We start from the raw sequence: 144,179 nt of genomic DNA, 5'->3' as shown, positions 1-144,179 counted from the left end.
AATGTTTGAAAGGCATTAATGGAAAAGCAGTTTGCTATTGGAAACAGAAGGAAGTCCACCAAAGTCCCCCACATGCTCTAAAACTGCAAGGCTGCAGCTGTTGTGGATCCATTCAGCAGTGCTCTTGTCATCAGTGACTACAACTTGTTTTATACTCACCTTTGAGTCCAACCTATAGAGAATTCCACTGTACTCAATGTTTACTGCACTGAGCGTAAACCTAAAAGCTTGCTACATGTGGAGTTAATAGTAAATACCTCAGCTACGTAAAGGTATATCTCAACTGCTAACGGTGTGAAAACTGTTTTGGAACTTTTTCTTTTAACTTTAAGAAACTTTACTGGGGCCGGCGAGGTGGCGCTAGAGGTAAGGTATCTGCCTTGCAAGCGCTAGCCAAGGAAGGACCGAGCTTTGATACCAGGCGTCCCATAGGGTCCCCCCAAGCCAAGGGTGATTTCTGAGTGCTTAGCCAGGATTAACCCCTGAGCATCAAACGGGTGTGGCCCGAAAAAAAAAAAAAGAAAAAGAAAAAGAAACTTTACTGAGACTGATTCGATGATTCGAAAGATTCGATGATCTGAAGTACCTGCTTTGTAAGTAGGAACGATTGATCCCAAGGTTTGATCCCAGCACTGGTCCCTTAAACACCAAGCTACTAGTAACCCCTGAGTACTTCTGCGTGAAGTCTAAACACCCTTCTGTGTGAGGTCTAGACACCAAAAAGAAAGAAAGCCCATGTCAAAAAAAAAAAAAAAAATCACTGTGGTTCAACTTCCCATAAATGTACTTTCAGCTGTTCCCTATTCTAATTTAACTTAAGAAAGTTCATATTAAAAGTCCAGTGTCCAGGGGCTTTCTGTTGAAGGTGACTTAACTAAGCATGTAGACTAGTATTTTATTGGTTCCTAAATCTTGGGAGTGGCACAAGAAAGAGAACAGTCATCAAACCTATTAGTCTTGGGATATCACCAAGAGACCAAAACAGTGAGGAAGGATTCAATCTTATTGGATCCCAAAAAAAAGTATCTCCCTGAAGACAAAAATCCCCTCAAGAGTCATAAGAAAACCCCAAGGAAAGAGGCAGCAAGAGTTTGTAAAAGGTGTGAGCTGCTGTCACAGATTCAGTCCAGCTCTCAGACCTTCCCTCCGGGCAATCCCATTTTCCTCCCCACAAACCCAGGTTGGAGAGTTGAAGGCAGAACTCATCTTGGCCCTCAGAGGCTTCAGCCTGCCAGTGGCTCAGCAAACTGGAAGTGAGGGCTTTCCCTGCATGTAGCCTGGATTGCATCTCACACACCCCTTCGAGGCTTGACTGGAATGTGCCCCTTCAGAAAATCTGAGACCTTGGTTAGAGCAAGGAAGATTCTTTTCAAGAAACTCCTGGAGTGGGGTTTGCTGCTTCTGCTTGCTGTCTTTTTCTCCTTCCTCCTAACTCCACAACAGGCTCCCCCTGGCTCATCCTCAAATGGAGCCCTGGTTTGATCCTCACCACCACCCAAATCCCCCTGGCAGAGTTAGATCACATGCTTGGCATGTACAAGACTCTGGATGTCATAAATAACTAAATAGATAAATAAATAGGGGTCTTTAAAAATGGCAAATATATTGGGGCCAAAGTACATAGCCAGGAGTAACCCCTGAGCATCATCGGGCAAGGCCCCAAAAAACAAACAAACAAAATTTGGTAAATATAAGAGTTGGACAGATAGTACAGCCTTGCAAGCAGTTTATCCAGGAAAGATGTGGTTAGCATCCCTGCATTCCATATGGTCCCCTGAGCCTACCAGGAGTGATTTCTGAGTGCAGAGCCAGGAGTAACCTGGCTGAGTGGGAGCACTGCAGAGTGGGACCCAAAAACCAAAAACCAAAAAAAAAAAATTGGTAAATATAAAAGATGAATAAATACAATGTTGATAAAATATAAGTAGAAATTTTCCCATGTCTTGGTGGATTTTTTTTTCAGAAAGCAACTTTACAGTGCCCAGCAAAAGTATAAAGGCTCATAGCTTCTGAACAAAGTATTTTACTTCAAGTCATCTAATCTATAGAAAATCTGCATATTTGCACAAAGCTCAGTGGAGATGGAAATTTATCACAGCGGTCTTTTTAATAATAAAAATTGGAAGATGAGTGCCCAGAGAGGTAGTACAGCAAGTAGAGCACTTGACTTGCACACAGTTGATCTGAGTCAAATCCCTAGCACCTGCTATGGTATCCCAAGCCTGCCAGGAATAAATCTTGAGCACTACTGGATGTGGCCCAAACTAACAAAAACGTAGGGTGGAAATAACCCAATTGTCTATAGTTTGAGAATGATTAAGTACATAAAATACATACATGTGCACTATGCATATACAGCGCAGTCATATTATTTACTGAAGTTTGGGGAGCAGGCCAAACTGTGCTGGCAGCTCCACCCAGGTTCTGATAGGGTTGCTCCCAGTAGTGCTTGGAATATCAGGCTATACCAGGAATCAAACCCAGACTTCCCTTATGCAAAGTATGAGCATTCATGATTTGCACTGTCTCCCTGGCCCTGTGGTTGGGTTTTAAACTGTCTAGCCTAAGTGCTCTGACTTGAAAATATTTCTTAATTTGGGGGTGGAGTTTGGGCCACACCTGGTGACACTCAGGGATTACTCCTGGCTATTTGCTCAGAAATCGCTCCTGGCTCAGGGGATAATATGGGACGCCCGGGGTTGAATCCAGGTCTGTCCTGGGTCAGCCTGATAGGCAAACGCCCTACTATTGTGCTATCGCTCTGGCCCCTCTAAATTATTTTTAATGGAAAAATTAAAAGACAGGCCAGAGAGACAGCAGTGGATAAGTCACTTGCTTTACATTCACTGACCCAGGTTCCATTCTCAGAACCACCCAAGTATTGAGCCAGGAGTAAACCCTGGGCACAGTTGGATGTGGCCCAAAACTCAAAAACAGGGCCGGGCGGTGGCGCTAAAGGTAAGGTGCCTGCCTTGCCTGCGCTAGCCTTGGACGGACCGCGGTTCGATCCCCCGGTGCCCCATATGGTCCCCCAAGCCAGGAGCAACTTCTGAGCACATAGCCAGGAGTAACCCCTGAGCGTTACCGGGTGTGGCCCAAAAACAAAAAAAAAAAAAACAAAACAAAACAAAAAAAAACTCAAAAACAAACAATAAAAGACAAAACCAACCTAGTGTGATCCCACTTTTTTCAGACATTCCACAAATATCTTGAGCAATGCTATAGCATGCAACCTGGAGAGAGGCTGTGGTTGCAGAGTGAAGGTTACGTTCTCTCGTGGGAGTGCTGGGAAAGAAACCCAGAAATGAAAGCCCAACAGGACAGTTAGAGATTATGATAAGAATAGAGTGGGTGGTGAAAGAGGATCAAGGAAAGGAAAGCTATTCTGAAGAGCTGGTATCTTTAAGACACATTGAAAGGTGAGAATAGTTCTACAAAGTGGGCTACTATAGGAAGCACCTCTTGGGCAGAGAGGAAGTCAATGCAAAGACCTAAAAGAAGGAATGACTCAGATTGTTAAAATCTGACAAAAGCACTGAGAAGGACTAGAGAGATAATACAGAAGTTAAGGCACTTACCTTGCATGCAGCTGACCCCTGCCAGCATTGCATACACTCCCCTGAGCACTGCCAGAAGGGATCCTTGAAAACAGAGTCTGAGGGCCCGGAGAGATAGCACAGGCGTTTGCCTTGCAAGCAGCTGATCCAGGACCAAAGGTGATTGGTTCGAATTCTGGTGTCCCATATGGTCCCCCGTGCCTGCCAGGAGCTATTTCTGAGCAGACAGCCAGGAGTAACCCCTGAGCACCGCCGGGTGTGACCCAAAAACAAAAAAAAAAAACAAAAAGAAAACAGAGTCTGAGTAAGCCCTGTGTGTTACTGGGTATGGAAAAAGGGAGGGAGGGAAGGAAGGAAGGAAGGAAGGAAGGAAGGAAGGAAGGAAGGAAGGAAGGAAGGAAGGAAGGAAGGAAGGGAGGAGGAGGGAGGGAGGGAGGGAGGGAGGGAGGGGGAGGGAGGGAGGAGGGAGGGGGGAGGGAGGGAGGGAGGGAGAGGAGGGAGGGAGGGAGGGAGGGAGGGAGGGAGGGAGAGGAGGGAGGGAGGGAGGGAGGGAGGGAGGAGGACAACAAAGGGGAAGTAAAAGGAATTCTGGAGAGGACAAGAGATGTTGGTCTGAGAATTAAATGTTCAAAATGGGCATCCAGTGCAATGACAGACTGCCAAATCAAAGCAGGCAAATCAAAGCAGGGTGACAAGTCATTGACCAGTGAGGGGACTGAAAACCCCCTGATGTGGTGCTTAGATTACTGAGACTGCAGACAGAAGTGAATGGCAAGGAGACAGTAAGCAGAAACAAAGAACGAAGAACAAATGATAAAGTACTGCTGGAAGGTTGATGACTGCATGGAATGATGCCCAGAGGAGAAGGAACTGTCAAGACTTTCCAGAGTCATTTAGGCCTTGGAGAAGAAAGAAGGTGGGATGGTTGGCATAGCTCTGGGGAGAAAATTGGACATATATTTTCTTTTATGGCTCGGCGAGACCTTTTTTATTTTTGTTTTTGTTTTCAGTAAAAAGACTTTATTTAGGGAAAGGCAAAGGAGAGGAAAGTAAGGCAAGCTCCCAGATTACGGAAGGGGGTCTCCTGAAACTGAATTTCAAAGAAAAGCTAAAACTGGTCCCTCTTTTTAAAAGATTTGTTTGTTTTTAATCTAGTCACTGTGAAATTACATAGTTATTCAGAATTGGGTTTTAGGCATAGAATGTCCCAACATCAATTTCTTCACCATTGTCCCTATCTCTCCACTACCCCAACCCCATCCCTATTTGCCTCCAATTTACCAGTCTGCTTCTATTAGGGTTGCCTTTTTATTTTTAAGGTCTATATATACTTTTTGCACTGTGGTTTACAGTAATGTTGCTAATAGGGTTTCATGCATAACACTTTATCACCTTTCAGCCCCATCTCCCTCTCTGGGCTGAATGTTTTCCTTCCATTCTGTTCTGTCTCCCAGACCCTAAAAGTGACATGTTTCCTTCTGAATACCAGTCCTCATGTTCTTTATTTCCATTGTCTTCAGGTATTTTACCATCACATTTCTTTACTTTTTAAAGACAGAGAAACTGGTCTGGAATGTGAGACCCTAAACAACGAATCTGGCTGCTTTGTGAAAGTAGAATTGTAAGAAAACTGAAGGGATTTTCTCAAGTTAGCTGGTTTTATTTTGTTTGGTTTGTTTGTTCACTTGTTTCTGGGTGCCAACCACTGACAAGACAAATGCTCTAACACTGAGCTCATCCCTGACTTCTTTGGTTTGCTTTAATGAATATATATGCATGATTGGTAAGTTAAAAAAAAAGTTTGACTTAGTTTTTTTTAGGGGGCAGTGCTCGGGGGTTACTCCTGGCTCTGCACTAAGAAATCACATTTGAGGGCCCTATAGAGTGCCGGGGACCGAACGTAGGTCCATCCCAAGTCGGCAGTGTGGAAGGCAGATGCCCTGCCCACTGTGCTGTCACTCCAGCCCAATATAGAGAAGGTCTCAACTTCTAAAATGTGGTGTCATCCTAAAATTTATCTTGACAAGATTAGAAATAACTATCTTTTAAGCTGGTAATTAAAAGATCTTGTAAACACAGAATACTTCTAAATCTCTATCAACATTCATTATCTTTGGGTGCCTGCTTCTTCTCGCTCTCTTATCCACCCTCCTTTCTGTGCAGTTTTCTTTGTTGAATCCCAGAAAGTAACATAAGAACTAGCTCCAAGCTTCAATCTTTGAGATGCCATCTCTCTACACAGAACCACTTCCCCGGTGATGTTTTGAAAAATTTAGAATAAATTTGATTTTTTTTTCAGGTTTTTGAACCACACCCAGTGGCACTCAGGGTTTACTCCTGACTGCACTCAGGGTCATTCCTGGAGGTGTGAGAGAACCATATAGGATGCTGGGGATAAACCCGGTTCGGCCACCATATGCAAGGCAAATGCCCTACCTGCTATTCTATAACTCTGGGCTCCCGGATGTGACTCTTGTCTGCACATGGTTTACAATATTTTCCTTGGAGACTATTTATATCCAAGGCACAAGTTTTCCAAGGCATCTCTCAGTCCCTCTCCAAAGCAATGAATCAAGATCTTGTGGGTGGGGTACAGGGATCAACACCTTCAACCAGATTACCCAAGTGATTTTTCTGTACTGTAAAGTCTGAAAGCTGAGGATATGATTCAAAGAGCTGAGTGTATGCTTTGCATGTGGGAGTTTGATCCCTGACATCACGTGGTTTCCTGAGACCTGCTGGGAGTGGCCCCCAAACACCAGTCCAGGAATGACCAGGGCACTGCTGGGTTGTGATTCGCAGTCTAAGAAATACTGATTTAGTGCTTTGGCTGGGGCTGAGAAGAGCCATTTCAGAGGCCTAATCATCAGCATGTGTGCAGCTCATGAATTACCTTTCCCTTCCTGGGACTTGTAGTTCAACAGATGCCATTCATTAAGTAAAATTATATGCTTAATAAATACATAAAGATGTAAAGGAAATGGTCAGGCTCAAGTTGTTGCTCTGTCATTGAAGTTGGACAATGTTTCTTTGGTAAGCTAAACTGAAACACAGCTCATCTGTTATATTGAGTTTTGCATGAAATGATAGATTTTCAAAATTTTTTTAAAAGTCAAATTACAGGAAATCGTCTCATATCTCTGAATGTTCTGAACCTTGTCACTTACCTTTAGATCCCTATAACCTGTTCTCAAATCCAGGGGCTAAACTTGAGAAAAACAAGGCCAGATGTTTTCCCCTGTATATACTTAGGATACTCAGCCCTTCTTACAATAAACCAGGAAACTGATCTCAGCTACAACATGGCTTTGTTTGTGGAGCAAATGAAAATATCATTACATGTTTTATTACACTTCAGCATCTATTTACAACTCTTTAGTCATCCTGAGTTTGAATTTTCCTTAGAAATGAAAAGTCCTATAATAAAAATTAATAAAAGGGTTATTGTTAGAAGATAGTAATGGAACTATAAAATATTACAATAAATTATAGCTTTGCTGTTCTTTAAGATTTATTCAATATGCACCCTTTCAAAAAAAGTCAGGATTCAGATAATGTTCTAGGCATTCAACAACAGCAGTAAATGTCACAAAGCAATCATCCTGATTCTTATGGATCGTTTTTTGTTTTGGGAACCATATATTATAGTATTCAGGGGCCTGTTCTGGGGGGTACTTCGGGGACTATATGGTGCTGGGGATCAAAATTGGACCTCTGGTGCAAAGCATGTACCCCAGCCTATTGAGTTATTGCTTCAGCCCTCTCCTGCAGTGTTTAATCTAGATAGAAAGGAGGAGGGGTTTTTTAATTAATTTTTTATTGAGACATCATAGTTTACAATACTACTGAAGTCATTTTATAGTTACTGAGTTAATATGCCAAGCAACCCCTCCATTAGTGTTTTAAGATCCCTCCACCATTATCTCAAGGTCAGATAGGAAGCAGATGAAAAAGACAATCTCAAGCCTCAACAGCAAAAGCACCTTCCTTACAAACTTGAAGCTGTCAGTTCCTTGCCAGTGCCAGCAGCTCTGCTGTCTGCAACCCTTATGAGCCACAAGTGAGTGTGAAATCTCCAGCACACAGCCCATGATTTTCAGCTCCAGAGCTAGAAGGTGCACTCCCCAGAAAGATGGCTGAGCACCCTGGGAAGAAGCACAAACATTACTGAGTGAGTGTACCCTCCAGTGAGCATTGTCCCTGTCTAAGCACCATAACCAAATGTGCACAGCACAACCAAATTTGTGTCACTCATAGCAACAAAAGCAACAAAGAAAAGGGACTTGGAAAAACGCTGATCTTTAGACTATCATCACACCATGAGAAAGGAAACAAAGGAAGGGTGGAGAGTAGGTTTTTTTTTTTTTTCATTGCAGGGGGAGGGTGTTGGCTATTTTGATTTAGGGGAGTCGGGAGGGGTTGAGAAGACATTTCAGCTGAGACTTGCAGGAAGTGAAAGAATGAAGGCAACAGTTAGAAGACAGGGGATAAGGGAGGGGATGTTAGTGGGGGGGGGTACCGTTCAGTTAGAGGAAATCAGCCCTGAGTCAGAAGTAGACCCGTGAATATCAGGACCAGCCAGTCAACCAACTGTGAGTCAAATGTACAAGGGGAAGGCAACCATATATGAAATCAGAAAAGTATCAGGGAGTGCCTGTTTTCCTGGGTCTAGGACCTAGTAGAGCTGAGATTTCGCTCTACACTGCAGGGAAGTGAGTTGCTAGAAACCGACCTAAGCAGAGAGGCTGCTTAGGAATGCAGGTGAGAAATGGGGACAGTGCGCTGGGAGAGTGGCTTGGAAGGAGACGACATCTTTTTGCTTCCTCTTCGATGTCAAGGCACTGCGTGGGAAGAGATTTCTCAATGAAGCAATGGTCTGGTGCAAGGCCAAGTTGCTGAGCCTTCTCTGCTCAGGTGCGCCCTCTGCCCTGCCCTGTCATGCTCTTGGCTAGCCCTGCCAAGAGAAAAGTCCCCAAGCTGGGGTTATAGTCTTTCCCAGCACGGGGGATTCTATCCTTACCAGGGGAAATGACATCATTCCCAAGACCTTTCACTGGGAAGATTCCACCTCTCCACTCTGTTCCTTGAGATTTTAAAGGCAGAGTCTCCTTGCTTTGTGTGGAGAACATTCATGAGCACGCTGGTATTCAAAAGGATAGAGAACTCCTAAATCTGGGTTAGCTGGAATATTAGTGATGGTGGTAAACTGTAGGAAAAGCCTCTCTTAAAATCCTAGCATCAATCGTTTTGCAAAGGCTATGACGTGAGATAGGCAGGCCTTGCAGGGATCCTTAGTTTTGAAAAGTGGCTGAAATCTGGAGACTGTTGTAGAGAACAGAGTTCATGGTAGAACTTATATAGAGGAGAACTGTTTGGGAACATTAGACAATTAGACATTTCATTCATTCATTTACTTGCTAACTCATTGATCTATTCATTCATCCAGCAGATTTATTGGATACCTGCAATGTGCCAGGCATAGTTCTAAAAATTGAGGTGCAGAGACTTAAAAGCAAAAGCAAAGAGCTAGAGAGATAAGATAGGGCTTCAGGGGCTTGCCTAGCATGTAACCAACTCCAGTTCCCTCCCTAGCGCCCTTAGGGTTCTTGCACTCATCCAGGAATGATCCCTGGATACAGAATCAGGGGTAAGCCCTAAGAACCTGTGGGTGTGTTTCCCCAACAAAGCAAAACAAGCCCAATAAAGCAAAACAACACACAAAAAATATGAAAACCAGATAATTTCAATATTTAAAGAGCTTTAAGTGACAGAACATTTTCTGTGGAAAGCTTTCAGTCATCATTCCCAGGAAAATGGCTGAGTTGATCATAATAAATGAGAAGTCTGGGCTCCTGCATCTTTCTTAGGTCCACAATGAAGCTGCAAACACATGAACTGACCACTTGCAACCATCATGCATAGAACATTTCCAATCCTAGTCTTCTTATGGTGGTAGAGATGGGGCTAGGCAGGTAGGCCGCGGGTGCTAGAGATCAAAACCGGGTCATATGTACCACAGCTAAGTCCTATCTCTTGTTCCTCCATTCTCAAAGGGAAGCAGAAGAAATGGAAACAAAATAGAAAGAATGTGCAATACCCAGAAAGCAGCTTGTGTGTTTGCTGGTTCAAATTATTTTTAAAACACTTGCTGTGAAAATGTGAAAAGAAAAAATTCAGGATGTAAATGTATATGTACAGAATAGTCCCTATTTGGTTAAAAAAAAAAGATGTATTTATATACATTCACATTATGTATGAAGAAAATACTGGTACGATGTGTAATTAAATCTCAGGAGAGTGGGTTTATGGGAGAATTTTTTTTATGTTTTCATTATTATTTTTCACACTAAATCTTCCATACTCTATGTGCCTTAGTTCTAACTATCATTCAGAAGTAAGTTTTCACAACCAATATTGTTTTTTTTTTTTTTTTTTTTTTTTTTTGGTTTTTGGGCCACACCCAGTAACGCTCAGGGGTTACTCCTGGCTATGCGCTCAGAAGTCGCTCCTGGCTTGGGGGACCATATGGGACGCCGGGGGATCGAACCGCGGTCCGTCTCCTAGGCTAGCGCAGGTAAGGCAGGCACCTTACCTCCAGCGCCACCGCCCGGCCCCCCAATATTGTTGTTATCAATGCTGTAGGGCCATTTACTTAAACTTTCAAAAAGCCTCATAAATATCTGTTCCTAGCTTCTCCTCCCCTTCATCTCCTCTTCTCTCCCTTCCCCTCCCTTTACCTCGTCTCCCCTCCCCTTTCTTTCTCTCCTCTCCTCAAAAAATAAAATAAATAATAAAATTAAATTAAAAAATAATAAATATTAGAAATCTGCTATTAAATCCCATTAAATTCTCAGCAACAATCTCAGATCTATCTTTATTCTATAAATGAGTTTCAGAAAGATTAAAAAGAATCCCAGGAGAGTTAAAATAAGAATGTAATCAGAGCAAAACAGTTGTAGACTACATGTCCTGGTGGCTTAGGGTTGGGGCAAGGGTTTTAGAAAGTCAGACTAGGAAGCCTGAGTGATAGCACAGTGGTAGAGCGGATGCCTTGCACTTGGCTGATCTGGGACAGATTCGATCCTAGGCATCCCATGTGGTCCTTGAGACTGTCAGGAGCGATTTCTGAGTGCAGAGCAAGGAGTAACCCTGGGAGTAGCTCAAAAACAAAAAGAAACAAAAAAAAGAAAGAAAGAAAAGAAAAAAGAAAGTCCTCAAAACCTCTGAAGATAGCAGATGATTACGTCTGGGGCTTGATTCAGGCTTGATTCAGGCTCTCTGGCATTGATTAGCTAGGAGACTTTCTTTTACGAGAGTTGTGGGGCTGCTTGGGAACCACCTAGAAATTCTGGGAGAGAATATGGGCATGTAGTGCCAGTGATCACACCAGCATTGTCCACCACTTTAACCACATCCCTGATCCCTTACAATTGGAGATGTTAGATCCCTTCCTTAGATCTAAAGAAATCTATCCCAAAAACTCTCTCGGTTTCTCCACCTGTAAATCCAAGATAGTGGCTCTTTATTTTATTGTTTTGTATAGAAGCCACACCCAGCAGGGCCAAGGATCACCAGAGCCTTGCCTGGCTATACTTGGGGTGGGGTCCTGTGGAACTAGAGATAGATTTTAGAGCTTCACATAGGTTTGGTATGTGTTCTACCACTTGAGTTATCTCCCCAAACCAGAAATGTGGTTTCTACTTTGTCAGGTGATTATGAAGATAAAACTTCTTAATGATGAGTATTCTGCACAGGGCCTATTCTATAAAAGTGTCCACAAATGGGAGGCTGAAGAGATAGCACAGCAGTAGAGTGTTTGCCTTGCTTGCAGCCAATCCAGGATGGAAGGTGGTTTGAATCCCGGCATTCCATATGCTTCCCTGTGCCTGCCAGGAGCGATTTCTGAGTGCAGAGCCAGGAGTAACTCCTGAGTGCTGCCGGGTGTGACCCAAAATCTTAAAAAAAAAAAAAAAAAAAAAAAAGTGTCCACAAATGTTAGCCGGTCTCCACAACCCTGGCTTCCTCTTGGCTTCTCCTCACTCCCCACCAGCTTTACAGGAATCTGTCAATGCCTCTCTTATTCCAACTGCCCCAAGCACAGTCTCAGTTCACCCACATGTAGATGTAAATATTGTCTAAGGGGCCTCTGTTTGCAAGAAGGCCCAGGAAAATACTAGTTCTTTCTTTGCTAGAGAAATTTACTTTGCTTTCTTTCTTTCTTTTTTTTTTTTTTTTAAGGTAAGAAATCATTGGTTGAAATGTTTGCTTGGGGGCTCAGATTAAAATTTATGTTCCTGAACCCACTAAACAATTTTCCCTCTAATTTTTTTTTTGTTTAAAAAATTAGTGTACAGCACCTTAGAGGAAGAAACAAAAGCACTTCTTGTTTGTTCTACAGATACTGCAAAAGTTTCCTCTGATGAGTGTTAGAAGGAGTAAGAAGCGACAAGGATCAAAGCCTTAAGATGTAAAGGATGCAGTCTTGGGCTGGGAAGCAATAAAGACCCTGAAAGGGGCATCATTTATTTACAAATTTTTGCAGTTCACTTAAGATCTGACTGCTGGGAGAAAAGATCCTAAGTAAATGTTAATTGTCTCACTTAAATCCAGTAAATTCCCAAGAAAGAAGCATATTAAAATGGCTAAAAGACATTTCACCTAAGTTACGATTTTTCCCTTTTTGCCTTTACACATCCTTTTTGGAGGAGGTGTGGGGAGGGAATACAGGCAGGAACTTCCTTCTGGTGAGAAGCCAGTGCAGGTGCTTGGACTCCAGACAGGGGGTTTCCCCTGCAATGCTTCCCTAGAGTGGCCTTCCTCAGTTACACAATCTGACTATTGACTGATGGTCAGGCTAGACAGAATCCTGGCTGAGGAGTGGATATGACTGGAGTTGAAACTAGGAACTGCAAGATTTCAGAGTTCCCTGAGCTTTCAGAGACTCTTTTCTTGGTGTTCTCAAGGTGTGGCTTAGCTGCTGACTATTCTTGCTCTTTGGGTCTACCCACCCACAGCTGTCTGGCTTCATGAAAGACCTTCCTTGGCTGTCATTTGTGTCATTCCAGTAAGGGAAATAGGGGAGAATCATGAATTCTCTCCAAAGATCATCCTCCTATATAACCCTACTATTCATGCACAAATGCTATAAAGAGTCACTACAAGACTCTGATGACAGCCTCAGAGGGTCTGTAGTTGACAGAGTGCCACATTATGTGACCTGGATCAATTCTTAGGATAAACTGTGAGGTGTGATTTTCCCAGCATCATTTTTATAATACTAAAAAAAAAAAAAAGTGGGAGAGGGAGGGAGACTGAACCCAATCACCCAGAAAGTAGAGTGTTGAATAAATGCAGAAGCAACCAAGTATGAAATGTGAAGTCAATGATATGAAATATAATAAGAATAGATCAATGTTCCCCAATTTACTATAAAATTTGGTGACATTTCTACTGTGGGCAAGCCGAGGGTATTTGAGGCAAACAGCATATTATACACACTGCTCTGCTTTTTCTTCTGTGACTGGTAGGATGGCTGTTTGTCACTCACTTGTCCATTCATTTATTCCTTGGTCTCTGGAACAGCCTGAGTGGATGGGGGAAAAGCTAGCCCACCAGAGGTTGAAGAGGGAAGTGATAAGATAAAGGATTCCAAGGTAGCTCCAGATACCAGGGTGCCTCCTGAGTCCTCTTCTAATGCTACATTTTGCAATTCAAGGCTGTTGGGTTGGAGTTGTTGAACAATAGTCCAATTTTTCTGAATAAGGCATGATACTAAGATATTCTGAGGATTTGAAATTCATTGGATTAAAATTGGTCCTTATTTCTTGTCATCTCTGGGAAGCTGGGGAAGTAGAACCCTAGCTTAGTATTGAGTTTGAATTCCTGACAGCTGGTTGACTCTGAGTGACGTTAACTTTCTAAGCCTTCATGTTCTCCTTTGTCAATTGGGGATAATAAATATGCCTATCTTTTTTTTTTTTTTTTTTTTTTTTTTGGTTTTTTGGGCCACACCCTGTGACGCTCAGGGGTTACTCCTGGCTATGCACTCAGAAGTTGCTCCTGGCTTCTTGGGGGACCATATGGGACGCCGGGGGATCGAACCGCGGTCCATCCTAGGCTAGCGCAGGCAAGGCAGGCACCTTACCTCCAGCGCCACCGCCCGGCCCCCAAATATGCCTATCTTAAAGATTATGTGTAATAATGCTGGATAGTGTTTAGGACATGTTAAGCAATCTAACGTAAAAGATGGCATTAATAAAACACAACATCAAAAACCATCCCCAAAGATCATTTCAAGGAACTTGAGAATAGAAATAGACCAGGTGAAATTTTCCAGAAATCATTTCTGTCCATCTTATAATTATCCGGACAGGATAAAAGATCACTCTTATTCATCAGTTTTGCAATATATTTACCTTCCATAGCTTGCTGAGATTTAGGTCTCTTTCTTCCTCTTTAGATTGATGGATTCATTTTAAAACATATTTGAAAGAACTTACTAGCTTTTTATATAATTCATAATAAATAGTTCCAGGCTTGTATTATTACAGTTGCCAAATTAAACATTTGGCATTTCTGAGTTTTTGAAGCAGAAGGGAAAGACAAAGAAAATTCTCTTAGTGACAACAGTGGCCCAGGTCTCTGGAGCAGTCCATATAGTTTCACTGGCCTCTAGTCATGTCCTGTGATGCCCAAAAACGTGATGGCTGTGGCTGTGGACCAAGTATGATTTCACACCTTGGAGTGGACAGAAGCTCATCTGAGAGGTTTAACCCAAAGAACATAGTAAAGTACATGCCTTTTCAGATCACCTAACCACAGTCCTTGAAGAAGAAACCCACAGGGATGATGTTTAGATATAAATGATCAAAAAACCTGCCAGATTCCAAAACCAAAGCAAACCACTGTTTTTTTGTTTAAAACAAAAGTTTTAAAAACAGAAATGGCAGAACAGATTCTTCTAGAAACTCCATGGTCTGTTGCTGTTGTTTTAGGACCAAGTGAAGCTATTTGAGAATCAATATTTAAACGTTTTTATGAAGAGAGCCATATGTCAAGTACAATAGGACAAAAGAAGGATCATTATAAAGAAGAAAAGTGAAAAATGTTTATGGTTGTCACTTCACAAGGCTGCTCCCCTCCAGGCAACCTTTTTTCTCTTCCTGTTGATGTGATTCCTTCTATTCTGTTGTCAGTTGCAGGGAAAAATGATCAGTGATTCCAGTTGATATTTCATATTTATACTGCATATCTTTTCTTGTAAATACCTATTGATTTTGTGGTTATTAAAGTAAGAGAATCTAGGCTAGAGAGATAGTACAGGGGTTAAAGTGCTTTCCTTGCACACAGCCAATCCTGGCTCCATTCCTAACATTGCATATAGACTCCTGAGCATCGTCAAAGGTGAGTCTTGAACACAGAACCAGGAATAGCTCCTGAGTATCACCCAGTGTATACCCAAAATGCATATAAATAAGGCAGCACAAATACACTCAGAGGCCAGAGAGATAGTACAGTGAATAAGGTGCTTGCTTTACATAGGATCGAGCCATAAATCCCCAGCATCCCATATTAGTTCCCTAAGCATCACCAGAAAAGATCTCTAAGCTCTAAGCCAGGAGTAAACCCTAAGCATTGCCAGATGGGGCCCAAAACACTCCCCCCTCAAAAAAAAAACAAAAAAAAAAACAAAAAAAAAAACATCCTATATGCCTAAGAAAAGCATCTATAACATTGACTTCAATAGCTATTCTAATACAGAACCAAAACCAAATTATCTACTTTGGGTTGGTATAATATTTAGATATGCAATAAATAATAAATAGTAATAGCTAATAACAAGATGGTATCAATAATAATGTGTCTAAAATGTAAATACATCGAAGCACTGAGCAAAAAAAATATTTGAGCCATGCCTAATAGTGCTCTGGATGATGGAACCAGAACGCCTGCATGCAAAGTACGTATTCCAGCCCTTTGAGCTAGCTCCTGCCCTGTAACTTTTTTTTAAGAGGATGGTTGGGGTTAGAGAAAGAACTTAAAGTGATGAAGGACTTGTCTGCAAAGCACAGGGCCCCAGGATTAAACCCTGGCACATGCTGAGTATTACGAAGTACAGCCAAGGTGGCTTTCATGTATTTCTGGGGGAGGGGACCCATTCCCCACCCAACATCCTTTCCAAAAAAGAAAAGAATGGTTGGTGATTTGATCCAGAGCAGATACAGAGCTGAGAAAAATCTAGTTTTACTTCCATGTTCTAGACTTTGCCCTGGAGCCACTCATTTACAAGTAACAAAATTTGAGAGCAAACACACTCACCTCCAAGATCATAAAATCTTTATTTTACTTTTAGCCCAAGTTCAAAGAAAATCACAAGTTTTCATTTGACTTTTTAACACAGTTTCCAAAACTAACATATTAAATAAATATCTCTTAGATCAACCCACCACCCCAAGGTTTTCTTTTTAAGCTAAAACACAACAGGAACTAAATAAATTCTAATGATTGGAATGTGGAGTTTGTCTTTAGAAAGAAACATTCTAAGGTCCCAGACTTTATCACTCAAGGACACAGCAGTACCAAGGAGTGACCAACATTTGTGGTAATTGGTTTTTATACTATTTGAGGGGGGTTCTAATTTAGATTTTTTTCACATAATTATACCAAATAATTTTCTTTTCCAAAGAGTTATGGCTCTCAATCCTGCAATAAGAATAAAATCTAGAATTCTCAGGATGAATGTTTCACCAAATTATCCGGTTCTAAATATTGGTCCTAGAAAAGAACTTAAGCAGTTCAGTGATGGTACAGAAAATGACTTTTGAAATGTAAAGAACTGGTTGTGATAGTTTTTATGCTTCTGGAGCTCTAATGTACAAATCTTATAAATCTGAAAATCCATCCATATTAAAGAATCCAGACATTTCTGCCAACATTCCCACACTTATCCATACTGAGAAATTTCCCAAAGATGTCCCTTGCCTTTGTTCTTTTTAAAAACATGAGATATAAAGTTAAAAAGTTGGTGATAGGAGTTTCAGTCTCACAATGTTTCAACCCATCCCTTTACCAGTGCTCTCTCTCCCTTCCTCCCTTCCCTCTTCCTTCCCTCTCTCCCCATCTCCCTCTTGCTCCCTTCTCACTTTCCTCCCCTCTCCTTTTTCTCCCCCTCTCTTTTCCTCCCCTTCTCCCCTTCCTTCCCCTCTCCCTCTCATCCCCCTCTCCTCCTCCTGTCTCTCTCTCCTTCTCTCTCTGTCTCTCCCTCTCTTTCCCCTCCACCCCGTTTCTTTTTCTATTTTTCCTTGTAAGCATTGTTCTTTGAAATACCTTGCATTTTAAATGTCCTTAGGATCCCAACCTAGGGGCCCCGGAGCAATATAGCACAAAGGGAAAGACAGGCGTTTGCCTCGAGTGCTGCCCTGTCTACTGCTTTCTATCCCCAGCATCCTATAAGGTCCCCCAAGCCTTCCAGGACTAATTTCTGAGCACAGGGCCAGGAGTAATCCCTGAGCGCCATTCGGTGTGGCCAAAAACAAATAAACAAACAAAATGCCCAAGAGCAACTTACCTTTTAGATCTCTTGATTTAATAAATCGGAGTGGGGGGGGGATAGGTAGGAAATACTTGGAAGGCATGGGCCCTCCCCTGAGCCACATCTTCAGTCTAATTAAAACTTTAAGAGGTCGTATTAATTTTCCATCGAAAAAGAAAGACAATTCCATCATAGACACAGATATATCTTCTGAAATGGTCCTTCCTAGAACAGTTTTTCAAACCATTTCAGAAGTTTGAGCAGGCCATTCTGATTCATTCATTTATAAAGAAACATTTATGGGCAAAACCCAGATGTTTTCAAAACTTACCTGTTTGTTCATGCTCAGTTCAAAGGCTCCAGACACCCTACCAATCAATCAGCAGGTGGTTACTCAGCACCTACCATGAACTTGGCATTGAGCTACACAATAGGGCCCTCTTCTCTTCTTGCTTAAATTTCTCAAAGCACAGGAAACAACACAAAAGGATATAGCAGTGATTTTTTTTTTTTTTGGTTTCAAATGCTCTTCTAATTTATCAACTCTGAAATATCAAAGAAAGTCAGAGGTCAGGGGCAGAGGGATAGTACGATGAGTAGGGCACTTGCCTTGCACATAGCTGACCTTGGTTAGATGCCTGCAACCCCGTATGATTCCCAGGTACCTCATATGGTGTCCTTATGCACAGAGACAGGAGTAAGCCCTCAGCACAGTCAGGTGTGTCTGAAAGCAACAACAAAAGGTCAGAGGTCTCTCAATTAAGACTTTAAAATTCATTAGGCCAGAATAATTAATTAAACTCAAATAATGGTATCTATATGGGTACACATGTCATGGCAGGTTCTGACTAAACATTTTACAGATGTTTCTCATCTACTTAAAAAAAACTTAGAAAGTAAATCTTTTTATTACCCCAATTTTACTTACACAGCAGTGAAGGTTCAGCAGATTTAAGAACTTTCCCAAGGTCACAAATAAGAAGCAGGGTGGTATGGAAATAAGTGTGCTCCCTTTTATTCCCTGTCCAAAATGATTTTCTCTTCGAAGTGTAGGAGTGGAGAAGAATGGAGCAGTAGGAATGGGGACAAGGATACTCCCCACTTTTAGCCCTCATAATCTGTATGACATTTGTGATCTCAGTTACAAAGCCAGAGTAGTCGTGCACTACCATTCTCCTGTTTTTCTACTTTACCAGGATCTGACTGACATTAGGAATGAAGAAGACAATATAGGAATCTGCTTCTTCATAGTCACAGAAACCAAAAATCTGTCCCTACCTAATTGTGAGATTTAGGGGGGTGTTTTATTTGGGGGCCACACTTGGCAGTGCTCAGGGGTTACTCCTGGCTCTGCACTCAGAAATTACTCCTGGCAGGTTTGGGGGCCATATGGGATGCCATGAAACTAACCAGGGTCGGCCAAGTGTAAAGGCCTATCAGCTGTGTATTGATTGTGTATTGATCTAATCACACATTAAGGTGTTTAACAAAGAGGAGTTTTGTGTGTGTGTGTGTGTGTATGTGTGTGTGTGTGTGTGTGTGTGTGTGTGATTAGTACCCTGACTAGTGCCCATTGCTGAGGAGATACAAAAGACTTGTTAGCCTAGTAGCATAAAAAGCATTGCTGAGTAGAAAGAGCAGTCTGCTTGCTTGCTTTCCCTTGAAGCTTAGCTCTGATTTCTGTAGTCCCTAGAGTTACCCCAGGTTTGAGGTTAAAAGATGTGATCACAGGATAGGGAGATAGATCAAAAGGCTGGAGAGATTGCTCAAAGCATGGGGAACACTGCTAGGAAGATTCCTTCCCCCACTGAAATAAATAATGAAAATGTGAATCCCACAATTCACCCTAGCCCATTTTTATTTCTCCAAAGGGGAAAAGGTCTTGCTGCCATTTGTCTGACCTCAGGAAACTGATCTTTATATCTGTAGACCCTGAGCTCCTCCTCTATGACTGAGACATTTGATATCTCTAGAGCTCTTCCAATTTGGAATTCTCTACCTTGATGGCTGTCAAGGCCAGGATTCTTTTTTATAAAGCAAGGCAGAGGAAGCACTGTAGGTCTCAACCTGAGGTCACTTATAACCCCTCTGGAAAAATAAAAATAACATAGACCTCACACACTCCCTGTTAATCACTGGATGGCTCCATATGTATGTGAGTGAGTGGAAGCCAATGCAGATAGGAAAAGGGAACAGAGGATGACAAAGGACAAGGAGAGTTTTCATTTCCCACCTTTCTTTAATAAAAATTTTTATTGTGTTCCTACTAAGTGCCAAGTACTGTTCAAAGCAGATCCATTTTCTGCTATCAAGGGTTGTAAAATTCCCAGAGCTTCAACATTAAACAGCAATTAATGAAAAAAAAAAAAAAAAAGCACAAAAAATTAGGAATTCGGCTTCTCTAAGCCTAGACGCCTCACTGGCTTCCTTCTGATTTTCGACTCCTTTCTCTCTTTCTGGGGTTCCTATCAAGCTAATCTTCTTAAAACACCCTTTAGGCTTAAGTGCCCCTAATGTCATTCCCTGCTATCTTTTATCCTGTAAGAAAACCCAAGCTTCTGAGTTCACTTTGAGCCCATCTGCAATGTGGAGGTACCTAGATTTTGTCTTCCTACCCACCTCTCGCTTCTCCTCCTCTTCCAGCAAATTTAATCCCTTTACAGTCTCCTCAGTCATTTCTGCTTTCGCCTTTTTTCCTCCTTAAAGACTAGTGGGAGGGAAGAGGGCATCAGAAAGGGTGAGAGGGGAACCTGGGGCATTGGTGTCAGAGAAATACACAACTGGTGAAGGTTGTTGTACACTGTATGATTGTAATTCAATTATGAAAAATTTTATCTAAAAGGACTGTATTTTGAACAACCTTGTAACCTCGGTGTTTAAATAAAAACAAACAAAAAGACTAGTTGTTAGATTTCTTAAATGTACTACAGTAATGTACACTTATCTTAAGAAGTAAGACTCAAAGATAAATCATGGATTAGCAATCTCTCTCCTTTCCCTGTCATTTTATTTTCTCTGAAATAAGGGCATTCTCCCTCCCCCACATTTACAAGAAGGTCATTAAAAAAATACAGAAAACGGGAGCTGGAGAGAGAGCACAGTAGTAAGGTGTTTGCCTTTCATGTGGACAACCCAGGATGCATGGTGTTTCAATCCAGGCATCCCATATGGTTCCCCTGAGCCTGCCAGGGGCGATTTCTGAGCACAGAACCAGGAGTAATTCCTGAACATCACCGGCGTGACCAAAAAATAAAACACACACACACACACACACACACACACACACACACACACACACACACACACACACACACACACACACAAAACATCTATGCAGAATAACCAGGCAGAAACATTTGGCATGTGTTTTTTTACTCTTTATCTACACACAGACATTGTTATTCACTTTTTCTAAGCTCTTATATAATATTTTATTTGGAGTGTTGGGGCTCACCCCCAGAGCCATGTCTCCAGGACTCTGAGTTATTTAAGTCATTTCAGTTTTCATATTTCTTTGCTTCTTGATGTTTCAATGTATATTTTCTAAACTCAAGAATATCCTCAGTATAATTGTAGTCTTTAGGAAAGTTAACATTAACACAATACTTTTATCTAATCTAACTTCCTTACTAGATTATTTTAAATTAACCCAGTTATATCCTTTATTTTTTTTTCTATCCACTACAGAATCTAGTTCAGGATCATATGGTACATTAAATTTCATAGTTTTTTGGTCTCCTTTAATTGGATATCTCTATTTTTCTTTGTCATGCCAGACTTTTTCTTTTTATATTGGGGCCAGTCCCAGAAGTGTTCAGGGGTTTTCCCAAGTGGTGCTGAGAGACTGGTAGTGCTAGGGATTGAACCCCAGGCTTCCTCATGCAGAGCATGTCCTCAATCATTTTGAGCCATCTGCCTGACCTCTTGCTAGATTTTTTTAAAAGTATAAATGCTGGTTTCTTTCTTTTCATTTTTAACAGCAAACTATTTTATCATGTAATGTATATACCTAACTAATTTAATAGTAAAATATTTTTTGAGTCTGCTGTTTTTCCAAATTTTTTAAAATATCATTTCAATTCCTGGGGCTCCCTGTCCATCTTCCAAGACCTATTTTTTCTCCTAAACTTAGTTATTAATTTCTTATCTCCTGACCCGTGATAGAGGCTGAAAAGTAACCTCTTAGATTTTATATTTGCCACCATACCCAGTGCTACACTTAGCACTCACTGAACAATTAATAGAATTTTTTGATTATTGGATTGCAAGTGACAATTGAGTACTATCAGCTACAAAGAGCTTGTCCCAGAGGCTTAGCAAGTCCAGGTTGGTATCTTTGTGCCAAGAGCTTCTGGGATTTGCAACAATTGAGATCAATTTTGAATTCAAAACTGAATTCTTCATTTGCTTTGGGGGGTAGGGAGGAACACCAGGTACTCTGGACTTACTCCTGGTTCTATGCTTAGAATGTAAAAGGTTTTTATAAAGTCTTTCTGAAAATAAATCTTTTTTTTTTTTTTTGTGGTGCCCAGAAAACTTATCTGGTGTCAGGATTGAACCTGTCCTTACCACCTATACTATCCTTCTGGTATCACAAAATGGAACTATTGATTACAGATTTATTATACCAGGGAATTTTGAGAGAAGCTGATGTTTATGTATATATAGATAGGCAGCTTTTTTTTTTTAAAGAGTTTTTTTATACAGAGCTAGGGATTGAACCCAGGGTCTCACATATGCAAGGAAAGTGATGTACCACTGTGTACCACTGTGTACCATTCCCAGTCTATTATTTAAAGTTTCATAACAGATAATTAAGAGTTTGAAATTCACCTGATATATCTCTATTTTATTTCTCCAAATTTCAATAAACTGAAATAAGTCCAATTTCAGAAACTAAGGAATCAAGCTGCTCAAACCTTAAGTACACTCTAACTATAGTTTGTTGTTGTTATGTATAGGAGATTTAAAAAAGATAGTTTAATTTAGAAAATAAGCAGAAGAAAAGGGAAGTTAACTTATATGTTGTGGAAAAGACTTTGTATTAAGCACTATTTATTTGTCTATATCAAACCTTTCTGCCATTGCCTGAAAAAGCATCTGATGGTTATCGTCTCTGTAAATTTTGAAAATCACACATGGTTGTTCAATGCCTCCATGTGGCAGAAAAAAATAATTTAGCTCTGTCCTAGCTTTCTGTGATAGAAACACTCCTGACCAATAAAGACTGACAATGTATAGGGTACTTAAAAGGGACCCCTATTTTTTAAATAAAGGTCTATGAAAAAATGTCCTAAATTAAAGATAAAAGCTTCAGATCTTATTAAGTTTCATAGAATTGGTCTTTCTTTTTAAATTTTCCATATCTTTCTAAGTTATGGATCTTTCAGGCAATGGAAGATCATAAAATGAAATAAGTGGACTGAACTCAGCAGTGGGTCCATATTTTCAGAAAGACTTTCTAAAAGCCCTTTTTAACATTTCAAATATAGTTGTGTATGTATGTGTTTCTAGAGAAAACGAAAATACTTTCTATTCAATCGTAAGGTAAATTGGAAAGGAAAACCATACAAGCAAAAGTTAATGTGCTGGATAATTTTTTGGATGTGTTCAAAGAAGAGAATCACTGTTATGAAATAATTGAAGTTTAGAATAAGCAGAAGGTCCAACAGTTAAACTGGGTCTCTTCCTTTTGAATCCACAGTATCACTGCACCTCCCAGGGATCAGTCAGCACCTTCATCTTCAAGTACTGCTACTTAAAAGTACTTGATACTCTAAAGATGGTTTGAAGAAGAGAATGGGATAAATCTGAGAATCAGGAATAGGTATTTGTAAAAATTAGAGACACTTTCGTAAAGCCCAGGGATAGCAGAGTGTTCCTGACTTGGGTTTAAGTGACAGGCTGTCTCTTTTAAATGTAAATGGAGATTTCCTTATCAAAGCCCTCACTGTGTGTACGCTTCCGCATGCATAGACCACCACTGGTTAGGGGGGAAGGGGCAGAGGGATATTGCTATAGTACACTTTTTGGTTTCTTGAGGGTTAGAATAACATAGCATGAGACAGGCCTGAAGCTATAGCATAGTAAATAGAGCATTTGCCTTGCATGTAGCCAACTCCAAGCATCCCTTTTGGTCCCTTGAGCCTGCCAGGATCGATTTCTGAACACAGAGCCAGGAATAACCCGAGTGCCACCAGGGTGTGGCCCCAAAACAAAATGAACGAACAAACAAGAAAAAAAATTAAAAAATAGCATGAGAACATGTCATCTATTTAAAACATATTTGTAAATATGTATTAAGTAATACAAAGTATTCCCAGTATGGAACTTCAATAGTAATCATCAATTGGTTCTCAAGGTAATGTTACAGGAAGCAGGGGTTTTCTTCTTGCTTCCATTTTCTACTTTCTCAACTCTTAATGGTGAATGTGATCTTGAAACTATTGCCAATGTGGAGCCAGAGTGATAGTCCAGCAGATAAGGTGTATGCTTTCATGCAGCTGACCAGGGTTCAATCCCTGGTACACCATATGGTCCCCTGAGCCTGCTAGGAGTAATTCCTGAGTGCAGAGCCAGTCCCTTGGTTCTTGGTGTGGCCCAAAAACCAAAAAGAAAAAAAAAGTATATATATCCAGCAATTTTTATAGTATTTTCCAAGATAATTGAGGCCTTCCATGCCCCACAATCTCCAATATTGCCAGAAAGGTCAAAAATCAAGGGTAGCAGGGGCCAGAACTGTAAGTTTGCCAAAAATTAACTGCATAATCTTGGACAAAACAAATATTTGGTTTCTTTGCCTTAATATTTTCATCTATAACATGAGGAAATTGAATTCTAATATCTTTTTAGGCCCATTCTAGTAAATAGAATTCTGTGATTCCTAACTCTTTTTATAGAGTTTTCTTATATACTTGTCATTCATTTTAAGTCATCACAAAACCATGTCCTGGCAAAATGAGGATCAGGGAAGAATTACTAATTATTTACTTGCATAGAAGTTGATAAACCATCTTTATTACAGATATGCATTTGGTCCTCTTAATAGTTCAGCCAACCAGTCAGTATAACACAGGTATTCTTGTCCTTTGTAGATGAGAAAATTGAAACTCCAAGCAGTCAATGTAGCTCATCAGGCGACATTAGAGTTAGTTACAAGTGAAAAAAAATTTTTTTGATTGAGACAACTATATTTAATATAACCTGACATAAAGATTAGTCTTTAGAGAACAGCAGAATCTTTTCTAACATTTCTTTGTAGGTCATTCTCAAACCAGAAACATTATTTTCTATGATTAGAGACCCTGCCTAAACCAATACAAGAAAAAGGGAGCCCTGGGGCTGGAGAGATAGCATGGAGGTGGGGCGTTTGCCTTTCGTGCAGAAAGTCTTTGGTTCGAATCCCGACATCCCATATGGTCCCCCACCCCCACCCCACCCCCGTGCCTGCCAGGAGCGATTTCTGAGCATGGAGCCAGGAGTAAAGCCTGACTGCTGCCGGGTGTGACCCAAAAACCAAAAAAAGAAAAAAAAAGAAAAAAAGAAAAGAAAAAGGGAGCCCTTTTCTATAGAGGAAGAGTCCCCTTCAATTACACAATTTATTACCCCAGAGAGCAGTCCACAATTCAACCCATACTTCAGAAATAAGATACAAAATACAACACTCATATTTTAAAAACCATATATATCATTATAGTTAATATGCAAAGGTACAATTTATTTCAAGCCAAAATTGAAGAGAAAATGCATCATCAGCAAATCCAACTTTTTATTTTCCTCTGATCTCTGTCAGCTCATCTTCATACATACATGTTTATATGATAGTTCTCATTGTTTAGACGTGTATTTTTAATGTGTTAGAAACCAACACTTTCACAAGAGGAAGTTCTAATTTTAACAACTGTGTTTTCTTCATCCCAACCAAGTTACTTTCATGGTTGCTTATAGCTTTCTCTTGAAGTTATCTTTTTCATGGCAAGAATTAAAAAGTCTACAATCTGGTTTTGAGTTTTTATTTTTTTTTCGAACACCATACACCAAGCATGTCATTATATTTAGAGGTTATTTCAGGACTCCTGAAAACAGCCAGGTCTAGGATCTTTTTAAAATCTCCAAGCATTTGAGTGGCTGGGGGACAGCTATGTCTGGATGAAATGATGGCCTTATACTTCTTGTTTTCCTCCCAGCTCTTGGACTCTGATTCTCTCACTATTCCTGTAGAAACAAGCTTCCTGGTAAGGATTGTGCAAGAAGTATGCTCAGTAACTCTGAGGATAGATAAAGTTGCAGTTTCAAGTTGATGGCTGGACAGGGTTGGGGTGGTAAGAGGGCTAGCTTTCCTGGCTATTGGCTATGCACCGGGCTTTTTATCTTAGGTTGTCCTACTGTAGCTGAAGCTGCTGTTGCCATGGGAAAAGATTGCACTTTGAATAAGACAATTTAGAGTGGCCCGTGCAAATGTGACAGGGAGGTCTCCTAATGGTACCAGACTGTATGTGTGGCATTGTTGTACTTGGATAGCATTTCTCTTCAGTTTCCTCTAACTGAAATGACAAGCTAAATCCTACTTGTATGTCTTCATTTTACAAATAATCTGGGGGAAATGCTAAATATGGAACAATTTGGAAGAATTATTGGGTGATTTTCTAACAACAACAACAACAAGAACGATCATTTGACTAGCATTTATATTGTACTTAAAGAATTTAACTGAAGCCTGCTACATTTTTAGTTCCCTTTCTAAAAATCTAACTTTCTGTCTAAATTTTCTGTCTAGAGTGACACTCAAGGACTCTAAATCTATTTTGATGCAGAAATACAAGGGTTTATTCCTAGGGATTTCTCACCTTTGTAAGTCTGCTTACACGGTGGTTTTGTCATGAAATTCTTTGTACTACCTTTATGAAAACCACACCACTTTCTATAAAAAAAAAAAGTGTCTGGGAGACGCAGCTATGGTAAAAATTGCGTACGTCAGAGTATAAAAAAAGAAAAAAGAAAACTCCAAGTGGGGAATATTCTCACCTGTGTGTGTGTGTCCGACCTCTGCAGCTCACAGGTAAACTGCCTAAGGGGGTGAAGGCAGTGTTACCCGAATTAAATAAAACCCAAATGAAATAAAACGTAAACTGGAGAGTTCTGCAGCCCTTTCAAAAGCCGGTCACCTTTTTAGGAAGAATTCAGGCTTGCATTCTCCAGTCCAAAGTCCTGACTTCGACACCGACTCCTCACTTCTCCCACCTCTTCTTCTCCAGCACCCCAAGAGGCCCAGACAGCTTGGAGCGTAACTTCTTTCGAAGGGTGACCTCCTTTAGTTCACCATCCCTTGGCCCTGCTCCCAGTGCTCAACTCGGACCTACCGTCGCCCCAAATCACCCACTCACGTAACCACCCACTTCAGGTCCCCCCAAAACACCAGGGAGAAAACATATCCCACCTTCTCACCCCCCTTTCCCGAGCGTCCACGAGTTGGGGGCGTAGGGAGGAGGAGACAGAGAGGGTTTGCACGGGCAGGGGTGTCCCTGGCGTGCATGCAAGTGGCGCGCGGGGAGTGCGGTAGGGTGGGAGGGTGGGTGGGACTGGGCAGTGGGGGAAGGGAAGGGGGAGGAGGAAAGGGAGGAGGAGGAGGAGGAGAAGAAGGAGGAGGAGGAGGAGTGTGAGAGCGTGTGTGCGGCTGGGGGAAGCCATTGCCTGTTTAATAGTTGCTGTTGCTGCACTTCCGCTTCTCTCCCAGAGAGAGAGAGAGAGAGGAGAGAGGAGAGAGAGGAGAGGGAGGAGAGATAGAGCTAGAGAGAGAGAGGAGAGAGAAAGGAAAGAGAGATAGAGAAAGAAAGGAAAGAGAGATAGAGAGAGAGGAGAGAGAAAAAGAGGAGAGAGAGAGAGAAAGAGAGGAGAGAGAGAGAGAGAAGAGAGAGAGGGAGAGACGAGTGGCCAGGCCCAGCCGCAGTCGCAGCAGCAGCAGCAGCAGACACAAAGAAGAGGTACGGGGATCCCCCCAACACCGCCGGGCCCCGGGGTTCGGACCCACGCGCGCGCGCGGGGGGATCCCCGCAAGGCCTCGGGTGGGTCCCCGGGCAGGCGGCGAGGGGCTGGGCCTGGACCCCGGGGGCCGCGTGGGGCGGTGGGGTCGGTTTTGGGGCCCCCGCGGCTCAAACTGTCAGAGCCGGGCCGGGAGCACCCTCAGGGCCCCGGGCTGGGGAAAGGGGACCCCCTGCTCCTCTTCGGCGTGGGGGGCCGCTGTTCCAGCCCCTCCCGGGCCGAAGGGCTCATTGTTAACTTCCGATTCTGTCGCGGCCCCCCCACGCCCCAAACACAAAACCCTGGGCCCGGGCCCTTCCTTCTCCCCACCCCAGGGGCGCCCCCTCCCAAGGCGGCACCCGAGTCCGGCTCCGGGAAGTCCGCCCCCCGAGGGGCGTCGAGCCGAGTGGGGGGCCCCTTGGGCCTGGCACCCACCCCTGGGCCCCGAGGCGGCCGCTCCCTCCCCCACCCGCTCCCCGACTCCCCTTCGACCCTGGTCTGGATCTGCCTTGGCCCGACCCCAAGAAACTCCGCTCTGTTCGGCTCGCTCCCGCTGCGCCCCAGAGTCTGGTCCCGGCCCCCGCAGGCCCCTAAAGCCGACCCCAACAGCCACCCCAGGCTCGAGGGCGTCCCGAACCCCCGCCTGCCCTCCTCCTCCTCCTCCTCTTCTTCCTCCCCCTCCTAGGCCTCTCCCCTGCCAGCCCAGAGTGAGCCCCCCAAGGGGCTGAGGAGGGGACCCCCAAAGTGCTCCTGATTGTTTTCCACCGTGCCCCACACCAGGACCCCCAAATCTACACCACGGTCCTCTTTGCAAACGCATTTTAGGGTCCCCAGGACTTGGGGTGCAAGGCTGGGGGTTGGCCGGTCCAGGTCCAGTCCCCCCTGACTGTTGAAGACCCCCTGTCCTGCCCTGCCCTGCCCTGACAGAACCCCAAGTTCCTTCTTGACACATGCTGCTGCTGCTGCAAGGGTTGTGTTTGTCTCTCTCTCTCTCTCTCTCTCCTCTTTCTCTCTCCTCTCCCTTTTTCTCTCCCCTTGTAGGGACTGTTGGCCGGGGTGGGGTGGGGGGTTCCGCTATGTCGGATGACGATTCGAGGGCCAGCACCAGCTCCTCATCTTCATCGTCCTCCAACCAGCAGCCCGAGAAGGACACGAGCACCCCCAAGAAGAAGGAGAGTAAAGTCAGCATGAGCAAGAACTCCAAACTCCTCTCCACCAGTGCCAAGAGGTACCGCACTGCACTGTCCCCCAAAACCTCTTCCCCCACCCCACCAAGGCTTCCTATTTTCTGAGCTCCTCATGAAGATAATTTAAATGCTTTTCCGAGGTCTAAAGTTCTCCAAAAGGAAAAAAAGGGGGGTGGGTGGGGAGAAAACAGGATAATTATGATGCCTCTTGTTGTGGCTGTTCGTGTTTTCCTCTTTTTAACAACGTCCACAGGCCACTGTTGTAGCTTGCCTTTCCAGTTTCTTGCCAAAGTTTTTAAGAATCCTCATTATCTTTATTAGTGACCCCAAATCTGATTTAAAACGACTTGTCCTATTAATCGCTAATCTGGAACTACCATCCCCAGAACTGTCATTTATGCCTCTTAATTACTAATCCCTGGCCAGACCAAGCTATCAAAATGGATTTTGTTTTCTTTCTACTTTCTCCTCCTCACCTGTTGCATGTGATTTTTTTTTTTTTTTTGAAATAGAGGTTTCTCTGCAAATTGCACTAGAGGAAAATAAGTCTGCTATTAGTGGATTTTGTAAGTGAACACAGGACTTTTCTGATAAGTTTAAAGAGGGCTCTTAAAAAATAATTGAGGTAAATGAATGAATATCTAATGTGAATTGGTTATTCTAGGTTATTTGGAGGATTATTTTTCATTTTCCATAAGAACATCAGTTTACCACATTTCAGGGGGAATCCTTTTTTTCTGTTATCACTCATCCTGTAAAAATGTTGTTCTGTGGATTCAAGTTAAATTTAAGCAAAGCAGCTTTTTTTCCTCTCATCTCTGGCAGAAGCTACTTTCTTGTTTTCTTTCTTTCTTTCTTTCTTTCTTTCTTTCTTTCTTTCTTTCTTTCTTTCTTTCTTTCTTTCTTTCTTTCTCTCTCTCTTTCTTTCTTTCCTTCTTTCTTTCTTTCTTTCTTTTTTGGAGGGAGGCACACCCTGCCATGCTCAGGGTTTATTCCTGGCTTTGCCCTCTGGGATCACTCACTCCTGGTTGTGCTGGGATATCATATCTGATGCCTAGAATCGAGGCATGGTGGGCTGCGTGCAGTGTAAGGCGAGAGTTTTATCCACTGTACTATTTCTCTGGCCCCAGAAGCTTTTTAAAACTCCATTCATCTTCAATGAAGCCTCTGAGTTCTATGACCCTTTAGAACAGATTCTGGGAACCCACCCTCCATCCATCATTTTTTTTAAATGAGAGTTTTGTGCTCTCAAAACTTTAAGGTGGCCAACCAGACAGTAAGGAATCCAAAGGGATGGGTAGGATGTCTTTCTTTAAAGGATGGCAACTAGGCCGGGGATGTGACAGAGGACTCAAGTGGTAGAGGACTTGAGGCCCAAGCTTTTATCCACTTTCCTTTTCCCCTGAGCACTATATGCTGGTGTGTATGTAGCCCTGGGGCTGATGATGGGACATTCCCAGAAATGGAGGCAGGGGAACCTTCCCATGTAAAAATGGAATATGATGTTTTATCTCTCCTTTGAATATAGTTAGTGGAAACTCCAGAGTTAGAGTTTGTTTTGTCGTTCTCCCTGACTTGAACGTTGAAAAGCTGCTAAAGTGCTTTGGTAACCTAACCATTAGCTGATGGAGTGACTTTTAGCTTATTTTAAACAGCGAGGAGGTCTCAACTTAAGTGACAAGATGCCTTGACAAGCTTGGTCTCATTTTCAGAGGGTTGGTTTGACTGCATCTTAGCTTCCCAGGAGTGCTGACCGGCTGTCATTGATTAGTCCTTGTGCTGGGTTTTGAAGACCTGGCATCTACCTTGCCCTTCCTTGTCTGGGAACTTCCTTCACCTTCTCTGACCCAAGAATGAGATCTTTAGTATTTCCAATTTTTTCTGGAAGTCCTTGGTGTGCATTCATATATTGGAGGGTAAAAGGTACAGATATCAGATATGAAAAGTGTCAGCAAATTATGGGGAGTGGTGGAGGATTTTTTTCACTAGATGAGAAATTTGGCCAACATCTATGCTATTGCAGCTTAACTGCTAAAGCAGTTAACATATTTCGAAGAGCCTTGGAAATAGTAGGTGTTTCGAAGTGCTTTGGAAAAAATTGTAGGAAACTCTAAATAATAATTTTGCTTACAAAGTTAATCATCAGTTTTAGCTCCCTGAATACGTTGCTTAAAAAGTGGTTTTTAGCGCTATTGCAGACCTACAGTTTATGATAGTAAAGGTAAAAATGGGAGAGGAACAAGTGTGTCTAGGAAAGGATTCGAAGGTGGGGTGGGGGAAATGATGTTAAAGGAACCCATAAAAGCCGCTCTGAATTGTATTGATTTGGAAGGTAGGTGCTGGTCATACCATTCAGAGGAAGACACCCACACAGGGTAGATTGCAAAAGAAATTTAGTTGGCAGACATTGGGCTATTTAGCTACTTTTGTTTATTATTTGGTTTTTTTGTCTACACCCGGTGTGATGCCCACGGGTTACTCCTGGCTATGTGCTCAGAAATCGCTCCTGGCTTGGGGGACCATATAGACGCTGGGGGGATCAAACTGTGGACAAGGCAGATACCTTACCACTTGCGCCACTGCTCTGCTCCCATTTTCTAGACCTTGAGTAAAGTGAAGCCCCCAATAAGAATGTTCTGGACAGAATTCCTCTAGAATGTTGTATGAGTTACTCTTGCAAATCTTCGACTGGTATTCTAGAAATGGTGTAAGTGTTGTAGAGATGAATTGGCTAAAGCTGTCTCTTATTACTCTTTCTAGGTATTAAATTTTTTTTCAGTGGATATAATAGAATTGAATCAGTCTGTCTTTTTTATACGTGCAGTACTCAGTGAAGGAATATTTTTGCCTGTATTCAATCATTCTAATAGATGCAAGTAAAGAATTAGGAAATCGGGGCTCCAGTGAGTCAAACGTGAGGGACAATGTCTCAGAACTGGAATGCTTGCCGGTGACCATAGAACTTACAAGAGGACACAGTAGAGATCCAGAGCAAACCCTTTATAAAAGTTGACCAGGTTTGGAGGGGAGGAGTAGGAGCCCTGCAATTAGGTTTAAAACCAATCACGGCTCTTCCTTTTCCACTTAAGACCAGGAAAAGCAGCAGCACTTTCTAAAAAACCTATTCCCATCTGACTTGCCTCTCTTCCTATCCTCAGAAAACCTTCTGAGAGGGAGGGAGGGAGGGAGGGAGAGAGAGAGGGAGAGTGAGAGAGAGGGGGGGGGAAGAGAGAGAGGGGGGGGGAAGAGAGAGAGAGAGAGAGAGAGAGAGAGAGAGAGAGAGAGAGAGAGAGAGAGAGAGAGAGAGAGAGAGAAGCCTTCATTGTGATTCAGATTACCTTTAGTCTGTGCCTGTGTTTTTTACTATGGTGCTGCCTGGGAGATTTTTAAATTGTAACCGAGAGCCCTGTAGGGCTTCAGAAGACGGGGAGCAGCGGGGAAAGCTTATAAAAATAGAATGAAAATAATGAAAATGCCTCGGTGCGTTTCGGGGGTGGCAGAAGCACGAGATCCTCAAACTTTGTGGCACTAATTGAGGCTGTGCTCCTAGGTAGGCTGGAGACAAAGGCCAGGGCTTGGTGTGAACTGCCAAGCCTGGTGGCTTAGGCCTAGGCTCGGGGATGGGGGCCTTTGTGAAGTAGAAGATTGATGTGGGAGTGAGAACTGGGGATGTTGGAGATCTAGGGGAGCCCCCCCCCCCCCGCAGCTTGTGTGGTGTCCAGAGTAGGAGAAGAAGGACATTGGAGGAAAAAAAGGGGAGCCCTTGCAGAGAGAAGAAAAGGCCTGCTGGAGTGCACCTGTGCACCCCTCAGGAGTTGGCTCCCCTGAGGCCATGCCTGCTGGGGAGTCTGAAAGTCCCCCCAAACCCCCAGCCCACAAGTTCACCCCCAGGGCCCTCAGGCCCTCTGGCAGGGCAAGGGCACTGGGCTCCCATGAGGTCGCTGCTGGGGGAACCCCCGTGAGCTCCCTTCTCCCCCACTTCTGATCCAAGTCTGGGCTGAGGGGCCTCTCAAGGAGCGGCCATGTTGGCTGCCTTGCCCCAGTAGGCCTGAAGTAGCAAGGGGGTCTCGTGTGACTTTGCGCCCTGGAGAGTTGGTGCAGGCAGAAGTGGAAGAAGGTGTCCCACCAGCTCTGGTACCACAGTGCAATGTGGGGAGAGATTCAGACCCACGCCTGAGGGGTGGGGAAAGGCAAAGTGGCTCCCCACAAGTGTGCAAACTGCTCCCACAACTGCCCTGGCCTAACCTAACCCTGCCCTGTTTGTCTCTCTCCCACCCCAGGATTCAGAAAGAGCTGGCCGACATCACTCTCGACCCACCGCCCAACTGCAGGTGAGTGAGCCTCTGAGCTGCTCTTCTTCCTCTTCTCCTTCTTCAGAGCTTGTTTGTTGACTGACTGGTTGACACCCTGAGACAGATGGCTGGCTGTTGGGGGCAGGTGGCCATGCGCCTGACACTCCTGGTAGCTGGTCCAAGGGGAGGCCTGACTGGCTGGCTAGCTGGCTTTCTTGCAAGTGGGATGCCAACTTCTGAAGGACGCCCAGTGCAGATCTCGCTTGTGTTGCTGAGGATTTGGGGTTCAGGGATATTTGAGGTTGGAAAGATGCTGTGCCCCATTGTTGCCTTGAGATCTATAGAGAGCTCAGCTCAACTTTAGGTTAAGACTCTGCCTCCTCTTGCTATATGAAAATTTTGCCTTGGACTTTTGGCAGGCCAGTTCGGGAAATGATCTTGACTTTACTAAAAAAAAAAAGTTTTGTCTATTTCAACTTTTCTGAACAGTGCTTTTCTTTCATCTCATAATTGCTTTACTCTGGTATTAATGTGTTTTTCAGTGTTAAGGCAGTTTTTTGGTTGGTTGGTTAGTTGGTTGGTTGGTTGGTTTGGGGGCCACACTTATTGTGCTCAGGACTTATTTCTGGTTTTGTCCTCTGGGATCAGTCCTGAAGGGGCTCTGGGGACCACATGGGGTGCCTGGGACTAAACATAGGTTGGCTGTGCGCAAGGTGCAAGGCAAAAGCATCTTACCTGTTGTACTGTATCATTGGGGCCTCGGGATTTAAACAGTTTGAATCAGGTTGTGGAGGATTTGTTAGCTGTCTGTTTATTTTTAAATTTTACTTATTTATTTATTGATTAATTGATTGGTTTTGGGGGTACACTTGGCAGGGCTCAAGGGTTACTCTTGGCTCTGCACGCAGAAATCGCCTCTAGCAGACTTGGGGACCATATGGGATGTGAGAAATCCAACCGGGTCCTTGGGGGGGGTGGGGGTGTTGGCCGAATGCAAGGCAAAAGCCCTACCTCTGTGCTATCTCTCCAGCTTCTGTTTGTTTGTTTTTAATAGTCATTTTGCTGCTACTTATAGAAGGGAAGAAGGTTATTATTGAGCTGTGTTTATTTAGGGGGGCGTTAATTGTTTGGTTCTATTACTCCATAGTTTAAAAATGAAGCACTGCAGTGTAGTTTTCAGGACTGGAATTTGAATGGGATGTGCAATTGCAGAAGTGTTTTTCTGACAACAGAGAGACACTATAGCAGGCAGGGCACTTGTCTTGGACTTGGTCAAATCCTACTTTTGTACTCCTATAGGACCCACTGAGCCCTGTCAGGAGTGATCCCTGAGCAGAGCCAGGAGTAAGTCTTGAGCACCTCCAGGTGTGGCAAAAATAAACCACCCCAAAACAAACCAAAACAAACCAGCAAAAATCTATGTGTTATGCTATAAAGAAATAGTTCAGTGGCCCTGTGGCCATATACAGACACTTAAAGTGAGCATGGGGAAGTATTCAGGTTGAAAACCTAAACAAAATAAAATAAAGAGAGACTTTGTAAAACTACAAGGACTGCATAGAATGTAAACTTTAACAGAGCCTTTGGGTTCTATATGTTCTTGCCATTGATCAGGTGTCAGATCAGCTGTTCGGATAAATTGTCCTGCCTTGTAAAGAAAATGATTTTGAATTTGAAATGCTCTGAAACTGGTCTGACTGAATTTTGAGGATTTCTTTCATGGCTATGTAGAGTTCTTTTCAGACTTTTGAAAATGTGAAGAAATGGGTTTGAGAGTTCCTTTCTGTAGTGGAATCCTAAAGATCCAAGCTTGTAGCTCTACTCATTTCGCTATTTTTCCTGGTTACTCCTGATAGCAGAGCTACACTTTGTAGTTACTGCTTTGTTCTTTCTTCATTTTTGTTATTTTCCAGTGCCTCTGGGAATGCAGGCAGCTTTAATTGATCAAATTATAAAGTTTTTATTTTTAAGTATGGCTTGAAGACTTCTCTAACGTTTATCAAAACATAGAATAGCTTTCTTGTGAATAAGTGCAATCAAATTTGAAACTTTTAAACAATTTGAAAGTTTTGTGGCATTACCTTATATTTGTTTTTTTTTGGACTATACCTGGCAGTGCTCAGGGACTGGTGTGCTTAGAGGTACCTATGGCAATTGAACCCAGGTCTCCTTGTGTGAGACAAGCATCTTACCTATTCTATTATCTCTCTGACTGTGGAATAAATCACTTTTTAAAAAAATAGATTAGGTACACTTCAGTTGCATACCATTTAATTTATTTACTCTTTTATTTATTTGGGGTTTGGGCCACACCTGGTGATGCTCAGGCCTCTGCATGCTGCAATCACTCCTGGCGATGCTCAGAGAACCATGTGGGATGCTGCGGATTGAGCCTGGGTCAGTTGTTAAATGTCAGCGCCCTATTGGCAGTACTATCTCTCCAGTTTCAGTTTCACACTGTTTTCTCTGACTTAATATGTGAGAGACTTATGTTGGGCAACATACAGTATTCGGTTCTTGCAAACCTTCTTTATATACCCCATAAAGATGGGGGGCCAGTGTGGGGGTTGCTATGGGTCCATCAGATTCCACCTAGAACTGATTCTAGGGTCAAGTCAGCCACATGCTAGGTCAGCACTTTCACCCCTGTATTATTTCCAGTTCAAGCTGAAACATTTACACTTTGCCTAATGGTCAGGTAAAGCACCAAATTGAATGGTTGTTTGGATGGCTGAAATGGAGAGACACTTTGGCATACTTTAACTTGTTGTTGGTTTTTTTGAAAGTCTTTGGTTTCAGAGAAAACACCAGACATCTTTATTTTGTAAGAGAATGAATTTTGTGTTGGGTTTTAAAAAGAAAGACTACTTTATTTTCTGGAGTCATGTTCCAGTACTTCTGGTTAAGTAATATGAGTTTTAGCTTCTACTTTTGGTTGCTTTCTAGTGTTACTGACTTAATATTATTCAGCAGTCCCAGGATTCTGCTGAAGTGATTTTGGTTTTCTGTTTTGGTATTGGGTGGCATTGAATCATTTAGTATTTTAATGTAATACAGTATTATTGGAAATGTTCTTTTTGAACATTTTTTCTTAAAGTTAGCACTTAGTTAAAATGTCAGAGAAAGCACGCATGTATATTCTTTTTTTTTTGTGGTGTGTGTGTGTGTGTGTGTGTGTGTGTGTGTGTGTGTGTGTTTGTGTTTGGTTTGGGGACCACACCTGACAGCTCTCAAGGGTTACTCCTGGCTCTCTGCTCAGAAATCTTTGCTCCTGCCAAGCATGCGGGACCGTGTGGGATGTTGGGATTCGAGCCACCGTCTGTCCTGGGTCGGCCTCTTGCAAGGCAAATGCCCTACCTCTGTGCTATCTGTCCTGCCCCTATTCATTGTAATTTTTGTTACTTTTAGCATGAGAAAGTGATAAGATCTTACGAAGTTATCATTTGATCAACTACAAATTACATTTTGAATGAATTAAATAATTGACTTACTTAATATTAAATTTTGTGGGACTGCCTTCAATATATTTTTGTTTGGTTTTAAATTTAAATATATTACTTTATTAAAATACAGCAGTTGGCAAACAGTTGATTGCTGCAGATTAGTGGGAGAATTGCTCCTTGTGAAGGTATGCAGTTTGTGTTCAATATTTTTAGCACATGTCAAAAATTTGGATTTGAAGTTATTTGAACTTCTAACTTATTTGAAATGCATTTCCTAGATGTGTTATAAGTATATCAAGATAAATTCTTAAGTGTTAAGTATATATTCTAATTTTGCTGATTATATTCAATGTCCAGACCAAAGTACTTTTAAAAAATGGCTTTATATTGCTATATAAATAAAATTATTGGTATTGTTGAACTACTTAGTTATATGTGTTTATTTTGTATAGGCTCCCAATTTATTGTTACATTTGGCTAGGCAGTTTTTTGCTTTGTTTTGTTTTTGATTTTTGAGACACTCATTGGCACTCGGGTTACTCCTGGCTCTGCCCTCAGAAGTTACATCTGGCAGGCTCAAGGGACCATATGGGATTCCAGGATCGAATCCAGGTCAATTGTGTGCAAGGCAAACACCCTACCCACTGTGTTATCGCTCAGGCCTCTGGTTAAGCGTTTTAGCTTGAATTTTGACTCTTATTTGTTTAGGAGAAAGATACTGTCTTAACTACTGTAATGATTTCCTAAAGTGTGCCCTATCTTGAATTGTAAGATTATGACTTTTAGATAACTGTTGAACTCTGGGCTACTAGAATCAGTACTGCAACTATTATTTATAGCCTAGGGCCCAAGTTTTGCTAAATTGACTAGTTATGGATGTATAATCTGTAGCATAAGTAAGTGCCTTTAGTGTGTCTAAGCATAGTAAATGACACATTTATCCCAGTCTTTCAACTTAAAGCTTTTTTTTTTTTTTTTTGGTTTTTGGTTTTTGGGTCACACCCGGCAGTGCTCAGGGGTTACTCCTGGCTGTCTGCTCAGAAATAGCTCCTGGCAGGCACGGGGGATCATATGGGACACCAGGATTCAAACCAACCACCTTTGGTCCTGGATCGGCTGCTTGCAAGGCAAACGCCGCTGTGCTATCTCTCCGGGCCCAACTTAAAGCTTTCTTAATGAATATATTTGTATTATAAGTAAACCTACTCATATAGTGACTTGAAACCTAAGATTTCATATTCTTTGAAGGCTACTATTTTAGGATAAAATAGTAGAATAGAGATATTCTATTTTAGGCTACTATTTTAGAATAAAATAGTATTTTAGGATAAAATAGTAGAATAGAGAATGGGGCTGGAGTGATAGTACAGTGGCAAAGTCGTTTGCCTTGCATGCACTGACCCAAGTTCTATTTCTTAACCTGCCAGAATTCCTGAATACAGAGCCAAGAGTAACCTAAAATCTTTTCTATATGATTTTATTAAATTTTAAGCATTATTCTTGTTTCCTAAATAAGTTACATTTTAATTTTTCTTGGAAACTATTGTATAAAGTATATCTTTACAGATCAAACTTTTTTTTCGACATTGATTTAAATACTAAAAGAAAGAGGGTTTTTTTATTGTAAAGGATGATGTGTTTCCAGCTATTTGGAAAAATGAAGTTATGAAATATGCTTATGTATGAATGAATATGGGGTGTAATATGCTGAATGAAATGAGTCAGAGGGATAAGGTTAGACATAGAATGATCATACTTATTTTTGGCTATTAAACAAAATATATGGTAATACCCAAAGAGATGAGAACCATGGTAGGAAGTTTGCCACAAAGTGCAGGGGGGTGAGTTAGGGCAGAGAAGGGACCATCATAATAATGGTAATTGGGATTGACCACTTTAGACAAGAAGTGGGTGTTGAAAGGAGGTAAAGTGATACCCCTTCAGTAACGATGTTGCAAAACAATGTTTGAAAGCAAAAAAAGGGAAGAGAAAGAAGAAAAAGGTCTGCCATAGAGGTGGCCAAATGGGAGAGTGGATAGCAAACCGAGGAGCATTGCTGGTGGGAAATGAGCACTGGTGAAGGGATAGGTGTTGGACATTGTATAAATGAAACTCAGTTATGAACAATTTTGTAATTGTATATCACATGAGTCAAATAATTTTTAAGTATAATGCTTTATAATACTTAAAAAAATAATACCTGAGAAGTTAAGTTTTTTTCAGCTTTCTCCTTAACTAAAAGGGACTAATGCATGGGTTGTCTACCTGATAGTTTTACAATTCAAATGCGATTATGGTTTTCTATATGTACTAGATAGTGTTAGTACTAGAATTGCCCATTTAGCTCCTTTGATATCTAATAGTTAAAAATCATCTTTTAAAAAACTAATTTTATATTTATTTGCCTTTTATTTTAAATCATTTGGGGGAAAGCTTGGGCCACACACAGTTTGCTCAGGGCTTGCTTTTGGCAGTGCTCAGAGCACTGTATGTGGTGACCGGAACTGAAGCCTTTTCACAATAACATGAGAATATTACTCTCGTTGTTGGAAGTTGAAATCTGAAGGCTGCAAAGCATCACCTTATGATCTCTTTTGATTCTACCACCCCTTGTACAGAGATGTTTCATGTTGACACTTTTGTGTATTAATCCAGGTAGTTTCTGTGAACTTACAGTGTTGTCGGTTTCTGGCTTTACAAATCGTTTGGAATGGGTAATAGCAATATTTCCTCCCTGTTCATTATTGTTCTGTTGTAATGTCCAGAGTCACATAGTTGGCTGTGATGCTGGTAGTGGTAATAGTGTTGAGATACCAGTTTACAAGTTATAGTGTCTAACAGTCTTGAAAAGAAATGCTTGCTACAGTAAAGACTTACATAGCTTTAACATGTTTTACTATGCTTTAAGTATATTTGGTTGTACATAAGAAATGGGTTCTACAGAACTCATTCTTCACAGAATCGTTTGCTATCTCACAGTTGTCTTTCATCTGATGCTACTAACTGCATTGAGGATATAACTATGACTTCACCATGTAAACGAGGTTTTGTTTCATTACAGCTTTCACTTGAGAAGTTACCAGTATTTAAGCTGGCCTTTATGTACAAGGCATTGTTGAAAATAGAAATCAAAATACTAATAGTTAAGCCAGAGTTGAGTTCCTAGAAAGTACAGATGTGGAGCAGACCACCTGCCACCTGCCTTTAGGGATTCTGGCCTGCAGGTTGAAGGAGATGGGGGAAGACTTAGTGGGTCTCTTTTGTCACCTAGACCTGACAAACCTAGACTTGGAGACACTTCTGCTTCATTCTCCACTTTCAGGTGATATTTACTAGTATTTTTGTCTGTTTGTTTTGGGGTCATGCCCAGTGACACTCAGGGGTTACTCCTGGCTCTGTGCTCAGCAATTGCTCCTGGCAGACTGGGAGACCATATAGGCTGCTGGGAATCAAACCGGGTCTCTCCTGTGATAGCCCTACCACTGTGCTATTGCTCTGGCCCCATTAGTAGTGTGTTTTATTTTCTGTTTGTAGAACACTACTTCCAGTACTGGTGAAGTCATGGAACTCTCTCTGTACTGCTTAGGACATGCATGTATAATATATATAAACATGTATTCCAACCAAAATAATCAAGGTAATGTGGAAGGGAAAGAACATATGTAAACACATCGCTAGCTGCAGGGTATTTTACACTAGTGAGTAATGGCAAGAGGACAGTCTAAAAGTAAAGTTTCCTTTTGATCATTAAAAAAATATTTCTACAAATTAGATTAGCATTTAGGGTGCCGGTTGATAGGAATTGATGAAATCTATCCAGAATGAATTGTCTCCCCCAACAAGTAGACTCTCAGTTCTGGTTTGTTTTCTAAAAGACATGTGTTGAATTGTAAAGCTATTCTGTTGTCTCTCACAAAGCTAAACAGAAAATAAATTTTAAAAACATTTTAAAAAGAGCTAAACAGAGTTGCCTAATGACTCAGCAGTTCATTCTTCACCCAGGTAGATGCCAAGTAGATTGAAACAGGGACTCAGAAAGGTATTGTTACTATTATATTCTTCATAATAGCCAAAAATGTTGGAAACAACCCTTGGATTTATCAGAGTGGATAAACCAAATGTACTATAAACCAAAATGTACTATATATAAACCAAATGTACTGTGAAGCAAATGTACATTAAAATGTAATATCCATCCATAAAAAGAATTAAATTCTGTAGCATGCTACACATGACCGACTGGGTTTTTTGTTTGTTGGTTTGGTTTTGGTCACTCCCAGTGGTGCTTACTCTCGGCTCTATGCTCAGGTATCACATAGATACAAAAGAAAAGGAAACATTTCCTCTTTGTCATATAGTAGACTTAAATATAGCCATGTGTAGTATATTGCCGTCCTAGTATTTGACTTGTAATTGGAGGTCTGTTATCTTCTGACCTTCCCCTGATACAAACACAAGTCTGATTTCTTTTTCTGGGAGTTTTTTTTATATTCCACATCGAAGTGAGAATGTTTCTTTCTTCATCTTGCATGCCTTAAAGGTTATCACAAAGAGTAGGATTTCCTACCACCACCACCACCCATTTCTGAGAAATGTACCATTATATTTCAAAAGTCTCAGAAAGGAAATTAAACTGGGATTGGGATTGGGAAAGAAGGCAGGCAGTAGGAAGGAGTTTCTTGACTTGTTTAGGGATAGCAGGAAGGTGTGAGAAAGAGATTGAATCTGAAAGTGACTAATACTCTCTTTATAAAGAGCGTGATGGTATAGATGCCCAAAGATACAGATTTCTTAAGCTGGCTGAGCTTATAAGAATATAGAATATAGAACCCATATAGAAGGTTCATGAAGTGGGGTCAGAGCAATAGTACAGTGATAGGGCATTTGCCTTGCACACTTCTGACCCAGGACGGACCTGGGTTTGAGCCCTGGCATCTCATATGGTCTCCCTAGCCAGGAGTAACCCCTGAGCTTCACCAGGTGGGGCCCAAAAGCTAAAAAACAAACAAACAAAAACAGAAGAAGGTTCATGAAGGATACCTTTCCTAAGGACTAGTGCTGGGGGCCACTAGGGCTACCCCTGGTAATGCTCAGCGGGCCTTGTGATACTGGGACTTGAACTCTGAACCTGGTGCATGCAGGCCTGTTATATCTGACTTTTTGAGCTGTCACTCTGGCCCCTCCCCTCCTCATTCTGCTGTTGTGTTGTCCGGGAGTTGTGGCATTCATATGATTTAGTTGCAGTGTTCACCAGTCTCACTCAGTGTGGTGTTGTGATACCAGGAATCCCAAACAGCAGAGCTCCTGGGACTACATTGGTGCATGTCAAGATGATGTGGGGTTTAACTTCAAATCTCATGCTTGCCAGGCAGATGCTTTACCTTACCATCAAGTTTTTCCTGAACCTCCATATTTATAATTTTTTGAGCATCATCCTTACTGTTTTCTGTACTGACTACAGTAATCCCATGCACAGTATATAAGAATTCCCTTCAAGGGGTTAGAGCTTGCCTTGCACGCGGCCAACCAGGCTTCCATCCCCAGCATCCCATATGGTCACCCAATCCTGTCAGGAGTGATTTTTGAGCACAAAGCCAGGAGTAACCCCCCTTCCCCCAAAAAAGGAATTCCCTTCTCATCCATATACCTGATGTACTTGTCTTGTTTTTTGATGATGGCCATTCTAACAATGGTAAAGTGATACCCCATTATGGTCTCATTTTGTATTCCCTAATTAGCAGTTTGAAGCATTTTTTTCATGTACCTGTTAGATTTTCATAGGTCTTTGTGGGAAAAAAGTCTATTTTTTTAACTGCCTGTTTTTTAATTGTTATATATAATCTTGTTGAGTTGAATGAATTCTTTTCTTTAATTATTTATTTATTTATTTATTTTAATTATGAGAACAATGATGCAAAGAAAGAGGACAAGGTAAAGTTACCGTGGAAGGACAATCACCAATAAACAGAGTTCTCAGAAGAAATCCCGTTGCTGACACCTTAATTTTGAACATACAGTCAAGGAACATTAAGAAGAAATAAAACAGAACCCATGTACAATTACTTTGTCCCTCAAGTCTCCAGATATTATAACATTTCTTAGTGGTACACAAAGCAATTTAAAGTCATGATATTTGTGTAACTCCTTAAACATTGAAGGCATCATATTTTTTACATTTCCATGCATATGCATATTAGTTTATGTTAACCTCAAAAGTTTAAGTAGGTTTTTTTTTATTTATTTAAGGTTTAGAGTCAAAGTAAAAATGGTGTTAGAGTGGCAATTATTGTTTGCATAGGCCCACCAAAATATGGGTGACATGGAAACAAAAAGCCTTGGCATTAAATACAAGGAGATCCTACCCCTAAGTTTCCTGGCAAAAGACCAGTTCTAGGTTCCAGCAGAATAGTTAGTCTAATCCAAGTCTTTGTCTGTAGTGCCAATACAGTTTTATTTTTCAAACAGTCTCTGTTGTTGGCAAAAGATTTTGGAATCTGCATATCCTACACTGAAGTCAGGCTGGTGTCCTCTAGTTTCACCTCACAATTAAAGGGCAATGCAGAGAGCCTTGTCCAATAAGCAGGACATTATTGTTGTTAAGTCTTCTCAGTGTTAAGGGAAGTCTCTTTTGAGTAGGTCGATGTCAGCAGCGGTAGGGTCTTCCCTGGTAGAGGATTGCTTCCAGGTGATATTATAGACAATGTTGGATGTTTCATAGGTGGCTTCCCTAATTCAGGGGTGAATGGAGAATGCCCATTCTTCTGAGGCCTGCGCCAGGTCGTTATGTCAATGTTCAGGGTGTAAGGTCCAATTGCACTACAAGTTTTGTGTGTTCCCATCTCTATTAGATAAGAACTTATTTGTATGTATAGAATTTCACCATTTTAATGTGCTTATGCAAACAAGGAATAATGCCATGTGACATTATTGGTACTGCGAGAACAAGTCCAACAATCCCCGTGACTTGGTTCATACATAAGTGATAAACTGAGGGAATCTTTCACCGGACTCCTTATTGATCAGTTCACAAAGAGAAGAAAAGATAAAAAGTAGGGGAAATCATCACTATATAAGAGAATATTAAGTATTCTTAATATTCTTAAGAGATATAGCTGTCAAAGAAAATAGTTATAAACAATTCAGAGGGCATACTTGTCTTTTTTGTGCTTTTGAAATAGTTGGGTGGGTGTTAAATCCAGTGCCTCACGTTGGTCTGTGATTTTGGATGGTGAAGTACTGAAGTTAAAAAGGGTAAATGTAGGGGCCCGGAGAGATAGCACAGCGGTGTTTGCCTTGCAAGCAGCCGATCCAGGACCAAAGGTGGTTGGTTCGAATCCCGGTGTCCCATATGGTCCCCCGTGCCTGCCAGGAGCTATTTCTGAGCAGATAGCCAGGAGTAACCCCTGAGCACTGCCGGGTGTGGCCCAAAAACCAAAAAAAAAAAAAAAAAAGGGTAAATGTGGGGTGATGATGGTTTCGGGGTGAGAGAGTTACAGAGTAAAAATGAGTTTTATAGGGGTGTGATAAAGAGCAGAATACAAAATGGACATTCTGCATACATAAGAACATATCTTAATGATATGGTGTACTATTAATATATATTGTGGTTTGGAACATGTAGACTGGCATGAAATTACCAGTGACTGCCTAAGTACAGCTGAGCAACTATCTGCCACCCCCAGTTAAGCTCCTCCAAGTGTAAAAAAGGCCTTTGGCACAATGGAGGTCTGCCGAAACCCATGCTGGCTGAGACTCCAGCTCCCAGGAAGGAAGGAGATCCTTCCCGACCCGGAAGGCCGGAAGTTCAAAGCCCGCACCCTAAGCCTCCCTCTGGAACCGGCTTGGGAGTGGGGAAAGCCTAGGGTACCCCATAAGCTCCTCCCAGGAACCCACCTTGCTGGCTTGCCCAGGCATGTGGCCCAGGGGAAGCCCTCGAGCTCCGGAGGAAGGAGGTAGAGGGGTGCTGGGGTGACCCAAGTCCCGCACCCAACCCTAGGCCAGGTTAAGAAGGCCTTTGACACAACGGAGGTGTGCTGAAACCCATGCTGGCTCGAGTTGAATGAATTCTTAATAAATTTTAGTGAGTTGTTTTGTTTGTTTGGTTTTGGGCCACACCCAGCGGCGCTCGGTTACTTCTCCCAGCTCTACACGCAGAAATCGTTCCTGGCAGGCTTGGGGGACCATATGGGATGCCAGGAATTGAACCCAGGTCTGTACCAGGCCAGCAGCATGCAAGGCAAACGCTCTACCACTGTGCTATCTCCAGCCCCTAAATTTTAGTTTTTGTTGGTTTTTGTTTATTTAGTGACTATATCCAGTGGTGCTCAGCATTTACTCATCTGCCCAGGGTCTTTTTTGTTTGTTTGTTTTTATTTTTGGGTCACACCCGGTAGTGCTCAGGGGTTACTCCTACTCTATGCTCAGAAATCGCTCCTGGCAGGCTCGGGGGACCATATGGGATGCTGGAATTCGAACCACCGTCCTTTTGCATGGAAGACAAACGCCCTACCTCCATACTATCTCTCCAGCCCCATGCCCAGGCTCTTGATGGATATATGAGGTGCTAGGAATTGAACTCAGGTTAATTGCATGCAGGGCAAGTGCCTTCCCTAAACACTAAACTATTTTTCCAGCATCAGATTTTATTCCTGGCTCTGTGCTCAGAAATAGCTCCTGGCAGACATGGGGGATTATATGGGATGCCAGGAATTGAACCTGGTTCTGTCCATGGTTGGCTATGTGCAAGGCAGACTTCCTACCACTGTGCTATCTCTCTCTCTGGCCCCTATTCATTTTTTTTAAATACCAGTATCATCCTGTTTTGATGACTATAACTTGATATTGTGAACTGAAGTTAGGAATTCAGAATACCTCTTTGTTCTTTTCTGGTTGTTTTGTTTGTTTGTTTGGATTTTGCTATTCAGGATCTTTTCTAATTCAGTATAATTTTTTACTACTTCTGCAAGTATGCCATTAGACTCGTAATAAGAATTATATTGACTCTGTAAATTGCTTTCGGTTAGTATTGACATTTTAATAATACTGATTCTTACAACCAATAAAACAGCGTATCTTTCCACTTATTTCTGTCTGTCTTTAATTTCTTTCATTAGTAGCTTTGGGTTTTCAAGGTAGAGTTCTTTGCTTAAATAACTTTTCCTGCTTTATTTCAAACTTTCTTAAAAAGTTTGAAAACTGGTGATGTTTTTAATGTAATTCACATTGTAAGGGTAATGACATTGAAATATGTTCGCACTTAGATTGGTTAAATGTCATATTTTATGTTACATCTTTTATGACAATAAAAATATCACTGTCAACTTGTATTTTGAGAATAAAATGGCTTAGAGTATAGGGATTAAAACTTTGTTTTTGGCCATGTTCATTAATGTTCAGTGTCTCTTCCTGACTGTGCTCAGGAGTGACCCCCTGGCCATGCTCAGAATAACCGTGTGTAGTGCCTGGGATTTGAACTGGGGTCAACCACTTGCAAAGTTTGTGCTTACTTACTGTATTCACTGGCCCCAGTAGAGATCTTACAAAGGATACTAATGTTCATTTCCTGTAATAAGGCTTAAATGCCACAAAATGTTCTGCTTTCATGTAATATGTACTCTAGGAAAGATGACAAGAAACACACAGAGAATTGTAATATCTTGGGAACATAGAGTAATAAATACTTCGTTCCAATTTTTTTAGTATATGTGCTGCCGAAGCGAGCACAGAGTAATAAATACTTCAATAAACTTTTTAATCTTTCAAAGGAGTATAAGGGATTACTTTGACCTGGGTGTGAGAGGTCACACAGTCAAGCTACTTAGAGCTGAGTGTCTGAATAGAGACAGAGCAAGGGTGAAGTGGAGCTCTGTGGGAAACATGACGTTCAACATATTGTTACCACTTCATGGGCCTTCAGTATGTCTGAGACTTTTATAAATCATGAAGATTTCCATTGTACCTGGCTAACTTTTAGATGAGACAAATTAAGTATGGTAAAAGACACCATAATTTTTTGTCATTTTTTGTTTCATTTTTTTTTAGTTGAGGTTGTACTTTTGGGGGGCTTTTCCCAGAAGAGCTCATTGGACCATATAGTGCTGGAGATAAAACCCAGTCAGTTCTCTTGCATGAAATACGCTAAGCCTCTGAGTTACCTCTTGGTTTGGAGGACACACCTCTGATGACTGGGAACTGTTCTTGGCTTGGTACTTGGGGGTCACTCCTGGATGTTCTTGGGAGACCATGTGTTGCTGGGACCAAATTCCCAGGACCTGGTGCGCAGTTCATGTGCTCCAGCCTGTTGCGCTCTCTCCCTACCTTAACTTTTTTTAGTTGGAAAGAATAATAAACACCCCTTTCCTTCACTAATTAATCAGGCATTAAGATGTCATCATGTTTCCTTCGTTTCTCTCATTGCTACAGATTTATTTTGCAGACTCATTTGAAAACAAGTTGCAGGCATCCTGATGGTTCTGTGTATTTAGGTTTATAAACCTAAATACCAAGTGATTGGAAGAAACAAGAGACTGGATTTATATTAGAAAGTTTGGTTGATAAAATACTCATGATTGTCAAAGAGAAGAAGGATGAGTGTGCTCCAAGCAGTACCTACAGATGAAAGCTAGAAGAATGAAGCAAAGTAGAAGGGTACCAGGTTACTTTAAAAATCTACAGGAGGGGCCGGAGAGATAGCATGGAGGTAAGGCGTTTGCCTCTCATGCAGGAGGTCATCGGTTCGAATCCCGGCGTCCCATATATGGTCCTCCCGTGCCTGCCAGGAGCAATTTCTGAGCCTGGAGCCAGGAATAACCCCTGAGCACTGCCGGGTGTGACCCAAAAACCACAAAAAAAAAAAAAAAAAAAAAAAAAATCTACAGGAAGTCAAGGGAATTTTTCCCTATGGGCTTTGAAGTGTACAGTTAAGAGTATGCTTAGCAGGCTGAGAGAGAAAGAGGGAAAGGGTGAAAATGTTAGAGCAAGAGATGTGAATTTTGGGAGAGGGAGTTACACCAGTGATGCTCAGGGATTATTCCTGGCTCTGTGCTCAGGAATCCCTCCTGGGTGGCTTGGATTTGAATCTGTATCGGCTCATGTAAAGGCAAGCTCCCTTCTCACTGTCCTATCACTCCACCTACCTATCACTCCACTCCCAGGAGGTGTAAATTTTTTTTTTTTTTTTTTTTTTTTTTTTTTGGTTTTTGGGTCACGCCCGGCAGTGCTCAGGGGTTACTCCTGGCTGTCTGCTCAGAAATAGCTCCTGGCAGGCACGGGGGACCATATGGGACACCGGGATTCGAACCAACCACCTTAGGTCCTGGATAGGCTGCTTGCAAGGCAAACGCCGCTGTGCTATCTCTCCGGGCCCAGGAGGTGTAAATTTTAAGCATGATTGTAGAGTGATAGAATATGGAACTGAGGTCATAAATTGAAAGCATATATTTAGAAAGGCTGGTAGCTTAGAATTTTTAAATAGTGACATTTATTTTTGAACAGTAGTGTTTTGTTTGTTTATTTTTTTAGTAAAATAAACAGTACTAATGCTGAAGGTGGGGACAGGGCCCTTCTTGGATTTTGATGCTATAGACCTGGCCGAATAGTTCATTTCTCAAAGATAACCAGGAGTGTTAGTGGTGCTGGTATGGGTAGGGGACATGCGGAGCTTGGGATTGAACACAGGTGCTCGTATTTATATGCATATCATGTGATGTTGGGAATTAAACCTAAAGACACATGCATACAAGACATGCTTTCTACTTCTGAGCCACATCCCCAGCCCCAGTGTGATATAATTTTTTGAGAATTAGTTGCAGTATGGACTCTGAGCAACAATCTAGCTACTTGTATACAATTGAAAAGTAGCATCTATTTTTAATGTTATTTGTTCTTTCCCAATAAACTTAAAAAATTCTTTGAGAGCAGGAATTACTATGTCTGTGTCATCACAGTGTTCAAGAAAGAATAAGCAATTCAGATTTGTTACAACATAAACACAGAGATTAAGGTGCTTGCCTTTCACAACTGCCATCCTTGGTTTGATCCCTGGCATCTCCGTTTCCTGAGCATTGACAGGTGTGGGCCCAAAAGAAAAAACAACAACAAAGATGAAACAAAACAACAAAAAATAGATTTAATGGTTTAATAGAATTCTTCATTACTCTGTTCAGAAAATGACAGAAAAGGCTAAAGAAATTGCTGTCCCCCACTTTTTTTTGTTTTTTGGGCCAAATCCAGCAGCGCTCAGGGGTTACTCCTGGCTCCACTCAGCAATTGCTCCTAGCAGGTTCGGGGAGCATATGGGATACAGAGAATCGATCAGGAGTCGGTCCAGGGTTGACTGCGTGCAAGCCAAATGCCCTACTGCTATGCTATCACTCTGACTCTCTGCTATCTATCACATTTAGTGTTCATTTCTGGCCATCTTTTTTTTGTTGGCACCCAAAGACAGTTTGGCATTTTTCACCTTCCTGGAATCACAGAGGAACTCTGGACTACAATATGATACAAAAGTCATGGTCAGTGCTGCAGGCTAGATTGAGAAGCTATAGAGAGAAAAATATCAACACATGTTATCAGGTTTGATCCTGTCCCTGAATGATCCATATCCCCATTCATTCATTCATTGTGACATCAGTATCATTGATACACTTATCTTTTTTGGGGGGACACACCCATTTGATGCTCAGGGGTTACTCCTGGCTAAGTGCTCAGAAATCGCCTCTAGCTTGGGGGGACCATGTGGGACACCAGGGGATTGAACCGCGGTCCTTCCTTGGCTAGCGCTTGCAGGGCAGACACCTTACCTCTAGTGCCACCTCACTGGCCCCCATACACTTATCTTGACATTATACAGTTAACTGTTTGCCAACCAGATCCTGAAGCTAATCTAGCTACCTGATTCTTTTAGAGAATTTTGTCAGCCAACCTAGACATCTTGACACATTTCCCATAATCAATGGAGTAGAATGATTTCTTAATAAGCATCCCCTTATTTCTTGGTGGGGCTGGTGTGTGTTTGGGCCACACTCAGTGCTCAGGGGACTGGATAATGACAGGAATCAAACTGAACACTGGATGCAAGGCAAGCAAGCAAACAAGCAAGCTCTTGAACATGTATTTTCTCTCCTGCCCCATAAACCCATTCCATTTAGTCTTTTTTTTTTTTTTTTTTGGTGGTTTTTTGGGTCACACCCAGCAGTGCTCAGGGGTTATTCCTGGCTCCAGGCTCAGAAATCGCCCCTGGCAGGCACGGAGGACCATAAGGGACGCTGGGATTCGAACCGATGACCTCCTGCATGAAAGGCAAGCGCCTCACCTCCATGCTATTTCTCCAGCCCCCATTTAGTCTTTCTTATTTTGGTTTTTGGGTTACACCTGGCAGCGCTTAGAAGTTTTTCCTGGCTTAGCACTCAGAAATTACTTCTAGTAGGCTCGGTGACCTTATGGGATGCTGGGGATCAAACCCAGGTCAGTCACATGCATGGAAAATGCCTTACCTGCTATGCTATTGCTCTGGCCCCTCAAGTCTTTCTTTTTGTCTCTGGGGTGGAGAGATTAGCCATTACCCCGCATGCTTCTGATTTCATGCTCAGGACCCTGGAGGTATTGGAGGTGACCCTGAAAGTGCTCAAGTGTGAACCCCAGGATTTGAATTGGGCTCATGGCCTTTGTAGCCACATGCAAGGCCTTACTCCTTGAACTGTCTTCCTGCCCTTATTCAGCCTCTGTTATGCAGAATTGGTCTAAAGTTGCCTAAACTTAGTCTAAGGTCCCCTTTTTTGGAGGGTGGAGGAGAAAGCACTCAGCTTTCAGCATCCCCATATAATTCTGCCTCCTTTAAGTAAGCAAACACAGAGCATCTCCCTCGATTACTGCCCCTCCCCTCCCCTGGATTGATGGCTCTCAGGATGTGCACCCACTTTGGAAAACACTTTTCTTAAGTGAAACAAAAGATCTGGTCACTAGTATGGGAGAAAGTTTCTAATCCTCTGGGAGATTTTCTTACATTATACACTCAGAAGTGCATCCAAGTTCCCTATTGGAAGGAAACCGTAAGCCAGAAACTTGTATGCTAGTGGCTTTTCTCTTGAAGCATAAATACAAGTGAATATGGACTGCTTTTGTAGTGTTTGTGCCATGTCACACAGAAAATAAATCTGGAAAACCTCACTATGTTAGGAAAATTCTGGGAAGGTGACAATTTTTTTATGCAGAACATGAGAAACTTGTGACTAGGTTTTGCTTTCTGGATCAGCAGTTCACTAATTCAGTTCACTAATGCTTGTTTTAACAAAATAGTTAAAAACTGAATCCTGTCTACACTCTGAAGTTGTCTGGGCTCCACATTGTAAGCTACTTACATAGCATTCAGTAGTTTGTATTTGCTGCAGTGAAGGTCAGGTGTAATATTAGCTTGTTTCTAGGGACCTGTGTTTGTTATTAAATTTATTTTATTTTATTTTATTTTGTGTGGTTTTTGGGTCACACCCGGTAGTGCTCAGGGGATACTCCTGGCTCCATGCTCAGAAATTGCTCCTGGTAGGCATGGGGGACCATATGGGAAGCCGGAATCGAACTGATGACCTTCTGCATGAAAGGCAAATGCCTTACCTCCATGCTATCTCTCCGGCCCCTGTTATTAAATTTAAATAATGGCCATAACAATCACAACACTGGTCCCAGTAGTGTCTCTATCATTGAGATGATGATCGTTATGTATTTCAGGACATTGGGCGCTGGCATCTAGTTAAATTGATAGAAAAACGATATTGGGATGAGTGCTATGAAGTGACTTAGAATGACATTGCAAGAGACAGAAACTTGAAATGATCTTAGTAAATAGTTTTAGATAAGATATTGGTCAAAAAGACAGGATTCCAGGGGCTGGAGAGATAGTACAGTGGTAGGGCACACAGTAGTAGGACTGATGATGGTTCGAATCCCGGCATTGCCAGGAGCAATTTCTGAGCAGAGCCAGGAGTAACCCCTGAGTGCCACCAGGTGTGACTCCCCCTCAAAAAACCCAAACAAACAAATAAACAAAAAAGACAGGATTCTAATCGGAAGCAGTCTTGTACAAGTAGTAACACCAGTGAGACCATATCAGATCATATTCATTTGAAATAATAGTGTATACTCTGTTCTAGGTATTGTTGTGTAGGTGCCTAAAACAGACCTGGCCTCTTCAATCTTAGATAACGTAGAGAGAGTTAATCAAGTTAAAAGGACTAGTAATTGGGGCCAGAGAGATAGCACAGTGGTAGGATGTTGCCTTGCATGCAGTTGATCCAGAATGGACAGTGGTTCAAATCCCAGCATTCCAGATGGTCCCTGGGCCTGCCAGAAGCGATTTCTGAGTGCAGAGCCAGGGGTAACTGCTGAGTGCTACCGGATGAGACCAAAAAAAAAAAAAAAAAAAGGACTAGTAACTATATGTTACTTATTCATAGGAGAGACACTAATTGTAGTGTGGAGAATAGTTAGAGAGAAGGTTATTTTATTATTTATTTTTGGTTTTGGGGCCACACTTGAGATCATTTTTTGTGGCACTACCTCCCATATTGCATGTGGCATGTGTGTCCTTGCAATTGGTCTAACTCTGTCCTCTGACCTACAAAGTTACCAATGATTTTTGACACTCTCACCAGTTAGAACATTTTATCACATTTTTCTAGAGAAACCATTTCATTTATCTGATTGTTCTGTGAAGGCAGATTTTCTTCTCTTGAGTCAAGGCCGTTTTTCGGTTTTCAGAGGACTTTTTTTCTGTGTTTTTTCCTCGTACTGTTTTTTTGTTTGTTTGGGAGCTACATTGGTGGCTACTCTTTATATGGGGGTGACTTCTGGCATTTTAGGGTGAGGGACCATCTGGTTCTAAGGATTTGCATGCTGCCTGCACACAAATCATGTACTCTAACCCTTTGAGCCATTTTTTCCAGCCACAGTTCCCTCTTTGCCATCACTCAGAAAATAATGAACTTTTCACTTATAAGCTTCAGGTTTGTTGTAAATTTTTGAAATTATTTTTCCTTTAAGTAATAATTTCTTTAAGGCAATGGTTACAAACATGTTTGTAATTGGGTTTCAGCCATAAAATACACACTGCTGTAAATTTTACAGCTAACATTTCATGTGCATACCATAAGTAAATAATGTCAGGTTTATATATTACATCTTTTTTGGGTTTTGGGTCACACCTGGCAGTGCTCAGGGGTTACTCCTGGCTCTGGGCTTAGAAATCTCTCCTGGCAGGCTTGGGGGACCATATGGGATAACGGGGGATCGAACAGAGGTCCATCCTAGGCTAGTGTGGGCAAGGCAGACGCATTACCCCTTGCACCACCGCTCTGGCCCCCATTTCTAAATTTTTATAACCTGCTTTGATTTGTATTGATCTTTTACAAACTCTGTTCACAATCATGAGTGTACTAGAATGTGTACTAGAATGAATGTGAATGTACATGAATGTATTAGAATGTGTTAACTTTTAACGGTGTTATATTAATTTTTCCATCCTCTCAAGAGTGACTATTATGTTAATACTTTACATGAAGATACCTGGAAAATTTTCCCCTCTGTACCTGGAAATTGTAACTTTACTCATTTACTTACTTGTTTCAGCTTATTTCAGATAATACTCTTGTTTCAATTGATAGATGGTCCTTTTTCTGAGATTTGTTTTATAAAGACACATCTCTAAATTATTTTTAGTAAGTTGTGTTATTGAGACAGTAAATACATCTAAAAATTATGTGTAAGAAAATGCCCCATGGGACCAGAGCAATAGTAAGCAGAGAGTATGCTTGATTTGCTTGTGGCAGACCCAGGTATGGTTCCCTGAGCACAGCAGGGTATGACCCAAAACCCGTCCCCCCCCTCCCAAAAAAAAAAGAAAAGTCTCCATGGTGCAAATAGAATTATAGAATCTTGCTGTCAAAAGAGTATGTATTTGGGTCTGAAAATTCAGACTTCAGATTCTGGTTTTGATATGGATTACTGGGGCCTTGAGGGGAATATTGCATAAACATCTTTAAAAATTTAGTTAGTGGGGCTAGAGAGTTAGCACAGTGGTAGGGAGTTTACCTTATACACAGCCAAATCAGAACAGATGGTGGTTCGAATCCCAGCATCCCATATGGTCCCCCGATCCTGCCAGGAGCAACTTCTGAGCACAGAGAGCCAGGAATGACCACTGAGCGCCACTGGGTGTGACAAAAAAAATTAGTTAGTGGTCTGATGGGGACTTTCAAGGTTACCCAAATTTAGTTCAGAGAACTTCAGGGCCTCTCTGGTGATTGTCTGCCACCTTGGTGCTTGGAGAACTCTCGGGTAACATCAAAAGATGTTCAGGGGACAGTGTGCTGTGGATCAAAACTGGGTTGTCTGCATGCATACATGTCTTAAATCCTGCCCTGTCTGTCTCCACTCATATCCCAAAGGTTAAAAAAATTACTTTTTTTTTATTAGTTTCACTAAACAACATTAACTTTTCTAAAAAGTTGGTTTCTACGATTGGTATTGGGATGAACGGGGGGGGGGGGGGTGTCCCACACAGAGATGTTTGGGGTCTGCTTCCAGCTCTGTGCTCAAGGCAGCTCATGTCAGAGTTCAGGGGGACCATGTGGTGTAGATGCAACCTCCTAACTTGGTCCAGGGAGAGGATACTTGGCCAGCCAGATCAGTGGATTAGTGTGAGGAGGGTCCAAGGATATGCTCCTCAGTCCATGTAGTAATGGATAATTGAACTTGAGCTGTGAAAGACATGGAGAGAATGGAGACTAGTGAGCGTCCTGTCTCCTTTTCCCTGTGATTGTTGTAGTGAGCACGATTTCACATTTTGGCTGCAGTGCTTACATACGTTAGTTTTGGAGTGCTACTGTTTGCAAACATATATTGTTTGTGCCATCAGGGATTCCAGAGAGCAGTGTCACTAGGATCATCTTTGCACACATAGGCCAGGGCTAGCGACCTAACTAACAGCCTCTTGTTTTATTTTTTTTGTTGTTGTTTTAATTTTTTCTTTGACTACAAGGTAAGTGCTGTGCCATAAAGCACCTCAGCCCATGAACTCATGCTCCAAATTTAATTTTTTTTTTTTTTTGGTTTTTGAGGCCACACCCATTTGATGCTCAGGGGTTACTAAGTGCTCAGAAATTGCCCCTGGCTTGGGGGGACCATATGGGACGCTGGGGGATCGAACCGCCGTCCTTCCTTGGCTAGTGCTTGCAAGGCAGACACCTTACCTCTAGCGCCACCTCACCGCCCCCCCCCCCGAATTTAATTTTTATGATGGAAATTTTGTAGCTAGGAACTACTGAATATTTCCTTCTCTGTGTTTTTGTTATTTATTATGAGGTGTAACTACTGTTCTTGGATTTTTATCTCTTTTATCCATTCTCTGACCAGGTAACTGGTGCTGTACCTTTTCTTTTTCTTTTCTTTTCTTCTCCCTTTCCTTTTCTGGAGTTTCTTTTCAAACAATTAGTGGTTGGTTACAGTCTAGCTTTCATTCTTTCAAATGATTGAAACTTCCTAACCCTGGTGTTCCTAGGCTCTTTCAAGGCAGTGTTTTCAGTCCTGGAGCTTGTCCAGGCCAGCCCCTGTTTGAGTAAGAAAGAAGGAAGGTAATCTTCGCTAATTGTTTTCTGACCTGAAGATGCAGAAACTGAAATACAATTTCAGAGAATGTGCAGAGTCAAATCTCAAGATGCATTATTGCAGGCTTCATTTGCATTTTCCTTTATGGTTGAGCGCTTGATTAGTTCACCCTTGCATTTCTGGCTTGTCACACCCTGGTATGCTCTGTCCCTCCCTTGAACTACCTTTATGATTTAAAAAAAAAAAAAAAAGTCTACTGAGTGAAAGGTTTTATTTTTTTTTCTTTTCTTTCTTTTTTTTCTTTTTTTTTTTTTGGGGGGGGGGCGCCACACCTGGTGACGCTCAGAGGTTACTCCTGGCTCTGTGCTCAGAAGTCGCTCCTGGCTTGGGGGACCATATGGGACGCCGGGGGATCGAACCGTGGTCTGTCCTAGGCTAGCGCAGGCAAGGCAGGCACCTTACCTCTAGCACCACCGCCCGGTCCCTATTTTTTTTTTTTCATTAGGTGAAGTTTTCTCAGTAACTTGGGTTTGCTCACATGGGGGGGTGGGACAGTTTATAACCTTTTTGGCCTTCCCCCCCTTTTATTTGCTTTTTGGGCCACACCCAGTGATGTTTAGGGGTTACTCTTGGCTATGCACTCAGAAATCACTTGTGGCTTGGGGGACCATATGGGACGCCAGGATCAAACCTCAGTCTGTCCTAGGTTACCAGGTGCAAGGCAGACTCCCTACCACTTGTGCCACCGCTCTGGCCCTTCTCCCCCATTTTATAAAGACATAATTGGTTGCACTATATGTTTTAAGGTATATAATAAAACTTGCATATATCAAAATAATTTTAACTTGCATATATCATAAAATAATTACCACAGTAACTTTAGTTAACATCATTTATCTCATTAAAAATAACTTCATTTAGTGAAGAGAACTTAGATCTACTCTCAATACTGTGGTATTTGTACCATACCACAGCATTGGTTATCTATAATTATTATAGATAATAGTCTTGTTATCTATAGTCATGTTGTACATTATTTTTCTTAACTTAAAACTTGAAGTTTATCTCTGGACTTCCTTCATCCAATTTCCTCTCCCTCCTACTGTTTACATATTTGAAAAAGACATATGATTATGTCAACCTGGACCTTATCTATGGATTATTATCCCAAACTCTGAAGTCTTTATTTATTTCACTTAGGAAGCTAAATAGATTAGCAGTTGTGTTCCTGGGGAGCTTTTTGGGGGTTTGATTTTGGGAATCCAACCCGAGTTGGCCACATGCAAGGCCAAATAGACCTATTATACACTTTCTCCAGCCCCCTTGTAGCCTTTTAAATATTTGTAACAGTAAACCCATATCATTTGTATCACATAAATTGTTAGCATTAAAACTACATTTTAGGTTTCCCAATGAAATCTTATTAGTAAGTAGTTTTGCAAGAGCATTGAGGCCTGGCAGGGTTATCAGTGACTCAGCAAGGGTGGGTAGAGCCACCTCCTGCTTGCCCCACCTGTGTTCTCTCTCTCTCATTGTGACCTGGATAGACTAAGTAGCACAATCACTGACCACATTCCCAGCACTGCGCCTGTGCCTACCCTGACTCTTGTAGTGTTCGGCTCACTGCTCTGCCTGCACTCACCCATTCTTGTTAGCATTTGTTCGGTATTTCCTGTTGTACCAGGTCTTGAAGACGGAGCAGAGTAAAAGACAGTGTCCCTGCTCTTGTGGAATTTATTTTTATGGAGGCACGGACCAAAAAATGTGAAAAATAACTTCAGTACTAAGAAATGTAAATGGTGTGATGATTTTAGTAAATTATGGTTGGTGTTATTTTAGGGAAGTAGTCCTGTGTGATACGATGACCCACAACATGAGAAAGGCACTTTAATTTTTATTTGATCTCTGGGACTCTGCTTGTCCTCAGGGGCTTCTCCTGGCTGGGCAGTCTGATGACCAAACCACCAGGAATTGAACTTGGGTTGGGCCTCCCTCATGTAAAAATGTGCTGTGGAACTTGGAGCTGCCTTATTGTCCATGTGAATGGCATTTTGGACTGAAAGACAGCAAATAGAAATCTGCTACATGGGTAATGCCAGAATAGTTAGCCATAATGCACAAGGGTGAGATTGGGAAGAGGACATGCAGCAGACAGACATCAGATACAGTTCATTTTAGTAGAAAGCACTTGGAGAACTTAAAACAGAGGAGTGATGCACCATGATTATGCTGTACTTGAATTCTCAAGTAATATGTTAGCTTATAAAAATGATTATAAAATTAAGTATTATAGAACTGTTCTTTATAAAAAATCATTTGTTTTAGGTGATCAGAGAAAATAGTGCAGAGGATAGGGTTGCACTCTTGCACATGACTGACCTGGGTTTAATCCCCACCATCCCATATGGTTCCCCCAGTACTACCAGGAGTAATTACAGCCAGGAGTAACCTCTGAGCACTGCTGGGTGTTCCCAGAAACCAAAAAAATAAAAAATATAATAGTTTTGGAAGCCAGAGAAAGTACAGTAAGGGAATTACTTGCACACAGCCAGCCTGAGTTCAGTCCCTCATATAGTACCTTGAAGAATAAACTCTAAGCACAGCTGGTCCCCCCAAAAGCCAAAACATTTAGTTTTGGTTTGAGGACCTCACCTAGCAGTGCTAAGAAGTTACTTTTATCAGGCTTGGGGAACCATATGGGATGCCGGGGATTGAACTCAGGTCAGCTTTGTGCAAGACAGATGCCCTACCCGCTGTGTTACTGCTCTTGCCCCCAACAGAAACACTTTTTTTGGCCTGAAACTAGTACACATATGTACTCATATAGTATTTCTGTTGCATCTAGATATAGTAAGATATAACATTACCCATTATATGTAGTCATGCATGTTTGTTATAGCTAGATATTTTATAAAAACTTAAGACATGCTACCCAGCATGTACCCACAAGTGCATGAGTCTGACACGCGGCCCTGGTTTCAGAGCTTAGCATCCAACAATAAATAAAAAAAATGTGTCCACAATCTGGATGTCGACCTGTGAAAGAAATACAGTTTATGCAATTTGCTGATTTAATGGTACTGAATGTTGTGTGATCTCTTTGTGGTAATCAGAGCCAACAGAAACAATTTAAGATTGTCTTACTCTGCTGGTCTTTGTTCTTGACTGTCCAGTAGCTGCTGTTACTGGTGTAGCGCACCCCATTTGGTTTTCTGCCTGTTTATTTTATTTTTATTTTATTATATATATATATACTTTTTGGTTTTCTACCTCTTTAGAGCAGTAACAGCCAGTGAGCACCCGGGAAAGCAGTCGGAAACGGGGAGGTGTAGGAGGCAACTTGCTACATCTGCCAGTGGCTGCTTGGTTGACTGTGACTAAAAAGGCTTTTATTTGTGTTTATGCTCTAGGAAGGACATTAAATAGAATGTAACCCCTTAATATTACAGGATATTTGGAGCTGCATTGGTTTAAGAAAGGTAATTTTTCTTACTGAAAAATTTTTCTTACCAGAAAAACAGTTTCTCATGTTCTTCCCTCCTTGAATTAATTAAGAACTTAGAAAAGAGGCACCAGGAAAAAAAATCTTTTTCACTTACCATTATAGAAAAGATTATACATCATTCAAAATTTATACATTTATTGAGACAAATTTCAATACAACTGTAATATAGTCTACACCAAAGGAAACAGCAATAAAATAATCAGAATATTAAAAACAAGCAGCATGTGAAATAGTCTTATTTCTGTTTATGCTATAGAAAGGACATTAAATGGTATATAATCACAGCATATTTATTTTAAAGTAATTTTTGATGATTATAAAATGATGAGTGTGTCCAGTATTTTGGATAATAGTTTTACACAAAATAATGAACTAGTTAAAAGCCTGCTACATAACATTTGCTTTTGCTCACTGTTCTTGTTTGTTTTCTTTTGCTATACCCAACTGTGCTCAGGACTTACTTCTGACCTAGTGGACTGGTCTCAAGACCCTGTGGGATGCTGGAGTTTGTGGGTTATCCATGTGCAAGGCAATCACTCCCCCTACTGCACTTATTTATCTAGCCCCATGCTGTGTCATATTCTCGGTGAATTTTATCTGCCTTTTTGCTTCAGATTCTGTGCTATGGGCATCTAAAAAATTGATAGCAGCTAACCTTACATCACCTGGCTTGTAATTTTACAGATGAGGAAAGAATCTTAAAATAGTGAAGTACCTTGTACAGGGTCACTTGCTCTTAAATAGTAAAGCTGGTATTTAAGATTCTTATTTCAAAGCCTTCATGTCTAGCCATTATGCTCTCTGCCTCTTGTACTAGCTCTATGAATTGTAGAACTCACCTCAAGTATTGTTAAATTTGACTCATAAAAACTATCATATTTCTGGGCCGGAGAGATAGCATGGAGGTAAGGCGTTTGCCTTTCATGCAGGAGGTCATCGGTTTGAATCCCGGCGCCCCATATGGTCCCCAGTGCCTGCCAGGAGCAATTTCTGAGCCTGGAGCCAGGTATAACCCCTGAGCACTGCCGGGTGTGACCCAAAAACCACAAAAAAAAAAAAAAAACTATCATATTTCTAAGAGACTTATAACTTAGCTGCTGATACTTCCTCATCACACTGGCCATCTACCTCTGTATGGTATCTAATTTAGATTTGTTAGTTACTCAGAAATCTTAGGTCTATGTTTGCTTTTAGAATTAAGTACTCCAGTTTTTTTTTATGTACTATATGAACTGTACAACTTGATTCCAGTTTACTTTATCTCCATCTTATTGTTTCTTACTGCTATAACTTACTATAGTCTTAGCCTGTTCCCTGTAATATTTCCTTTCCCTTGTGTCCTTTTTTTCTTTTTGGTTTTTGGGTCACACCCAGCAGCACTCAGGGGTTCATATAGTTCCCTTATATCCCATGGCATTTTATGCACACCTGTTTATACAATTACCACATTTCATTAGATGTTTGTAACCCCAATATCTTGTCTTTTTAATTTGATTGCTTATTTTTATTTATTGTGCCTAATGCCAGGAGATGCCAAAAGTTTCCATTACTAAAACAAAATTTAACATTTGAATAGTAATAGTTGCATAATTGTTAGCAGTATGTTCTTTCTTTTGTTTTAAAAAAAACCCTCCCCTACCTCTTGGTTTTTGGGTCATACAGCAGGGAATTGGGGTACTCCCAACTTACATACTCAAGCAATGTATAGTGGGTGCCATGTACTCCACCTGTTGAACTATGTCTCTCTTTCTCTCTCTCTCTTTCTCTCTCTGTGTCTCTGTCTCTGTCTCTCTCATCCCTTCCTCCTCTTCCTTCTGTTTCTAGTATGCTGTTCATATTTATTCTTTTATTCTTTTTGTTTGTTTGTTTGGGGGTCATGCCCAGCAGTGCTCAGGGGTTACTCTTGGCTCTGTGCTCAGTAGTCACTCCTGGCAGGCTTGAGAGGCACATATGGGATGCCAGTGATTGAACCCAGGTCAATTGTTTGCAAGGCAAATGCCCTACCTTCTTGCTCTTGCTCCAGCACCCACATTTATTCTAAATTCTTCACATGAAAGCTCCCTGACAAATCATATAATGAGTAGAAAGAATTTTATTCATTAATATCAGGGTTCATAGATCTCAAGTGCTTTCTCATCCTGTTCTCATTACGCACAAAAATAAAAATCATAGATTGTAACATTTATTAGCCAGGAATAATGTTTTAGGCTACTGAAATCCTCCAATGACTCTAGAAATATGAAACTTCAGGTTAAAAAAAACCTAAATGAGGGCCCGGAGAGATAGCACAGTGGCATTTGCCTTGCAAGCAGCCAGTCCAGGACCAAAGGTGGTTGGTTCGAATCCCGGTGTCCCATATGGTCCCCCGTGCCTGCCTGGAGCTATTTCTGAGCAGACAGCCAGGAGTAACTCCTGAGCAATGCCGGGTATGGCCCAAAAACCAAAAAAAAATAAAAATAAAAACAAAACACCTAAATGCATGAGCACTGCTTCATGTGCCCCACCCCCCCCAAAAAAAGAAAAAAGAAATAAAACCAGTCATATACAAGAAAGAGCAATGTGTTTAAGTGGGGGAGTGGAACAAGTTTCTGATTTGGATGTGCTCATAGCATTGTAATACTTAGAACTAAGGCTTACTTTGTACTGCATTTTTGCTTCTTTGGAGAATGGAGTCATACCCATCTCAGGGGGGGTTACTTCTGGCTCTGTGCCTAACAATTACTCTTGACAGGTTCAGAAGACCATATGGGATGCCAGGGGATCAAACCCAGTTCAGCTGTGTACAAGGCAAATGCTCTGCCCATTGTACTATTGCTCCAAGCCCAGTACTGCATTTTTTCCTTTCCTTTGCCTTTTCTTTTCCTCTTCTTAGTTCACCTAGGTGTGAAGCTGACTGCCAAATAGTCACCTTGTTGCTGCTTGCCTTGTGTCATGTACTAGAGAGTCAGGAGAGCTAGATGACCAATTACAGCTGGAAGAATAGTGAATCACAGCTCAAGAACCTTCAAGGAGGTGTTGGTAATGAAAAAGCAAAAATAGTAATAACTCCTCTTGTCAGGCAGTTATTTTCTCTGGGACACACTTTTTCTAAGAACTCTAAATGTAAAAATAAAATTAAAATGTAAACCATTCCTATTGTTTAATACTGTTATGCCCATTTTCAAGATGATGTAATCAAAGTGCACAGTTCTGTATAACTCGTGAGGAAGGAATGTAGACATTCTGGCTCCAGGCCTATGCACAGGAGAGGGGGAGTTTAAAGTTTGCCACTCATATCATTAGTTAAAATTCTTCTGTTCAAGAGGTAAAAGCCTCACAATTAGGGGAGCTGGAGTGATAGCACAGAGGCCTTGCACACAGCCGGCCTGGGAAGGACCCAGTTTTGATCCCCGGCATCCCATATGGGCCTCCGAGCCAGGAGCGATTTCTGAGAGCCTAAGTGCTACTGGGTGTGGCCCAAAAACAAACAAACAAAAATCAACCTGATAATTAGGGTGAATGGGAGGACTCCTCAGCAGTGCTCTAGAGTTAACACAGTGCCTGGATTGAACTCAGGACTTTGGCCTACCAGGGGAATTACTGCAGCTCCTTGAGTTATTTTCTCCACCCTCTAACTCATCTTAAACAAAAAGATGAGATAAGGGCTTGCAAGTATGTAATAACTCAACGAGTTTCTTAACTATTCTAGAGGTACATTAGGAACAACAGAAGTCAGGAAGGAATTCATTCTCTCTGTCTTTGCTTCTCTTTACAAGTGCACTTGACTTTTTCTAACACTGTGGGCTGATGCTGGCTGCCCAGCAGCCTGCCTGAGGAACAAGTTGGTCACAGACATCCATCGAGAAATCTGCCTTGGTGTTTTGCCAATTCTAAAACCTCTGGGTGATAGGCCAGCTAGCGACACTTCTGGTAATTCAAGTGAAAGAGCCTAAATGACAGTTTATGATAACAGAATTGAAACTGATTTCTAAAGAAGGAATCATATTCTTTCAGCTTTTGATAAATGACCATTTGAGTTTTTTTTTTTACTTTATGATAAACTATGAGAATAGGGACCATCCCTGACACCTAGCACAGAAAAATAGTAACTGTTTACATGTTTATGGAATGATTGTAGTAATACAGAAATAAATGGCTATTTGCCCCCCTGTAGAGTAAACCATTTGATATAATAAAGAGGTGAGTGTCCCACAAAGAAAGATTTGTTTCTGTGCACCTTTAAAATCCAGCTACCTTGGGCCAGAGAGCTAGCATGGAGGTAGGCATTTGCCTTGCATGCAGAATGATGGTGGTTCGAATCCTGGCATCCCATGTGGCCCCCCCAAGCCTGCCAGGAGCAATTTCTGACTGTAGAGCTAGGAGTAACCCCTGAGTCACTGAGTGTGACCCAAAAAACAAACAAAAATAAATAAATAAAATAAGATCAGCTACATTAATGAATTTTATTATTTTACATAAAGAATTATTTCCTTTCATTTTCTATCAGCTGATTGATACAAACAAAACCTAATTCGAAGAACTGTGCAGGGTCGGAAAGTCATCCCAAAGCACTAAGCTTTGGGTAAAGTAATTTTTGTGCTTTACAACAAATGTGTTGTTTATATAAAGGAAATTGTAGACATGACTATTAAGAAAGGATCATTTAAGATCCAAAAGGTTTTGTATTAGAAAATGTCAGTTTCTGGGGCCAGAAAAATAGTAAAACAGATAAGGACCATCCCTTGCATACAGCCAACCTTGTACTGGGTTTTATTCCCCAGTTCCCCCCCACCCCCCAGGAGAGACCCCTGAGTGCAGAATCCCAAAAACCAAAGGGAGAAGAGCAGAGCTGGCCCCATTTACCACTCACCACCCTGAATACTAGTATTATCTTCCAGGAAAACTTTTTTTAAAAAATGAAAGAAAACTAATTTTTTTTTTTTTTTTTGGTTTTTGGGCCACACCCGGTGATGCTCAGGGGTTACTCCTGGCTATGCGCTCAGAAGTCGCTCCTGGCTTGGGGGACCATATGGGACGCCGGGGGATCGAACCGCGGTCCGTCTCCTAGGCTAGCGCAGGTAAGGCTTACCTTACCTCCAGCGCCACCGCCCGGCCCCAGAAAACTAATTTTTGACACTGTACTGTACACAGGTCACTTCTTTATCCTTGTATAGACATTTTGAAAAATATATTTGTTTTGTTTTGTTTTTGAGCCACCCCCGGCGTTGCTCAGGGGTTACTCCTGGCTGTCTGCTCAGAAATAGCTCCTGGCAGGCACGGGGGACCATATAGGACACCGGGATTCGAACCAACCACCTTTGGTCCTGGATCGGCTGCTTGCAAGGCAAACGCCGCTGTGCTATCTCTCCGGGCCCTGAAAAATATCTTTGGAGGAGACTTTTACAGCACAGCTTCTGCAGAACCCTATAGATGTGCATTCAAATCTCCACACCCCTCCTTTCCATTAAATTTTGGGGTCAGACAGAGCAATGCTCAGGGGTTTGTGCTATGACTTGAAGGTGTATCCTTGGTCTCCGAGTTCACATCTCTCTTACTAACTAATGCTGCAGCCTTGGGCAAATCATTTGAACTCTGCAAGTTTATTTTTTCTTCTAAACTGGGGATAACATCCCCTAACAAGTTCTCTTTTAGAATATCTGTTACATTATAGTAGGGCAGTGTTCTAAAATATCAAATTATTTCATCTTTCCTCAATTTAGTCTTTGTCCTTCCTAACCTATTCACGGACTTTGTAGCTGTCTGATCTGACCCTGTGCTATTTGTTTTAAACTTGAACCTTCCTCCAAATTCTACTTTGAGATTAGCAACTAGATACTTTTTTTTCTTGTTATTTTGGGGTCTGTGTGTAAATATTTGTTTATTTGGTGGAGGGGGGCACAACTAGCTTGTTTACTTGGTGGTGGAAAGCTAACCACTCCTAGTGTTCAGGGACTATTGATTCAGGAACTAGATGCAATGCTGAGGATCAAACTCAGGTCTGCTGTGTGCAAGACAAGCACCTCACCTCCTCTTAAATTAATTTTACAATGGGAAACTTAATTTGAGGAAATTTTCTTTAAATAATGCTAATATCTGTGTACTCTCTAAATACAGTCAGTATTGGATAGCATAGCTATTCTGTTGTTAATATGACTTTTACCTAATATCTTAAGCCAAAAAACAGACCTGTTTCCTTTCAAACATATGGGAGTACATTTGTAAAATACCAGTTTGGGGAGATAGCTAAGTCCAGGTGTAGTTGGTTGACTTGGAGTTTCCTTGAGAGCTTGTTTGAAGGGGAGCACACCTACTCGTATACCTGACTGGGGAAGGCCGTCTTCTGCAACCAAGCGCTCAGCTTACGAAGGGACACAGCTGGAGCAGGAGGGACGATGGGGACACCTGCCTAACCAGCCAGATCAGCCGAATTAAGCCTGGTGATCAGTGGAGTGACAGATGTCGCAGCCACATCGCCCTCACTTTTGGCTTGGAGTTTCCTGAAGTGGTCACTTCTTTCTAGTTCCTTGGAAGCTTTAAAAAGGAAGTGGGGCAGGGGGGGGGGGCAAAGTGATAGCACAGTGATAGGGCGTTTGCCTTGCGTGCTACTGACCCAGGACAGGCCCAAGTTCAATTCCTGGCATTCCATATGGTCCCCGGAGCCTGCCAGGGGCGATTTCTGAGCACAGAGCTCAGAAATAACAGAGCTCAGAGTAACTCCTGAGCACTGCCAGTGTGACAATAAATAAATAAATAAATAAATATTAAAAAAAAAAAAGGAGACCTGGTGCAAACAGCTTAACAGATCAGGTTCTTGCTCTGCATGTAAGAGTCCTGAAGCCAACCCTTGGATACCTGGTCCCCGGCACTCTGTGGGAGTGACCTCTGAGGAGAGCTGGGACTAGTCTCAGAGCAACGTAAAGTACTTATACCCCTTCCCCCAAAAGATGCACAGTACCCCCTTTACTTCCCCAAGTTAGGAGTTAGCTTGTAAATTACAACGGATTGGTATTGGATATTTATATGTGTTCTCTGGACTGCATAAAATGTGATGTATGGAATCACTGTTCTACTTCATTACATAAAAAAGTTTGAACACATAACAGACTAAAGTTTACAGTGTTTCAATTTGTTCTTGGTTTTGCACATGGAGTTAACCTAGTCACTTGCTTGAATTAATATTACTTAAAGCACTCTGGCTGGCTTTAACTATTTAAAAGTTTAAAGCAGTAGTTTACTATCCCAAATGCTATTTCTGTTATCTAGTGTATTTCAAAAATAGAAATAATGGGGCCCGGAGAGATAGCACAGCGGCGTTTGCCTTGCAAGCAGCAGATCCAGGACCATAGGTGGTTGGTTCGAATCCCGGTGTCCCACATGGTCCCCTGAGGAGCTATTTTTGAGCAGACAGCCAGGAGTAACCCCTGAGCAATGCCGGGTGTGGCCAAAAAAAAAAAAAAAGAAATAACGGGATCTAGTCCTGAATGATTGATCATACCCTGGGGAAGGCTCAGGTACCTGCATTAAAACAGAATGCAGAAAACAGGGTAAGAACCAAGGAGGTTACTGCATATCCTCAGGTTCTAATTTGTGTTCTTTCCTAAATCAAGATAATAATCATATATCACAGGTTTAAAAAAACAATGAAAAATTAATCAAATTAGAATTTTCTCTTTATTTTATTTTATTTTTTTTCTTATTTTCTTTTAGAAAAGGAAAAATATTATTTGAAGAATCCTAATGATTGAGACTGCATTTAATTTTGGTGTGTTTTCCTATACATAACCTATAGAACTCCCAAAATAAAAGGTTCAATATAGCTTAGAATAGTTTTATGTCAAAAGGAATTATGAAAGAAGGGGAAGAGGAGCTGGTATCTGTTTCCTTTGCAGCAACTGCTTTTATGAGCATAGACAGGATGTGTATTCCAAGGGGGAAAATGCTGTGTGCATGTTGGTTTTGGGGCCATACTCAGTGATGTTCAGAGTTTACTAATCACATAATGAGTTCAGGAACCAAATGGTATCAAATTTACTGCTTCTGAGTGCAAATGCCATCTTGCCTGGTCCCAAAAGGAGACTGACTAAGGTGCTAAGGTGTTAGTCTTGAAACTCCTCAACCCTGGTACCACACGTATTTGTTCTTCCGAGCACAGCTAGGATTCACTACTGAGCACAGAGCCAGAAATAGACCCTGAACACCCCCCAGGTTTGGTCCAATACCTCTCTCATCAAAAAAAAAAAAATGTTTTGAGCTTTCCTGATGATATTAAGGCTGCCTTTCACATTCAGTGGACTGTTTGAAACCAGTTGTTTTGGATATAGGTTGAAATATCAAAACCGCAAAAACTAGATAAAGCATTTTAAAATCTTTTACATTTTAAAAGGACACTTACAAAGTAAATAGAAACAGTTAAGATGATAACATTAAATTTGTGAAACTAAGTGCTACCTTATAAAATGTTTTCTTAGTTCACTTATTTCTTAAAAGCTTTCACCTATATTTTAAACACATTAAATATTACCATGTCATACTAGATAGGGGAAATACACCAGGTCCTTAGTCTGAGGGAAAAAGTGATTTTTACAATAGTTATTTTTTGAGAGTGGGTGGGTGGTACCACACCCAGAGGTGCTCAGGGGTCACTCCTGGCTCTGTACTCAGAAATTGCACCTTGCAGGCTCAGTGGACCATATGGAATGTCAGGGATCAAACCCAAGTCTGTCCCTGGTTACAGCCTTACTGCTATGCTATAGTCTCAAGCCCCCAATTTTTATAATAGTTCTGAAAACTGTTCACAAACTCATTCTTTCTCCAAGAGAGGGATATTGTATTTTCTTCCATAATTTCTCCAGAAAAATTAGAGCAGAGAGAACGTAGATCTAGATCAATTCATTTTACAAATACAAATCCTCATATGTAGGAAGCTGATAGAACGTTCTTAAATTGGCACCCCTGAGAGCAGGTTAACCAATCTGAGGTTAGGAAACCAATCTTGTGATTTCTTGGTAGAAATTTTGTACCAGTGACACAGCACAAATATGATTATGTCCATGTCCAAAATGATTTTCTTAGCAAACTTTCATTGATCTGTTTTATGCTGCCTTTATGCTAAGTGCTAGGATTACTCAGTGAAAAAGATAAAGCTCTCATCATTAAATCTTTCACGGTCTAGTGAGAAAGACAGTTTTGGAAAAAAATCTATAAAGGTATATTACATGCTTAGCATGTCAACTGGTTCTGAAATTAGATTAGATTAAAGTCCTCGTTCCCCACCTACCACAGAAATTGGGGAGGGACATACTTCAGTTTCCTCATTTATAAAATGGGGATAATGTCTTAACTCTTGAAGATCCCTGTTCAATCCATAGCACTATGTATAGTCCCCAGAACACAATGGAATGTGACTCCATCCACCTTCCAATTATAGACTTACAGTAAGCATTCCCAACTCAGTAGTTGCTGTTGCTATTAAAAGCTTTTGTTTGTTTTGGGGCCACACCCAGCAGCACTTGGGTTACTCCTGGCTCTGTGCTCAGAATTACTACTGGCAGTCTTGGGTTATGGGATGCTGGGGATCAGACCTGGGTTGGATGTGTGCAAGGCAAACACCCTCCTCATCGTGCTACTTGCTCCAGCCCAGAATAATTATTTTTAAAAGAGAAGAAAGCTGGGGCCGGAGAGATAGCATGGAGGTAAGGCGTTTGCCTTTCATGCAGGAGGTCATCGGTTCGAATCCCGGCGCCCCATATGGTCCCCTGTGCCTGCCAGGAGCAATTTCTGAGCCTGGAGCCAGGAATAACCCCTGAGCACTGCCAGGTGTGACCCAAAAAAAAACCAAAAAAAAAAAAAAAAAAAAGAGAAGAAAGCTGAGGTCTAATGAGGTTAAGTAACTTGATTAATACCTGCATAGCTAAGAAAGATTGTGAGTTGAGGGCCAGAACTATACAGTACAGGGGTTACAGTTCTTGCACAGCTTTTAATGTTTTTGTCAGGGTGACTGGGTTTAATTCTGCCTTACTAAAGAGTCCCACCAAGGAATTTTAGGTCAGAGACCAACCACATGGCAATAGTCCCTAAGCACACTGCACAAAGACAGATCAAATCACCTAGCAATGCTTTCTTAAACTATGTCCCACTAAGTAGCATGCTATGACTATGTTTTTGGATTGCCCAAGTAGTTTTTGTAACATTTTATTTATTCCTGTTCCCTCCCCCCTCCTTTAATTCTTTTTTTTTCTTTTTTTTTTTTGGTTTTTGGGCCACACCCGGCAGTGCTCAGGGGTTATTACTCCTGGCTGTCTGCTCAGAAATAGCTCCTGGCAGGCACGGGGGACCATATGGGACACCAGGATTCGAACCAACCACCTTTGGTCCTGGATCGGCTGCTTGCAAGGCAAACACCACTGTGCTATCTCTCTGGGCCCAAATTCTTATCTCAGAGATGAGCTGGATCTCAAGTTGAGGTATATCAACTACCCCACCCCCTTTTTCTCTTTTATTTACTTAAGTAAAACTACTTCCCTTCCCTAAAATAAATGTATAAAAGCTGGAATGTTGGGGCCGGAGAGATAGCACAGCAGTAGGGCATTTGCCTTGCAAGGATCTGACCCAGGACCAATGGTGGTTCGAATCCCAGTATCCCATATGGTCCTCTGTGCCTGCTAGGAGTAATTTCTGAGTGCAGAGTCAAGAATGACCCTGAGCACTGCCAGGTGTGACCCAAAAACAAAAACAAAAACAAAACAAAACAAAACAAAAAGGCTGGAATGTCATAAGACTTCATTTGCGGACTGGAGCAATCAATATACAACAAATAAGATGCTTTGCTTGCCTTGTGTATGGCCAACCCAGCTTCAGTACCTGGCACTCCATATAGTATTTCTAGCCTGCCAGAAGTAAGCTCTGGGAACAGCCTGGTGTGAATTTATTCTCCACCTCCCCCCAAATAAAGTCCCGGATTGTAAAAAGTCATTTTTAATTTACAAAGATATGCAAGGGATTTTTTTAAATTTGCGTCCCCTGAACTTCTTGCCCAAAAGAGAGGAACAAACATTGAACATTATGTAAAATAGAGCAGCAATTCTTGAGGAAGAAAAAATAAAACCAAAAATCTAACAACCAAAGTGGTATAAACCTACAATTTCTACCAGTGGTTGGAAAAGAAAATGGGAAATAAAGCCCCCATAACTAGAAAAGAAAGATATAGTGAAGAAAAGAATGTGGTCAAGGACTACCCTGTACTTGTGAGGACAAAACAACCCAATTTTGGAGAGAATGTCTAGCAGGAAAAGAGGGAACACTTCCCTGGAATTTTCCCAAGGTTAAGATTGTTTGTGTTTCCACTAAGATTTCCAGGTTGTCAAGTAAAATATGCACGACAATACTGCCTCATCAGAGAATAGTCAGGTTTATTGTTTTATGTTTATTTGTTTGTTTTTGTTTTGTTTTGGGGCCACACCCAGTGAGGCTCAGGGGTTACTTCTAGCTATATGCTCAGAAATCACTCGTAGCTTGGGGGACCATATGGGATGCCGGGGATCGAACCGAGGTCCATCCTGGGTCAGCCACACGCAAGGCAAATGCCCTACCACTGAGCTGTCACTCCAGCCCCCCTTATTACTTGTATTAATCACATTTAGCAAGCCTTAAATTCAAGTCTCAAAAAGAATCAGACTATTTGCAAAAAAAACTCAGCTACATACTAGAACAAAGCTCAAACACATTTACTTTTTAGATTTTTGGACACACCCAGTAGCGTTTAGGGGTTACTCCTGACTCTGCGCTCAGAACTCGTTCCTGACAGGCTCAGGGGACCATAAGCGATGTTGGGGATCGAACCCAGGTCTGTCCCAGATCAGCCACGTGCAAGGCAAACACCTTACCACTGTCTATTATTCTGACTCCTCAAACACATTTATTTTAAGAATTCAAAAACACCCAGCATCCCAAACAGTAAAGTTTATGAGGCCTGTTATTCAATAAAGGATTATCAAATGTGAAAAGGAGTTTGAAAATGTGAAGAGGAAAAAATCAAAGAGAAGCATCTAGGAAGGCCACAAATAATGAACAAAATAGTAAGTTCTTGTTAAATCTGATTTTAAAGTTTGTGGGTATAATAATAAACTTGTTAAATCTGAGTTTAAAATAATAGGTGCCTGGATGTGGTAGCTGAAGTAACGGAAATGACAAAAGAGACATGTCAAGTATCTGGTTGTTTTTCTTTAATTGTGAAGCAAAAAAGTAGACTGAATGGGTTAATAGTGTATTTAATATTGCAAAAGAAAGGATGAATAAACTTGAAAACAACAATTGAAATTATTCAGAATGAAACAGAATGTAATATTGCATCAGTGAGCTGTGAAACAACTTCAAACACCATAACACTGTGGGGAGGGAGGGAGGGAGAGAGAGAGAGAGAGAGAGAGAGAGAGAGAGAGAGAGAGAGAGAGAGACAGAGACAGAGACAGAGAGACAGAGAGAGAGACAGAGAGAGAGAGACAGAGACAGAGACAGAGAGAGAGAGAGAGAGGTACATGTGGAGAAATAGCCAAAATTTTCCAAATCTGGGGCCGGAGAGATAGCATGGAGGTAAGGCGTTTGCCTTTCATGCAGGAGATCATCGGTTCGAATCCCAGCATCCTATTTGGTCCCCCGTGCCTGCCAGGAGCAGTTTCTGAGCCTGGAGCCAGGAATAACCCCTGAGTACTGCCGGGTGTGACCCAAAAACCACACACACAAAAAAAATGTCCAAATCTGATGAAAACTCTGAACTTGAGATTTAAGAAAATGTGTACAAGAAATATTAAGAAAACCATACCAAGGAAGATCCTGGACAAACTGTGAAATCAGTATAGGTAGCTGAGAGAGAGCACAGTGGACAGAACATGGTGTGTATGCAGGAGGCCCACATTTGACCCTCTGTTACTTGGTCTTCTAAGCACCTCTAGGATTGGCCTCTCAGTACAGAGCCCAGAAGGGCCTAAGTACTGCTGGGTGCAAATAAAATTATGTGGAATAAGATAAAATATAAATCTAAAAGCAAAGACAACTTACAGCAGTATAATAATGATGATGAATGCAAATGATAAGGACAGAAAATACAGGATGTAAGGCACTTACTTTGCATACTGCCAAACCCAGTTCAAATCCCTGGTACCACATGTAGTTCCCTGAGCACCATTGGGAGTTTGCCTCTGAGCACCTCTAGGTGTGCCCCAATCTCCAAATGACAGAAGAGGACTTTTTGTTTGTTTGTTTTTTGTTTGTTTGGGGCCACACCCTGTGATGCTCAGGGGTTACTCCTGGCTAGGCACTCAGAAATCACTCCTGGCTTTGGGGACCATATGGGACGCTGGGGGATCGAACCATGGTCCATCCTAGGTTAGCCACGTACAAGGCAAATGCCCTACCACTTGTGCCACTGCTCCAGCCCCAAGCAGTATCTTTAAATACTAAAATAAAAAGTCACCAAAGAATTCTATTGCCAGTAAAATGTTTACATAAGCAAATTAAGATCCTTCTATCTCAATAAGAAAGGAAGGAATTCACTTCAAGCAGATTTGGTTGTGAGAGATCTCAGTCTTATTGAAAAGAAATGATAAATCACTTATCCTAACCTACACAATAGTAATAAATAGGATGTTTATTTATTTACTTATTTTGGTTTTTGGACCACACCTGGTGGTGCTCATGGCTTTTCACTCAGAAATTACTCATAACAGGCTCACAGACCATATGTGATGCCGGAGATCGAACTCGGGTTGGCCGTGTGCAAGGCAAAATGCCTTAACAGCTATGCTATCTATTGCTCCGATCCCAGATATTTATTTCTTAAATCTCTCTTTTTTTTTGGGGGGGGGGTCATACCCATTTACACTCAGGGGTTATTTCTGGCTATGTGCTCAGAAATCGCTCTTTGCTTGGGAGACCATATGGGACACACGAACCCAGTTTTGTCTTGGGTTGGCCACATGCAAGGCAAACACCCTACTGCTGTACTATCTCTCTGGACCAATTTCTTAAATCTCTTTAAAGATAACTGAGTGTTTAGAGATACTGAGTGAAAACATGAAGGTTAAGGTGCAGACCTTGCCAGCCAGCCAACCATGCTTATAATGTGTAGAAATTAAAAAAAAAATTTATATATATATATATGACAATAATGGCATAGGCCTTGGAGAAAGAATTAAATTCTAGAGATTCTAAAATAATCATGAACCCACATGCTATAGAGAGAAGGCCTGTTTTTATATCATTGACCTAAATCTTTCCTGAATGTGTATGTGGGTGGTTGTTAGTGGTTTGGAGCTCCAATAGGAGAGGAATGAAGGTGTTAATGTGGTGTAGTGGTGAAGAGCAAAGTAGAAAAAAGTATATAGGGACTGGACTGATAGGATAACAGGTAGGGCACTTGCCTTGCACATAGATAATGCAGGTTGGATCTCTGGCATCCTGTGTGGTTCTTCAAGCCCCACTAGGAGTGATCTCTGGCAAAATAAATTTGAATTTAGTGATTTTGTTATTCTAGTGATTGTTAGTGTAGATCAGAAAATTCATTTATCCTAAAACATTGGTTATAAATAGACAAAAGTAAATGTAGTATAATGTAATTTGTAGTAGGAAGTAAACCTCGACTTTAACAGGCTTTTTGTCTGGATCAGGAAAGTGGTTTAGACTATTTCAAATCTTTAATTTGAGGTTTTCTGGGTTTGGTTTGAGTTTAGAACCTTTTCACTTCGGCATTCTTAATTTATTTACTTTAATTATTACTTAATACCTCAAGTGAAATAGTGAGGCAAAAGATGATGTCTCAGGCCTCTTTTTTTTTGGTGTCTATATGGAATTAGGACATATTTTTTCAATTGAAAAACTTGACAGCAGATTTTCTGGCTTGAAATACAGTTTCTATAAGTTAAAGTATATTCTTAAACTTCTAAAGTTTTGATTCTTAATTAGGTCATAATAGACGATCTAATCATTTTTGTTATTGAAGGAAAGACACTATAGAATACTAAATTGATTAGACATTTTACAGTTTAATCAATTTCTTGTGATAGATCCTCAAGGGCTCAATTTTTCATACCTAATGCCTAACTATGACCTCTGAGGAAAACAGTACTTTAAAAGTCTTACCATAGTAGAGTTATAGCAAAACTTTTATACATAAAGAATACCATGTACTGCAAAGCATAGTATAGTGAATATACATACATATATATATGTATATCATACATCAAAATACAATTTTAAATACTACAGTTGTAGAACTCTGTGATATAAAGCTGTTTTTTTGTCAAGAGCCTAGTATGAGAACGGCTTCCTTTAGGTTGGGCAACAATCTCAAGGTTTAATCTAAAGTCAACACAACCCACCTGTGTTCAGTGTGGCTTTGCACTCAGCGATCACTCCTGGCCGGCTCAGGAGAGCCGCTGCTGGAGATCAAACCCAGTCTGGCTGCTTGCAAGACAAATGCCCTACCCGCTGTACCCGGCTGCTCCTTCCCCTAGATTCCCAGATTAAAATGAGCTTTTGTGAAGTTCTCTATCACTCCAGACTAGGGTTTGTTTGGGATGAAGGTAGAGGTGGGACAGGTTGCTTTGACTTATTCTGTATAATTACAAACTAAATGCCAGACTTACTGACCACAGGATCTGCAGTTCCTAAAATATCACCTAGCACATAGTAAATGTTAAATATTGATTATTGACATTCTGAATTGTGAATGTTATTTTGCTATTCATAAAACCGAGAACCACCAATTTGCAGCTCTCCAGAGCATTATTCTCAGTGGCCCTAGATTTTGTTTCCTTTAGAAATTTGACTTAAGCCTTGCTGCTTGTTGCTATTGAAGTGTGATTTAATGGTGTTTGAATGCAAAATATACACATTATGCTTTGTACATATGGCCAACTCCTGTTAAGGAAAGCTATGATTTGCTTCCTGTTTTCTCCATTCTTCCCTCCTGCAATTGTTTCTTGTCCCTGCTTCCTATTACTTTATTTTAAACTAGCACCTTTGTACTTTGCCTAGAACTTCAGTACACTGTCTCCTTCAGTAGCTGTGTGGCAAAGAAAACCAGTCAGTCCAGACTTCTCTCAAATCTCTTTCGATTGACCTAGGGAGTCAGTGTTTCCAATCAGGTGTTGGAGTCTTCTGCTATCTCTAAAACCTAAATTTCTTTCTCCCAATTTGTGTATGTGGTTTTTGGCCTTTTTAATTCTATACTTTTTAGTTACTTAAGTTACAGAAGTTATTTTTGTTCTGCACTCTTAGTTGTCAACTAGTAAAATATCTTTCATGTTTCTTTGTAAGTCTGGGTGGTTTTTTTTTTTGGCCACACCCATTGACATTCAGGGGTTACTCCTGGTTATGCGCTCAGAAATTGCTCCTGGTTTGGGGGACCATATGGGACTCCAGGGGATCGAACCATGGTCCATCCTAGGTCAGCCACGTGTAAGGCTAACGCCCTACCGCTGCACTACCACTCCAGCCTCTCTTTATAAGTTTTTTTTTTAAGTTTTTGATGCAAAGTATCCCAGCGATCTATGATATGTAAAAAGAATCAGAACTGTTTGCATATATGTGCTACTTTTCAAATGGGGATGGTTTCTCCAAAGCTGCAGACTATAGTGATCACCATGGTGGTGGTTCCATCAAAGACTAAATTGTTGGGGCCAGAGAGATAGCATGGAGGTAAGGCATTTGCCTTTCATGCAGAAGGACTGCGGTTCGAATCCTGGCATCCTATATGGTCCCCCATGCCTGCCAGGGGCGATTTTCTGAGCACAGAGCCAGGAGTAACCCCTGAGTGCTACTGGGTGTGACCCACCCCCCCAAAAAAAAGACTAAATTGTGGGACCAGGGAGATAGTTCCAAGGAGTCAGGCATGAATTATGCTTGGTGTGCACAAGAATCTTAATTTGATCTCCAGCATAATATGGTTGCCCAGGCATTGCCAGGTGTGGCCCTAGAGATTCTCAACTATTACTAGGCTGGCCCTTAGCACCTCTGCATCACCAGGCTTAGGCATTGAGTCTTCTGACTCATTGAGATACTCAGTATCACTGGGAATGGCTCCACATTCCCTTAAACACTGTTTGGGTGCCCTCTTTCCCCCCAAAATTAAATTGGGACTTTGTATAGACCAAGTTCCCTTTTCTCTCCTTTTTCTCCCCCACTCCCAGTTTTGAGGCCATACCTAGGGGTGCTTGGGGATTACTCATAACTCTGATCAGGAACCACTCCTGAGGGGCTTAGGAGACCATATGGGATGTGAGGCTTGGAATCCAGGCCTGTCACCTCTGAGGCAAACCTGTACCCTCTGTACTATGTGCCAGCCCCTTTTGCTCCTTCATGCTTGCTTATCTCATTTCAGACCTTTCCCCCTCATTTTCTATTACTTTTAAACTTTCAAAGCATCTGTTCTAATGTGCTTGGCTATACGGTATGTGCTCTTGCCAATGTATTTACTATGATTTTATACCTCTTAAAGCTATTTCCCCCCTCCCCTCTACCCTGATGTTACAATGTGCTTGGTTGTGGCACTTAGATATTTGGTTATGGTGTTCAATGGAAGGTACACACCTTTTATTTCGGTGCTTTCACACATGCTCACTCAGTTTGCGCTCTTGGGTTGTGCTTCTACACTTTCTAGTTGTGCTTTCTGGGGTCACACTCCTGACAGTGGCATGCACACATCTCTGTTGTGGAATTGCATGAATATTAGAGATTGAAATACATGGAGAGAGATTGCTTGGTGGCGGGATTTTTGAATATGTTTGTTTTACTTCAGAGTAATTATTTTGCAAGATTATAGCTTTTAAAATTAATATGAAGTAAATATTTTTATGTACAGAGTAGTTATTTTGGCATGTATCTAGTATAAAAATAGTTCATGTAGTGATGAGTTAAAAATTCTTAATACCATCTTTAGACCTAAATACTTATATTTAAAATGTTTTATGTTGGGGCCAGAGAAATATCACAGCGGTGTTTGCCTTGCAAGCAGCCGATCCAGGACCTAAGGTGGTTGGTTCGAATCCCAGCATCCCATATGGTCCCCCGTGCCTGCCAGGAGCTATTTCTGAGCAGTTAGCCAGGAGTAACCCCTGAGCACCGCTGGGTGTGGTTACTAAAGAATAGATAGACAGATAGATAGATAGATAGATAGATAGATAGATAGATAGATAGATAGATAGATAGATAACAGCTTCCTACAGAAAACATGTTTATTAGTAATGTTTTAATACTATACAAAATTGTACATATTTTAATAATAGAAATGATAGACCAGTAGCATTGAAGTTGTCAGATCAGTATAGTACATTTGTTAATTTGTAGCATTTTGTATTATAAAGATTAAAGTTTGGCCTTAAATGATATGATAAATTATTAGAAAATGAGGGTCCATAGTGATAGTACGATGGGTAGGACATTTGCCTTTTACACAGATGACCAGCTCACTCCCATGTAGTCCCCTGAGTGCCACTGGGTGTGGCCCCAAAACCAAAAACAAACAAAAAAAAAGAAAGAAAGTGAAAATAGGTGCCAGAGCAGAACAGGACATTTGACTTACATGATGCTCTATCCTCAGTAGTGAGGTCTCTAGAGCTTACAAGGAGAAATCGCTGAGCATAGCCAGAAGTTACTTACCTCTGATGAGCTTCACCAGATGAACACACACACACACACACACACACACATACACACATACAATGCAAAGACTCAGAGCAATATAGCATTTCAAAAAATTGATAAAAATGATTTTGTGATAGCTGTTATTGAGATTTAGTAAGCAATTACTTGTAGAAATTATAGCATTTGGGTTTTTTTTTTGGGGGGGGGCCACACCCAGCAGTGCTCAGGGGTTACTCCTGGCTAACTGCTCAGAAATTTTTTTGGGCGGTGGGGATGCACCTAGCAATGCTTAGGGGTTATTAGTCCTGGCAGGCTTCGGGAACCATATGGGGTGCTGAGGATTGAACCTAGGTTGTCTGCATGCAAGGCAAGTCCCTACACACTGACTGTATTTTTTATCTGGTTTTTGTTTTGATTTAAAGAGATGGAAAATGTCTGCCAGGATGGCAGTAGAGGAGAGCAAGAGGGAAACTGGGGGCATTTGGTGGCAGGAAATCTGCACCGGTAAAGGAATGGGGGTTGTACATTGACTGAAAATCATGAACAACTTTGTTCCTGTGAATCTTCTTATGGTAACTCAATTAAAAACTTATTTTTTAAAAATTATTATCTGAGTTTATGAGGCTGGAGAGATAGCACAGTGGTAAGGCATTTGCCTTGCAAGTGGCCGACCCAGGACCGACAGTGGTTCGAATCCCGGCATCCCATATGGTTCCCTGTGCATGCCAGGAGCAATTTCTGAGCACAGAGCCAGGATTAGCCCCTGAGTGTCACTGGGTGTCCAAAAAAAATGGTCTGAATTTAAAAATATTTTAAGGGACCAAAGCAATAGAATAGCGATAGAGCATTTGCCTTGCACATAGCTGTAAAAGTGTTTTAAGATTCAAAGTCACTTTCTATAGTACTTCCTTTACGTCTTAAGTTTCCCTTCAGTGATATGTTGGGATATCATTAAACTTTCCAGATGAAGAAACTGAAGTTGCACTGCAATTTTCACGATGTTCTGATTTTCAGGTACTCTGTAGTTTTAGTTATCAAAAAAAAAAAAAGTAAGAGTACTTTCTTTTTCCATTGGAGTCAACTCACTTTATTCCTCAAGGCCTTTCTCTGCCCTGTGCTGCTTATCTGCCATGTCCTTTCTCCTTCTCCCCTGTTCTTTTAAAAGTTTCAAAAATCATGAAACATTTTGGGGAATGAAACATTTAAAAAATTGGGGCCGGGCGGTGGCGCTGGAGGTAAGGTGCCTGCCTTGCCTGCACTAGCCTAGGACGGACCGCGGTTCGATCCCCCGGCGTCCCATATGGTCTCCCAAGAAGCCAGGAGCAACTTCTGAGCGCATAGCCAGGAGTAACCCCTGAGCGTCACAGGGTGTGGCCCAAAAACCAAAAAAAAAAAAAAAAAATTAAGGTCATCTTTCATTGGAAGAAAGTCTTTGTAGTAGACATTATTTTGTTGTTGTTGAATTGCCAGTGTCTCAATAGCTCTCAAAGCAGCAGACTAAGATTTCCTTCTAAATCATATCACTCAGAAGAGTTCCTGTCTGTTGGCTTTGTCCCTATAATATGACAATTGATGGCAAAGAGCTTCAGAATGGGGGTAGGGAGGAGCTCAGAAGCAAGCAGAGAATCAGAAAATTAAGTCATAATTGTCAAGAGCCTTTCCCTAAAGGCAGGGCTAATAGGATCTTGACAAATGAGGGGCTTGACTAATGAGGGGCTGGAGAAATAGTACATCAGGTAAGGCACTTCTCTTACACATAACTGACCTGAACCCCATGTGGTACATTGAGCCCTGCCAGGAGTAAGCCCTGAGCACAGATGGATGTGACCCCAAAAGTAGATAGTGTGGCATGGGGAGACTGATGAAAACTGAAAATCACATTTTGATTTTGGAAAGTCATTGGTAACCTTTAGCAGAATAGAACAGCTTTCATAGAACAGTGGTGAAGAGCATCTGATCCACAGACTGGATAAAACGCTGAAATCAGAGGATGGTGGCCTGGTACTGATGCATGATGGGAGAGATAGATGGGCCTATGGCCACTGAATTATGGTACAAATACCCTGCAGCACCGCTCCCCTATTCCCAATATAATCATGTTGGCAGTTCTCAGTACTTAACTTACTCCTGATTGGGCTCAAGGGATCATATGCAGTGATGTTGTGGAATCTGGTTTGGCCACATGCAAAGCCTCTTTCCTGCTGTATCCAAAACCAAATCCAAGCCAAGCCAAGCCAAGGCAAAGTATGCTGAATTTAGGTTTCACTTTACTTGCCAATTGTGATTGACTTGCTTGCATGTCATCATAGTGGAGTCAGCCTAGCCTGGTGGGAGAAACGGGATTCATTCTGATTTGAAACTCCACAGTACAGCCTTCTGGACATAGAGGAACTGCTTCTAACATCTGCTTCTCTCAGAAATGGCTCCTCTTATACAGAATGAGGAAAGTAGGGGTGTCCAGTGAACTGAGAGGCTGCTGGATTCTTTCAGAGGCCAGAACCCTGGACATAGATGAAAGGCAAAATGCCCTGGAATGTGCTTAAGCTCATCCACACCAGAAGCAATGGAAGTATTACCTATGATAAGTAGCAAATTCTATATTTTAACACGTTGATAGAGGGCTACTTTTATTTATTTAGCTGAGAGAAGTCTAATTTGATATCTGCCTTGTGAAGAAATTGGAAATAAAATCACTAACAATTTTACAAAAAAAAGGATCATAAAATCATAAAATATAAATAACATTAGTATCTTAGAACAAGACCTTTATAGAAAATTTATGAAAGCCAACTTTTCCTCTTTTTAATTTTCTTTGTCATTTGGTGAAAAAAATTTTTTTCATTTGGTGAAATTTTTAAGTATTTGTTAACCTCACCTTAGCTGTGAGTTTTATGAGAGCTTGCATTTTTTTTTTTACCATTTTATGACCTTTTAAAAATGTTTTAGTGTTGTGATTTATAATTTAACAATACAGCCACTGTTGGGATTCATGAATCCAGCATTCCGATACCACACCTCCCACCAGTGTTCTTTTTCCTCCACCTTTGTTTCAGTCTCCTTCAAAACTCATATCTCACTGCCATGGTAAGCTCAGGTCTTTAGACCATTTCTTAGTCTGTTGCTCTTGGTCTTTTATTATTACAGTGCTTTTTTTCCTATCCCAAATAGGAGAAATCAGGGCAGAGCTGACTGCACAGTGTAGGGCATTTGCCTTGCACAGGGCCGACTTGGGACCCACCTTGGTTTGATCCCTGGCATCGCATATGGTCCCCTGAGTCTGCCAGGAGCAATTTCTAAGTGCAGAGCCAGAAATAACCCTTCAGTGGCATAATGTGTGGCCCCAAAGTTAAAAAAATATATAGTTATATGAGAAATCATTCTGTATCTGTCCTCAGCTTCTGGCTGATTCACTCAGCATAATCCCCTCCATTTCCATCCACCCAGCTGCAAATTGCATGACTGCATCTTTTCTTAAAGCCTAGTAGTATTCCATTATTTATTTGTAACATGGTTTCTATATAGTCATTTATTTGCTCTTAGACACTTGTGTTGTTTCCAGATTTTGCTTATTAGGTTAGTGCTGCAGTGAACATAGAAGTATAAATGTCTTTTCTATGAGAATTTTGGGGCACTTGCAAGTAGAATTGCTGGCAATATAGAAAAGTTCAATTCTGGGCCCAGATTAATTCCATATGGTCCTCCAAGCTAGGAGCGATTTCTGAGCACATAACCAAAAATAACCCCTGAGCGTCACCAGGTGTGGCGAAGGAAGGAAGGAAGGAAGGAAGAAAGGAAGGAAGGAAGGAAGGAAGGAAGGAAGGAAGGAAGGAAGGAAGGAAGGAAGGAAGGAAGGAAGGAAGGACGGAAGGAAGGAAGGAAGGAGGGAGGGAGGGAGGGAGGGAGGGAGGGAGGGAGGGAGAGAGGGAAGGAAGGAAGGAGGGAGGGAGGGAGGGAGGGAAGGAGGGAGGGAGGGAGGAAGAAAAAAAGAAAGAAGAAAGAAAAGAAAGAAAAGAAAGAAAGAAAGAAAGAAAAGAAAAGAAAAGAAAAGAAAAGAAAAGAAAAGAAAAGAAAAGAAAAGAAAAGAAAAGAAAAGAAAAGAAAAGAAAAGAAAAGCTGAATTCTTAGTTTCTTGAGAAGTGTCCATATTGTTTTCCAAAAAGGCTGGACTAGTCAGCTTCCCAGTGGCTAATTCCCCCAACCCCTGCTTTTATTTTTTACAACTCCTTTTGAAGAATCTTCTATAACTTCTTTTATTGTATTATAAAACTCATTAGGAACTGAACACTGTGTTCATACCTGCTAGCCGTAACTCTCGGAGCCACTGGGACTTGACACTACCTCTTGAGAATAGAGCTCTGCAAAATTGCAGTATGTGTAGGTTTTGCACTGAATAAATGTACAAGGGTCTTCTGAAGTAAAGGGTAGGCCAGATGAGATTATAGCTTCGGGAGAAAGGTTTTGCTCTCCTCAAGTGAAATTCAAGAAGCTCCTTCCTTTCAGTCTGCCAGCCAGCCCTTGCAACAATCTGTCTGCTGTTCTCTTCTGGGTGCTTTCACTTGGTTGCGTGCAGGTGAATGTTCAATCCCTAATCAGATTTCTGTGGTATGGAGACTGCTCCTCCTCCTCCAGTGCATCATCTTCTATTAATTTGTTATCTGACTTTTGTGGGGTGGAGCACAACCAGCGGTGCTGGCTCTGTGCTCAGGACTCACCCCTGGCAAGCTTTTGGGATACTGGGTTATCTTGTAAGATAAGTACCCACTATGCTATCACTCCAGTATTATTTAGCTAATTTTGACTGCTCTGGTTTTAACTTTTTTTTGGGGGGGGGGGAGTAGTCACACCTGGCAGTGCTCAGGGGTTACTCCTGGCTCTATGCTCAGAAATTGCTCCTGGCAGGCTTAGGGGACCATATGGGATGCCGGGATTCGAACCACCGACGTTTTGCAGGCAAGGCCTTACCTCCATGCTATCTCTCCGGGCCCGGTTTTAACATTTTTTTAAAACTAGTATCTTTACAGCTTTATGAGGTTGCTCATTGTTCTTGTAAATACAAACTAACAAAGATCTGAAATGACTAAATTTGGGCATGCCTTTGATGAACAAAGTTTTGGTACAGATATAATTAATAGCTAGAAATGCATTGCAGGTTGGCAAGATAGTACAGAAACTCAAGTGTTTGCCTTGCATGCCACAACCTCATTTCCCCAAGCACTACCAGGAAATGATCCTTGAGCACAGATAGAGGAGTAAAACTATGACTACTGGTTTGTGATCCCAAAACAAGTGAAAAAAATGTACTGAAGGGTGTGCTCAGTCCTGGTCCCAAGAAAGTCAATCAAAGAGGAAATTAAAAGACCCCTGGAAACACAAGAATGAGACCATTACCTACCAACTTGTGGGACCTAGTATAAGCAGTGTTAAGAGAAAAGTTTGGGGCCCCAGAGTATTAGGTGTTCCTTTCTATGTAGCAGACCCAGCTTTGATCTCCAGCATTTCATATATTCCCCCCAAGCACCACCACTAGAGTAATTCCTGAGTACAGAGCCAGGAGTAACCCCTAAGCATTGTCAGGTGTGACCAATCCCCTTATACCCCAAAAAAGGAAAGTCCATAGCTATGCAAGCAAGGAAGGAATAACATGACTTTACTACATAAGAAACTGGAGAATAACCATCAAAAGGAGCCCAAAGCAACAGTAGAAATTAATGAACTGGAATCCAAAAAAAACAATCTAAAAGGTAAATGGGTGTGGGGGGGGAGAAACCTAGTAAAAATGTTTGCCTTGCATGCAGCCAACCTGGGTTCAATCCCTGGCTTCCCATATGGTGCCCAGAGCCTGTCAGGAGTAACCCCTGAGTGTTGCTGGGATTGGTCCAAAAACCAAAAAATAAAATAATAAAAATAAAGGAATGAAAGAGAGGATGTCATAACAGATGCCACAGATACCTGGTTTCTGTAAAAATAGCTAACATACTTGGAGGAGCCTGAATTCATAAAAAAAGTTGTGCTGGAGTCAGAAAGATAAAGCATTTAAGGTACCTGCCTTGCATGCTGCTGACCAGGTTTCAGTGTCAGACAGACATCACACATAGTACCCTGAGCACATGCAGGAAATGATTTCTGAGTGCAGAGCCAGGAGTAACTCCTGAGCATTACTAAGTAATTATCAGGGTAACTCAAAACCAAAACAAAAGGGAGCGGTGCTGTCACAAGAGTTTTTTTTTTTTTTTTTTTTTTTTTTTTCCCTTTAAGAGATGTTCTCCTGGGCCATCTTGCAGTACATTTATTTTTTTTTTTTTTAATTTTTTTTTTATTTAAACACCTTGATTACATACATGATTGTGTTTGGGTTTCAGTCATAAAAGGAACACCACCCATCACCAGTGCAACATTCCCATCACCCAAGTCCCAAATCACCCTCCTCCCCACCCAACCCCCGCCTGTACCCTAAACAGGCTCTACATTTCCCTCATACATTCTCAATATTAGGACAGTTCAAAATGTAGTTATTTCTCTAACTAAACTCATCACTCTTTGTGGTGAGCTTCCTGAGGTGAGCTGGAACTTCCAGCTCTTTTCTCTTTTGTGTCTGAAAATTATTATTACAAGGGTGTCTTTCATTTTTCTTAAAACCCATAGATGAGTGAGACCATTCTGCGTTTTTCTCTCTCTCTCTGACTTATTTCACTCAGCATAATAGATTCCATGTACATCCATGTATAGGAAAATTTCATGACTTCATCTCTCCTGACAGCTGCATAATATTCCATTGTGTATATGTACCACAGTTTCTTTAGCCATTCATCTGTTGAAGGGCATCTTGGTTGTTTCCAGAGTCTTGCTATGGTTAATAGAGCTGCAATGAATATAGGTGTAAGGAAGGGGTTTTTGTATTGTATTTTTGTGTTCCTAGGGTATATTCCTAGGAGTGGTATAGCTGGATCGTATGGGAGCTCGATTTCCAGTTTTTGGAGGAATCTCCATATCGCTTTCCATAAAGGTTGAACTAGACAGCATTCCCACCAGCAGTGGATAAGAGTTCCTTTCTCTCCACATCCCCGCCAACACTGTTTATTCTCATTCTTTGTGATGTGTGCCATTCTCTGGGGTGTGAGGTGGTATCTCATCGTTGTTTTGATTTGCATCTCCCTGATGATTAGTGATGTGGAACATTTTTTCATGTGTCTTTTGGCCATGCGTATTTCTTCTTTGTCAAAGTGTCTGTTCATTTCTTCTCCCCATTTTTTGATGGGGTTAGATGTTTTTTTCTTGTAAAGTTCTGTCAGTGCCTTGTATATTTTGGAGATTAGCCCCTTATCTGATGGGTATTGGGTGAATAGTTTCTCCCACTCAGTGGGTGGCTCTTGTATCCTGGGCACTATTTCCTTTGAGGTGCAGAAGCTTCTCAGCTTAATATATTCCCATCTGTTAATCTCTGCTTTCACTTGCTTGGAGAGTGCAGTTTCCTCCTTGAAGATGCCTGTAATGTCCTGTAGTGTTTTGCCTATGTGCTGTTCTATATATCTTATGGTTTTGGGGCTGATATCGAGGTCTTTAATCCATTTGGATTTTACCTTTGTACATGATGTTAGCTGGGGGTCTAAGTTTAATTTTTTGCAAGTGGCTATCCAATTGTGCCAACACCACTTGTTGAAGAGGCTTTCCCTGCTCCATTTAGGATTTCCTGCTCCTTTATCAAAAATTAGATGGTTGTACGTCTGGGGAACATTTTCTGAGTATTCAAGCCTATTCCACTGATCTGAGGACCTATCCTTATTCCAATACCATGCTGTTTTGATAACTGTTGCTTTGTAGTACAGTTTAAAGTTGGGAAAAGTAATTCCTCCCATATTCTTTTTCCCAATGATTGCTTTAGCTATTCGAGGGTGTTTATTGTTCCAAATGAATTTCAAAAGTGTCTGATCCACTTCTTTGAAGAATGTCATGGGTATCTTTAGAGGGATGGCATTAAATCTGTATAATGCCTTGGGGAGTATTGACATTTTGATGATGTTAATCCTGCCAATCCATGAGCAGGGTATGTGTTTCCATTTTCGTGTGTCCTCTCTTATTTCTTGGAGCAGAGTTTTATAGTTTTCTTTGTATAGGTCCTTCACATATTTAGTCAAGTTGATTCCAAGATATTTGAGTTTGTGTGGTACTATTGTGAATGGGGTTGTTTTCTTAATGTCCATTTCTTCTTTATTACTGTTGGTGTATAGAAAGGCCATTGATTTTTGTGTGTTAATTTTGTAGCCTGCCACCTTGCTATATGAGTCTATTGTTTCTAGAAGCTTTTTGATAGAGTCTTTAGGGTTTTCTAAGTAGAGTATCATGTCATCTGCAAACAGTGAGAGCTTGACTTCTTCCTTTCCTATCTGGATTCCCTTGATATCCTTTTCTTGCCTAATCGCTATAGCAAGTACTTCCAGTGCTATGTTGAATAGGAGTGGTGAGAGAGGACAGCCTTGTCTTGTGCCAGAATTTAGAGGGAAGGCTTTCAGTTTTTCTCCATTGAGGATAATATTTGCCACTGGCTTGTGGTAGATGGCCTTCACTATATTGAGAAAGGTTCCCTCCATTCCCATCTTGCTGAGAGTTTTGATCAAGAATGGGTGTTGGACCTTATCAAATGCTTTCTCTGCATCTATTGATATGATCATGTGGTTTTTATTTTTCTTGTTATTGATGTTGTGTATTATGTTGATAGATTTACGGATGTTAAACCAGCCTTGCATTCCTGGGATGAAACCTACTTGATCGTAGTGGATGATCTTCTTAATGAGGCATTGAATCCTATTTGCCAGGATTTTGTTGAGGATCTTTGCATCTGCATTCATCAGTGATATTGGTCTGTAATTTTCTTTTTTGGTAGCGTCTCTGTCTGGTTTAGGTATCAAGGTGATGTTGGCTTCATAAAAGCTATTTGGAAGTGTTTCTGTTTGTTCAATTTCATGAAAGAGTCTTGCCAAGATTGGCAGTAGTTCCTCTTGGAAAGTTTGATAGAATTCATTAGTGAATCCATCTGGACCTGGGCTTTTGTTTTTCGGCAGACATTTGATTACTGTTTTAATTTCATCAATGGTGATGGGGGTGTTTAGATATGCTACATCCTCTTCCTTCAACCGTGGAAGATTATAAGAGTCCAAGAATTTATCCATTTCTTCCAGGTTCTCATTTTTAGTGGCGTAGAGTTTTTCAAAGTAGTTTCTGATTACCCTTTGAATCTCTGTCATATCAGTAGTGATCTCTCCTTTTTCATTCCTGATACGAGTTATCAAGTTTCTCTCTCTCTCTTTCTTTGTTAGGTTTGCCAGTGGTCTATCAATCTTGTTTATTTTTTCAAAGAACCAACTTCTGCTTTCGTTGATCTTTCGGATTGTTTTTTGAGTTTCCACTTCGTTGATTTCTGCTCTCAGCTTTGTTATTTCCTTCTGTCTTCCTATTCTTGGGTCCTTTTGTTGAGCATTTTCTAGTTCTATTAGCTGTGTCATTAAGCTACTCAGGTAAGCTCCTTCTTCCTTCCTGATGTGTGCTTGCAAAGCTATAAATTTTCCTCTCAGTACTGCTTTTGCTGTGTCCCATAAGTTCTGAGAGTTTGTGTCTTTATTGTCATTTGTTTCCAGGAACCTTTTTATTTCCTCCTTGATTTCATCTCGGACCCACTGGTTATTGAGCATGAGGCTGTTTAACTTCCAGGTGTTAAAGTGTTTCTTCTGAGTCCCTTTGGAGTTCACAAATAATTTCAGAGCCTTGTGGTCAGCGAAGGTAGTCTGCAAAATTTCTATCCTCTTGATCTTATGGAGGTATGTTTTATGTGCCAGCATGTAGTCTATCCTGGAGAATGTCCCATGTACATTGGAGAAGAATGTGTATCCAGGTTTCTGGGGATGGAGTGTCCTATATATATCCACTAGGCCTCTTTCTTCCATTTCTCTCCTCAGGTCTAGTATATTCTTGTTGGGTTTCAGTCTGGTTGACCTGTCCAGTGTTGACAAAGCCGTGTTTAGGTCCCCCACAATTATTGTGTTGTTGTTGATATTATTTTTCAGATTTGTCAGCAGTTGTATTAAATATTTTGCTGGCCCCTCATTCGGTGCATATATGTTTAGGAGAGTGAATTCTTCCTGCTCTACGTACCCCTTGATTAATATAAAATGTCCGTCTTTGTCCCTTACAACCTTCCTGAGTATAAAGTTTGCATTATCTGATATTAGTATGGCCACTCCAGCTTTTTTATGGGTGTTGTTTGCTTGGATAACTTTTCTCCAGCCTTTTATTTTGAGTCTATGTTTGTTCTGACTATTCAGGTGCGTTTCTTGTAGGCAGCAGAAGGTTGGATTGAGTTTTTTGATCCATTTAGCCACTCTGTGTCTCTTAACTGGTGCATTTAGTCCATTGACGTTGAGAGAAAGAATTGTCCTGGGATTTAACGCCATCTTTATTTCAAAATTTGGTGTGTCTTTTGGGTAGTCTTGTCTTAGATTAGGTCTTTCAGTTTTTCTCTTAAGACTGGTTTTGTGTCTGTGAAGTTTCTGAGCTGTTTTTTGTCTGTGAAACCATGTATTCTTCCATCAAACCGGAAAGTGAGTTTTGCTGGGTATAGTATTCTGGGTGAAGCATTCATTTCATTCAGTCTTGTCACAATATCCCACCACTGCTTTCTGGCATTGAGCGTTTCTGGTGACAGGTCTGCTGTAAATCTCAGGGAAGCTTGCTTGAACATGATTTCCCCTTTTGATCTTGCTGTTTTCAGAATTCTGTCTCTATCTGTGGGATTTGTCATTGTGACTAGGATGTGTCTTGGGGTGGTTTTTCTGGGGTCTCTTTTGGTTGGTACTCTTCGGGCATGCAGGATTTGATCACATATATTCTTTAGCTCTGGAAGTTTCTCTTTAATGATGTTCTTGACCATTGATTCTTCCTGGAAATTTTCTTCCTGGGTCTCTGGGACTCCAATGATTCTTAAGTTGTTTCTGTTGATCTTATCATAGACTTCTATTTTCGTCTGTTCCCATTCTTTGACTAATTTTTCCATTGTCTGCTCATTTGCTTTAAGTTTTTTGTCCAATCTCTCCTGCTGTATGGAATTGTTATGTATCTCATCTTCCACAGCACCAAGTCTATTCTCAGCTTCTGATACCCTGTCCCAGAGCTTATCCATTTTGTCATTCACTTCGTTTACTGAGTTTTTCAGGCCTGTTAGTTGACATGTTATTTCAGTTTGGAGTTTTGTCATTTCTGCCTTCATATTTTCTTGGTTCTTATTAGTGTTCTGTTCAACTCGATCCATGGTTTCTTGGAGTCTGTTGAGCACCTTCCATATTGCTAGTCTAAAGTCCTTATCTGAGAGGTTGATTAGTTGTTCAGTCATTATCTGGTCCTCAGAATTGTCATCTTCATTCTCTATGTCTGATGCTGGCCTGCGCTGTTTCCCCATTGTCACATTTGTATTGTGGGTTTTTCTACGTGTTGTAGTGGTATTCATTGTCTATATGATGTAGGCAGCACACTCCTCTGGCTCCTCCCTTTCTGGATGGGCTGACTTGCCTCTAAGGAAGGGGAGTCCTCCGTGGATGAAGCCTCACACTGGGTCAAATCTTAGGCCCGAGCATGTAACAGAGAAGACAGTCCAGAGAGAAATGTTTGCTTCTGTGATATAGCGCCGTTCTTAGTGTGATTTTTCCTTCTTGTTGCAATGGAGTTCTTTCCTTAGAAAGAGTGCACGGCCGCGTAGCGAAGCGGAGCGGCCGTGCTCCGCTGGAGCCTCTTTTTGCCCCACTCGCAAGAGTTTCACGCAAGAGGACAGTAGACAGACATAGACAGGTCACACTCACAGTCTTTCACAGCTGAGCCCCACTGGGCCGGTGTACTTTCGCGGATTTTCCCCGCCTGGTGTCACACACAGGGAGCCAGCTTTTGCAAAGGATAGCCGGTTTTTATGCTCTGAAGTCCCTCCCTGAAAATGGCGTCTGGGCGAGCGAGGTTTCTGGAGGCTCTTTTTGCCCCACTCGCAAGAGTTTCACGCAAGAGGACAGTAGACAGACATAGACAGGTCACACTCACAGTCTTTCACAGCTGAGCCCCACTGGGCCGGTGTACTTTCGCGGATTTTCCCCGCCTGGTGTCACACACAGGGAGCCAGCTTTTGCAAAGGATAGCCGGTTTTTTATGCTCTGAAGTCCCTCCCTGAAAATGGCGTCTGGGCGAGCGAGGTTTCTGGAGGCTCTTTTTGCCCCACTCGCAAGAGTTTCACGCAAGAGGACAGTAGACAGACATAGACAGGTCACACTCACAGTCTTTCACAGCTGAGCCCCACTGGGCCGGTGTACTTTCGCGGATTTTCCCCACCTGGTGTCACACACAGGGAGCCAGCTTTTGCAAAGGATAGCCGGTTTTTATGCTCTGAAGTCCCTCCCTGAAAATGGCGTCTGGGCGAGCGAGGTTTCTGGAGGCTCTTTTTGCCCCACTCGCAAGAGTTTCACGCAAGAGGACAGTAGACAGACATAGACAGGTCACACTCACAGTCTTTCACAGCTGAGCCCCACTGGGCCGGTGTACTTTCGCGGATTTTCCCCGCCTGGTGTCACACACAGGGAGCCAGCTTTTGCAAAGGATAGCCGGTTTTTATGCTCTGAAGTCCCTCCCTGAAAATGGCGTCTGGGCGAGCGAGGTTTCTGGAGGCTCTTTTTGCCCCACTCGCAAGAGTTTCACGCAAGAGGACAGTAGACAGACATAGACAGGTCACACTCACAGTCTTTCACAGCTGAGCCCCACTGGGCCGGTGTACTTTCGCGGATTTTCCCCGCCTGGTGTCACACACAGGGAGCCAGCTTTTGCAAAGGATAGCCGGTTTTTATGCTCTGAAGTCCCTCCCTGAAAATGGCGTCTGGGCGAGCGAGGTTTCTGGAGGCTCTTTTTGCCCCACTCGCAAGAGTTTCACGCAAGAGGACAGTAGACAGACATAGACAGGTCACACTCACAGTCTTTCACAGCTGAGCCCTACTGGGCCGGTGTACTTTCGCGGATTTTCCCCACCTGGTGTCACACACAGGGAGCCAGCTTTTGCAAAGGATAGCCGGTTTTTATGCTCTGAAGTCCCTCCCTGAAAATGGCGTCTGGGCGAGCGAGGTTTCTGGAGGCTCTTTTTGCCCCACTCGCAAGAGTTTCACGCAAGAGGACAGTAGACAGACATAGACAGGTCACACTCACAGTCTTTCACAGCTGAGCCCCACTGGGCCGGTGTACTTTCGCGGATTTTCCCCACCTGGTGTCACACACAGGGAGCCAGCTTTTGCAAAGGATAGCCGGTTTTTATGCTCTGAAGTCCCTCCCTGAAAATGGCGTCTGGGCGAGCGAGGTTTCTGGAGGCTCTTTTTGCCCCACTCGCAAGAGTTTCACGCAAGAGGACAGTAGACAGACATAGACAGGTCACACTCACAGTCTTTCACAGCTGAGCCCCACTGGGCCGGTGTACTTTCGCGGATTTTCCCCGCCTGGTGTCACACACAGGGAGCCAGCTTTTGCAAAGGATAGCCGGTTTTTTATGCTCTGAAGTCCCTCCCTGAAAATGGCGTCTGGGCGAGCGAGGTTTCTGGAGGCTCTTTTTGCCCCACTTGCAAGAGTTTCACGCAAGAGGACAGTAGACAGACATAGACAGGTCACACTCACAGTCTTTCACAGCTGAGCCCCACTGGGCCGGTGTACTTTCGCGGATTTTCCCCGCCTGGTGTCACACACAGGGAGCCAGCTTTTGCAAAGGATAGCCGGTTTTTATGCTCTGAAGTCCCTCCCTGAAAATGGCGTCTGGGCGAGCGAGGTTTCTGGAGGCTCTTTTTGCCCCACTCGCAAGAGTTTCACGCAAGAGGACAGTAGACAGACATAGACAGGTCACACTCACAGTCTTTCACAGCTGAGCCCCACTGGGCCGGTGTTGTCACAAGAGTTTTAATTAAGGTGGTGTTGTGTGTGTTTTAAATAAAAATTTCTCACTAGCACAGTTTTAAGATCTAATATTTATTCTGTATTAAAAAAATGTTCTATATTTACCAAGTTCCAAAGTAGCACTCTAGTGGCTACTACTTGTATCACTGTGACCTGATTATTTTGCCATTTACTGCCTTATTATTAGGGTGATTTATTACTTGCTATTTCAGTTTTTAGTAAGATTCAACCATTCTTGATTCACCACAGTGGTGAGACCAGTTATTGTTGTTTATATATTACATGGCCATGTTGTGATACTGGTTCCTTTTTTTGCATGATGCCCCAGGTAACATTTTAGAAAGTTCAAATGTATCATTGTTCTCCCCTCTAGCTTGGTTGATAGTCTGTGTATGGAATTTGTGTTGCGTCTTTTAAAAGTACTGTTGCAGTGCTCCGGGGACCATATGGGATGCCAGGATTCAAACCAACGTCCTTCTGCATGCAAAGCAAACACCCTACCTCAATGCTATCTCTCCAGCCTCTAAAAAGTGATGAATTTTAAGAAACTTTTTTGTTTTGTTTTGGGGCTATACGCAGTGGTGCTCAGGACTTATTCCTAACTCTGTTCTTAGATATCACTCCTAGTGGGCCTGAGACCATAATGGATGATGGATGCCAGGGATCTAACCCAGATCAGCCAAAATTTTAATCACTCCTGGCAGGCTCAGGGGACCATATGGGATGCCAGGATTCCAACCACCGTCCTTCTGCATGCAAGGCAAATGCTCTACCTCCATGCTCTCTCTGGCCCCCACAGGAGCAACTTCTGAGGACAGAACCAGAAATAAGCCCTGAGCACCACCAAGTATGACCAAAAAAAAAAAAAAATCATGTTATTTCACTATAAATTTAATAGATTCATGTTAATTCTTGGAATATGTTAAATATTCATTATTAGGCCAAAGCAAACTTATACCTGAATAGATAAACCTAGAAAGTTGGATTAAAATCATATAAACACTTGAATAAATGTCATCTACCTTTTTTGAAGTGTAATTTATGTACAGTAAATTTACCCCACGTGTTTTGTGAAAGTTGAGTAGATGAATTGACTAAATCAGTTGAGCAGATGACTTACGCCAACAGTTGGTCTTTGATAGATGTGTCTACTCTGTTGGCACTCACCCCCCCCACTTCACCCCCACTTTGTTTTGAAAATGTTGTGCTGTTGCTGTTGCTTCCTGCTATTGAAGTAAACTTGAGTCTTGATCAACATTTCTGGAAAACTTTGCATAGCCAGACTGTTACAGCTCCATGGCTGGGAGCACAGTAGAAAGAAGAGAGGAGGGAGGTTAGGAGGGACAGAGAGATAACTCAGTAGAGAGCACATGCCTTACAAGCAAAGGCATGGATTTGAGCCCTAGCTCTGTGTCCATGTTGTCTTCTGAGCACCCTAAACACAACCAGGTGTGAACTAGCCCCAAAACCAAAAGAAAGAAGAGTTTAAAAAAGAAAAATTGAAGAGACTAGGAGGAGCTACACAGTGCAAAACATCCTCTCAGTCTAGGTTTCTGAAGTAAATATAAGTGAAAGGTTTTATCATAGAGCCAGATCTGTCCTTTACCGTGATCATAGGAGACTAGAACCCCTTGTGTGGTTTCTCAGAACTCTCAGGGAACTGTGAGTTGGGAAGAGGAACCATCATTCTCATTTCTTTCAGAAAACTCAAGATCCAGTAAATCGTTGGGTTACTGTATTGACAAATAAGAATGGACCTTTAAGTCTCCTCTCTTACTCTTAAGCAACTCTGCCCTAAATAATAATCTATGAAAATGGGATTTGAGTACCCAGACTTAGTACTCTGCCCCCCATTCTCCCAAAACCATAAGTGCTGTCAATCTCCTTGCAGAAACCTGACTTGATCTCTTTACTTTCTTTCCTTTTTACCCTATAAATTTCTTTTTTTTTCTAGTTAATTTTTCAGAATGAAAATGCATTGTGATTATAAGAATTAAACACAATCTTTAAAAAAAAAATTCAGTTTTGAAGAATGGGCTGTCAGAACCTGTCAGTACTCAGAGACTATTTTCAGCATGTGCTTGGGGTTGCCTCCCAGTTATTTTGGGGGAACCGTGCAGTGCCAGGAATCAAACCTGGGCCCTCAGCATGTAAAGCCCTTTGAGTTATCTCCCAGTTCTGTTTTGTTTTTCTATCCCAGTTAATTTAGGGTTTATTTAAAGGAAAAAATTGGTCTCCTGTATTTCATCCTACAGCTAAAGTCACTGTTGCCAATTCGTTTATATGCTTTATATGTCTTAGAAAAATGAAATCGCATACACTTTTATGTGACCTGATTTGTCAATTTATGGTGCTTTATGGATTTCACTAAGCCTGTTTTTTATGCATGCCTTGCTCTCTTAAGTGCTGCACACAATATTAACACTACTTAACCTCTACTTTGATAATTTAGCTCATTCCAAATTTTCTCATGGTATTTAAGTTTCTTCTAAATATCCTTCTACTACAGTCATGTTCATTATGTCCAATTACTTAGGCAGAGTTTTGAGTTTAATTTCCATGTCAAAGGGCTTATTGGGTTTATATTTTTAAAAAAATGTATCTTAGAACAACTGCCAATTTATTTTTCCATCAACAATGGAAGAGAATGCTTTTCTCTCATACAGGGACACATGAATTCCAAAGTTTGGGTAGATTTTATTTTACTTGTTTTCCTTTTTCTGTCATTATTTTTTGTTTTGTTTGGGTTTTGTGCCACACCAGGCAGGATTCATTCCTGGATCTGTGCTCAGAATTCACTCCTGGAAGGCTCAAGGAATGAGATGGGATGTCAGGGATTAAACCCCCAGGTCTACCGCATGCAAAGCAAATGCTCTACTCATTGTGCTATTGCTGTGCTCATATCTTTTGGGGAAATGGGATAGAGCTGGGAATCATACCCAAAATTTACACATGGCAAAGCAATTGCTCTATACTAAGCTATTTACCCAGCCCTGCAAATACCTTTTAGAACATTTTATGAACTGTTTATGATCTATTTCTATTAAGGATCACCATTTTTATGTAATCATTATCAGTTTATCTTCCTTATTGTTCATTTTTCATTACAGTTGTGTCACACCTTGGATACCCTCAGGAGACTGAGGATTCTAGCATAAAAATGTAGCTAGTGGTAGAAGGATAAAAGTAAAAGTGGGGTGGGAGGGACACTAGGGACTTTAGTTGAAGGAAGTGGATACTGATGAAGGGATGGGTGTTGAACATTGTATGACTAAAAAAATCTGTGTCTCATGGTGATTCAATTAAATTTTTATTTTAAAAACTTAAGAAAAAGTAAAAGTGGGAAGACTGGAAGGAAGAGGCAGTTAATTAAGGATTCATTTTAAGGCTTTTTATTTATTTTTGTTTGTTTTGCTTTTTGATTTTTTTATTAAGCAGCTCTCACAATGTTACTCTAAAACACTTTGCTTGCAAAATCCCTTTTTTAAGTATGTGAGTAAGTGCCTGGCATGTGCAGAAATGTAACCCCACTCTATTGCGGTCTCATACTGGAATACTACCTATGTGAGTTTTCACTTAGGTACATCAGCTTTCCTTCCTCCCTTCTTCCCTTCCTCCCTCCCCTCCTTTCTTCCTCCATCCCTCCCTTTCTTCCTTCCTTCCCTTCCTATCCTTGGGCCCTGTTATTGAATTCCCATACCTGCTTGCTGAGAATTGTTGGGAGTGGTCCCTAGGCTTCTTGAGCACCTCTTGGGAGGTTGGCCTGGGTCAGCCGTGTGTAAGGAAAACCTACCCCCTTTAATATTGCTCTGGCCATTCATCTTTCTTTTCTTTTGATAATAACCATGTCCCATTCCTTCAGACTATAAAAACCTTCCATAGGGTCTCCCAAGCCCACCAGGAGTAATTCTTGACTACATAGCCAGGAGTTACCCCTGGCTATCGCCAGCACTCTTACCACTGTACTTTACTCTGGCTTCCAGTTTGTATTCTTTAGTTCTATTAATTATTTCAACTTTATTCAAACATTATGGAAGTTCTTTTCTAGTGATCTCATTTCAGTTAGTTGATTTAAATTCTTCCCCTTTTGGGAGGGTGAGGGGGACTACACCTGGTGGTGTTCAGGGTTACTCCCAGCTATGCACTTTTGGCCTTGGGGGACCAAATGGGATGCTGAGATGGAACCCTGGCCAGCTGCCTGCAAGGTAACTGCCTTGCCCACTGCACTATCCTTCAGATAGATTGCATAGTCCTGTTGTATTAGAACTTTCTACGGCTGTTTTGACCTATCAGCACTGATGAGTCCTGTCTACCCATTGTCTTGTATTCAATGAGTCTTGGATGGAGTCAGCAATTCGTGACAGAGCTAGCCTGGATAGTGGCTGAGAGATTGTGGTCACAAGTTCTTTGCCTCAGCTCTGGAACCAATTCAAGCTGGCCTGGTCAGCATCCAGAGGATCTGTGCCCAGCAGTCATAGTTGCACGGTCTCACATACCAATGGTAGCTAGAGAGGGATTAATTCAGGGGGCCATAGACCAGAGCAGTAGTAAACTGGGTAAGGCATTTGCCTTGTACATAGCCAACCCAGGTTCGGGTTCTGGCTTCCCACATGATTCCCTGAGTCAGGAGTAAAGAGTAAGCCCTGAGCACACACTGGATGTGGAAAAAATAAATAAATTAGGTAGGGCTTGTGGCTGGCCAACCATGAATCACATTAGGCTATAAGCATCCCCTTTGCTAACTGGCTGTGCATTGGTAGAGAGGAGATCCCATGGGTGCTGTCAGTGATAGGGGTTATAGACTCTGCTTACTGGCAGGTGCTAAGTAAAATTGTCCTCAGGGATTTATTGTGGATCTGTTACTCTGGAGAGTGGAATCCAAAGTGGCACCCAGAAGTGCTAATAGCAAAATGACCCCTTTACCCCAGTTTCTTGCTCTATTTTCTTGTTCTGGTGTTGTAATAAGTAAGGATTGTAGGACTCAGATGATGGATAAGAACCTGCAACCTGTCGTGCTTAGGTAAAGTGACACACCTTTCGAGTCTTCCCTTTCACAGCTTTTTGCCCCTTCCTTGGGGTTTCTTCTTACCAGGGGTGTCTGTCCTTTCTGGGTGAGTCAGGGTGCTGTCCTTTCTTCCTTTGCTGTCAAAGATTTATTTGTGGGGGTTTTAGGTCATTTTCTTTGTACATGTAGGATAACTGTAGGAGGAGGTGATTGAGCCATCTCTGCCCCACCCAAGTCTTGGTGGGACTTGATATAAAGGACTCCACTTAGAACCTGTTATTTAAACATGTCTAGCAGCATCCCAGGCTTCTACCCCAAGATGCAATGCAGATTGCACATTCCCTCCTAGTCATGATATCCAAAAATGTGTTCAGGAATTGCCAAATGCCTCCCCTGGGGGCAAAATCATCCCTTATTGAGCACCACTGCTGTAATGCTATTGTTGAAATGTGCGTGTTATAAGAACTGGGGGGAGTGGGGAATGCTGTATTTTCTGCAAGCAAGGACTTTGCTTTGTCATGAAGCTCTGACAAAGAGGAAAAGAATGGACAGGGGCAGTCAGCAGACTTCTTGCCATATGTGGTTTTCGGGGAGTGAAGCTAGTTTTACTCTGAGTACCAATTCTTTATTTTTGCCTAACATTGTTCTGTGGGATAATATCAGAGGCTACATGATTTTTGAAGAGGGTGGAGTTGTAACCCTCTACCCTTTTTCTGAATCATGCTTACATGTCAGTTTTTCACTCACACTTCGATGCTGCTGTCTCCCTGTCTATTTATGGTTTCTTTTTTCCCCCTTTATTTATTTAAAGAAAATGCATCACATAGCTGACATAGTTGATCATAATATATTTGTTTCCAGATTAGTAAAAGCAAAGTTATTGAAAAAAATGAAATAGAAGAGGAGAAAGGGAAAGGAAAATAAAGAAAAAGTACAGTAGCAAGCTCATTCATGAAAATTAATGTATCACAATGAAGTAATTAATACAATGGCAGAAGGTTGAGTAAGTTCTTGTTTGTTTATGTCTAGTCTGTTAAACTGGGATGTTCCTTTAGAGATGACAGCATCAAACAAATGAAGTTGTCCAAAAATTCCAAGTGAGGACACTATGAATTTCAGGGCCAAATACTCAGCAGCAGGGCCTCCTGGAAGAAAGCTCAATTCGAACATGGTGACTGCATTTATGAGCATGGTTACTGCTGCCAGGCTTTCCTGGAAGAAGGAAGATATGGGGGAGGGTACGTCATTCCCCCCCAAAAAAGAAAAGCCCTGGTGGTAGTCAGCCTAACAACCAGCATACCTGAAATGTGGTCAGATTGGCATCCCCTCGAAGTTGGAGAGGTTCACTGATGGAGCAGACCATCGAGGAAACAGTAATTCTAGTGATAGAGGCAGCAAGTGTGGCTTCGGCAGGGTGGGGACTTGACCCGTCCTCTCCTCCTGAGATGGCAACTTGGTGCTGCATGGACTGGAGAAGTTATAACTTTTCATGGCCCAGTTTACATCTCTTGCAAGTCGTAGAGAACAGTTAGAGTCTATGGAACTGGCCAGGTTTGAACATGGTGGCTGTTCAGTATTGTTTCTTCTATGTCTTGCCAACAACTCATCTCAGTTATTTTGGTTTGGAGTTTTGGGTTGTTTGGGGCTTCTGATACTCAGGGTTTCCTCCTTGTTTTTTTTTTTTTTCCCTCTCTCTTTTGTTTGATTTTTTTTTTTTGGAGCTACATCCAGATGTGCTCTCAGGGCTTAGTCCTGGCTGTACTCGGGGCACTCGCCATGTACATTACCAGGGGTTGAACCTGGGTCTGTTGGGCAGTTGCAGACCTAACCTGCTGTCATCTCTCACTGTCCCCGTATTCTTGCTTTCTGCATTCAGGATTGACTACTGGCAGGATGGGGGGGGGGGGGGGGCATATGGCATGCTGGAGATTGACCCCAGTGCAAGGCAAACATCCTTCTAACTGTTCTCTCCATCTGCATCATCACTTAACAATTAAGTTTTCTCTTTGTCAGCATGGGCCATTTCAGTAAGTTTTAAAAATTGGTGCCAGAGTGGTTGTTCAAAGAGTCCAACATATGTTTTGCACACTGGAGCCCAGGCTCGATTTTTAGCATTGCATACCACCAGGAGCAGCTCCCAGACACCACTGTGTATGTCCCTTCTTAAAAAAAAAAAAAAAAAAAAAGTGGAGAGATAGCACAGCGGCATTTGCCTTGCAAGCAGCCGATCCAGGACCAAAGGTGGTTGGTTCGAATCCTGGTGTCCCATATGGTCCCCCGTGCCTGCCAGGGGCTATTTCTGAGCAGACAGCCAGGAGTAACCTCTGAGCACGGCCGGGTGTGGCCCAAAAAACAAAAAAATGTTAAAAAAAATTGATGCAACTTGCTCTTCAAACTCATTTCACCCTTGAACACATATCTTGCTTGCCTGTGCCTATGTCTCTTTGCTTTTACCACTCCAGTGAAACTTTTGTTCTCTCTTAAACACTTCCCCTCTCTCCCCATAAGTTTCTATAAAAAACTATCTTGCTTCACAAAATAAAAAGATCGATCAATGGAACTGGAGAGAGAGAGCGTACGGGTAGCATCTGCACACAGCTAAACTGTCTTTTGGTCCCGGGCACCTAAATTCTACCGGGTGTTACCCCTCAAAATAGTGATCACAGAAGATACACTATGGTTCTGCAGATCTTACCAAGGCCTCATACATGCAAAGCAGGCACCATATCCCCAAGAGAAATTTTCTTTTCTTCAATTGATTTTAGAATATTCTTTGTAAGAAATTAGTTTTTTTGGGGGGGGCAGTGAGGTGGTGCTAGAGGTAAGGTGTCTGCCTTGCAAGTACTAGCCAAGGAAGGACCAAGGTTCGATCCCCCGGCGTCCCATATGGTGCCCCCAAGCCAGGGGTGATTTCTGAGCGCTTAGCCAAAAGTAACCCCTGAGCATCAAATGGGTGTGGCCCCAAAAACAAAAAAAAAATCAGTTTTTATTATTTGAAAATGCAAATTTGAGGGCTGGAGCTATAGGATAGCCAATAGAGTGCTTGCCTTGCACACAGCCAACCCGGTTTGATCCCTGGCATCCCATATGGTCCCCCCAAGTCTGCCAGGTGTAACCCCTTGAGCAGTGCCCCAAGTGGCCCCAAAATAATAGCAAATTGGGGGCCAGGGAATCTCATCAATAGAGCTCTTTCATGCTGAGTTCTACTCCTGATACCAACAAACTTGACTACATGAGCCTGGTGCTTTTCTTCACTTCACCACTACCACAAGAACAACTAATGCAACTGTAGTTTTTATCTAATAACACAGAAACACAGGAGTCTGTATGTAGTAAGTCCATATTGAGTATGGCAAGAAAAGGAGTCTCACAAAAACTGACTTGAATGTTCAAGATAACCACATAAAGTAATACCAGTCCAGGTAATGCATCAAAATCTAATGAGACCAGATCTATAATCTGACTAACTAAATTATGAATGATTAAATGAGTTGTTAAATACTAGATTTAATGTGGTTTTGTTGGTGGTGGTGGTGGTGGTGGTTTGGGGCCACATCTAATGGCACTTGGGTTACTTCTGGCTCTATGCTCAGAAATTGCTCCTGGCAGGCTTGGACAACCATATGGGATGGCAGGGATCAAACCTAATCACTCCCTGATCAGCCATGTGTAAGACACACCCCCTAGCCACTGTGCTATTGCTCTGACCCCTATTTAACGTGATTTAATGACAGCTTTTTAATTGATTTTAATTTCCTAGTACTGTGTCATAAATGACTTATATTTTAATATATTTTATACTATTGAAATAGTTTAAAATCATGTTTCACCAATTGATCGTTTGTGCCCAACCCATCACACCCCCGCACCTTCCCCCCATTTTGTATACTGATACAGAATTAATGAGACTTAATTTTGTCTGTTGTGTGCCGCGCCTTACTGTGCTCTGGCTCAGGCATCACTCCTGTGCTTAGTGATTACATCCCTATTGTGCTTTGGGGACCATATGATCAGCATGCAAGATAAGCATGTATTCGTTGTACTATCATTCCAGCCCCTAGAATGAATGAAACTTAAGAACTGTAACATGTTCACCATCAGGGCCTCCCCAACCTCTTTCTTCCTTTCCCCCTGCAAACCTATGGCATGTAGCTCCTGTCTCACAGTCATTGTGGGACTCTAAGGAAAGGTTATTACAGGCATGGTTCTTGTCTTGAACTGACTCTGGAGAGAGAATATCTGTAGATCAATCAACATGCCTTACACTGAGAATGTAATAGTCAGAAGCCACTATACAGAAATAAAATACTGTGTCAAAGTAGAGGTAATGTTAGTCACAGCTGCATATATTTGGACTGAAAGATGAGAAAAGTTAAGGCACAATTTTCTTTTCCTTTTACCTTGTTCATGCATCCCTTGGAGATACTGTGGATTCAGTTTTCAGTCTACCACTGTAAGGAATATTGCAATAAGGCCATCACGTGAATATCATTAAATCATATGGCAAACAATATGCTGTCATCCACAGTTGCCCCATTGCTCCATTTTTACTTCCAAGTAAGAACTTGAAGGGGGGAACAAAAATGTTGTGGACCTCTATAATTTGTTTTTTATAAGTAAGAAAATATAAGCTGTATTATTACATATTTAGATTTAAATTAGTGTAATTTAGCTTTACAATGAACACCAAGACCTATTTGTTCCAATTAATTCCTGTACTAATATTTCCTCCCTCTTTTTGCACTCTGTTTTGTTTTGGGACCACACTCAGTGATGCTCAGGAGTTACTCCTGACAATGCTTGGGGGACTATTTAGAATGTTGGGGTTAAAACTTTCTTTATTGACCTTTTTCTGCAACATTTTACAACCCAACAAAAACTGATTACAAACAGGTAACCAATTTTTGTTTGGGGTTTGGGGTCACCCACATCCAGTAGTGCTCAAAGTTTGTTCTTGGCTCTTTACTTCAGCTGGATCGACCGAGGTTAGCCACATGCAAAACAAACATGCTACCTGCTATATTCTCTCCACCCCTGGTAACCGACTTAAAATTTCTATCAGATTTGGGTATTTATTGGTTATCAAAGGTAACAAGCTATAAAATATTAAAGCTTGTCACCTATGTTCAAAATTCTGCCCCACTTTAACTATCTCTAGTTTCCAAATGGAAACCCCTTGCTTAGCTGGGGACCCAACTTCTCAATTTTTTTTTTTTTTTTTTTGGTTTTTGGGCCACACCTGGCAGTGCTCAGGGGTTACTCCTGGCTGTCTGCTCAGAAATAGCTCCTGGCAGGCACGGGGGACCATATGGGACACCGGGATTCGAACCAACCACCTTTGGTCCTGGATTGGCTGCTTGCGATGCAAACGCCGCTGTGCTATCTCTCCGGGCCCCCAACTTCTCAATTTATAGGGGTTTTTTGTTTGTTTGGGTGCAACATCTAACAGGGCTCAGGAAACCTTGCAGTGCTAGGGTTTGAACCTGGGACTCCCACATGCAAAACATAGATTCTAGCCCTTAGTTGGGGGTCCCACCTCTGAGTATTCTAAACCCACCAGGCCAGGGATTAAGAGTTCAAGAATCCTAGCCCCTTAACTTTTAAGTTCTGTAGGTTATGTTGATGAACATGAAATTTGGGTACTACAGGTTTTCTGTTTTAAAATATGCTTACAGATGCATATTGTTAAAACTTGTTGGGTCTTTATAGAGAGGACAGCAGATAAGATACTTGCCTTGCATGCAGTTGACCCAGTTCAATCCCCAGCTCAAGGCCGAGAATAAACCCAAAACATAGCAGGTGTATTTTATATATATACACACACCTCAGATTGTCCATTTTTGTACTAAGGCCCTGCAGAATTGGGCCTATGCCAACATTATCTGTTTCCTGCTGAGTAATATGATAGGCCTCACTGGTTTTGTTATTTGTTCTTGGGTTTATTGTAGGCCTATTACTCTACAAAAGTTCTTCCTTACCTCTGCTTTCATTTTTTCTTCAAGTTTTCTGGCCACACCGCTGGCAGTGCTCTGGGGTTACTCCTGGCTGTGTTCAAGGCAAGCCACTCTGTCCTCTGACCTTCATTTTAATTCTCAAGAATTTCTGCGAGGCAGGTTCACTCAGCTAGTGAGTGTTGCAGTCAGTATCCAGTCAGTATCCAAGCCCTGCCACTGTGGATTGGCTGTGCTTGAGGTTGACTCTCTCTTTCCAGCTAGCCCTTGCCTTACAATTTTCTTCCACAGTTTTTTTCTCTGATTTGTTTAGAGGCTCATTCTCCCAATTCTTCTATTGTTTCTACCTCTCCACATTTCATAATGAAAGGGGGGGAGACATGCTAGGGCTTGAAGAAAGAAGTATAAGGCCCCAAGCAATTAAGGATTTTCTACCTCTTTGAGGATGCTCATGAGAGAGACTGAATCCTCTTTTCTTTCTCTCCCTTTCTTACCATCTTCCTCTTGGATGAAAGGTTTAACCTCATCTCTAACCATTTAGCACAGGGCATCTTAGAGACTTTAGCTTGATAAGTTTTGAGTTGATACTCCATATCCTTTTTTCAAATATTTATCAAACTGGAGTAATAATAGTACAGCAGGTAGGGCACTTGCCTTTCACACAGCCGACCCTGGTTCAGGCCCTGGCACCACATACGGTCCTCCAAGCTCCATCAGGAGTGATCCCTGAACATAATCAGGACTAATCCCTTACCATCACCACATGTGCTCCAAAACAAATCCCAAAAGTATAAGTATGAAAGAAGTATGTTTTATTTTTATACCTATTTATCGTATACTCCGAGGACACTTAAACAATTGAGCAAAAGGGATTTTGAGTGAGAAATGTTTAATCAGCCTTGTTGTCTTGTCCATCTGGTTCCTGATATTTAGCATTGCATTCACTGTTTGAATATGATTTCTAATTCACACCATACATTTATTTACAAGGGAAGTTTTGTTTTCTCTGTAGAAATTATTTTATGTATTGACTGGGTTATTCCAGTCTCTCCAAATAAAGATGTTCATGGTGTTTGGCTGAAGCACTGTTTTTTGTTTTTTTTTTTCCCATATAGCAGCTGTTACTAATTAAGTTTTGAGCAGTCTAGGAAGAAAACACTTAAGCTAACCACTTCATATACCATAACCCATGTAATTGTCATGCTGCATTCTAGGCAAAAACTATGATTTGCCACTAATGTAATTTAGTGTACTAAGTGCTCCTCTTGTGAAACTTATTTTTTACATTTTCTTATATATGTTGAGGAGAGAGTTGAGACTTTAGTTTCTTATTCATAGCTAAGCAGGCATTGTCATTTCTTTGTATTGTATCTCTGTATTCAGGCTAGTACTACCAGTTACTTATGTGTTGATATTATTTCACAGTGCTGGTCCCAAAGGCGATAACATCTATGAGTGGAGATCAACCATTCTAGGACCTCCAGGATCCGTGTATGAAGGTGGTGTGTTCTTCCTTGATATCACTTTTACACCAGAATATCCTTTCAAGCCTCCAAAGGTAAATTCTCAAGAGACTGACAAAACCTTTAGAAATTAGTTTTTAATCACAAAAGTAGCAGGTTCATATTTTCATGACTCAAGGTACATTTGATTGTTAACTTCGCCGCATTTGGTGATTATTCCAGGGGTAAGTGCATTGTTTGCTGGTACCCAATATCCTATTTGTACTGAACCATGCAGAAAAATACATAATCCAGAACTTCTACCGAAGCCAGGGATCCTCCTCTCCCCTCCCCACCCCTTTGGTCTTAACCAATCCTTCCGCCAAGCCTCAGTTTTCTCCTCTACGGTGGGGAGGTATAAGGAAGATTGCCCAAAGACCCCATCTTTGCAGTACTCCATGACTATGACTATTTGCAAAAGGAAAACCTTAAGAATGGCATCGATTGCTAGACATAAATAATTATCACTGACAGAGAACGGCTGAAAGTCTTGTCATTATTTTTTAAAATGATAAAGGTGCCAGATATGTAGTTTTTACTTTTAGAATGATGCAAACTCGCATGCACCCATGCAGGCCAGAGTCCAGAGATACAGGACAGTTAAGGTGTTTGCTCTGCATGCAGCAGACCTGGATTCTCTTCCCAGCACCACATATCGTCCCCCAAGCATCATCACTAGGAATGATCCCTGATCCAAGAGCCAGAAATAATCTCTGACACAAACAGCTATGACTGACCAGTAAAAATACATTTTTAGGAGAATAAACTAAATAGCCCACAGTTATGTTTTCTGCCGTGGTCCCTTATTCATTTCTGGTACCTTTGTAACAGTGTAATTTGTGATTAGGTTAGACAAGAATTCTGCAGGATCCAATGTAAAAAAAAAAAAAAAAGAATAAACAGATCATCTCCCAATTCTTGTGTTTGCAACTTTTGGAGTATGTGATCTTTGTTTGCTAAAAATACTGTTTATGGGGCTGGAGAGATTACAGAGGGAAGGGCACTTACTTGCCTTGTATATGGTCAACTGGGTTAAGTTTCCAGTATTCCATATGGTCCCTCAAGTACTAACAGGAGTAATTCCTGAGTGCAGAGCAGGCAGTAATCCCTGAGCATCACCTGCGGTGGCCCCAAACCAAAAAAATTAAAAATACTAAAACAAAAATCTTTGTATCTTTGCCTTGAACCTTGAATTTTATTCTAAAGCTTACTTTGGGAACATGTAATACTAATCAGTAACACAAGAGGTCAGCAAACAGCTAGTCAAACTTGGAAATGATAGGGAAAACACCAAAACGGCTTAATAATATGAATTCAATTGCTTTTTTGTTATTGAATGTGACTTTATACATGTAATTTATAGTCCTAAACGATCAATGAACATTTTCTATAAATAGTCTCTTTTGCTTTAGCTAAATTGTTACCAAGACAAAGTTTTCCTTGCTGGTTAGATTTTAATTCTACCTTATATTTTAGGTTACGTTTCGGACAAGAATCTATCATTGTAATATTAACAGTCAAGGAGTTATTTGCTTGGATATACTGAAAGATAACTGGAGTCCAGCATTAACCATATCTAAAGTCCTCCTTTCTATCTGCTCACTTCTTACAGACTGTAATCCTGGTAAGATTTTCTCCTCATCTGAAAAATAACTTGTTTTGCATATAAACTGAAATTTTTATTTTTTTTAAATAAGGATTTCCCTTTTCTAAGAGTTTTCAAAGGATAAACACTTATTCTCAGGGCCGGAGAGATAGTATGGAGGCAAGGCATTTGCCTTGCATGCAGAAGGAAGGTGGTTTGAATCCTGGTATCCCATATGATCCCCTGAGCCTGCCAGGAGTGATTTCTGAGCGTAGAGCCAGGAGGAACCCCTGAGCGCTGCTGGTGTGACCCGAAAAAACAAACAAACAAAAAAACTGATTTTCAAAAATGTTTTTCAAAAATTCAGTCTACTTCATTTTCCTTCCCTCTTTTTGCATATTTCTCATACACAGCCTCAAAGCCACAATCACATGCTCCTAAAAGCATCTTACCTGCATCTACCAGGGCCTGCAAGCTCACTGAGCACTTGCCTATGGCTGACTGCTGAGGTGTAATATTCAATTTTGAAAGTGCTTCCGGGGCCGGGAAGGTGGCGCTAGAGTTAAGGTGTCTGCCTTGCAAGCGCTAGCGTAGGACGGACCGCGGTTCGATCCCCCGGTGTCCCATATGGTCCCCCCAAGCCAGGAGCGATTTCTGAGCGCATAGCCAGGAGTAACCCCTGAGCGTCAAACGGGTGTGGCCCAAAAATCAAAAAAAAAAAAAAAAAAAAAAAGAAAGTGCTTCCTGCTATATTGTAAAGGGAAGGACAACTAAATTTCCTTTTATTAGCTTTCTAGATATGGCAGTTAAAAGTACTGTATCTTAAATATAGATGTTACATATCTTATAAGTATATAAAATCATATATAAATAAACTAAGGTATCTGTTTTAGTTTCAGAGAAATAGCATATTGAATTGGGGATTTTATTTGTATCTTTGTGTGCTAGTGATCAAACGCAGGGCTTCACATACATCAGGGCAGATCCAGGTTCTGACCTCGCTCTTATAGATTGCATTGTATAACAGTAGGACTGTTATTGTCATTGGGATCATGTGAGCACAGTTGAATGAATGTTCATTACAGTCAGGTGCCTTGAATGGTCCAGTTTCTAAAGCAAAAGTTCTTCAGTTGTGTTTGTTGGGAGAAAAATGGAATGAATTGAGAAGGTGAAAGCCAGATAATTCTGACTGGTAAGAATTTTTTCCCCCTACATATGCTGTGTTGTCAAGTCCAGAAAGAAAAGTGTCCTGGATGGTTAAATATTTCTTTGAAAGCTTGTTACTAATTAATCTTTCTACAATTTAAAATAATCCTTTCTCCATTCTTTTCTTCTAGCCGACCCGCTGGTGGGAAGTATTGCCACTCAGTATATGACCAACAGAGCAGAACATGACAGAATGGCCAGACAGTGGACCAAAAGATATGCTACATAAATGGGGTTTTCATAAATCTTACATTATTTGTCTGCCACAGAAAGAGCTGCTTATGATTTTGAAAGGGTGGGGGAGGGTGGGAGTTGGTAAAGAGTAGGGTATTTCTATAACAGATATTATTCAGTCTTATTCCTAAAATTTTTGTTGTAACTTAAGGTATCTTGCTACAGTAGACAGATTTGGTGATTGCAACTCTTAAAACTCATTAGTTCTGCAATATTAGCTGAAACTTAGTACAGAGAAGACCAAACATTTGGGTTTGGTTGCTTGTAGTCTGTAAATTTCAAACAGCCTATTTTGTGCAGATTACATATACATACACAGCCATTTATGTGAAGACCTTCCACAGCCACACTCTTGCGATTTGTTTTCCTTTCTTTGATGGAAACGTTTTAGAGACTGTCATTTCATATATAATAAAATGGACACATGGCTGTCAGACACCATATAGGAGATTAATTGTATATTTTATTTTATAAACCAATCTACTTTATTGTGGAAATATTAGAGGTTTGATCAGGACTTGTGAAAAACCTGTAGTAAAATACCTTAAGCTGTTAACTGTAAAGCGTGGACTAGACTTATTCAGTGGATTGGTTATATGTTGTGGACTACTTAAGTCTGCATTTGTTACTGTGCTAATAAACAATATTAAAACAACCAATGTTGTTGTATTGTTTTCTTTTACCTTTGTAGTCTGCAGATTTCCTTCTAACTCTTGTGTCTATTAAAACAACTAGAAGAAATACAGATGGTATATATAGGTATGTACCCTTAATTTACTCAACAAATTAAAAATAAAGACTGCATGATCTTGCATATAAACTTAGATTTTCTAAAATTAAAGATTTCCATTTTCTAAATGAAATCTAAAATGCATGACTTTGCAGTCTTAGAAAATACTGGACAAAGGAAATCTGTTGTATAACTTTTCACTACAGTATCTTCAAGTATATGAGAAATTATTCTCTTATAGGTAAGTTAGTAAATGTAGCAATTCTTGGCTCAAACTGACTGAAACCATCCTTAAGCATTCCAGCTAAAGATGGTACCTTTTACTAGATATTTTAATATTATTTTGCTAAATAGCTGATTTTGGATTAAAATTAAGCAGTTGACTGGGGCTGGAGAGATAATGCAGTGAATATAGAGCTTGCCTTGTTTGTAGTCAACCCAGGTTTGATTGCTATCTCATGGGGTTCCCCCAATCCCATCAGAAATGATTCCTGAGTGCACAACCAGGACTGATGAGCATCACCAGGTGTGACCCAAAAACAAAACAAAAAACAAACTGCTTGAACAGTTGAAAATACTGTTGCTTTCATACCTGCAAAATAATTTTAATCTTAATATGTTACAATATTCAAGCTATTAAGTACAGTTGGCCCTAGCTCAAATCTTGTCAAAATTTCCACTCATATTGTTACATATCAGGAAACTTCTACAGAAAGAGGAAGCTTTATTGGAATGGAGGGAAGCTCTTAATAGAAGCATTTCTATCCTTAAGTGTTTAACAGTTCTCTAAGTTTTTAAGTTTGAGGGAAACTTAGCATAAATAGTCCAAGTAATTTGGAAGTGCATTTAATTACCTTACTGGTTTCCAAAGCCATTGCAAATAGCTAGTCTCAAACAGCTCACAAAAACTTAAAGCAAATACTATTTAACAAATAGTTCTGGCATGACTGACTTTCAGTTCTCAGAGCTAGAATTCCCTTTGTTTTTCCTCCCAGGTAGAGGAAAGCTTGATTTGCTCTGGGGCTGGGAAAGTTTACTGGCTAATAAAGTGAATGGTTCAATGAGAGTTTTCCGATCTGTAACCGTTACCTCCCACAGTCTCACTTTCTCACTCTTGGCCCACTGCTGTGCCACTTCAGCATCCACTTGTCTCTGCTCAGAGAGGTCGATTTTGTTTCCTAGTACAACAATCGCTACCTGGAAGAACAATAGTTAAAAAATAGCGTACTTTGCCAACATCTTAAGCAAAATAAGGAAAGTTGTCTTACACAATAAATTGCTTCATCAAACCTAATAAGCCTCTCTTAATTAGAATGTAAGATACTCCCAGAGCAATGTGAAAAAGATAGTAAGATAGTAATCTCACTCTTCCTGTGTATTTTTTGTTAAAATATAAAGTAAACAGTTGCTCATTAAGAAATCTGCAGGGGCCGGGCGGTGGCGCTAAAGGTAAGGTGCCTGCCTTGCCTGCGCTAACCTTGGACGGACCGCGGTTCGATCCCCCGGTGTCCCATATGGTCCCCCAAGCCAGGAGCAACTTCTGAGCACATAGCCAGGAGTAACCCCTGAGCATTATCGGGTGTGGCCCAAAAACCAAGAAAAAAAAAAAAAGAAATCTGCAGAGGGGCTGGAGCGGTGGCACAAGCAGTAGGGCATTTTCTTGCACACGCTGATCAAGGACAAACCACGGTTTGATTTCCCAGGGTCCCATATGGTCCCCCAAGCCAGGAGCAATTTCTGAGTAACCCCTGAGCATCACTAGGTGTGGCCCAAAAACCAAAAAAAAAAAAAAAAAAAAAAAAGAAAAGAAATCTGCAGAGGGCAGTCTGCCCACATCCAATTAACATGAAGTTACTCAACTCAGAAAATTATGTAGGATAGTTAAAGAGATGTTATTACAGGTAAGGCAAGTGCCTTAACCAGATTCAATCTCTGTGGCACACGTGTTTCTCCTTTCCCCCCAAAAAACTGTCTGCATTTCCATTGATCTGTAACTGGGAAGTTTGCAATATGTACTTCAAAACACAAGACATCTGGAACTGTGAGAGTTCTGCATTTTTAGAAACTTTAAATTCCACGATAGGAAATTCTAATTTTAGTATATGTGCTGCCAAAGTGAACATGAGAAATACAAAATTCTAGCTCTGTTCATATTATTAATCATAGGGAAAAGCTGGATGCAAGTGGTAAGAATTTGTTTGGTGCATGGACCAGAAGGGACATTTTAATTCTTTTAAACCAAAAGTAATACTACATACAGGTACCCAACAGTTAAGGGAAATGACCAAAATAATTAAGTGGTTTGTAGAATTGAAGGAGCAGAAAGATTTTCAGGAAGGGACTGTAAAAAAGGTTCTTTGGTTCTGGGGTCACACCCAGTGATGCTCAGGGCTTACTCCTGGCTCTGTTCAGGGACCACTCCTGGTGGTGTTGGGAGAACCATTTAAGGAGTCAGGGATCAGCTGCATGTGAGATTAAGCACTTTACTTTAGTATTAGTGAAGGTTAAAAACCTCCCAGTTGATGCTGAATGGAATGCCATTTTTTTTTTAAATTGGGGCAATGGTAGGACAGCAATAGGGCATTTGCCTTGCATGTATGTACCTGACCCACGATTGATGCAGGTTCCATTCTGTCATCCCATATGGTCCCTGGAGCCAGGAGTAACCCCTGAGTGCCTCCAGGTATGGCCCAAAACAAAACAGAACAACAAAAAAAATTGGGGCCAGCTTGTTCAGTAAGACAAGCATATGCTTTGCTTACAGAAGGCCAGGCTCAGTCTTTGAAACCACATGTTCCTTGAGCTCCACCAGAAGACCTCCCCAGGCATTGAGCAATTTCCGAGCACTTTTGAGTTTTTTTTTTAATTTGAACAATTTTGGGGGTGTTGGGAGCGATCAGACCATACTCAGTGATTCTCAGGGTTTATACTCTTGGCATTGCACTGAGGGATCACTCCTTGTAGGCTCAGGACACAGTTGGGGTGCCGGGGACCCCATTTTGCAAGGCAAGTACCCTAACCACTGTACTATCTTCAGCCCCAAAGATGTTCTTTAACTTTCAGTTATCAAGACTGCATTAAATCAGCATTTTCTGGATTTCCTCCTATCACTGTCCTTCAAACTTTTTGTGCTTCATTCCTTACACAGCTTCCAGTGGTCCTCAAACTATGGCCCGCGGGCCACATATTGTATTTGTATCTGTTTTGTTTCTTCATTGCAAAATAAGATATATGCAGTGTGCATAAGAATTCGTTCATAAGTTTTGTTTTTACTATAGTCAGACCCTCCAATGATCTGAGGGACAGTGAACTGGCCCCCTGTTTAAAAAGTTTGAGGACCCCTGAGTCCTTTCATTTATTGTGTTGTCTATCCCATCATAGTCACCAAACAAAATCCTCCCTTGGTTAACTTATATTTCTTCTCTTTTCCAATGCCTGGGAGGCATACACTGAGCTATATCCCAGTTAAATGAAACTTTTAAACTGGTCTTTGTACCATCACAATTTACATGAACATGGCTGCAAAAGACACATCCTTGTGATGAGTCACTGGCCTTAGTGAAGTGGAATTCTCCAGCAAATACTGTTGCCCTGACTAGACAGTACTCTACTACCGTCCTCTTGATCTCTCGACCCATGCTATTTTTATTTATTTATTTTTGTTTTTTTGGCCACACTCAGTGACGCTCAGAGGTTACTCCTGGCTATGTGCTCAGAAATCACTCCTGGATTGGGGGATCATATGGGACATGGGAGGATCAAACCACGGTTTATCCTAGGCTAGCGCAAGCAAGCCAGACGCCCTACAGCTTGTGCCACCACTCCAGCCCTTCAACCCATGTTATTTTTAATAAGTCATTATTTCAGTAAGAAGCTACTAGGAAAGACATTCTGCATTTCCCCACATCTGGTTTATAACTTGCCACCTTGCCTCTCCTTTTCTGTTTTTTTTTTTTTTGGGGGGGGGGGGTTGGGTCATACTTGGCAGCACTCAGTGGTACTCCTGGCTCTATGCTCAGAAATCACTCCTGGCAGGCTTGGGGGACCATATGGGATGACAGGATTCAAACCACCGTCCTTCTACATTCAAGGCAAACACCCTACCTCCATGCTATCTCTCTGGCCCCAGAACACACCTGAACACAGATGTCACTCCAACAATTAATCTCTCTCATATCATTTTCTATCCTGAATCAATGTTATTAGCAAATCAAAAATCAAATGCTCTGAGTATCAAATCTAAAAATACCTCTTTTAGTGGGAAGGGGGCATCACATTCAGCAATGCTTAGGTTACTCCAGGCAGCATTCAGCAGTTACTCTTGGTGGTAATTGGAGATCAAACCCAAGTTGGCTGCATGCCAGCACCCTACCCACTGTACTACCAATTTGGCCCCCTAACTCTCTACACTTTATTCCCACTCCTCTCTTCCTCTTTATGGCCCAATATACATACTGTCTCACTCAAAGCTCAAAATAACTGTTTGCTGTGTTTAAGTTTCTATCATCGCTCATTCAATTTAATGAAACACTTTAATGTTTAATCTACAGTTATCCAGATAAAGAATCAGGAGTCAGCCATGTGGTGATATGGATGAAGAACTGAAATGAAACAAGTAACTGAAGACATTAGGATAATAATATTGCCATAAAGAATAGTAGATAAATGACCAGTGTCACTGGGGAGAGGAAAATAAAAATAAAAATAAAATGAAAAAAAAAATATGGGCCCAAAGTGATGGTACACTGGATAGGGCACTTGCCTTGCAAATGACTGACCCTGGCACTCCGTATGATTCCCTGAGCCCCCCTGAAGTGATCCCTAAACACAGCCAGGTATGGCCAAAAGATGAAAAAATAAAAAACTCTCCCTGAGCTGTACTGAGTATTGTCTCTGGGCAAGTGACAAATGGTAAGATCCAGCAATTATCTCATTTTTGTAAAGACTATGCAAAAATCCTATTCAGTCAGTAATTCAGAACCATAGTAAATAAGAAATGTACTACATGTTATTTGAAATGTAGAAAAATTAAAGTTCAACTTAAACATCACAGCAAACGAAGTCAAATGAGCAAACAAATATTGGGCCTGGATTTCCTAAAATAAGAAAGTTTAAGAAATTTACAGATAATCTGAAAATAATTTGATAATTTTAAAATGCTTATAAAGTGCCCAAAGGAATCCATGTACAATTTAGCATTATAATTCATTGTTGGCTTTTTAACATACCTCTTTTTTATCTTTGAACTTATCAATTTCTTTCTTCAAGAGCTCCACTCTTTGAAAAGATTCCAGATTATTGACACTGTACACAAGAACAAAGCCATCAGCAAATGAAAAATAATGCTTTGGCAACTCCACACCTTCCTGTAGACCTCTGGTGTCATAAAGATGTAACTGTTCCTTTACTCCCCGATCTGTTTCTACTGAAGCCATATATACATCTTCCATTGTCTCACAATCTTCTATTCCTAGGATTTGAAAAGAAAAGACTTACTTTGCATAGCTTAGTACCAATTGTTGAATAGTTTGAGGAACTGGCTTTCTTTTTTGGGTAGGGTCTTCATGCAATATACTTAATACAATACACAGAAATCTTTGAGATAAATTTGTACTATCTATCCCAGTGGCATATCAAATATGCATAAAGTTAATCAGTTTCACCTTGCAGTTTTTTTTTTTTTTTTTTTTTTTGGTTTTTGGGTCACACCTGGCAGTGCTCAGGGGTTATTCCTGGCTCCAGGCTCAGAAATTGCTCCTGGCAGGCACAGGGGACCATATGGGGCGCCGGGATTCGAACCGATGACCTCCTGCATGAAAGGCAAACGCCTTACCTCCATGCTATCTCTCCGGCCCCTCACCTTGCAGTTTTAATTTTCATTATAATCAAAACCTAGGACCTAAAGCAAAATAAATGACAATGAGAATCTGAGATAATTGATTCTATCATCAGTTCCAGCCAATTCTTTAATGAAAATGTTCTTTTCATCAACAGCAAGGAAATTAAAAATAACACGTCACCTTTTTGGGAGGGGGCACACCCAGCGGCACTCCTGGCTCTGCATTCAGAAATCACTCCTGGCTGGTTTGGGGGAACATTATGGGATGCCAGGAATCAAACCCGGATGGGCCATGTGCAAGGCAAACGCCCTACCCATTGTGCTATCAATCAGTCCAACCCCAATGTCACCTTTTTTTTTTCCTCCTTGATTTTTTTTTTTTTTTTGATTATGGATCACATTCAGCACAATCAGAGTTTAATCCTGGCTCTACACTCAGGAATCATTCCTGGCAGGATTGAGGATATCAGGGATTAAAACCAGGTCAGCCAAGAGCAAGTTAAGTATCTTACCTTGCTCTCCACCCCTCCTTTAATTTTTTGAGAATGGTAATAATTTTCTTCCATAATAAGTTGTTGTGGGAACACAAAAGTAAAATTATTTGAACTAAGAAATGTTATTCCTTGGTTCATATGGCATAATAGTAGAGTGTATACATCACAGGCACAGGGCATTAACTTTATTCCCTGCACCATGAAAAACAAAAACATTGGGCCCGGAGAGATAGCACAGCAGCGTTTGCCTTGCAAGCAGCCGATCCAGGACCAAAGGTGGTTGGTTCGAATCCCGGTGTCCCATATGGTCCCCTGTGCCTGCCAGGAGCTATTTCTGAGCAGACAGCCAGGAGTAACCCCTGAGCAACGCTGGGTGTGGCCCAACCCCCCCCCAAAAAAAAAGAAAAAACAAAAACAAAAAATTGGGCCTGGAGAGATAGCACAGCGGTGTTTGCCTTGCAAGCAGCCAATCCAGGACCAAAGGTAGTTGGTTCGCATCCCGGTGTCCCATATGGTCTCCCGTGCCTGCCAGGAGCTATTTCTGAGCAGACAGCCAGGAGTAACCCCTGAGCACAGCCGGGTGTGTCCCAAAAACCAAAAAAAAAAAAAAACAAAACAAAACAAAAAACCATTATTCCAACTGGAATTCCAACAAAAGGTACTATAGAAATAAAGTATGTGTTCTTTCTATTATACAGTAGACTAAAGATTACTGAAGAACCTTACAGAGCAAAAGTTTTGAATTCCAAAGTTATCTAGAGTCAGGAGGTCAGAGAGATGTACAGTGGGTAAGGCACTTGCCTTGTATGAAGCCAGGAGTCATTCCTGAGTGCAGAGTCAGGAGTAACCTCTGAACGTTATTGAAACAAAACATTTTTTTTTTCATAGTTTTAGAGTGGGTTGGATCATATACAGTAGATGTGAGTGCTAACCTGAGACCTAGTGGTACTCAGCAGACAATGTGCAGTGCCAGAAACTAAACTAAGTTTGGCTAAATGTAGAGCAAATGTTTGCACTCAACTCCATTTCATTATCTTAAAAGAAAACTTTTTTAAAAATGAGTTTTGAAACCAGAGAGATAATAGAACAGGTCTAGTGTTCGCCTTACAAATGGCCAGCCTAGGTTCAATCCCTGGCATATATGGTCCCTGAGCTTTCTAGATATGATCCCTGAGAGTGTCGAACCAGGAAATAGTTTGTTCATAATTTGGTTTTCTGCTTTTCCTTCCCTTTATTGTTGCAGTGTTGTTCTGAATACAAGATTGTACATTTGGTTGTGGTGCTCTTATACTTTAGTTTCAGTGTCTGCACAGGATTGACCCTTGGTGTTGTACCAGAGATCATATGCGAGGAGGTGCCAACATTCTACTGGTGATCCCATGCTTGCAAGGAAGGTGCTCTTCCACTGAGCTAGCCTCAATCCCATCTACAATTTAACACACTTCCGTTATAGCACTTAAGCCAGAACAGCTATTAAGATATTGAACTTCTCCCCACACATATTATATGATTCATAATGAATTCTTGCACACTGCCTCTAAGGCTTTCTAAGAATTAAGAATGCAGAACCATTTGCGATATTATTGTCAACAGCATGCATGCTAGTCACTCCTTGTTGAGAGGAAAGAAAAGGACTATAACTACAATAAATGGCAAATACTCAATAATCATTTGCTCGTATGACGGAGAAAATGAACACTTTTAATTTTAGATCAGACAAGACTGAGCCTGTCCAGGATGATAGGGCTTTAGATAACAATTTGAATGTGGGGGATGGAGATAGTACAGGGTTTAAGGTGTTTATCTTGTAATGATTCCTGGTACTATATTGTTTCCAGAACAACTCCTGTGAATAGAGCCAGAAATAAGTTTCCAAACATCACTGGGTATGACTCAAATCTCCCATATACACACAAAATAATTTTATTTTATTTATTTTTTTTGGTGTTGGTGGGCTACATATTCATAAAGTAAATATTCTGTTGAGCTACAACCCTGGTAACAGTTCTTTTTTTTTTTTTTTTTTTAATTTTGGGAACTGGGCCATATCCAGCGGTGCTCAAGACTTACTTGCAGTTGTGCTGAAGGATCAGTCCTGGAGGGACTCAGGGGACTGTCTCAGGTGGCAGGACTGAATCTGAGTCAGCTGTGTGCAAGGCAAGTGCCCTACCCCCTGTACTATCTCTCTAGCCCCTGAAATTTTTTAATAGTTTTTGGGCCACACCCAGCAGACCTGGCAGACCACATGGGATACTGGAGAATGAAGTCAGGTCAGCCCCTTGCAAGGCAAATACCCTTCCCACTGTGCTAGGGTTCCAGTCCCAATTCTCTCCATTTGTTATCTTATTTTGTTTTGTTTTTGTTTTTGTTTTTGGGTAACACCTGGCAGCACTCGGGTTACTCCAGGCTCTATGCTCAGAAATCACTTCTGGCAGGCTCGGGGGACCATATAGGATGCCGGGATTCGAACCACCATCCTTCTGCATAGAAGGCAAATACCTTACCTCCATGCTATCTCTCCGGCCTTTCCATTTGTTATCTTACCAGTTTCAAATGACAGCAATTAGCTTTATAATTTTTTTTCATTTCTTTTTTGCTACTTGAGCCACACCCACATACAGATGGATTACTGCTGGCTCTGTACTCAGGAATTACTCCTGATGGTATTTAGGCGCCATATGAGATACCAGGGTCAGCTGCATATAAGGCAAGCCCTAATATACCCTTATATATCTACTGTGCTATTGCTACAGCTTCTGTTTTTCTCTCTTGTTCTATCCTTCCTCAATTTCTATCAACTTCTATGACCCTTTTGGTCACTCTGGGTTGATCATACCTCACTTTTGTGTAGCATCAGCCATTTCTTTTTTTTTTTTTTTGGGGGGGGGGGCCACTCGGCATTGCTCAGGGGTTACTACTCCTGGCTGTCTGCTCAGAAATAGCTCCTGGCAGGCACGGGGGACCATATGGGACACTGGGATTCGAACCAACCACCTTTGGTCCTGGATTGGCTGCTTGCAAGGCAAACGCCGCTGTGCTATCTCTCCGGGCTCACATCAGCCATTTCTTTTTTTTTTTTTGGTTTTTGGGCCACACCCGGTAACGCTCAGGAGTTACTCCTGGCTATGTGCTCAGAAGTTGCTCCTGGCATGGGGGACCATATGGGACACCGGGGGATCGAACCGCGGTCCGTCCAAGGCTAGCGCAGGCAAGGCAGGCACCTTACCTTTAGCGCCACCGCCCGGCCCCCATCAGCCATTTCTAAGTCAGCAGGACCAATAAAAAAGCCTAGCAACTCCCAGAACCTAAAAACAAAACAAACAAAAAAAAAACCCACCAAAATAAAAATTACCTTACCAATAGTATGATTTCCATAAAGGAGCTGCTCCAAAATTGCTGTTTTCCCAACAGACAACAATCCACAAACCACAACCTTACAGCCCTTCCCCATCTTCTCTCAGGATACCCCTGTGAAGAGAATAAAAGGCCTGAAAACTTGCACACTACCAAAATAAGCTTTCCTTTCTGTATCAAAGAGTCTGAATTTTTTTTTTTTTTTTTTGGTTTATGGGCTATACCCAGCGGCACTCAAGTGTTACTCCTGGATTTGCACTCAAAAATTACTTCTATTTTTATAACTGAAACCCAACTGCAAACATGTTTGTAATCATGGTACTTAAATAGATTAACCTAAAAATATAATCACTCCCGGCAAGTTCGGGGGACCATATGGGGTGCCAAGGATAGAACCTGGGTTGGCTGTATGGAAGGCAAATGCTCTATCTGCTGTGAAGAAAGAAAGGAAGGAAGGAAGGAAGGAAGGAAGGAAGGAAGGAAGGAAGGAAGGAAGGAAGGAAGGAAGGAAGGAAGGAAGGAAGGAAGGAAGGAAGGAAGGAAGGAAGGAAGGAAGGAAGGAAGGAAGGAAGGAAGGAAGGAAGGAAGGAAGGAAGGAAGGAAGGAAGGAAGGAAGGAAGGAAGGAAGGAAGGAAGGAAGGAAGGAAGGAAGGAAGGAAGGAAGGAAGGAAGGAAGGAAGGAAGGAAGGAAGGAAGGAAGGAAGGAAGGAAGGAAGGAAGGAAGGAAGGAAGAAAAAAAAGGGGAAACAGTCTGGGGAGATAGTACTATGGATAAGGAATTTTCCTTGCACCTGCTGATTTTGGTGCTCATGTGAGCTCTCAAGGTAAAGCACTGATATTTTAAAAGAGGAAAATAGCACATCCCTGGCCACATCATAGGATCCCCTGAGCCTTCCTGAAGGGATCCCTGAGCACAAAGTCAGGAGCAATACTTAGTACTGCCAGGGATAGCCCCAAACATTCATCATCGAAAAAGTTTTCTCTGGGCTGGAAAGATAGCACAGCGGTAGGGCATTTGCCTTGCATGCCGCTGATTAAAACAGCCAGTGGTTTGAATCCCAGCATCTCATATGGTCCCCCGAGCCTGCTAGGAGCAACTTCTGAGTGCAGAGCCAGAAGTAACTCCAGAGCATTGCGGGGTGTGACCCAAAAACCAAAATAAAAAAAAAATTTTCAAGCCCGGAGAGATTGCACAGCGGTGTTTGCCTTGCAAGCAGCCAATCCAGGACCAAAGGTGGTTGGTTCGAATCCCAGTGTCCCATATGGTCTCCCGTGCCTGCCAGGAGCTATTTCTGAGCAGACAGCCAGGAGTAACCCCTGAGCAACCCTGGGTATGACCCAAAAAAACCAAAAATAATATTTTTTTCTCTGTGGAAAGGAGCTACAATTGTTCTAACCAAGGCAGGATGGAAAGGATAGGATGATGTTAGGTGAAGGGAAAGGCTCAGGAATCCTATATGGTTAAATTTCTACAACTTGATCGCCCCCAAATTTGAAAAAGGGGGGGTTAGGGGACAAGATCAAGAAACAAATAAATAAAAACAACACCAATGCCACAACCATTGATGTCAACCCTTCTATCAAACTCTTCCAATCACTGGCAGTAAGAAAGTCCCAAATCTCTCCAGTGTCACCTGTGTCTGCCTGCACAGTGCTGGTTTTTTCCCCCAAATCCCCCATCTGGCACTGTTCATCACAGATATCAGGTCCACCCACACAGTCCGATGCTCACATACTTCTGCTCTATCCTCCAAAGTCACTTCTCCAGTGCCACCACCACCCCAACAGTCCAGATATCATACCCCTTCTTAAAGTCTGTCATTTATCACCAAAGTGTCACAGTCCTTCTTCATGCACTCTGCCTGCAAGTAGAAGCCAGTAGACCCCTGGTATAGACGACCCCTGGTATAGAGAGGAATCGTGAAGCAAGGTAAAGCAGGTATATTTTCAAAGAGGAAAATAGAAAAAACAACAACACCCAAACCACTGATCATTTTGAATTCAAACGATTCCCTTTAAGCCTTGATCAGACGAATTGAAGATTTAAGGTTGTTAACATACACGATTGTGCCAAAAAAAAAAAAAAGAAAGAAAAATAGAGGCGACAGATGCAATCGAGCTGGTCCACTGCTCCCTGGTAAAGTGCGCAACAGAAAAATGCCAGAAATTTCTCAGCTTTTCTTCCCTAAAGCCCTTGCACCTGGTGCCAAAGGAGCCTTGACAAATATTGTTGTTTTCTCTGGGACAAATAAACAAGAACATAAATAAAATGCATTATAAATACATTCATTAAATAATGTTATTATTTATTAAACATTATTTAATTGTAATTTATATAATTTATATGATTATAATTAATTGTGATTAAATTTTACGAATAAATTTATTATAGATAAAAATATAATAAATTATTTGTTTGTTTCTCAAAGAGCATCTGGGACCAAATCTGTCTGCAATAAAGGTACAAAATTTTGCAGAGGCCCAGAGGCCCTTTCCAGGGCCAACATCCCTTGAATTCCCCCTACCCGTGGAACCCTAGGTCCATGAAAGCCACCCCCAGTGCTGCATCTGGGGACCACCGAGTTCACAGACCTGTCCGCCTCCCGGGAGTCCCGAAGCCGCGGAGCCACCACTCCACTGCGTCTAGCGGTTCGAGCCTGGGAGGAGGAAGGAGGTGGGTGATGGATGGATGCATCAGCCAGGGACTCGGACGCAAGCCGGGGCAGAGCTCCGCCCTCGGCCTCATGCAGAGAAACTACAAGTCCCAGGAGGCTTAGCGAGCCCGCCACTTCCCCGCCGGAAGGAGTCTCGCGCGCCAAAGGGATTGTGGGTAAAAGGCTCCTTCCTTTTCGTTTGGTGGCAGCCATCAGGTGAGCCGCGGTACGCTGGTGCTGTTCTATCCGCCTCTCATCTCCCTTCCTTTTGGCCATCCGGACTCTAAGATGCCGCGGCCATGCAGCTCCCCTCCTGCCTTAGTTGCTGTGGACTTCTAAGAAGCCAGATTACTGGGGCAGCACGGGCAAGGCGTGCTCGTTCCTTGGGGAGATCGGGGGAAGGAGGCGATGGCGGATGGCGTTTAGAGCTAGGCCCGAATGGTGGGATAGGGAGGCCAGGCGTAGGCCTGTGGGGTTCCTATGGCCTCCCTAGGGCGGTGTGAATGGGATGTTTATTCCTGGCGGCTGAAAGCAGCTGTTTCCCGGGGTGATTGATTGCCAGATCTTGCAGGCCAGGCTCCTTAAGAGCCTAGGCCTCAGTGTGCCTCCCCATGGCGTTGCCTTGCAAAAGGGGTTGCTCTTGCGCCTATGCTATGGAGTGAGGTGCATCCCCTGGGGCTCCATCCCCCACTCCCCCCCCTCTTGTATTGGGTGCTCTTGCAACTGTTTCTTGGGGGATCGTTTTATGCTGGGGTCGTCTTCTGCAGTTGCTACGGAATGATGGGCATCCCCTTTGGGGAGAAGGAAGGCGAAGATGGGCCTGGGGCTCCATTCTCCACTGTTGTATTGGGTGCTCTTGCACCTTTTTCTTTTGGATCGAATTAGGCTGGTGGTCTTGTGCAATTGCTACGGAGTGATGTGCATCCCCTTTGGGGAGAAGGGAAGGCTAAGCTGGGCTGGGGTTCCACTCCCACTCCTGTATTGGGTGCTCTTGCACCTTTTCTTGGCATCGAATTAGACTGATGGTCTTGTGCAATTGCTACGGTGTGGGGCTCCATCCCCATTCCCCCCCACTCTTGTAATGGTGCTCTTGCACCTTTTTCTTGGGGGGATCAAATTAAGCTGGTCGTCTTGTGTAATTGCCACGGAATGATGTGCGTTCCTTTGGGGAGAAGAGAAGGCTAAGCTGAGCCTGGGACTCCATCCCTACTACCCCCAACTCTTGTATATGTCTATAGTGAGCCAAGATGGGCGCCTACAAGTACATCCAGGAGCTCTGGAGGAAGAAGCAGTCGGACGTGATGCGATTCCTCCTGCGAGTGCGCTGCTGGCAGTACCGCCAGCTCTCGGCCCTGCACCGGGCTCCGCGGCCCACTCGGCCGGATAAGGCGCGCAGGCTGGGCTACAAGGCCAAGCAGGGTAAGTGGCACCTCGCACCCGCCACGAACTTCATTCAACCCCCAGCTATGGAGTGGGCTTTGTCCTGAATGAAGGCCTCTCCCAACATCTCTCCTAGGTTATGTCATCTACCGCATTCGGGTGCGCCGTGGTGGTCGCAAACGGCCCGTGCCCAAGGGGGCGACCTATGGCAAGCCCGTGCATCATGGTGTTAACCAGCTCAAGTTTGCCCGGAGTCTTCAGTCTGTGGCTGAGGTAAGTGGGTGTGCCTTGTGCTTTGGGCAACTTAGCTGGGTCGGTTCCATTTAGTGCATAATAGGATTTAAGTGCAAAGGACTGGTTCTAACAAAATTGAAATCAAGACTTTGGTCTGAATCTCTAGATAATGGTTTTTGTTTGGGTCCCCACCCGGTGACACTCCTTACTCCTGGCTATGGGCTCAGAAATTGGCTCCCAACTTGGGGGACCATATGGGACTCCGGGATCAAACCCAGGTCTGCCCTGGGCCTGGCCCTCTGAATAGCTAGATCTTGGGAATTGGTGTCAGAATGATCTTGATAGAATCAAACCATTTAAGGGCGGTCAACTGTTAAGAGAGCATCTTCCCAAAAATACTTAAACTGTTCATTCACATCACTAGTCTGTTGAAGTGAGGTGAGTTTTAAGTATTTATCTGATTTATTGGCAAAGCTGTGTGTTCTATTGTTAGCTTGGTGAAGACAAAAATTCCAGCTTCCTGAATATTCTTGGTCAAGTACTGTATAGGCTTGAGGAAATACCCAGTGGTGTTCAGGGGCTATTTATTCTTGGTTTTGTCTACAGGAGTATCTAGTCAGAATCCTTGCTTACCCGTTTGCTGATGTGTTGGGAGTCTGACTTGAGCTTTTTTCTTCTAGGAACGAGCTGGACGCCACTGTGGGGCTCTGAGAGTGCTGAATTCTTACTGGGTTGGTGAAGATTCCACATACAAATTCTTCGAGGTTATCCTCATCGATCCATTCCATAAGGCTATCAGAAGAAATCCCGATACCCAGTGGATCACAAAGCCAGTCCACAAGCACAGGGAGATGCGAGGGCTGACTTCCGCAGGCCGCAAGAGCCGTGGTCTTGGAAAGGGTCACAAGTTCCACCACACTATCGGTGGCTCTCGTCGTGCAGCTTGGAGAAGGCGCAATACTCTCCAGCTCCACCGTTACCGCTAAAAAGTAACATTTGTAAAAGTCTAATAAACAGTTTAGGACAGTCATGTCTGCTTACAGGTGTTCTTTGTTAGTCTGCAGATTATTTCCTGAATGCATTGTCAAATTATGAAAGTTAAGTGCAATAATGTTTGAAGACTGTGATTGGTGTATCCAGTTTCCAGTAAGATGAGTGCTTTTGACTTTGCTTATCTTATTAGAGAGGTAATATCTCCCTATGTTAAAGTGTTTGGTATATTAGGTGTACAATAAATTCTGTAAGAGGAGTGGATTAAGTAGCCCTGTAGATTTGTTGGTGCATGTGAATGAACCTGCAGCTCTATTATAGGGCTGATGCAGTGCTAGTTTATTCGCAAGTGGCCTCTTTGGTTTCTTTTAAGTTAGACTTTGCTAGGAAATGTGGAGAATATCCTGGTTATGTGCAAAAGAAAAGGATTAACTGGGACTCGTGTAATACTAAACTTCAGTATTTTGCATGTAACTGCTCTAATAAAAACTTAAAAGCCACCATTTTTAGACGATTGAGTAAACTTGCAAGGGAGTTCTTACAAATGATTCCATGGTTTGATTCCAGGACATCTAGCCGATTTCTAAAACAATAAACTCTGAGGGAAGGGACTTAGCATTATAGAGCAGACATCAATGCAAATGCTGGGGAAGATCATAACTAAGTGAATATTGAAAAAGTGATTTGGTCCAAGGATTGATAGCCATTATGACAGGAGGGCTATGCTGCAAAGTGCATATTTATGAGGCCTTAAGTCAGAGCTCTAGCACCTGGCTGGGACACTGAGCTGATGTTCACTCCTGCAAGGTTTTAAGAAAGGTCAGTAGGGCCCGGAGAGATAGCACAGCACAGCGGCGTTTGCCTTGCAAGCAGCCAATCCAGGACCAAAGGTGATTGGTTCGAATCCCGGTGTCCCAAAAACCAAAAAAGAAAGGTCAGTAGATGTTACTGCAGGTAACTGTGTTTTGCATTTGAACTTGACTACAGTTTGGTTGGGCTTTGTTTTTATAATTTTTGTTGTGGAAGCTTTTTTCCTTTTTTTGTCCCAAGTCAAAATTATGCACAGAAATCCTTGTGTTTGCCTAGACTTTAAGTTGCCGTTGCTCCCACTGTAATATCACATTCACAATATTTTATTGAATGCTGTTTGCATAATTTCTTCCAGACCAGGCTTATTTTGTCTAGGCTGAATTTGAGTATAGGAAATAATGGATGTAGGAAAAGAATTCATTCCGTTATCTGCACTGATTTAATGTTTGAAATGCTTTGGAAATTTTTGGTATCCGAATCAGGTTTTTTTTATTTAGGTGTCTTGAATAGCTCAGCTTTAGAAACATGTAAACTCAAAACTTTGAGACCTAAATTATCCCAAGGTCCTGTGATTGGAGGTCTTTCAACTAAAGGAATAAATGTCTATTAAACTGAAATGACTCCTCCATCATCTGATAGTGTGCTTGTCATATTTAACCAGTTTTTTTTTATATCATTACTGTGAGATCCTTATGCTCTACCACTGAAGGCACTTATTGGGACAGAATTTTCATCTGTCTTCCTTGGGCCACAGCCTACTGGGGTACTGGGGGCTTATTCCTAGCTCTGCTTAGGGGCCCAGAGACCAGTATTAAGGGCTTTAGAAACTATCTAGGGTGCTGGGGATTGCCATGTGCAAGGTAAGCTACCTACCTGCTATACTATCAAAACTCAATGCCATGCAATATGCTCATCCATAAGGATCCTATTATATGTAGTAACACAAGTCTGGCACTTGGTTGCAGCACTAAGGATCACAAATGTATGGGGGATGCCTAGTTTTGGTTTTTATTGTATTCTATATTCAAGTGTACCACGTGTTTTGGTTTTGGTCCATACCAGGCAATACTAAGATTACTATGGGGTCAGCAATCATTCTTGGCTAAGGCTCAATGGTGAAGATTGAATTTGGTCAGTTGTGTGCAAGGTAATTGCCTTGTTTATTGTACTGTCTCTGGCCTTGTATTTCAATCTGGTCTATCATTAGGCACATATTTTGACTTTTGGACCACACCCAGCATGCACAGTTAACTAACTGGCTCTTAACTCAGCAATCACTTCTGGTGACCATACAAGAGGCATTGTTCCAGCATCTTAAATGTTGACTTGTTTTTAAAAGCAAAGTGGAGTCCTTTTTCTCTATACCTTATACATCTTCCTGTTGCTGCTCTGATGCCAACTGTTGTAATTGATGTGAAGTGGAACCTCATTGTCTCCATTGGTCTTCCTAGGAAAATCGTGTTGATGAGCATATATACTAGTGTTTTAAAATAACCCTAACTATAACTAGGTCGGATGCTTTCCTTGCATACAGCCAGATGGATCCCAGGATCTTACATGGTTCCCAGAGCACTGCCAGGTATGACCTAAAATTTCTAACTTAGAAAAAAGGCATCAAATGATTATGGTAGCTACAGTATTTTTCAGTATTACAAAGAATGATTTAGTCCTTTGGGTGTTTTTTTCTCTGTAGTTTGGTTATTGCTTGAGTTACAAAAACGGTTTTTTTCCCCTAATCAGATTCTAATTTGGGAAAGGGAGGGTTAAGTCCAAATTTCTGATCTCTGGGGATTTGTTTCTATACCTCCAATCTCCAGGTTGGGAGTAAAGGACCCTAATTTCTATGTGGGAAACTTGAAAACAACTTTACTCGTTCCATTTTCATCATGTGACCTCAATCTTCATTGAATTTCATCATAGTCTCCTTGGTATTATTACTTAAAACACTTAAGTACTAAGCATTTATATGATGGGAAAATGCCACTGAAAAGACAGTGCCCCAATACCATGTAGATTGTCCTTTAAGTTCCAGAACAAAACTAATTCAAATAAATCAAATTGATGATTTTACTTCTTTAGGAATATTTACTTGCTGCTACTAATTTTTAAAGTGTTTAGCATTCTGATTGGTAATTGGTTTTTTAGAATTTATTGATAATTTCATTCAAATATTACATTCTATCTTATATGTAAAAGCTAACACATTTCCCCCCCAAAAAATATTTAGGGTACTCGAGTACTACCAGGAATTCCTGAATGCTTGAGCATTATTGGTGGGGTGACAAAAACTTTTATTTTCCATTCTCTTGCCAAAATGCTAGATTCTCAAAATAGAGGAAGAAAAGAATAAACCTTTCATCTATAGAATTAGAAAATTCTTAGTGGATTTGGGCAGTTAACTTGAACTCAGGATTCCTTGAACTGTCTTGAGCTCTCAGTGGTCACCTCTGCTGCCACCATTACTTCCCCCTTAATATTCAGTATTATAGGAACTCAGATGATGGAGCTCATTCTATTCTAGGAGTTCAGTACACTATAGGAGTAAAGGAAGGAAAGAACGAGGCTACATCTAACTTGATCTAGTTTTACAAGATAAGGAATACACTTTCTGGACATATTTTGGGGCCACACCCAGTGATACTCAGGGGTTACTCCTGGGGTTGGGGACTATATGGGACACTGATCTAACCCAGGTCCATCCTGGGTCAGCTGCTTATAAGGCAAATGCCTTACAGCCGTGCTATCTCTCCAGTCCCTGATTTACTTGAGGTTTTTGTTTTGTATTTTTGGGGGGTCCACACCTGGCAGTGCTCAGGGGTTTGTTCTTCCTGGCTCAGAAATTACTCCTGGCAGGCACAAGGGACCATATGGGATACCGGGATTCAAACATCCTCTGTCCTGAATTGGCTGCATGCACATGCTGTAGGGCTGTGCTTCCTCTGGCCTCAAGACTTGCCTGAGTTCTAACACCTGCACTTCCCTGGGCATATGGCTTCAAGTCAAAGTCCTCATTTATCGAATGAGTAAAACAAACTCAGGGTTTTCTCATTTTTCCAATCCTCCCTAAGGTATAGATGTCTAATGCTTCTCAGAAAAATGGTTCTAGAGTGAAACAACTATGTTAAGTTCAAGTGTATCTAATGGAATTTCACAAATCAGTTTCTTAAATGGAGGAATTGGGTGGGATAATAAAGAACCAATCCTTTCCCTCTTAAATATTGCATTTCTCCCAAGCCAGCATTTAACAATTTATTTTTCCAGTTGGAAATGAGACAGCATTTTTTCTATAGAACATTGGTCTAGATTGTCAGTATGATTGAGGGTGGGGGACATTAGTTTGGGCCACACCCAGTGATGTTCTGGGCTTTGCTTTACTTCTGGGTCTGCACTCCTGATAGTGGTCATGTAGACCTTAGGAGATGTCAGGGATTAGACCCAGGTGAGTTGTAAAAGACAGCACCCTATGCTAGGTATTAGGAATTATCACTGTTTTGTTTTGTTTTGGTTTTTTGGGCCATACCCGTTTGATGCTCAGGGGTTACTCCTGGCTATGCGCTCAGAAATCGCCCCTGGCTTGGGACCATATGGGATGCTGGGGGATCGAACCGTGGTCCGTTCCTTGGCTAGCGCTTGCAAGGCAGACACCTTACCTGTAGTGCCACCTCACCGGCCCTGGTATTATCACTCTTGCCCGAAAGTGATGTTTGTTTGGAAATCACACCCAAAGATGCATAGGAGCTACTCCTGGCCTCGCTCTGGAATCACTCCTGACCATATGGGGGCACTGGGGGTTAAACCCAGGTTGGCCATGTAAAGGGCAAGTATCCCTCTGGCCCTTATAAAATGATCTTATATGAAAAGTAATAGTGCTCATTAACTCCATATCCTTAATGATTTTCTAGTGAATCGAAAATAGTTGCTAAATATGTGTAGAATCCCAATATTGGACATACATAAGAATAAATCCTGTTACATGTTTAGATAAAAAATTAATAGTTTTTATAGGTTGTGAACTAATGACGTGTCTAAAAGCCAACTCCAAAGTCAGTTTCTGTGCAAGTTATTTAGTACATACATGATCTTGGAAAACTAACAAGCCAATTAAGAGTATAATTTTGGGGGCCGGAGAGATAGCATGGAGGTAAGGCGTTTGCCTTGCATGCAGGAGAGTGGTTTGAATCCTGGCATCCCATATGGTCCCCCGAGCCTGCCAGGAGCAATTTCTGAGTGTAGAGCCAGCCTGAGTGCTGCCTGATGTGACACAAAAAAAAAAAAAACAAAAATTTCAGGGCTGGAGTTACAGAGATAGGCCGTTTGCCTTGCATGCAGCTACCTGGGTTCAATCCCTGGCATTCCATATGGTTCCCCAAACCTGTTAGGAGTAATTTGTGAGTGCAGAGCCAGTAATAATCCAAGTGCCATTGGCGGTGATCCCAAAGCCAAAATACAAATAAATATAAAATTTTATTGGGGGTGCAGGAAGGAGGGTGGCCTGAAACCACTGAAAAACTTGAATATAAATTATGCTTCATAGTCCCAACTCAATAAGAAAATTGGGCTGATGTCCTGCTCCAGTCTTCGACCCCTGGTTTATAATCACCCCCAGGAGAATATAGACCTCAGCCAAGTGACTTCAATAATGTAAAGCAGTTCACTTATGATAACTGGGTAATTCTAATATCAAAGGTGTACAGAAGCTGAAAAAGGCATATGTGGCTCGAAGAGAGCATGCTTGTATACAGGAACCCTGAATTTAATTCCCAGCACTGCATGGTGGTGGAGCACACACACGTCTTACAAAATCAGCAAATTCACTGCCCTCGTTATAGTTGGGATTTTCACCCTGGAATCACTTTTTCCATTTTTTTCTTTTTTTTTTTTCCACTTTTTTATTTTATTTTATGTTTTTTTTTTTATTTATTTTTTGGTTTTTGGGCCACACCCGGCATTGCTCAGGGGTTACTCCTTGGCTGTCTGCTCAGAAATAGCTCCTGGCAGGCACGGGGGACCATATGGGACACCAGGATTCGAACCAACCACCTTTGGTCCTGGATCTGCTGCTTGCAAGGCAAATGCCACTGTGCTGTCTCTCCGGGCCCACACTTTTTTATTTTTGAAATTAAAGTTGACTAACATTTCAGGATAATAAAATCAATTTTGCATGCATTAACAGTGTTTGGGTGTTGTTGGTTTTTGGTTTGGGGTGTTTTTTGTTTGTTTGTTTTGGGTCACACCTGGCAGCACTCAGGTTATTCCTGGCTCTGCACTCTGCTGCTGGCAGGCCCGGGGGACCCTAGGAGATGCTGGGAATTGAACTGGGTCTCTCCTAGGTCAGCTGCATGCAAGGCAAATGCCCTACCGCTGTACTATCTCTCCAGCCCCATCATGGGATATTTAAAACAAAAACTAAGGAAGCCCCAGGTTGGAGTCTAAGCACCACTAGGAATGACCCCCAACCCAGGAAAAAGCATGTTGTTTTGGTTTTGGCCTCTACCCGGCAGTGCTCAAGGCTTTTTTCTGGCTCTGCTCAGTTATCACTCCTGGGTGTTTGTGAAGGGATAATTTGTTGTGCCAGGAATCAAACTTCACCCGGCTGCATATGAGGCAAGCACCTTGACTGAAATGGTACTCTACCCTCCTTTTCTCTCTTTCTCTTTATTTATTTATTTTTTGGTTTGGTGGTCACACCTGTCGTCACTCAGGGGTTACTCCTGGCTCTGCACTCAGAAATCACTCCTGGCTGACTCAAGGGCCATATGGGATGCTAGGGATCGAACTTGGGTCAACCATGTGCAAGGCAAATGCCCTACATGCTGTGTTATCACCCCTGCCCTGCTAATGTTTTTTAAAACCAGAAAAAGCGACTGGGGAGTTGGGCAATTCAGTGCAAGGGCCTGCCAGACAAGGCAAACCCACTGTAGTATGGCTCTGACCAAAACATTGACATCATTATGAAATTGTAAATCTCAGTGACTAAAAACCATTTTAATGTAACATCAAGGTTTTTATATATTTATTTTGGTTTATGGGTCACACCCTGTAGTACTCAATGATCATTCCGGCTCTGTGCCAGAACTTAACTCCTGGCCAATTTGAGGAACCATATGGGATGCCAGGGATTGAACCTGGGTCGGCCACATGCAAGGCAAACACCTTACCTGCATTTGCTATCGCTCTGGCCTCCTAAATTAAAAAAAAGAAAAGGAAGGAGGAAGCCGAAGTAATAACACAGTGGGAGGACATTTGCCTTGCATGCTGCTGGGTTCAATCCCTGGCATCCCATTTGGTCTCCTAAACTATGCAGGAGTAATTTCTGAGCTTAGAGCTAGGAGTAACCCCTGAGCAATACCGATGTGGCCTCAAAACAAACAAACAAAAAACAAGAAATAGAAAGAAACCAAAATAATAGCATGACTCCAAGTAATGGAATTCAGGCAACTATAGTTTTTTATGTTTTGCAACATTTTTAATGAAAAATAAAAAATCTTGGGGCCAGAGTGAATGTACAGTGGGTATGGCACTTGCCTTGCACATAGTCAACCCAGATTCTATTTCTAGCATCCCATATTCTAGCATCCCCAAGCCTGCCAGGAGTAATCCTGAGCACCACTGGGTGTGGCCCAAAACCCACCAAATTAAAAAAAAATATCTTGGAGAAATAGTACAGGAGGAAAGGCATGATGCCAGCCCTTGTTCAAGTATTCTTCCACCAGCACACCATATGCCCAATCCTAGTCAGCCTGGACTCCACAAAGCAGCAAGTCTAATATTTCTGAAACTAGATAAGAACATGACACTCATGCTCAAAAATCATTCTCCAGGGCCTGAAAAATAGTTCAACAGGTAGGAGGTAGGGTGCTTGTCTTGCATAGGCCAACTTGGCTTCCATCGTTGGCACCACTTATAAATTCCCTGCCAGGAGTTTATCTTTTGAGAGCAGAACCATGTAAGCCTTGAGCACCACCTAGAGTGCGTTCCCCCACCTCCTGTGTGTTCCCCCCATCTCCATCCCAGTTTCTAATCTCAGACTAAAAGATAAAATCAGGAAAAAAAATTACAGAAAGAACAAAAGGCTTACAGCACTCAAGATTCCTCCTCTCCCCACCCCCCACCTTTTTGTTTGTTCTTTTTTGGTTGGGGGCCAAACCCAGGTGTGCTCAGAGGTTATTGCCAGCATGATACCCACATCATGTGGGACTGTGGGACTGTGTCCTGCAAGGGATCAAACCTAGGCCTTCCACTTACAAATCACAGGTTCCTGTCCTTTGAGCTAGCTGGCTGACTTTTGTGGCTTTTCCTTTTCCTGACTCAATGCACAGGTATTACTCCTGACTCTGCATGCTGGAATCACTCCTGGAGAGGCCTTAGAGGAGCATGTGGGATGCCCGGATAGAATTCAGGTATGCCACGATGTGTAAGACAAGCCCCCTACCTGCTATGCTATCTCTCTGGCCCCAATGTTAATGTGTAAAGCATGCAATGCTACTGATATTGGAAATTTTCATCCTTATTAAGAGGTCATATTCTATGGTGCCCAATTCTGTGCTTGGAGATCATTCTTTGTGGTGCCACGGATTTAATAAAATAATAACAAAACAGCATTTCAATTTGTATCGTCCCAGAGACAACTAGATAAGAAGATAAAAATATGGGGCCGGAGAGATAGCATGGAGGTAAAGCGCTTGCCTTTCATGCAAAAGGTCATCAGTTCGAATCCCGGAGTCCCATATGGTCCCCGGTGCCTGCCAGGAGCAATTTCTGAGCATGGAGCCAGGAATAACCCCTGAGCACTGCTGGGTGTGACCCAAAACCACAAAAAAAAAAAAAAAGAGGGGCCGGGAAGGTGGCGCTAGAGGTAAGGTGTCTGCCTTACAAGCGCTAGCCAAGGAACGGACCGCGGTTCGATCCCCCGGCGTCCCATATGGTCCCCCCAAGCCAGGGGCGATTTCTGAGCACATAGCCAGGAGTAACCCCTGAGCGTCAAATGGGTGAGACCCAAAAACCAAAAAAAAAAAAAAAAAAAAAAAAAAGAAGATAAAAATAATTTGTAAGATGTGATTATACTTATGCAGAATTACTGAAGGCATTTTGATACAGGCATTTATATGGTCAACTCAGATACTATAAACAGTGTTATCAGTGACCCAATTTCTGAATTATTTGCAATGTAAAGTTCCATTAGATCCAACAACAACCTTCCTTCATTCACAAATTAGTGGCTTTCATGGAAAATATGCAAAAAGCAGGGCTGGGGCTCAAAGTACTAAGTCACCATGTCTAAGGCACCCAAGGGACAGAAGACATCATGAATCCATATAATTAAAAAATAAAAGTTCAAATTATGAGAAAGATCCACAGACAAGAACGGAAAAAGTTGAACAATGAAAGACACTGCATCTCAAGCTTGCTGGTGGAAAAATCTCAGGAGTTTCAAAATCCTCTTGAGCCTCTCAAAGAAGGATATTTGAGGAAATATGCTTGTGACTTAATTGAAAGATCATTCCAGCAGTAAGCTTGGAGCAGATCAAAATATGTAACAGTACCAGAGATAGTCAGGGAAGGCTCCACTGTTCCCATGAGACAGACATCAAGCAGACATGGAAAGTTTGAGACAGCAATCGGCCGATATGGCCTTAAGATCTCATATATAAATAGAGGGAACTGGAAAACTTTAGGTAGCTAGATTTTAAATGGAAGACATTGCCAAATGTTAAACAGAAAATGTGTAATTGATGAAGTTCCCACGAAGTGCAGAAGAAAACTTGTTACAGATGCAAACGTGTAGGAGAACTGGAACTAAAAAGCTGATGTAGCTCAGATGAGAAAATGACTAACATTTGCCTGTCTACTTGATGTGAAAACAATTTGAGCATGTCAAATTAAACTTGAATTGATTCTAGAAAATAATTGTTTACATACTAATAGACTTTGCTATTTAACTCTTGTGGGATGAGAAGCCCATTTTCAGTTTCAAAAAGTGTTGTGATTTTTACCTAAAAGTAAATGTTGGGGAGCTGGAGAGATAGCAGTAGGTAGGACATATGCTTTACACGCAGCTGACCTGAGTTCAATCCCAAGCCTCCCATATTGTTCCCCGAACCTGCTGAGATTGATTTCTGAGTGCAAAGCCAGGAGTAACCCAAGTGCTGCCAGGTGTGGCACAAATAAAAACAAATAATAGTCCTATAAAATAAAATAAATGTGCCAGAAAGATAGTAGGTAAGATGCCTGTTTACCTTGCATATGGCAGGCCTGGGTTTTGTTTTTTTTATTTTATTTTTGATTTTTGAATCACACCTGGCAGTGCTTAGGGGTTACTCCAGGCTCTACGCTCAGAAATTGCTCCTGGCAGGCTCAGGAAACCATATGGGAAGCTGGGATTCGAACCACTGTCCTCCCACATGCAAGGCAAATGCCCTACCTCCATGCTATCTCTCTGGCCCCCAGACCTGGGTTTTTGTTTTTGTTTTTGTTTTTTGTTTTTGTTTTTGTTTTTTTTTTTTTTGGTTTTTGGGTCACACCCGGCGGTGCTCAGGAGTTACTCCTGGCTGCCTGCTCAGAAATAGCTCCTGACAGGCACGGGGGACCATATGGGACACCAGGATTCGAACCAACCACCTTAGGTCCTGGATCGGCTGCTTGCAAGGCAAACACCGCTGTGCTATCTCTCCAGGCCCCAGACCTGGGTTTTTATCCCCAGTACCACACAGTATCACACCAGTGGTGATTCCTGAGTATAGAGCCATGAATAAACTCTGAGCACCTCCGGGTGTAATCTCAAAACCTAGATAAATCAATGTTTTCAATTCATCTTAAATTGTTAAAATGAGATAGCACAGCGATAGGGTGTTTGCAGCCAACCCAGGACTAATGATGGTTCGAATCCTGGCATTCCATATGGTCCCCTGAGTCTGTCAGGAACAATTTCTGAGCCAGGAGTAACCCCTGAGCACTGCCAGGTGTGAACCCAAAACAAAAACAAAACAAATGTTAAAGTGGAGATGGAATAGCCCTGATTCATTGTCACTATGTACCTTAAATATTACTGTGAAAGATTTGTTATTCAGTTTGGTCACAATAAAAATTAATTAAAAATGGAGATGATCGGGGCCGGCGAGGTGGCGCTAGAGGTAAGGTGTCTGCCTTGCAAGCGCTAGCCAAGGAAGGACCATGGTTCGATCCCCCAGCGTCCTATATGGTCCCCCCAAGCCAGGGGCAATTTCTGAGTGCTTAGCCAGGAGTAACCCCTGAGCATCAAACGGGTGTGGCCCAAAAACAAAACAAAAAAAATGGAGATGATCAGAAAAATCTACTTAATATGAATTTTGGAGACAATGAAACAAAATGAATCAGGACAGAATTTTTTTGAAATGGGTCAAACCTGCAGCGCCCTCCTGTCTCTGCACACAGGAATCACTACTGCTGGTGCTGAGAAGGACCATATGATGTCCTGGGGATTGAACTCAGGTCAGCTGCATACAAAGCAAGTGCCATGCATACTGTACTATCTCTCTAGTCCCAAGATAGAAATGTTTTGACTTCATGTTTATTTATAATCACTTATCTCACATTTTTGGATATGTACAGCAAACTGTCGTCTCATAATGTTCTTTTTGAGCAGTGATGATAGCAAAATTATCTTTCATGATAACATGTCACAAGTCTTTTTCCTTCAATTTTAATTTTCTTCCTCGTAAAATAGAGAAAATGTGGCACTAAAGTGATAATATAGCAGGTGGGATGCTTGCCTTACAGGAGGCTAACCTGAGTTTGATCCCTGGTGTTCCGTATAATCCCCTGAGCCCACCAGGAGTTATTCCTGAGTAAAGAACCAGGAATAATCACTGAGTGTGACTCAAAAAAACAACAGAACAACAACTGAAAAATAGAAAAAAATGTGACATGGAGATCATACTCAGAGCAGACAGATACAGTACAGGAATTACTATGGTCTCAGTTCCATCAATCTTTAGCAGTGTATAAGATCTCCCAAGCCCTACCAGGAATAGGCATGATTCTGAGTAGAAATCATACACATGAGGGATCAGGAGAGATAGTACAGGAGTACAGTACTTGCCTTCTATGTAGCCAACCTGGGTTTGATCCCTGGCATCCCAAATGGTTCCACAAGCATTGCCAGGAGCAAATTTTGAGTTCAGAGCCATGAATTACACTGTTACGTGTGGCTCATTAACAGAAAATAAAATCATTCACATTGATTCATTTAAATTTTGTTGTTTTAAGCCACACCCAGCCAGGCTTGCTCCTGGCTCTGTACTCGGGGATCACTCCTGATAGTGATCAGGGGAGCAGATGGAATCCTAAGTATCCAACCTGGCCAACTACATGCAAGGAAAGCACTTTACACTGTATACTATCTTGATCCCAAATTAGCTCTTCTTGTCTATATTTTTCCTACATTGTCTTTAAGAAAGTGACTACCTTTTAGATGTGTTTTATGTTTAACTTTTTTTGCTATACCTGGAAATGCTCAGGACTATTCCTGGGTGGTGGTCAGTGATTTTTCTCCTTCTGTGCTTGGGAGATCATAAATCTTACTTTTGTAACCTAGAGTACAGCAAAGAAAAGGAAAGAAATAGAGTGGAGGAGGAGAAACACAAATGTAAAAGGATGGATGAGGGACAGGGACCAAGAGGTCTCTGTATTAAGAAAGGGCAATGCTACATCTGCTTAGTAGGAAATTCTAGAAGATAAGTTCCTCTTGGGTTCTGAGTTCATGTTAGAACCAGGTAATAGGGATGGTTTAGCTTGTTACTTTTACCCCATATGCACCAATAGTATCATATGGCATTGTTCCTTTTTGTATAGCACATTAAAATTGGAAAATCTTACATATGGAAACAAATTCTTTGTAGAAGAATAAATAAACTCATAACATTTTTATTGCAGTGGGACCTTTCACCTGAACATTTGTCATAGTGACTTGGCTTAGGCTTCAAATGATTGGACAATGGCCATTTGTTCCTGAACATTGGATCCCATCTATGGAACCAGGATTCTCTGCATTGCCACATAATGATGAGATAAAACAGCAGATGCTCCCCGACACCCTGACTTTCATATAGGATCTGTGCAAAACCAGGATCTCTAACTACAGAAACCTGACCACATAACCGTGAGAACTTTTACTGGGACCACAAAGAAAAACTTTAGGGTTAGACAACTTAGTATGCCCAAAGTCTCTAGTTTGTCTTATGGTAGGATACTTCATGGGTAGAGTCTCACTGTTTTTAGGCTAAATGTTTTTCCTTTCTATTTTCCCCAACTTTTGCTGTGCCTATGCAAAAACAAACAAACAAACAAAAACCACACTATTTTTTGTTTTCTCTTTTTTTATTTCTTTGTTTTTCTTTTTTTATCTTCCTTTCTTTTTTTCTTTTGGTTTTTGGGTCACACCCGGCAGCGCTCAGAGATTACTCCTGGCTCTATGATCAGAAATCGCTCCTGGCAGGCTTGGGAGACCATATGGGATGCCGGGATTCAAACCACTGTCCTTCTGCATGCAAGGCAAACGCCTTGCCTCCATGCTATCTCTCCAACCCAATTTCTCATCTTTTAAATAAGGGCTCCTGCTTTTTTTATAGAACCTTGGGACATGGATTACTTTGTTTTGCCACAAATTTCTGCATTTTTCTATAAAACTAAGAAGAAAGAATAGAGAAAGGCAGGAGCCAGGAGCCAAGTGGTCTCAGATGCATTGGTGGGAAAAAATAAGAACAGAACAAAATATCCAAGCTAAACTCAATGCCAATAGAAAATAGAGACCTAAACTTTAAAAATTTAAACTTAAATGGGCCAGGAGCAAAGGGTGGTGGTATAAGATGCACTCTGGGTCTATTGGTGGTGGAAGGTCAACACTAATGGTGGAAATGGCTCTGACTGTGTATACCTGAATTTCAACAACGAAGGACTTTGTAGATCACAATGGTTTCAATAAAATAAAATTAAAAAATAGAAAGCAGAGCTAAATATTCAAGCCAGTCAACAACAATGAAATCATGAGACACACTTCAATAACCAAAATAAAAATATCGGCCTGTTGGGGCCAGAGCTGTGGTGCAACGATAAGACGTCTGCCTTGCAATCGCTAGCCTAGGGTGGACTGTGGTTTTATCCTCTGGTGTCCCATATCGTCCCCCAAGCCAGGAGTGGTTTCCAAGTGCCTATCCAGGAGTAACCCCTGAGCATCACTGGGTGTAGCCCAAAAACAAACAAACAAAAAAAATGGGCCTGTTATGCTGGTAGATTTGGGGGCAGAGTGTGATGATAAGGGATGCATTTTGGGAATATTGGTTAAGGGAGGTTGACACTGGTGGTGGGATTGATCCTGAAACAATACATGTCTGAAAGCCAACTATGAGTACCATTGTGAATCACAATGGTTTCAATAAAAATAGGTAAAGACTGGGCCCGGAGAGATAGCACAACGGTGTTTGCCTTGCAAGCAGCCGATTCAGGACCAAAGGTGGTTGGTTTGAATCCCGGTGTCCCGTATGGTCCCCCGTGCCTGCCAGGAGCTATTTCTGAACAGACAGCCAGGAGTAACCCCTGAGCACCGCTGGGTGTGGCCCAAAAACAAACAAACAAAAAAAAGGTAAAGACTGTATGTTACTGTCAAAAAAAGAAAAACAAAAGAGAAAGGAAGGAAGGAAGGAAGGAAGGAAGGAAGGAAGGAAGGAAGGAAGGAAGGAAGGAAGGAAGGAAGGAAGGAAGGAAGGAAGGAAAGGAGGGAGGGAGGGAGGGAGGGAGGGAAAGAAAGAGAAAGCAAGAAAGGAAGGAAGGAAGGAAGGAAGGAAGGAAAAGAAAGAAAGAAAGAAAGAAAGAAAGAAAGAAAGAAAGAAAGAAAGAAAGAAAGAAAGAAAGAAAGAAAGAAAGAAAGAAAGAAAGAAAGAAAGAAAGAAAGAAAGAAAGAAAGAAAGAAAGAAAGAAAGAAAGAAAGAAAAAGAAAAGAAAGAAAAACATGGGTTCAGAGAGATAGTTCAACAAGCTGAGCACATGCTTTCTTTGGGTTCAATTTCTGGCTCTTCATGGTTTCCTGGCACTACCAAGAATATCCAGCAAACAACTTTGGGAGAGTTTTGTCTCAAGGAGAGAGGATAAAACATAATATATTTCCTCAATATACTATAGGCTAGGGACCAGAGAGAAGGTATAGGAGTTAATGCTCTTGTCTTGCACATGGTCAACTAGGTTTTGATCCTTTGGCACCACATATAGTCCTGAAACCACACCCAAGTGTGGCTCAGAAACAGCAAATAAAATAATAATGTTTATAAAGTAATAGCAATATTGCTAAGAATTCCAACTTCACATGCATCAGTTTATATAATATGAGGTGAGTAAAAATTTTTTCTGTACTTTTTTCTTTCTTCTTCTTGCTTTTTTATTTCAGGAGATGGAATGTTGGAGAGAGTTGTGATTTGTTTTTACTTATACCATGCATTCTCAAGGGAGGCAGAAATAAGACAATATAGGTCCCAAAGAGGCAAAAATAAGGCTGTGACCCTTCAAAATAAAGCCTCATCTGATAAAATCATATGGGGGAGGGGGAGGAGGAGAAGAAAATACATTACAAGTATTAATGCTTAAAAGAAGTTTCTAAATTTAACTTATCAAAGAATAACACAGTAATAACCTGGACTGTATGTTAGTTCCTGAAAACAATGGAACAAACTTGTATCTGTGTACATGTTTATCATTTTCTCATTTCTGTGTGGAAACTTTTTTCTTCCTACAAAGCAAAACTAAGCATCTTCTCATCTTACTTCACTTGTAAACAAAGCATCCCAAAAAAAAACAAAACCAAATGCTCAAGGTAACTGTATCCTTCTGCTTTGTCAGAGGTGGAAAATATGAAGGAAGCCTCCAGTCTGGGCAGCTGTGGGCCATGCTATCATAATGACAAGTTTCTTGTGATATTGGTTTTAGAAATGATCAAAGGATCATTTGGTTATTTGAATGATGTCATTGTGTTGTGGTTCCCCTGGCTATTTCACTTTTAATGCTGCAAATGTGTTAAAAATTTGAGTTCCAGCTTGTGCTTGTTTTTATGCTGAGGTCAGCCCTGTGGATTGCCTGCAAGGGTGATACTTCTGGGCAGGCATCCAGCACTTTCAGGTCAGCAGGAACTATTTCAATAAAGTAAAAGAAAGCAATATGGTTGACCTATAAAAATCAACCAACTTTGCAAGAATTAATACTAGTCACAATGCTGATTATTAATAGCTTGCCCATCTTTCTAAAAAAAAATTCCTCAGAGGAGCCGGAGAGATAGCATGGAGGTAAGGCGTTTGCCTTTCATGCAGGAGGTCATCGGTTCGAATCCCGGCGCCCCATATGGTCCTCTGTGCCTGCCAGGAGCAATTTCTGAGCCTGGAGCCAGGAATAACCCCTGAGCACTGCCAGGTGTGACCCAAAAACCAAAAAAAAAAAAATAAAAATTCCTCAGAGATATATTCCCATTCTTTTAAATCATTTGTTCTTGCTATTTTATTATAAGAAAATTTTCTCTTTTTTTCTTTATTTGGTTTTTGGGTCACACCTGGCAGCGCTCAGGGGTTACTCCTGGCTGTACACTCAGAAATTGCTCCTGGTAGGCTTGGGGGACCATATGGGATGCCGGGATTCAAACCATCAATCTTCTGCATGCAAGGCAAATGCCCTGCTTCCATGCTATCTCTCTGGCACCATAAAATTTTCAGGGAATATTAAAGAATTACTCCCTAATGGATTTTCTTGACATTAATAACAGATTAAGGGATGGGACCAGAGTGATAGTACAGTGGGTAGGATGCTTGCCCTTCCTGCAGCCAACCTGAGTTTAATCTCTGGCACAGCATATTACCTCCAGGAGCATATTACCTCCCCGAGCATAGAGCAAGGAGTAAACCCTGAACAGCACCAAGTATGGCCCCCAAACCAAAATCAACAAAAAAAGTGGGACCAGAGAGACAGTACAGCAGGTCAAGTGCTTGCCTTGCATGTACAAGCCAGGCTTGAGTTCTGACACTTCATATAGCTGAGCTTGAGGGATCATATGGAATGACAGGAATCAAACGCGGGTCTGTCCCAGGTCAGCTGCATGCAAGGCAAATACCCTCTCTCTCTCTCTCTCTCTCTCTCTCTCTCTCTCTCTCTCTCTCTCTCTCTCTCTCTCTCTCTCTCTCTCTCTCTCTCTCTCTCTCTCTCTCTCTCACCAACCCCCCCAAACACATACTTGGCTATGAACAAGTCTGACTGCTTGCTCAGGAATCACTCCTCGACTCAGGACCATATGTGATGCTGGTAACCAAATCAAGTGTCATCTGTGTACAAGGTAAGTACCGTCCATACATGCCACACTATCTTTCTGACTCATCATTTAAAAAATAACTTTCGTTATTCCCTCTCCCCTTCCTCTTTTTTTTTTTTTTTTTTTTTTTTTGGTTTTTGGGCCACACCCGGCGGTGCTCAGGGGTTCCTCCTGGCTGTCTGCTCAGAAATAGCTCCTGGCAGGTACAGGGGACCATATGGACACCGGGATTCGAACCAACCACCTTTGGTCCTGGATCGGCTGCTTGCAAAGCAAACACCTCTGTGCTATCTCTGGGCCCTCCCCTTCCTCTTATTACTTATGTTGTTTATGTTGCTGGGATGACTGAGATTTGTATCCTATCTGTGGTTTTCATGCACTTTTTAATTTTTTTATAAGCTGAGGTATACCTACTGTAGATTGGACAATAGCATATTCTGCTTAATGTTTGCCAAAGATTTTATGCTTCATTTTCAGCTTGCACATATGCTTGCCAAAGGTCGTACTTCCTGGTCATGGAGCTCACATCTTTTTTTTTTTTTTTTTTTGGGCCACACCCGGTAACGCTCAGGGGTTACTCCTGGCTATGTGCTCAGAAGTTGCTCCTGGCTTGGGGGACCATATGGGACACCGGGGGATTGAACCGCGGTCCGTCCAAGGCTAGCGCAGGCAAGGCAGGCACCTTACCTTTAGTGCCACCGCCCGGCCCTGGAGCTCACATCTTTTAGCTGAGAGGTGCCTACCCTTAGGTCTCAATCCTTTTTGTGTTCTCAATGTATGTGGAACTCTAGACCTGGAACTCCTGATCATATACTTGCTAGACAGGCACTCTAAAACCCTGTGCTATTTCTGTGGGCCCAAGATTTTTCAGTTTTTTCAGTTTGTTCCTCATGTTAGATAAAGAAAAAAATGCGTGAAGTCCACATCCCAAGAGTGAAAGGAAATCAGTCTCTACAACTCTCCACTTCTTACTACACCTTTTTCATCTTCTAGTCTATGAACTCAAACAAGCTGCCAGCTTTACTTTGCCTTTCTTCATTTTATGAGTGACGTTTGGTGTCTGCATTTCTTTTTCCTATCGTTTCTGTAACAAGTTGCCTAACAATTTATTTATAGCTAAATTTTCCCCTGTCTGGACCCTTTGTTGTTGCTGCTGTGATGGCCGGGGCGCACATATGCTGACTCTGATGCTTCAATACTTTTAGTTGTGGTGCCTAGTCAGGACCAGACATCAGGTGTCAGTCACTGTACTTGCTGCAGGTAACTCTTTCAGTTGTGGTACTCACGTGTTCACCACATTCACCCTTCTTAGCCATAGTGCCTGCCCAGGGTCAAATCCCTTTTTGGATTTTGACTCGTAGCTATGTACCCAGGAATTACTCCTGGCAGTGCTCGGAGAACCATATGGGATGCCAGGGTTTGAGCTGGGGTCAACCACATACAAGGCAAGCACCTTACTCAGTGTACTTTCATTCCAACCCCTCGAGTCCCTTTTAGTTGCTGCGTTTGTGCAACCTGACTGCAGCAGCAAGTAGCTTGGGGATCAGAGAGTAGAGCTTCCACTCTGCTAAAGTTCAACCACTTGGGCCCGGAGAGATAGCACAGCGGCGTTTGCCTTGCAAGTAGCCGATCCAGGACCAAAGGTGGTTGGTTCGAATCCCGGTGTCCCATAGGGTCCCCCGTGCCTGCCAGGAGCTATTTCTGAGCAGACAGCCAGGAGTAACCCCTGAGCACTGCCAGGTGTGACCCCCCCAAAAAAAATAAAAATAAAGTTCAACCACTTGAATTAAATATAAAGAACCCATAATGACGATGGGCCCAGTAGATAATCCATGATAATCTCTTCATTTTATTTTTTTCAAGGTGCAAAAAGGAGTTTATTTGGTTAACCAAGGTCTGAGCTTCATCCCACTAGGCGAGTCTTGGCAAAGACCCCGAGTCAAGTCTTTTATTTTTTCTTTGTTTTTGGCCCCGCCCCCGAGTCAAATCTTAAAGCTCTTTATATAGAAGTTAACATTAACATTAACAGTATAATCATTTCATTGTACAAATGTATTGATTAATCACTGATTTTTCTTCTGGCTCAACCTTGGTTGTCTAGAGATATTCTTTTTTTTTTTTTCTTGGTTTTTGGGCCACACCCAGCGGTGCTCAGGGGTTCCTCCTGGCTGTCTGCTCAGAAATAGCTCCTGGCAGGCACAGGGGACCATATGGGACCCGGGATTCGAACCAACCACCTTTGGTCCTGGATCGGCTGCTTGCAAGGCAAACGCCGCTGTGCTATCTCTCCGGGCCCTAGAGATATTCTTGACTCAAGCTTTGGTCATCAAGGGATATCCTAATTTGAATCCTGGTTGGGGGGGAAATCTCTGATTCAAAAAACCGCGGTCATCAAGGGATATTCTAATAAATTTCATTTTAAAGTTATTTTATTAATCATTTTACTAGACTAGTAAGTAAAAATCTAGTCTGTTAATTACTTCTTGTCACGTAAGAGAAGATAATCACAGGTTCTGGGGACTCACATGACAAAATATGAACATCTTTGAGGGGCATTTTTTTTGTTTACTATAGTATTTTATCAGGTTGTAATGAAGCGACTTTGTTTTTAACCTTCTCCCTTTTCAGCTAAACCTGCTCTATCTCTATTAGAAACCTCTGTACATGTTCTTTTGGGGGGTAGGAGGAACATTCCCAACCAATACTGGGAGTTGCTCTCAATCCCTGACACCATAAAATCCTTGGTACACTTTGTGTGCCAGGGCTTAAATCTTGGGCTCCTGCTTGGACAGGATGTGCCCCGAAGCTACGTCCTCAGCCCTTAGAATTACCTTCTTAAAAAGAAAACCTGTCCCTGAGTAACCAGGTTAAGAGCAGCCCCTGAAAAATACTGGATATAACTCTAAAACCCAAAATAAAAAATACGTAGGTCATTCAACTGAATCAAAATTAAAATGAGAACTATTTTGGTTTTGTTTGTCTTGTTGGTTGGTTGATTTTGGGATCACAATCCGTGTTCAGGGTTAACCTGTGGGTTTGTGCTCAGGGCTCATTGCTGGAAGCGCTTTAGGATTGATTATATGTGGTACCAAAGATCAAAATTAGATCAGCTAGGACTACAAAGCATGTGCCTTTTCTGCTCTACTGTCTCCCCCATTTTTTTATTTTGGTTTTTGAGCCACACCTGGCAGTGCTCAGGGGTTATTCCTGACTCTATGTTCAGAAATCACTCCTGGCAGGCTCCAAGGACCATATGGGCTGCCAGGATTCGAACCACCATCCTTCTGCATGCAAGGCAAATGCCCTAGCTTCATGCTATTTCTCCGGCCCTCGGGACTTACTTCTGATTCTGCACTCTGGGATCCCTCCTGGCAGGCTTGGGACTATATATGGGGTGCTGGGGGTTTGAACCCAGGTTGGCTATGTGCAAGGTAACTGCCCTACCTGCTGTGTTACTGCACCAGCCTTGTGTTTATCTATTTGGAATAGAATTTTCAAACTGCCTATACGAAATTTTTCATGCCACTTTTTCACATTTAAATTTATTATTGATGTATTTATGTTATTGCTTCATCTTCAAAAATAATCTCTTTTTAGGGGCCGGAGCAATGGTGCAGTGGTAGGGTGTTTGCCTTGCATACAACCAACCCAGTACTGACCCAGATTTGATTCCAGGCATCCCATATGGTCCCCCAAGCCAGGAGCGATTTCTGAGCGCATAGCCAGGAGTAACCCCTGAGCGTCACCAGGTGTAGCCTCCTAAAAAAGTCTCTTTTTAGAGGTGCCATACCAGCAGTACGCAGGCTTCATTGCTGTCTCTGTGCGTCAGATCACTCCTGGAGCATTTGGGGGACCATATATAGTGCAAGGGATCAAACCTGGATCAAATGCAGATCAAAGCAAGTGCCCTACCCACTGTTTTATCTCTCCAGCATGTAAATAGGTTGTTTTTTTTTTTTTTTTTTTTTTTTTTTTGGTTTTTGGGTTACACCTGGCAGTGCTCAGGGGTTATTCCTGGCTCTATGCTCAGAAATTGCCCCTGGCAGGCACAGGGAACCATATGGGATGCCAGGATTTGAACCATCGACCTTCTGCATGAAAGGCAAATGGCCTTACCTCCATGCTATCTCTCCAGCCCCAGTTTTTTTTTTTTTTTTTAATGCAGAGGGAATTCCCTCATGTTTTCATCTGGTTGAGCAGTTAAACATTTTTCCAATTTTGAGGTAATAAACAGCATATTTCATTTCTCATTAGCAAAATGTACATTATAATCATGATGGAATACCACTATGCCCTACTGAAATGGACAAAATAAAAAGAACTGATAATAAGCATCTAAAAGGGTATTTAATTGGAACTCTCATATCTCAAACTGTCTTTTCAAAGAACCTTGGGGAAAAAATGATTTCCATTTAGTAGTTTTTGAATAATGCTTGCATTTTATCAATTGTAATCCAAAAGCTGTCTACATTAATCACAAATTATAGTCTTTGGTTCTCCCAGTGCTCATCTGTATTAAAACAATAAAATCAAGATAATAAGTAGGTACTCTGTGTGCATGATATAAATGGTAAAATTCTTCATCTCTAATTGTTTTCTTGGCTTTTTTATTTTTGTCACACACTGCAGTGCTCAGGGTTGGGTTGGAGGATCATATAGTTTGTATGGAATAAACCTGGTCAACTGCCTCCAAGACCTTACCTGCTGTGCCATCTCTCCAGACCCAAGGCCTATAAACTTTAACTATAAGGTAAAACATTTCTCTGGTGAGATGCTACATACTATTAGCTTTTTAAAAAAAATTTTAAGCAGTTAATTTATTAATTGATTTGTTTTTGGGCTACACCCAGCGATGCTAAGGGATTACTGGCAAGCTGCGGGACCATATGGAATGCCAGGAATTGAACTGGGTCTGTCCTGGGTTGGTGACATGCAAGGTAAATGCCTTACAACTGTGCTATCTCTCTGGCCCCACTACTGGCTTTCAAATCTGTTTTGTCTCACTACAATTGCTGCTGAGTTTCAGATTCATTAGGCTCCAAGTAGAACTTGATAAATTATATTTCTAATAATGTCCTAGGTAATGCTGATACTGCTGATACAGAGACCACACTTGGAAATCCATTGGTTGAGACGCTAGCTTCTTCAACTGTGGATCAACTGAATGTGGGATTCATCAAAAAAATTGGTGACAATTGTTTCTAAACACAC

The 144,179-nt window shown here is 41.7% G+C and overlaps 3 protein-coding genes and 1 long non-coding RNA gene across 4 annotated transcripts; 3 read left to right on the top strand and 1 right to left on the bottom strand.

The window, feature by feature from the left end:
• Nucleotides 1-27,020: 27,020 nt before the first annotated feature.
• Nucleotides 27,021-106,830, top strand: LOC125997888 (ubiquitin-conjugating enzyme E2 E1). The gene is made up of 6 exons (XM_049766074.1): nucleotides 27,021-27,068; nucleotides 28,147-28,333; nucleotides 32,573-32,623; nucleotides 103,070-103,202; nucleotides 104,623-104,770; nucleotides 106,069-106,830. Exons 2-6 carry the CDS (start codon nucleotides 28,182-28,184, stop codon nucleotides 106,164-106,166), a joined length of 582 nt encoding a protein of 193 aa, XP_049622031.1. The 5' UTR covers nucleotides 27,021-27,068; nucleotides 28,147-28,181; the 3' UTR covers nucleotides 106,167-106,830.
• A 976-nt stretch (nucleotides 106,831-107,806) lies between these two features.
• Nucleotides 107,807-119,303, bottom strand: NKIRAS1 (NFKB inhibitor interacting Ras like 1). The gene is made up of 4 exons (XM_049766075.1): nucleotides 119,181-119,303; nucleotides 116,592-116,702; nucleotides 112,130-112,371; nucleotides 107,807-108,098 (listed from the first exon to the last, which is right to left on the bottom strand). The coding sequence occupies exons 2-4, from the start codon at nucleotides 116,683-116,685 to the stop codon at nucleotides 107,856-107,858; spliced, it is 579 nt and encodes a 192-aa protein (XP_049622032.1). The 5' UTR covers nucleotides 116,686-116,702; nucleotides 119,181-119,303; the 3' UTR covers nucleotides 107,807-107,855.
• Nucleotides 119,304-120,459: 1,156 nt separating this feature from the next.
• On the top strand, nucleotides 120,460-121,886 carry RPL15 (ribosomal protein L15). Its single transcript, XM_049766072.1, has 3 exons — nucleotides 120,460-120,661; nucleotides 120,759-120,895; nucleotides 121,537-121,886. The coding sequence occupies exons 1-3, from the start codon at nucleotides 120,490-120,492 to the stop codon at nucleotides 121,840-121,842; spliced, it is 615 nt and encodes a 204-aa protein (XP_049622029.1). The 5' UTR covers nucleotides 120,460-120,489; the 3' UTR covers nucleotides 121,843-121,886.
• A 2,321-nt stretch (nucleotides 121,887-124,207) lies between these two features.
• LOC125997901 (uncharacterized) lies at nucleotides 124,208-124,726 on the top strand. Its single transcript, XR_007491863.1, has 2 exons — nucleotides 124,208-124,348; nucleotides 124,418-124,726. It is a non-coding gene; the product is annotated as an uncharacterized LOC125997901 (long non-coding RNA).
• The last annotated feature ends 19,453 nt before the right edge of the window (nucleotides 124,727-144,179 follow it).

Source organism: Suncus etruscus, chromosome 20 (assembly GCF_024139225.1).
Source record: "Suncus etruscus isolate mSunEtr1 chromosome 20, mSunEtr1.pri.cur, whole genome shotgun sequence".
NCBI classification, from domain to species: domain Eukaryota; kingdom Metazoa; phylum Chordata; class Mammalia; order Eulipotyphla; family Soricidae; genus Suncus; species Suncus etruscus.
Note: the sequence above shows the minus strand (reverse complement) of the source record. Positions and strands in the feature narration are given on the sequence as shown.

What these genes read in the sequence shown, in the direction of transcription:
- NKIRAS1 (XM_049766075.1), bottom strand. Translation starts at nt 116,685, where the DNA reads ATGGGGAAGGGCTGTAAGGTTGTGGTTTGTGGATTGTTGTCTGTTGGG. An exon ending in TTATGGAAATCATACTATTG is followed by an intron (nt 112,372 to 116,591) that starts GTAAGGTAATTT and finishes TTCAAATCCTAG; the next exon opens with GAATAGAAGATTGTGAGACA. An exon ending in AGTTCAAAGATAAAAAAGAG is followed by an intron (nt 108,099 to 112,129) that starts GTATGTTAAAAA and finishes TTGTTCTTCCAG; the next exon opens with GTAGCGATTGTTGTACTAGG.
- RPL15 (XM_049766072.1), top strand. Translation starts at nt 120,490, where the DNA reads ATGGGCGCCTACAAGTACATCCAGGAGCTCTGGAGGAAGAAGCAGTCG. An exon ending in GGGCTACAAGGCCAAGCAGG is followed by an intron (nt 120,662 to 120,758) that starts GTAAGTGGCACC and finishes CATCTCTCCTAG; the next exon opens with GTTATGTCATCTACCGCATT. An exon ending in GTCTTCAGTCTGTGGCTGAG is followed by an intron (nt 120,896 to 121,536) that starts GTAAGTGGGTGT and finishes TTTTTCTTCTAG; the next exon opens with GAACGAGCTGGACGCCACTG.
- LOC125997888 (XM_049766074.1), top strand. Translation starts at nt 28,182, where the DNA reads ATGTCGGATGACGATTCGAGGGCCAGCACCAGCTCCTCATCTTCATCG. An exon ending in CTCTCCACCAGTGCCAAGAG is followed by an intron (nt 28,334 to 32,572) that starts GTACCGCACTGC and finishes CTCCCACCCCAG; the next exon opens with GATTCAGAAAGAGCTGGCCG. An exon ending in TCTTACAGACTGTAATCCTG is followed by an intron (nt 104,771 to 106,068) that starts GTAAGATTTTCT and finishes CTTTTCTTCTAG; the next exon opens with CCGACCCGCTGGTGGGAAGT.